The sequence below is a fragment of the Lissotriton helveticus genome, chromosome 6 (assembly GCF_964261635.1).
Source record: "Lissotriton helveticus chromosome 6, aLisHel1.1, whole genome shotgun sequence".
Taxonomy (NCBI): Eukaryota; Metazoa; Chordata; class Amphibia; order Caudata; family Salamandridae; genus Lissotriton; species Lissotriton helveticus.
In genome coordinates, this window is record NC_136067.1 from 1,884,575,830 (window position 1) to 1,884,720,008 (window position 144,179).

General features: G+C 43.6%; 1 protein-coding gene across 2 annotated transcripts; it reads right to left on the bottom strand.

Moving 5' to 3' along the window:
- Positions 1-14,428: 14,428 nt before the first annotated feature.
- DUSP10 (dual specificity phosphatase 10) lies at positions 14,429-105,586 on the bottom strand. Of its 2 annotated transcripts, none has more exons than XM_078649818.1 (4): positions 105,454-105,586; positions 98,794-99,653; positions 39,042-39,410; positions 14,429-15,562 (listed from the first exon to the last, which is right to left on the bottom strand). In XM_078649818.1, the coding sequence occupies exons 2-4, from the start codon at positions 99,605-99,607 to the stop codon at positions 15,297-15,299; spliced, it is 1,449 nt and encodes a 482-aa protein (XP_078505944.1). In that variant the 5' UTR covers positions 99,608-99,653; positions 105,454-105,586; the 3' UTR covers positions 14,429-15,296. The 2 variants fall into 2 exon arrangements, with proteins under 2 accessions (XP_078505944.1, XP_078505945.1); XM_078649819.1 differs by lacking the exon at positions 105,454-105,586 and adding an exon at positions 104,899-105,050.
- Positions 105,587-144,179: the final 38,593 nt, after the last annotated feature.

Genomic DNA, 144,179 nt, shown 5'->3' on the forward strand with positions numbered 1-144,179 from the left:
GGGGGTCATTAAAGTAAAAAGACATCCCCGACTGAAATATATCATACCATACAGCAACACAATCATAGTGCTGACGGAAAGGGAAGGGGAGTGAGCCTGCTCTCTTACCTCGATTTGATATCGTGTCCCGTGGAAAGTTAGGAATCTGCGAGGCCGAGCTTGCGGCACGCCGAATTTAAACAGCACGCTAATAGAGATGGAAAAGGGGCAACTGGTGTGAGCCCCGCACTGGCCACCGAAGTAGTGAAAATGAAAAGCGGACTGCGGGGTGTGACGGTCGGCCACTATTGTGGTGTAATTTAAAAATATAACGAGTGGACGTAGAATTACAAACTACACATAACTGGTGTCAACGGTCAGTGTGCGGCCCTCTCTGGAAATTAGGAGGCCCTGAAACTGTTAGGCGCCAAACCGAATAAACTACCGGGCACCGCCATCTTGGGTTGGTAGTTTAAACCACACCTTAATCGTGATCTAGAAATCGAAAGGTAATCCAAGATTGGTGCATAGAAAAAGTAACACACACTTATCACCCAAGGAGATCCAATATAGCAATTGCACAGAAAGGTACTCATAACATTTCCAAACTATACCTATTTACAAACGACTATATAATCAGAGATTAAAAAACATATTTCATTAGTTAGGTTTGAGCTCTCCAGTCAGAATAATTACAACTAGACACAAGGAAACATCAATCTGAGGAAAGATACATTTACATACATTTCAAAAGATATATAGCAACAATAATACAGTTACAGATAAACCAACACTATCAGTTCGTGCTTCATTAGACAGTGATTTGTTATAGACCAAATAGTCCTTTCATAATAATTTGATTACAGAGAACACATATATTATCACATCGTCATGCATGAGGATATCTACCAAATTGTGTACAATTGGATCGTATCTTGATTGACATAGATCTTCATAGACATTTACACATAAAGTCTCATCATGGTTATTCTATATTATCCTAACCAGACCATTTTGTGTGTTCCCTATAAAGGAAGTCATCCGTAGGTCAAAGAGTGGCATTCCGCCATGGAATTCAGACCATGGTTTATGCTGTCACAGCGTAGCATTCAGCTTTATTGAGAATGCCTGTGATACTGCCACCTCTATCTGGAACATGTACAACCTCGATGACCTGCCAGCGTAGGTCGGAGGGAGCATGTTTATGCTCCAAATAGTGTGAGACCAATGGAGCATTTTCAGTCTGACACCTAATGCGGCTCTTGTGTTGGGTTAAACGCGCCTTGATTTTCTGTGTCGTTTGCCCGATGTAAATTAAGTCACAAGGACACCAGATCGCATACACCACATTTTGGGTGTTGCAATTTGAGTAATCCTTTAGGTTAATCGTCAGTGTGCCGTGGACGAATTGTTTTGTGTTCAGACTAGAGTCGCACATTTGGCACCCACCACATTTGTAATGTCCAAGCAACTTATTCAAACCCCACATGGATGTCAAACTGGGGGTTTCAGGTCTGGGAAGGGCTGCTCGAACGAGGTGATCTCGTAGATTTTTGCCCCTTTTATACGAGAACAACAGAGGTAATTCTTGTGTGATGCCTGTGGCTACCACAAGTGGCCAATGTTTTTTAACAATCGTTGCCAGTTTGTTACTTTGTGTACCAAAGGTAGTTACACATGGAATACGGTTATTCTGCTTTTTAGGTTTTGGTATTAAAAGGAACTCGCGATGGTTATACCACGCTCTCTTCATCGAGCGCTTGACCAATTTGCGCGGGTAACCTCATTGTCTTAACTTTTTGCAGAGAATCTCAGCTTCTTGGAAGTAATCATTTTTAAAAAAACAATTACGGCGGATACGCAAAAATTGCCCAAAGGGCAATCCGTCTCTCAGTCCCCTGGGATGATTGCTGGTATATTGCAACAAAGTATTGCGAGCAGTGGGTTTGGTAAATAATTTGGTCGTCAATTTACTGTCATGTGGGATAATGGTCAGATCAAGAAAATCAACCTGTGAGTTACTACTGTTAGATGTAAATTTCAAATCAGGAGAACACAAATTTAACCAGTCCAAAAATACAGATAAATCATATTCAGTACCAGTCCAAATGAAAAAAACGTAATCTATGTATCTACGCCAATGGCGGATACAATCAAAGTGGGGATTGACCGTTAAATCATAAATGAATCTGTTTTCAAAATCGTCAACAAAAAGTATGGCAAAATTGGGGGCATAAGAAGCCCCAATCGAGGTACCCTTCACCTGTAAATAATAATGTCCATCAAATTCAAAATAATTCTGGGTCAAAGAAATAGAGAGTAGCTCAACAATGAAATCAGTAGGGACAGCCATAGGTGCTGGACGGGTATTCAAAACGGAACAAATTACCTCAATCCCTGCGGATTGTGGAATATTCGCATACAGGGATTCAAGATCCATGCATACCAACAATTCAGACTCTGGGTCAAACTGCATAGTTTCAAGTTGGGCAATAATGTCTCCGCTATCCCTTACATAACTGCGGGTGTTCATCGCAAAATCCTTTATAAACACATCAATATATTTACACAGAGGCTCCAGGACCGACCCACAGCCAGAGGAGCTTGGAGATTTTTGTGCACTTTAGGAAGTGTATAAAGGACAGGTGTCCTTGGAGATTGGCAATTTAAAAAGGTATATTCTTTATCCGTCAGGAAACCAGCAGCCTTCGCAATGGAAGTGACGGTGTTAATATTATTCTGGATGCCTACAAGGGGGTTTGATCTCAAAAGCTGATAGTGATTGGTGTTATTCAACTGACGTTGCACTTCGGTTTTATAGTTGTCGATGGATTGTACAACAATCCCCCCACCCTTATCCGCGGGTTTGATGATTACTTCTCGATTGTTTTTCAAAGTTTGCAGAGCCTTACGTTCCATTAGAGTGATATTATATGGAATGTATTCAAAATTCTTGTACAGAGCTGAGATCTTGTGAATCACCAAGGATTCAAAAGCCAGCAATTCAACTGGCATACGGCTAGAGGGAGGATTAAACTGAGATGAAGGAAGTAATCCTGAGAAACTGGATGTCGAAAAAGGGGGTTCGTTCTGGAAAAAAGCTTCAAGGCGCAACTTTCGAAAAAATTGCAACATTTCCAGCTGTGTGTCAAAAAGGCATGTTTTCTCAGTTGGAACAAAACTGAGACCCTTGGTCAAAAGAGAGATCTCAGCTGAGGACAGTAGATGTTCAGATAAATAAAAAATGGGAATCATGTCAGAGGTACTGGAGCACGAATTGTCTATTGTGGAGGACCCCACTGGTAAAATTTCCGCCGCGTTTGTCTCTCCCCTGACTGGAAGTTCCACTGTTGGGGTGGCGTGTTGGGTATAGACCGTGTTTTCCCTCCCCGACCTCTCCCCCCACGGCCTCGTTCTAAAAAAGGCACATAGTTGGCATTTGGGGGACCATAGTTGGCATTTGAAGGACCAGGGCGAGCATTCGCGGTGGACTCTGCTTCATCTGCGGAACTAGTAGAGGAATCAGAAAAATAAATTGCAGTATTTCGTTTGAAACGTCCCCAAGTGGGATAGTTGTTAGAATATTCTTGTTTGGTTGTAAGAAGTAATCATCCACCAAATATGGATGGAATCTAGTTTGATCAAAGTTGGTAATGTCCTTTTGGATTTTATTAGTCTTCTTACTCCGTTCAATCTTTTCGAATTCGTCAATGGTTTTGGTGACTTTATCAAGCGCAGCCTTAGCATCAGAGAGAATATTACCCTCAGACAAGCGATTTTCTAGATCAGCAATTATTTCCAATTCCTTCTTACTGTGTTCCATAGCGGTGTCAATACCATGTACGAGCCAATGGCGAGAACATGTTACACCAATATGGCTAAACCCCTTCCTAAACTTTGGGTCGTTGGTAAATATTACCGGTACATTAAGTACCTGTAATCCCATAGGGATCACGTCTTTTTTTAGATATTCTGTCATCATCAAAGCATGCAAGGTTGTACGTACATGCTTTTTGCGGCATTGCTCAAGTTCATCAAGTAGTGATTGAGCTTCATTAACAATCGATTGTCGGGGTTTAGCCATATTGGTGTAACATGTTCTCGCCATTGGCTCGTACATGGTATTGACACCGCTATGGAACACAGTAAGAAGGAATTGGAAATAATTGCTGATCTAGAAAAATGCTTGTCTGAGGGTAATATTCTCTCTGATGCTAAGGCTGCGCTTGATAAAGTCACCAAAACCATTGACGAATTCGAAAAGATTGAACGGAGTAAGAAGACTAATAAAATCCAAAAGGACATTACCAACTTTGATCAAACTAGATTCCATCCATATTTGGTGGATGATTACTTCTTAAAACCAAAACAACAATATTCTAACAGCTATCCCACTTGGGGACGTTTCAAACGAAATACTGCAATTTATTTTTCTGATTCCTCTACTAGTTCCGCAGATGAAGCAGAGTCCACCGCGAATGCTCGCCCTGGTCCTTCAAATGCCAACTATGGTCCCCCAAATGCCAACTATGTGCCTTTTTTAGAACGAGGCCGAGGGGGGAGAGGTCGGGGAGGGAAAACACGGTCTATACCCCACACGCCACCCCAACAGTGGAACTTCCAGTCAGGGGAGAGACAAACGGTGCGGAAATTTTACCAGTGGGGTCCTCCACAATAGACAATTCGTGCTCCAGTACCTCTGACATGATTCCCATTTTTTATTTATCTTAACATCTACTGTCCTCAGCTGAGATCTCTCTTTTGACCAAGGGTCTCAGTTTTGTTCCAACTGAGAAAACATGCCTTTTTGACACACAGCTGGAAATTTTGCAATTTTTTCGAAAGTTGCGCCTTAAAGCTTTTTTCCAGAACGAACCCCCTTTTTCGACATCCAGTTTCTCAGGATTACGTCCTCCATCTCAGTTTAATCCTCCCTCTAGCTGTATGCCAGTTGAATTGCTGGCTTTTGAATCCTTGGTGATGCACGAGATCTCAGCTCTGTACAAGAATTTTGAATACATTCCATATAATATCACTCTGATGGAACGTAAGGCTCTGCAGACTTTGAAAAACAATCGAGAAGTAATCATCAAACCCGCGGATAAGGGTGGGGGGATTGTTGTACAATCCATCGACAACTATAAAACCGAAGTGCAACGTCAGTTAAATAACACCAATCACTATCAGCTTTTGAGATCAAACCCCCTTGTAGGCATCCAGAATAATATTAACACTGTCACTTCCATTGCGAAGGCTGCTGGTTTCCTGACGGATAAAGAATATACCTTTTTAAATTGCCAATCTCCAAGGACACCTGTCCTTTATACACCTCCTAAAGTGCACAAAAATCTCCAAGCTCCACCAGGCCGGCCGATAGTCTCTGGCTGTGGGTCGGTCCTGGAGCCTCTGTGTAAATATATTGATGTGTTTATAAAGGATTTTGCGATGAACACCCGCAGTTATGTAAGGGATAGCGGAGACATTATTGCCCAACTTGAAACTATGCAGTTTGACCCAGAGTCTGAATTGTTGGTATGCATGGATCTTGAATCCCTGTATACGAATATTCCACAATCCGCAGGGATTGAGGTAATTCGTTCCGTTTTGAATACCCGTCCAGCACCTATGGCTGTCCCTACTGATTTCATTGTTGAGCTACTCACTATTTCTTTGACCCAGAATTATTTTGAATATGATGGACATTATTATTTACAGGTGAAGGGTACCTCGATGGGGGCTTCTTATGCCCCCAATTTTGCCATACTTTTTGTTGACGATTTTGAAAACAGATTCATATATGATTTAACGGTCAATCCCCACTTTGATTGTATCCGCCATTGGCGTAGATACATAGATGACATTTTTTTCATTTGGACTGGTACTGAATATGATTTATCTGTATTTTTGGACTGGTTAAATTTGTGTTCTCCTGATTTGAAATTTACATCTAACAGTAGTAACTCACAGGTTGATTTTCTTGATCTGACCATTATTCCACATGACGGTAAATTGACGACCAAATTATTTACCAAACCCACTGCTCGCAATACTTTGTTGCAATATACCAGCAATCATCCCAGGGGACTGAGAGACGGATTGCCCTTTGGGCAATTTTTGCGTATCCGCCGTAATTGTTTTTTTAAAAATGATTACTTCCAAGAAGCTGAGAGTCTCTGCAAAAAGTTAAGACAACGAGGTTACCCGCGCAAATTGGTCAAGCGCTCGATGAAGAGAGCGTGGTATAACCATCGCGAGTTCCTTTTAATACCAAAACCTAAAAAGCAGAATAACCGTATTCCATGTGTAACTGCCTTTGGTACACAAAGTAACAAACTGGCAACGATTGTTAAAAAACATTGGCCACTTGTGGTAGCCACAGGCATCACACAAGAATTACCTCTGTTCTCGTATAAAAGGGGCAAAAATCTACGAGATCACCTCGTTCGACCAGCCCTTCCCAGACCTGAAACCCCCAGTTTGACATCCATGTGGGGTTTGAATAAGTTGCTCGGACATTACAAATGTGGTGGGTGCCAAATGTGCGACTCTAGTCTGAACACAAAACAATTTGTCCACGGTACACTGACGATTAACCTAAAGGATTACTCAAATTGCAACACCCAAAATGTGGTGTATGCGATCTGGTGTCCTTGTGACTTAATTTACATCGGGCAAACGACACAGAAAATCAAGGCGCGTTTAACCCAACATAAGAGCCGCATTAGGTGTCAGACTGAAAATGCTCCATTGGTCTCACACTATTTGGAGCATAAACATGCTCCCTCCGACCTACGCTGGCAGGTCATCGAGGTTGTACATGTTCCAGATAGAGGTGGCAGTATCACAGGCATTCTCAATAAAGCTGAATGTCATTGGATGCTATGCTGTGACAGCATAAACCATGGTCCGAATTCCATGGAGGAATGCCACTCTTTGACCTACGGATGACTTCCTTTATAGGAACACACAAAATGGTCTGGTTAGGATAATATAGAATAACCATGATGAGACTTTATGTGTAAATGTCTATGAAGATCTATGTCAATCAAGATACGATCCAATTGTACACAATTTGGTAGATATCCTCATGCATGACGATGTGATAATATATGTGTTCTCTGTAATCAAATTATTATGAAAGGACTATTTGGTCTATAACAAATCACTGTCTAATGAAGCACGAACTGATAGTGTTGGTTTATCTGTAACTGTATTATTGTTGCTATATATCTTTTGAAATGTATGTAAATGTATCTTTCCTCAGATTGATGTTTCCTTGTGTCTAGTTGTAATTATTCTGACTGGAGAGCTCAAACCTAACTAATGAAATATGTTTTTTAATCTCTGATTATATAGTCGTTTGTAAATAGGTATAGTTTGGAAATGTTATGAGTACCTTTCTGTGCAATTGCTATATTGGATCTCCTTGGGTGATAAGTGTGTGTTACTTTTTCTATGCACCAATCTTGAATTACCTTTCGATTTCTAGATCACGATTAAGGTGTGGTTTAAACTACCAACCCAAGATGGCGGCGCCCGGTAGTTTATTCGGTTTGGCGCCTAACAGTTTCAGGGCCTCCTAATTTCCTGAGAGGGCCGCACACTGACCGTTGACACCAGTTACGTGTAGTCTGTAAATTCTACGTCCACTCGTTATATTTTTAAATTACACCACAATAGAGGCCGACGGTCACACCCCGCAGTCCGCTTTTCATTTTCACTACTTCGGTGGCCAGTGCGGGGCTCACACCAGTTGCCCCTTTTTCAAATTCGGCGTGCCGCAAGCTCGGCCTCGCAGATTCCTAACTTTCCACGGGACACGATATCAAATCGAGGTAAGAGAGCAGGCTCACTCCCCTTCCCTTTCCGTCAGCACTATGATTGTGTTGCTCTATGGTATGATATATTTCAGTAGGGGGATGTCTTTTTACTTTAATGACCCCCCACGTGTAGTTTTCCCTGAATGTGATATGGGCATCGTGGGAGGCGGGTTGACAGTTTTCCAGTTTTTATTTAACTCTTTCACGAGACGTATTTTGTATTATGTCGTATCAATATGACAACCTTGTTTAATTCCGCATGTAGCTTTCCCAGAATGTGATATTGGTATCTGGGTAGGATGATCGATAATTCTTTACTTCTCAATCCTAAATTTTTCTACGATGCACATTTGTCATCATGTCGTATTAATATTACAACCATGTTGTATTAATAGTACAACCCTGTTTCATTTTGTCCCTTGGTTGCCAACTTTAGCCGTGTGGTCTTTGTTACGCCCTTTTTTGCTTTAAACAACCGGCTATTAATGTTTCTTCAATGACATAGCTTTACGCTAGTCAGATGAGGAGCTTCATATGATTTTGTACACGTGATCCTTTTACAGCCATTTACGTGACTTTCTCATTTTTGCTTTAGATTTTTTGCAGACGAATATAATACGTCTATATGCCAAGGTTGGCTGTCCCGCATTTTTCAGTTCCCCAACGCCTGACTTTTACTAGCAGGACCAATCAAGGTTACACACTTGTTACACAAAGTAAGTCTCTAGCTCCAGCTAAGCCTCTGTTTGTAGCACATGCAAGGACTCATTTGGTCTTAACGCTACCTCCTTTTTCTCCTAGAGTGATTAATTCTCTTTCCAAAAAAACGGATGAAATTACCAACATCGGATGTGGCCATCTGACCGCACACCTAGGCAATTTTATTAGGTGAAACAATAAGTTTTCCTGCTCATTCTCCTTTTTTCACGATGGTGATGGTTTGCATGAAGTTACGGTCTTATCACGTACTATGGTTTCTTCTGTCAGATCGTTACAGCCCTGAATTTATTTTAAGGTCATAAACGGGTCCTACTTGTCACAAATAAGCTCTACTCTTTCGTCTCTTCTCTTTTCTCTTTTCCCTTTTCCGTTTCTTCTTTCCGCTCACATTTCCAAGGAAGTTCAATAAGTAAAACTATGTATTTATGTTTACAGACCTACTCAGGCTCCTAAATTCTTCCTGTCCTGATGATGACCGCAAGTTTTCACTGCGGTTGAAACGCCGTCGACATGTTGGTGGCACCAAAATGATAGAGGGTTCATAATTTGATGTTTATATTGATACCCTACTATTTTTGAACTTAAATTGTGTTCGCCACATGTTTGGTTTTTATCTTGATGTACTGTATTTTTAATAACCAACATTTCACTCATGAGCGTATTATCTTGACCAATAACAAATAATAAAAACGTTTTTTGATATTTTTCTAAATTTATTTTTGGATTTGTAATTTTTCATTCTGTGTCATTTGAAAAATATTATTCGTTCCTTGGTTTCTTTCACTTTTTTTCACTTGTCTCCCCTTTTTTCTCCTTCTCCTTTTCCTTCATTTTTTCTGTTTCCTTTTTCCTTCTTTCTTTTGCAAAATAACATAATTCCGGTTTGAATTGCATTCTTTCTGTCAATGTGTTGAAATATGTATTCTTTCTCCTGAACTACTGTTTGGAACAATTATTCTCTACCGCTGGTTCAGGGTGTTGGGTTGCCTCTGTGGTTATACTCACTTTGGCAAATGGCACAGGGAGCAAGAACTTAGCACGAACAGGCCCATTCATGGTCACAAATAGCCCAAAACCTCAAGCTTTCTCCTTTCCTTAGACCAGGAGCTCAACTGATGCCACACAAAGGGTACAGGCCCATGCAGCACCATTAGGGGCTCGGGAACTCACTCCAGCAGAGGCCAGAAGAGCATAGGCAGGTCAGCTGGGCAGATCCAGAGAGGCCTCAGGAGCTTGTTATGTCCTTGTAGCTCAGAATAGGTTAGTAAGCTGACCCTTGAAGTTTACATCCAGCCTTCCTTCTCCACAACCAGGGCAGCAGTGTAACAGGGATGCAAGGTAGCAGATCTTCTGGCAGCAAAGCAGCACTGCATTCCTTCTTCTGCAGTATCCACAGGTCCAGAGGAGTACTGAAGAGTTGGGTCTGAGAGTCCAATATTTGTACTTAGTGCCAGCTTTGAAGTAGGAGAAGGTTAGGATAGGATAGGATAGGATGTATGTTTATAGAGCGCTTGATTGCTAGTGTATGTCAGAGGGTAGGCCTATATTACCAGAAGGACTAGGTGGATGTAAACAGCCATGTTTTCAGATCCTTCCTAAAAAGCTGACGATTTGCTTGGAATCTCATGGCCATTGGCATTTTGTTCCATAGGTTTGCTGCGCCGTTCGATAATGCCCCCCCTCCCCATCTTGCCCACCTAATCTTAGCAATTGAAGTAGGCCTAGGTTGGCAGATCTAAGGGCATGCAAAGGGATGTAAGGTAAGAACATTCTTGAAATGTCCTCTGCACCGCCACCATGAAGTGCTTTGTGGACCAGGCATAAAGCCTTAAATTCCACCCGCTGCTGGATGGGAAGCCAGTGCAGTGATTTGATTCCTGCCGAAGTTGGTTGTCCTTTGGGGATATTCAAAAGCTGTCTTGCTGCCGCATTCTGTAAAGACTGAAGTTTCCTCATCTGAGTCTTATCAATGCACAAAAAGAGGGCATTGCAATAATCTAGTTTAGACAAAAAGAGACCCACCATCACCGTCTTTTGTAGTTCCTGTGAGATAAAAGGAAAGATTTTTCTCAGAGTTTTTAATAGAACGAAACAGGAAGAAGTGAGACTATTCACGTGTGCAGAAAAATTCAACCGGTCATCAAACATGACCCAGAGATTCTTGACTTTAGGGACGGGGCAAGGGCAATTCCCGGCCTCGATCGGCCACCAGGAGTCATTCCACAAGGACCGGCCATGGCCAAATTCTATCACTTCCATTTTATCGGTGTAAATTTTCAGGAAGCTATTGTTCATCCAGGTCATGATCTCAGTGAGACACACATGAAATCTGGCGGCTGTGACTTCCGGTTGCTTTCAGATAGAAAAACAAGCTGCGAATCATCGGCATATGAGACCAATGCGAAACCATGCCTCCTGATAAGTCTGGCCAACGGAGTGACGTAGATGTTGAACATTGTCGGGGATTAGGCCGATCCCTGTGGAACCCCGCATGGAAGATGCAAACTATCAGATTTCAAGCCATCCGAGAACAAACTTTGCTCCCTTGCCTCCAACAAGGAGGAGAGAAGGGCCAGGGCAGTGTCCTCAACCCCCACATCTTTCAGCCACTGCACTAACACTGTATGATTCACGGTGACCACCCTGCCCCCAATCCACAATTTTCCGTATCTCCTCTGTTGCAGTGATCAGAGCAGATTCGGTGGAATGGTAGGACCGAAAACCATGTTGCGTGGAGTCCAACAGATTATTTGTATCTAGATAATCACTCAGCACCTTGTTTGTTGATTTCGCCTGAATTTTTGCTACTATTGGCAAGCCGGCAATCATTTTTCGGCTCATTAGGATCCAAGGTGGGTTTTTTAAACAGTGGCCTAATGGCCACTTTTTTCCAGGTTGTAGGATAAATACCCGACTCCAGAACTTGGTTGATAAGGGGGGTAAGCTTGTCACAGATCTTCCTAGTGGCCTGATGCATAATAGCCGGGGGACATGGGTCAGTAGGTGATCCAGATTTTATAGAGAGGAGAAGTTTTTGCACCTCATCATTAGTAATTTTCTGGAAACAGGATAATCTGCAATGAGTTGATCGAGCATCGTCAGGGAATTGCTATTGCTCATCCTGAGTCCCTTGAGTAATCAAGAGATCATTATAGATCAGTTGCACCTTACTCTGAAAATAAGGGCCCGATTCACAGAATTAACTTAAGACAAAATCCTAAACGTACTACTTTTGGTGGGACTTCCGACCCGGAGGTGGGATTTCCGGCCGGGAGGTGGAGATTTCGGCAATGGCTAAATCTCCGCCACGAGCCGGAATCCCCACCTCCGGGCCGGAAGTCCCACCAAAAGTACGGACGTAAAGTTAATAGTCATAAATCCATTTTGTGAATACCAAAAGTAGTAAGTGCATTCTGTGAATACCAAAAGTAGTAAGTTTAGGATTTTGTCTTAAGTTAATTCTGTGAATCGGGCCCAAAGAGCCAATTTATTGCACTTTGCTTGGTCTGTCTTAAATACATTATTCTGCTGCGGTTTTGTCAGCAGTTTGACTGATTTGAATAATTCCTTTGTGGAATTTCCAGCTACCTCAATCTTAGTATTATAGTATAACTTATTGACAGCAGTGATTGCATTTTTATATTGTTAGAGGGCTTGATTATAGATTGCTTTCTTCTCATTACTATAATCTAGGTTGTGGAGCTTTCTACCCCCGGGGGTGTTTGCAATTTCCTGCTTCCCTGCCCTGGCCCTAGCTTGTCTGGGGACACAAAAGACTAGTGTCAAACCCTTTGTGAATGTGCTGTGGCAGAAGCTTTGTGATGTGCAAGTGTGACAGGTGACAGATCCTCCCATTCATCAAGTCAGAGATGGCACTTCCTGCCAACACCAATTTTCCATGAGAGCATTACACAAAGACCAATAGCCACTTACACCCAGTCTTGTGACCCAGGAGGCAGGCTGCAGGTATCAAATGGTTGGGACAAGAAAATGCTAACTTTCTAAAAGTGGCTTTTCCGAATTGTGACTTAAAATCCAGCTTTACAACTAAAGAGGGGTTTAAATTTCAATTCTGTAGACACCAAACTGCTAAAAGGAGCGAGCACAAGCACTTGTAGCACTGGTTAGCGGTGGTAATGTGTGCATAGTCCTAAAGGCCAAAAAAAGAGGTAAAGCAAAAGTGGAGGAGTAAGGTACAAGTTTTGGGGAAGACCACCCTAAACTAAGGCTGACAGTTCTAACATTCCTGAAGCTAATTTCTTATAGTTGTGCAGAGTACCTAAAAGTCAGGCTAGTGGTCGTTCTTCTTTTCCTGAGGCCAAACTATTAAACCCATTACTCATCTTCATAACAGGGCACATTTTTGCTTTTAAAAATGAGAGTAGAACTCCCTTCTACTGATTCCTATTCATGTCTTAGTCTCTTACAGCAAGTGGAAGCCATCCTGATTTTGTTAGCACTTCACAAGATTTGATGTTCATCATTAAAAACGGCTGTTTCCCTGCAATCAGCAAACACATATGAAAAAACTCAACAGCTGATTCCATGCCTTCCATTTTTGAGAGAGAATGACCATACACCATTGAGCTTTTCTTATTTTGACAAGGGGGTGGAAGGACGGCAGAACCCTGAGGAGCTGTTTATTTTTTCTCTGAAGGACTGTGTAGGACCACCAGAACAGCGGTCAGCTGTCCTTTCGCATTCCATTCAGCTTTAGCACAAGGACATCTTATACATTTGGAAAGGAGGGCGGAGGAGAAAGATGCAGAAAAAGGTTAGGAAACGAAGGGGCATATTATCTAGGGACAGCGATAAATAACGCAAGGCACGCTAAGCGCTTTTTTATTGATCACCGTCCATCGCTGGAATTTATCGCCCTGATAGCGCGTTATTAACAACGCGTTTCTTGAGGGTGATAAAAATTCCAGCGATAGCGAGGAAATCGCAGTTTTGCATGGAAAATCCCTGGTTTTACCAGCGATGTTCCCTTTAAAACGGCGATAACCTTGCTGATACGACCCTGTGGTCTTATCAGCATAATCCACCCCAATGTTAGGGATAGGTAAGTCTGCATTTTAGCATATGTTCGTTTTTGGCAAAAACAGCGTTTTTCTCCAAAAACTAACGCCTGCTTAAATGCTGGGGCAGCCTTGTAAATATCGTGATGTGCACATCAGCGATATTTGAAAGGTTGTACTTCCCAGTGACGCCCACTTTGCATCTCATTAGAGATACAAAGCGAAGCGTCAGTAACAAGGCTGCTAACATGCGCTAATGCATGTTAGCACTGCCTTGTTAATAGGGCAAAAACATTATCTCTGCTTTTTTGGCCTTTAAGACCAAAAAAGCGGAGATAAGGCCCTTGATAATATGCCCCTTGGTTTCCTTGCACTTGGGAAAGGCTGCGGAGCTGGCAAAGGGAGTTTTGGTGCGAACAATGAACACACACACACAGTTTGTGCTCTTCTGCACATATGCAAAGCCAGAGATCTGATAACGGTGTTAATGCTTGAATGTTGGATTGTTGCCTGGTCCTAAGTCAAGGCCAGGAAGTTGAATTTAGGTTTCAGTAAGAAAGCATACAAGTTTTGGCCAGGCCAGTGAACATGCGCCAACACCTGTTGACCCTGATCGAGCCAGAGGGTAACCTGCACCCCATATTTTTGTATCTCTTCACTGGTGGCCATTGCATGACCGCTAGGGGCAGGAATGGCTGCATGTGTTTGTGAGTCACATGCAGAGGGACCAGGTTGATGGCCAAACAGTTTTTCCCCATGGGGTGGCCTTGCATCTTTTCCATAACTCATAACAACACTTTAGAAATGTGTAAAGCTGTTGCTGTACATAACAGTCGAATCCATTCTAATAACATCTGATTAAGCAACACAAAAACGCACAAGTCTCGAAAAAAAAGATTTCTTAATTTTATAATCAAAATTAGAATTGTACACAGACAACAGGAGCACACCAGTAGTTTGTGCGAAAAGTATCTTAAATAAAGATCTGTATTCTTACATTCTGATATACATATGTAACATGTTTTATGGCACTGTAACCAGAATCAAGTCAACACATAAAAATAAAGGAAAAACTGTAATTGCTTTTTTTTTTAATCCTTCTCACCAAGTTGGCGCGTCTTGCATCTTTATACTAAGCACCCAGTCCTAACCGGTTTGCACACTCAAAACAAATTATTGCACAAGAAGCCACTGAAGGCATATAATGGTCAAGTTCCATGTTGCTGTAACCTCTGAATCCCAAATAGAAAAATATAACATAAACACACCAACGAAATATATTCCAATTTTTCTGTGAACAGTGAGCAGTCATTTGCAAATACCAGTATACAGTTACTCGTCAGTTCTCTCCCAGTGGGCAAGCCATCTTTGCAAGCAAACCTTTGCAGGTGTCGGCCCACACTTTTTAGGTAAGTAGCCATTTACTCCATCACCCCAGCTGTCCATTACAGAGCTGCTTGCTTCAGTCTATGAACCTGCACAGACTACGAGCCAAAGCTGAGTAAGAAGCAGTAAGCTAAGAATGTTGTTGCCTAAAAGAAAAGCGATTTGCCTGTTGAGCTTTTCTTCTCTTGCCATCGTCAGACGCGAGCGGGAAGTGCTTTGGAAGAAATTAAATACACCCTTGGCTTATTTTCCTTCATGAAACCGTTTCAGGGTTCATTTTGTAATCCACTGGGCTCTCTTCCCCCTACATTAGCATGAACAGGGTGAACAGTCAAAGAGTTCTGCTGTGAAAAGCTTTCTTCCTCAGCTTTTGTTATACCACAGTCTCCACCCCCAGGAGTTTGGGAGTCAGGATACGAGGCGTCACCCCGTTATTTAGGTCTTCTTCAAACTCCAATAGCTGCCCCATAAAGTTAAGGTTTGGAGAAATGATTGGTCGCTTTCCTTTGACAAATTTGTAGGCGTCGGTCATGGTCATCCGCGTGTGCTTCATCAGGTACGCGATGACGATGGTGGCGGAGCGGGAGACGCCGGCTTGGCAGTGGATGAGCAAACCTTTGCCACACTGATGAGCTTCCTCTGCAAGGTTAAAAAACACACAATACAGTCAATGAGATGGCTTCAGCGGGTCATGCAAAGCATGGATGTGTTCAGTATGTGCGTACAGTGCTGCAGCAACAAAGCATGTAAAGCAATCTATGTGTCACAGTATATAATGTGATTTGGTACACAAAAATATGATAAAAGTACACATAGTAACAACACAGTTCTATTACTAAATTAATGAATACCCATGATCCATAGATATTAGCCCACAAAAAATGATGGGAATCCATTTAGTTTCACTTTTTAACAGTGAATCAGTAGATCATGTTTGTGGTAAGTATATTTCTTCCCTTCCAGTGTTTTGAACAGTGCAGAAAATAATGCAAACTGACATTTAGGGATGTAATGAAAACTTATGGCTTGGAAACATTTATTCAGTTGTGGAATAAACTGTTCTATATAGGACAACTCAGCAGCCGGTTATAGGAGGCAGCCAGTCCCTATCCAGTCAGCAGAGATTGAAGATAGAAATGTGCTGGAAAAGAAGGGATCATAATGTACTCCACTTCGCCGACAGAATTGGAAGAATTTTGGCTATTCTGTGTTGTGCTAGTAATGCAGAGTTATGGGCAAATTCCGCCAACCGCCATGTGGCAGAGTTTTTTCTCACACGCAGCTCGCACGTAGTAAATTGCTGAGTGCGAGTGATATTTGGCATCCCCTAGCATGATTTTCAGTCACTAAGAGAGCACACGGTGGGATTTCTCCAAAGCTGGCGGTTTTGGGCGGTCGCGACTGCTCGCTGTCAGAAAGCTGCCACTTGAGTAGAAAATCTACTCGAGCAGCATCAAAATCAATTTGAGAAACGGTGCCCTCTGCGTGGTGCTGTTCATGCTTATTTTTCAGTGCGGACAAGCTCCTGGTGCTAAATCACAGCACGAGCGGCACGACATTCCTATTACTGTCCGTTTGCGGAATTCTATGTAATTTTGCAGCTGTTCTGTTACACCGCGAGTTTTGTCCAGGCGTATGGAAAAGTTCAAAAATCCCAATATGAAAATGTGCTGAAGGATCAGGATCGCTGTGTGAGCCATATATGGTCTTCTTGGATCACTCATGCCTCCAACAAGTTAGAGCCTTGGGGAGGAAGTGGATTTTGCCTCAGAATTATAAAATGTAGATAGAATAGGCGTTGTTGATGGAGACGAGTTAGAGACAGAGCAAGCCCTACTCAAAGATTGGGAAACAGCATTGTGGCTCCTTTAGCTTGCTTAGAAAGAGAGTATTATCAGTAACTTCTCTAGCAAGGTACATCTCCTGGTGCCAGGATGAGGCTGAATGTGCTGCCTTGAGGGGTTAGGACATCTGTTTAGAAAGGTATTGGGGCTGGAAGAAGACCTGATGCATTTTCTCCTTCTTGGCCTCCTTTACGAGGCAGCCAAGCAGGGGATCATGGGACCACATTTTTTGAATTTCAAATCAATGAATGATAGAAAGTATTTCTTTTTTATGTGAAAGATAAGAGGTGAAGCTTAACTATGCTCTGAGAAACTTCGCAAAAGAAGCATTATTAAACCGTGTGCTGTGTGTAGTTGGTGATACCGCCATGCTTATTTTTTTCTATCATGTAATTTTAGCTGCTAACTTTTTGCATTTTAACAGCATAATCTGGTGAATAAATTGCCTGAAGATGTGTCTGACAAGTAGATTGTCCCTCAACAGAAGATTGCAAAAGATTCATTCAGGGATTCTGCAAAGCACCACACAACATAGACTGCCATACAAAGCTTGGTGAAGGGAAAACAAGGGCTTGTTTCATCAAGTGGAATGCAGTATTTATTGTGGTAAATCCTTATGTATGAGAGGCGCATTGGAAATCTTGCAGGCCTTTCAAAGTAGCCGGCAACAGCCTGAATGAACTTAGGCAAGGTACTGGCCGTAAAGTTGTGTGAGTCAGATGGTGCCCACTAACTCTAGAGCAAAGCCCAGCGGGCACACATGAATGGTCTGATATGTCCACATGCCTTACTTTGTTGATAAGGTGTGTACTGCCCAATCCCCAGGTCCCCAAATAAAATAGCAAACTTAAGGGTGTTCCTATGAGTTATGCCAGGATGGCTAGCACACCATTTTATTATACGGAAATGGCTTTTTTCTCATATGAGCTTACACTTTTGAAAGAGAACTAGCCCCATGAAAAGCATGAAAAGCCTGTCAATAATTGTGATTACTGTATGCAGTTTAATGTTTTCAGTAATAAAAAAAAAAGTGCCACAGTGCTCACGTGGCGTCCAAAATGACAGTATTGCAGTTTGCAGCAGCACACACTTTGCATTTGCCAATGCTGTGCTTTGTGTAAGTAGGGCCTCTTATAGGGGAGTGATTCAGTTAAGGACTGAAGAGACTGGAATCAAAGATAACAACAGCAACGTGCCTCTCAGACCATGGATCAATGATTATTCTATCAGTGAAAAGCTCCAAAGGTTGTCTCCCCTTGTGCACAGTTAATGAACTTAGATTACTTGTAGAATATTAATGAAAAAATTGCTAGCGTTTTCCCTATCTTGCATTGATATGGGCAACTCACGCATTTGGAACATAGTCATTACTCGTAAAACAGGTAAGTTGACTGTGTCAAGCATTTATCTTTGAATGAAACAACGAAATTAAACAATAACATACATAACTACATTTTCGACCAAATCAATACATTAATCGAGACAGAACAAAAATGAACATCTCACAGCAAAAATCGTTGATGCATTCTACACAGTGGACATACTAAACAATACATATACTGCGACAAAAAGACATACTATACAGTAGATATGCCCCATTGGACTACTGTGTACGTGGTACTAACCACATAAGAAAGATAGTATTTATACCAGCTTATAGTGAGTAGTGTTGTAATTATTTTCTAGGTGTGACACATGTTTTGCTTTTGGGACGAGAGATACATGTAAAGGATTAGACAAAGGAGGAGTCTTTGAGTACACGGATAGGTGGCAAGTTCTGATTTAAGGCACAGATTAGTTCCAACATAGGTTATGAAGCAAGAAACACCTGCCATTGTGTCGTATTATTACCCTAGTGGGGAAGTTGGAGGTGAGCAGACAAGGTAAATAGATCATAGATGCCTGCTATGGGTTTTTGGGGTGTTTTTTATACTCTGGATGAGAGAAGATTTTCTATTTTGAGCCTTGCATTTTGAATGTCATCCTGACATGGGTAGGAAGACAAGGCAAGCATACCAGAAGGGACACTATCACTTCTCTTCTTTCCAACCCTCTGTGGTAGTTGGGGGCTATACTCTCATCTTTTGAGAATAATTTCAGCTGGTTTCTAGTGAGGTCTGAGCGATTTCTAAGAAGATCAAACCTATAGAATACTAAGGGGCCTATTAGGATGGCAGGCGGACCTGAGTCCGCCCGCCATCCTAGCGGGAACGTGACCGCCCGCCTGCCTGATGATGCGACCACCACCGCGGCAGTCGCATCTGGCATTTTAATATTGCGGTGGGTGCTGCTGGCTGCAGCATCTGCCGCAATGGTAAAATGCCATGTTGTGCATTTCTATGCACAACATGGCAGGCATCGCGCGGTGCCTGCCACCTTGTGCATGGACATGTAGGGGGGTACCATAGGTACCCCCCAAGTGCACACTCACACACCCCCAGGGGCCCGCAACAGGCCCCCAAAGCATAACCCCCATGGAGAGTCCTTTAAATTAAAGCATCATAATATGGATGGAGGTCAGGGCCGGACTGGCTACCGGGCATTTTGGCATTCTGCAGAGCTGGGGGATGATGTCACTGCGGGCAGGCTAATTTCGTAGATGGAGACCTGCATGTGCTTCGAAATCAACAATGCAAAACGAATTTCGTTTTGCACACGCAGGTCCCCATCAACGAAATCAGCCACCAGCTTGGGAGCATGACAAAAAGCCCGGTACCCAGTCCGGCCCTGATGGAGGTACCTGCTAGGCACCGCCACCATATATGAGCCCAAACTCTGCCCGGCCGGCAATCGTAAAGATTGCCGACCGGCGGAAAAGCGACAGACTGACTTTCCGTCCGCCGTGATACCCACCGCCATCGTGTTATGGCGCTGGGTAATTCACGTTACGATGGCATGACGGTTGGTGGCGATCGTTACGCCATCGTAATCATTCCGCTAAGTATCCAAATCTATTTCACCAAACCAATTTGTTCGATTTCCAAGTGAAATGTAATTCACCAATTCAGGGAACCCTTTATTATTGGAATAGCATTCTACAAGTTAAGTTTTCTTGAAAGAGTAAAATACACTTTTCTGTTACCATTTGCTCCTCCACCGACCCCCATTTTTTTATCTCCATCCCTACTCCCCTATTTGTTCTATCTCCCCCTATTTTAAAAAAAACATCGACTGATTTTGTTTTTCTCTTGCACCATCCTCTATCACCAGAATTCCCTTTGCATTCCACTACCTCTTTGGAAATTGTTTGAGATTCTAGTGTGTTTTAACCTTTTCCGTGCGACCGCGTTTCCCCCTCCGGTGCTGGGCCGTAATAGAAACGGGCGTGGTCATGACGGAACGGTTCCGTCATGAGCACAGCTCAACCGTAGCTCATGACGGAACCGTTCCGTCATGAGCATGGAAGGGGTTAAAAAAATGTTTATTCAACTGTTTCAGGGTTGTTTAAGCAGTATTGCCTTAAGCTGCAACTCTCACTTTCAAAACATTCTAGTGGTGATGCTTTAAGCTAGGTAGAGTACCACTTTGTGGATGAAGGTCCTGATGTCACCTCTCTGCCAGCTTATAGAAAGAATATGCCACCAGCCTTTATCCAAATGGGTGCTGCTAGTGCATGTGCGATACACAATAATTACTGGCCACATCAGAATATATTCCAATGCATCTTATGAAAACTATTCGGTGGGAAAAAACCTACTTCCTTTTTTGAGCAATGTCTGTGCCCCTGAAACAAGGTCTCAATGTCCATTCATAATCCTTTCCAAACATCTGCACTATTCTATGTGTACTTCCTCCAGTACATAACAATACACTTTGGCAAGAGCAATCACACCCATAGATGTCTACAAAAACAACTGCTACCCTTTCACCATTACCCTTGAATTCCATGGATCAACCATATAGTCATGTTTTCAAAAATAACATTTACAAAAATGAAAATATTTTCTTATACCTATGTCACAAATTTAATCTTAACTTTTCTTCTAAAAAAAAAGCTACGCCCACTGCTCTGTCAATGCGTATTATTTTGTATACGTCTTTGCTAGATCCCTTCCTCTGCCTTCACTAGTCCTCTGTTTCTTTCCTTTAGGATCCCTCATGTCTGCTTACTTCCATCTCTGTTGATGACTGTATGGAGCCTAAATACCCATATTTTTTTAACACTTAATTTTCTGCATGTTGCTTTCATCAATGGCTATATCCAGGTTCACTAACATAATTCGCTCTTTATCATGGACACATTTCCCCCCTGGCCGCTCTCATGTATTTTCACAGTTATTGCTTCATGGATACTCCTTCAGTCATTTAGAAATAAACAACAGTAAAATGATCAGGCTCGACTTTCCCTCCAGATCTTTATTTTTAAGTAGGAAACATCTTTCTTACTCCATCCATGATAAATTGCATTAGCTCTGGAATTAAGGCCTTTCCAGCCCAGGCAAGTAATCTATAGAACAGCTCACCAGATAGGATGTAGGTAGAGTAGCAACTTCCATTCAGGAAGACACACCTATTTTTTATTTAATAAGTAGTTGTCAGCTGTTTCTGCTCTTTGCACAGGGTGCCTAGATGCCTGATGATTTGTGAGCGGGATACAAATGTGACCGAGAAGATGATACAGTCACCACATTTGCAATGGGCCCACAAAATATTATAAAGAAAAATAAAATATAACGTACCCAACGCGGCGTCCTTGCTCCGGACCTCTTCTTTGCAGTAACTGGACCAGATGCAGGCACTCCCCCGCCCAATCCTGGCGCGGTTGGAGGGGTCCCTGGTTCTGAGGCTGAAGGCGTTGTCTGGTTCATCGATGAGGGTCTTTGGGCACTGGACTTCGAGTCCCAGGGGGATGTCCTTGTGGTCTTGGATCACTCGGGCACGGGCCGGGCTCGGAGGGGGCAGAGTGGGTTGGTCTTGTGCTTTCTGGCTGGCACCATGGGTATGGTTGTTGAAGCAGAGGCTCTGATTATGGGAGTCCCAGTCTTTAAGAGGGTCAAGGCAGGCAGGTCCTCCGGGATTAAGCAGGAGCAGGTTCTAGGATCGACAGGCAGGTAGGGCTAAGGCCAAGTCAGTTGGTGTCGTCCTGTTGTTGGCAGCTGCACGGCGGGTCTTCTTCTTGATCTTCTTTCTTCTTTTCTTATCGGGATCTGAGGAAGGAAGGTTCAGGAAGCCCCTAAATACTGAATATAGGGGCGTTATGGGTAGAGCAAGGGCAGGGACCAATAGGTCCCTGTCCTGGGGTGGGTACACCCCCTAGTCTGCTCCTCTCTGGTGGGAGGGGGACAGGAGCCTAGCTGTGATTGGGCAGGGCTCCCCATCCTAAAGATAGCCGGAACCCGGGGTCGTGCTTCACCTCGCCTCTCCCACCTGAGAGGTGGGGTTGGCACAGGCTGGCACCCCCTCCTTCCTGACGTAGGGTTTCCCCCCAGTCTTCCGGCCGGAGTGGGGGTCAGAACCAGTGGGGGCCAGTTGCTGTGTACAGCAAATGGTCTGGAGAAGCTCACAGAGGCGGCATGCCTTTGAACCTTCTCCCTGCCCATCCTGGGGGAGGAGTCCTAGCACCTTGCCCAGGATGTGCATTATTGCAGGCCCAGGAGAGCGGGGGCTCTCCACCCAGGGGTCCAGCAACATGTCTGCTGTGTGGCAGCCTAGGCAGCCTCTCAGTCCAGACGTGGATTATAGGTTAGGTTTCAGGGGGCATCTCTAAGATGCCCTCTGGTGCATTTTACATTAAATCTCACACTGGCATCAGTGCGGGTTTAATGTGCTGAGAAGTCTCAGTCTTTAGTGAGGCCATCATGGTGCTATGGAGTTCGTAATGTCGACCTCCCAGCACCATATACTCTTAATGGCAGCACAGAACTTACAGTGCCCAGGAATGACCTGTGGTACTGTAGGGGCACAGGGCTCATGCACCTGTGCCCACACAACTAGCATAGGGCACCCAGCTAGAGGGCTGACTGAGGTATGCCAGGACAGTGGGTCTTGTGGGCATGGCAAACGAGGAAGTGTCTACTACAAAGCTCCTCCAACACTTGGGTTTGCTCCTCAGTGCACAGCTGCAAGGAAAGCCTGTGGCTTTTTTACCAGTTCACAAATTTGAAAACCAATGTGTTTACAAAGCAAGGTCGCTTTTTATTTTTATTTTCAAATCATTTTTTCATCATATTTTCATGATCGCTGAATATCTTATTTTTTCATATTGAAAATAATCCAATGCATCCTTTCAAAGGTTTAAATCACCGTAACATTTGTTCCCAATGCATTTCGGGCGGTCATTGCGCCCTTCATCAGGGGTTAATTCTAAAAGTAAAGAAAGTACGTATATCAATAATCTGTCTCGATTTCTACTCCCTGTTTGTGTAATTATTACACAGGGAGACACGGTCACCATACCCATTTAAATATTCAGACTAACAACCAGTGAGGAAAACTTTATTAACTTTTGAAGCACTGCATGACAACAAACATTAATAATATAGCACAGACCCTACGTCTGATAGAGCATGTGTGAGACACGTCTATCTTCACTTCACAGAATTGCAGCATGTAGCATGATAGTCACTATGATAATACGGACTTTAAAACAGGGAGTAGAAATCGGGACAGATTATTTATTAAGGACTTTGTGCCAGAAACGTGCTGTTATGTCCGTGACAGCATGGAAATGATCAATCTTGTGGAACACCATCCCTATGACCCGAACAACCAAACACTTTGCACGCTAGACGTAGAGTCGCTCTACACTAATATTCCTCAGGGAGCGGCTCTACGGGTCATGGAAAAGATACTTGACTCCAGACCTAGACCACATAGTGTTCCGACACTGTTTGTCTTGCAATTGCTAGAACTCTGTCTGACCAGAAACTTTTTTATTTTCGACGGGACATTCTACCAACAGATAAAGGGATGCTCAATGGGAGCTATTTTTGCTCCTCATCTGGCCATTCTTTACATGGATGCACTTGAAACAGGTACAATCCTAGCCAACACAAATCCATTTAGAACCAGCATTGGTATTTGGCGCCGGTACATAGACGATATTTTTCTGATTTGGAATTCAGAGAGAGAGACTCTCAATTCATTTTTGCACTGGTTGAACAACAACTGTGACAATTTGCAGTTTACTCTCTCAAGTGACAAAACGGAGATACCGTTCTTGGATCTCCTTATTTACCATGAGGCAGGTGAACTACTCACTCGACTCTATAGGAAGCCAACCGAGCGGAATACTTTACTAAGGTACAATAGTAATCACCCTAAAGCCCTGAAAGACTCACTTCCCTACTCACAGTTCCTGCGGATTAGAAGGAATTGTTCTGCTAAAGTTGATTACTTTAAAGAGGCTGCGATCCTGTGTTCAAAACTGAAATCAAGAGGGTATCCGAACAGGTTAGTGCGTAATGCCTCTAAACGTGCATGGTACTGTCCCAGAGAGGTTCTCCTCCAACCAAAAACTAGGCCCAGTGCAGGCAGGATTGCCTGTGTTACAACCTTTTCCCCAATCTCTGATAAAATTCGGAAAACAATTCTACGTCATTGGCCAACCTTAAATGCAGGTCAGCTGGCCTTTGACAAACCCCTGTTTGCTTTCAAGAAAAGCAGAAATATAAAAGACCATTTGGTACGAGCAGCCCTACCGTCGCAGCCCCCGTCAGGTACAATTGAGTCTAGTTGGGGCCTGCCCCCAGTTAGAGGCCATGTGAAATGTGGGCATTGCATTGTTTGTGATTTTACACTTGAGGGGCGCACGTTTAGTCACAATAACATCACGGTTGAATTAAGAGATTTCACAAACTGTAATAGTCACAATTTGATTTATGCGATTCTATGCCCTTGCCCGCTGATGTATGTGGGTCAAACCACTCAAAAGATTAAGACCAGAATAAGTCAGCATCGAAGCCGCATTAGGTGTGGTACTCCTAATGCGCCCCTTGTTGAACATTATGCCAGCATGAAGCATACAGCGGATGACTTGCAATGGACAGTTCTGAAATCCGTCAAACTACCGCAGAGGGGTGGTAACCTACAACAGTTGTTAAATCGTGAGGAATTGAAATCCATCATTCAATTCAATACTATTCGGACTGGGCTCAATCGGAGTGAGGACTGGACTACGTTGCTCTGATTGAACAGTGAACAATAAATCAAGATAAGATAGTAATGGACTATGTTGCTTTGATTGAACAGTGTACAATGAATCAAGATAACACAGTAATGGACTAACCCTCTGGGCCAATGCTTCGCAGTGAATACTCCATGAATACTCCATGTTTACATGGAAAACTGTAAATGTGTCCCCATGTAAATGTGCCAATTAATGTTTCTTACTAATTATGTGTTTCACTTTTTCTGAAGTCACCTTGGCACTATTACCATGTTTGCACCTGTACTCCTTGCCCGGTATTTATCCATTACAAAATGGCCCCCGTATTAGACATCTGGCCTCTTAGGCATGGCACCCGCAGTGAAGGTCATGTGACCTACGCGGGTCATACTATCCCGGCGCGCTCCCTCAGCCCACTGACTTCCATTCGGCACCGACCGAGAAGCCACGTGAAGACGAGTCCTCATCGGGACTGAGTAAGTAGTTGCTGAGCGCCCAAGCTGTTTAGTTATGACCCACCCGCTGTCTGCAATGTTTTCATTCCTTTCCCCTTTTCCTTACAGCGTCCAAATCCACACTGTTGGGACCCTACGTGCACGGTCCTTGATTACCTGCACTTTTAATTTTATAAACTTCGCATTGCGTGCTAATTGTAACACTGCAAGGTAAGCTAGACCCTCTCGCCGAGTGCCGCCCTTAGTCACAGAGCCGCTCCCGCAGCCTGAAACTTAATGCGCCTTTCTGTTTTCAGCGCCACTTTCACGGTTGAAAACGATTAGCACTGCCTAATTGTCTCTCTTTACAAAACCCGTACGGACCCCCGAAGAGACCTCCATGCCATTTTACTGACTGGTATGTTTTCCGGTGCTAGCGGTTTTAACTAAGAAATTATGGGGTGTGTTACTTTTAAAACTCGGTGAAACCAACCTTGCGCCCTCCATACCATTGTTTCTCTGAACCAATTGACTAAAGGGTACCACCACACGGGGACTATAAGCGACCCCCGCCCTCATTCCTAATAAATAATTTTTGTATCACAGACACGTCTTATCAACAATCCTCATACCCATCTGAATGGAGCACGATCACGTCACGTCACTGTGATTCTCGCAGTCCCTCACGCACGCCACTGCGATTCCGAGGGGCTGTAAATGCTGTTACTTGATGCTTGATTGAGTCACACTCACTGTGCACTTGGCCACACACTGCGATTTCGATGTATAGTTGGCATGCGTCTGAAAAACTGCTCTTAAGTTGTTTGAAATATCTTTTTTCTTCGTCTCTCCCAAACAGGCTTCTTTTACAATCAGGCATGTCTTTTGTATTACAAATGTCCTGATGATGATCCCATGTACATTATTGAGCAATAGACACCCATGAGTGGGTTCATATTCACAATACTGATCAATAAGATTGTTTATATTCCACTCCAGGCGATACTGTGATTGATTCTTTTACCTTTTAACAGTACCCTGTCTTTGCTCTCGTTCTATGCCTGATAGACACCCCTTTCACCCTTATGCTATTTTTCTGTTTCCTTCTTTTCATGTACGACACAGGCTTGTGTCTTGTGATTATATTTGTATTGTTGGATTGGACATTGCTTCTTTATAAAATAAACTCCTCTCCCGGCTGGGTTTGGAAATTTTATAACACGTATAGTTTTCCATTGTGTTTCTATACAGTATCGTTTTGTTGATTCTGAATAAGCTAAGGACCGTTTTGTTCACTATAACTCTGTTATACCCATGGTACTTAGCTATCTGTTGGGTCTCCCTTGTTTCTTAAAAAACTTTCTCAAAATGTGGCATAATGCAAAATGGGCTTTAACTACAGCTGAAAGTGGAGCTATTTCATCCCGCCGAGGACGGTATCTGTCCTTTTATTTGATATCAGTTAAAAATAGCCTCCAGATTAACATTTTAACCAAAAGGTAGGTTCAGACATGCATCAGCCTGCGTTTCATGTGCCTACTCAGTGCACACTTTTTAAATGTGCTGCAACAAAGGAAAGTGCGACTAGAAGATGCTGCTGTGTGGAACGCATGCACATGTTTAGTTTCATAGTATGGAAGTTGTTTGGTAGTGTGGTGCCACTAAGCATATGTTCTGATCATGGCTTATCACTTAACCAAAGTATGTGGTCCTCTGCAAATCCCTTCTTTCGCGTGCTCTCCTACAGCTGAAATTACATTAATTGCAAACAAATTAAAACTAGTGTTAAGCAAATAGAAACATGCAAAAAATGCCTTTCCTATATTCCCAAGTCATTCCTTTCCTTTACAGCCAAGCGAGACCGATTGGCAGTGCCAATGCTTGTTAAAAAAGCATTCGTCTTGCAAGGACTCTAGATCGGACTCGACAAGAATAACAATTCCCAACATGGAACCTGTGCCTTCGTGTTTGGACAAGAAGTTGTTGAAATTCCATAAATCTGAGTTTCGTTATTTTAAATCTCAGCAGACTGGCCCCAGCTCCCTCCGTGCCAAGATGGCACGGTGATGTCATCGTCACCGCGAACATCTGCCGTGATCTGAAGGTCACGCGCTTGAAACCCGGCAAGGCGGGCTCGGCTTTCGCCCTTCCTAGATTGCTAACCTTGGGTAATAGGACCGTCTCTTATTTACAGCGCCTAGAAACACCGAAGCCGTTTTTAATACATCATTATTTTTTTCGGATTTAACAATCAGAGAACAAAATGGGATCAACTGAAAACTGCCCGGATGCTGTGGCATAAGAAAGTTTAATGCAGGGACCTCGAATGCCATGACCACCAGGACCGCTAAGAATAGGCCGTGTTTAGTCAGACTTGTGGGATAAACTTGGCAGTGGGAAATGTCAGGGTAAAATTAGTAAAGTGTCTGGCTTTGAAGCCATGCAGCCCTGCCCTCTGTGCCAGCAGGTCATATTACTTTAATTCGGGACGGCTTTTAAAGCAAACAGGGCTGCGCGGCGGGTTCTCGTGAGGGAATCGTTGCCTTATATCACTCGGTGTAAACAGCGAGGGCACGTGCGAAGCTTCCAGAGCGGAACGGCTGTCCGGCTGAAACCGGAGCGACAGACGGATAGAAAGTGTGAACCGCACATGCATTCATTTTTAATGCAAACGTGCTTGCACTTATGAACCTGTAGATAACCTCGCATGTGCACGCATGCATACCTACAGGTGGACCCAATGCTCTCAGTGATACATGCATTTGTATATGGTTCTAGACATGTAAATAAATGCATTAATGCACCCAGTCCTATATGCCTTTACCCAACACTTGCGTTGCATTTATGCATGGACTCTGGCACACTGTGCAGCTGTGTCATCGCTGCCACATTTTGGCTTGACCCTGAAATGTCTCCTACATTCTTTTTGGATTGGAAACAGTATGTGTGGACCGCAATCCTGAGGGACACCCCAAATGTGGTACTCGAGGTCACACGCTTGGTGAACTCAGAGAGGAGGCACTACTTTGGTTTCTCCACTCTGTATTCTCGAGGTGGTAGCCTCTCTTCCTTTTGGCTCTCAGAGTGGACATGAGTGGACCCCCATGAGTGGACCCTTCTGCTATAGGTGAGTCCAGCATCAGGAGATGGGAGCATCCTTTGAAGGGCCTGATGAAGCTTTACTGGCCTGGCTGGCTTCTGGTGATTCTGTCTGCATGGGGTCCCTGGCCAGTCTAAAGAAACTGGAAATGTGGACCAAGCCAGGGCTTTAAGTGGGATGAAAAAACTGTAGGCCACTCAAAGGGGCATGGCCGATATAATTATGGGCGTTGCTTAAAAATACATAAGCTTAAAATCTGTACTTAGCATAGTGTGCCGCCTGACTGGTAATTTTCTGCTTCTGTTATTGCATCCAGATATATAATAAAACAAGTAACATTACACGTACAACATGCCAGGAGTATTGGCTTTGCCAATGGTTGTTAGTTGCATAAGAGAAATAAGCAACAACCATTGCTTCTTTGTATATAACATTAAAAATGCTTCAATTCTGAAATAATGAGGCTCTGAAAGAACTATAGCGAGTCTCTTTGAAGTTACATCAAAGGCAGTGAAGGGAGATATGCTGCAGAGGTAAGATTTATTTTTTCATCCTGTGGGTGATGGCAAAATTGGAGAGTGCACCTGTCTCAGCACATGCTTTTGAGCCCAGCCACTTAAAGCCCTGGACAAAGCATCTATCAGCAGCGTGTAGCTCAACCAACGACCAACTGTGAGTCGCACTATGGGCATTTCTGCTACAACCCCCTGCAAGAGAGACTGAGTTGTGACTTTGTCGGGTGACCACACTACTTTCACCACATTTAGGACCATATGTATCAAGGAACCATTTTGTGATTCTGTAATAGCGATTTTTAAGAAATCGCTATTTCAGAATCGCAAAATGGTATGTATCAAGAAAAATGCAATTTTTTAGCGAATTCTTGATATTCCTTAATTGCGAATTCGCAAATTGCAAATTCGCAATTAAGGAATACTATCCCATTCATTTCTATGGGCCTCCTGGCCCATAGGAAGGAATGTGAATTTATTCACAATTTGCGATTCGCAATTTGCTAATCGCAAATTGAGAATAATCTCAAGGGTGCAGGGGTGTCCAAAGGACACCCTGTTGCACCCCTGAAATAAGTATGGGTGCACATGTTGTGCACATACATGCCCTAAGGGCATGTATGTGCGTCACATGGCACTTTGAAAAATGCTGAAATGTGCATTTTTCAAGGAAATCGCAACTTACCACCAACTAGAAGTTGGTGGTAATTTACGATTCCTTAAGGGCATTTTTGAAATTTTTTTTGCTTAATACATTGCATTTAAGGAATTGCAAAATTTGCGATTCCTTAAATGCAATCGCAAAATAAGGAATGGCAAATTTTGCGATTCCTTATTTTGCACCCAAATTCTTTCTAAGGGGACCTGGATGGTATGGGTGAATCATTTTGTGGTTTTAGGATTGCATCTCATCTCATAGCCAACACATGCTTCTCTGGCAAACTTAGGTGGTTCTCGTGGTGTGAAGAGCCGCAAACGCAAAGTCCAGAGTCACTAGGCCCCTAAGGTAGCAAGATATCCTTGTCCCAGGAGGCAAACCAGGACATCTACCTAACTCCCTAGTTCCAGTAAATGCGCACATGAACTCTGCAGAGACGTTTTAAAGAATGGGCAAAGTGGGCTCAGGCCCAGGGCCCCAGCCTTTCTGCCCCCCCCCCCCCTATGGAGCCAGCTCTGTTCTGCCGAGGGTCTTGCCCTGATGACCTTTAATAATTATGAAATAGATTGTTTTAAAAAACTGTTTTAATGCATCATCCATTTCTTCTATCTCAAAACAGGACCTCTCATATGGGAAATGGGAGAGTGTCACAGAGATTATTTGCAGTAATATTAGTGAGCTGCTGCTGTGTTACAATATTGAAAACACACCTCACTATCCCTGAATATATTATGTAAACACATTTATCTTTTGGATGACTGTGCCTGTGCACTTTTAGTGAACTGGCCAAAAGGGCATGAAAGTACTGAAATTGGTTCATAAAGCCAAAGCTGTTCCGAACAGGGGTCCCAAACTACTTTCTGCGCAGGGCCCCCCAAATCCTTAAGATGTCCCGGGAACTCTGAGACACTCTCCTTTACTTTTCAGCCACAGGTGCATTATAACTCGTGCTTTATGTGCTGCCTTAGATGCTCACAAACCTCCAGGGCTACAAACCGTACATGTCACAGTCTAACTACAAAGAGACTGTTTCAGCAAGAAGACTATGGGCCAGATGTATCAAGATACCCTTTTGCGATTCTCAAATAGCGATTTTTAAGGAATCGCTATTTGAAAATTGCATAATGGTATGTATGTAAAAATTCGCTATTTTTTAGCAATTTCTTAAAATTCCTTAATTGCGATTAGCAAATTGCTAATCGCAATTAAGGAATCATTTCCCATTCATTTCTATGGGCCAGGAGGCCCATAGAAATGCGCATATGGCCCATAAGGGCATGTATGAGCGTCACATGGCACCTTTAGAATTTTCAAAAAGTGAATTTTTAAAAGAATTCACAAATTACCACCTAGTTGGTGGCAATTTGCGATTTCTTAGCCTAAATTCGCAAAGCTTAAATGCTACATACATAGCATTTAAGGAATCGCAATTTGAGATTCCTTAAATGCTTGCGCAGAATTAAGGAATCGCAAATTTTGAGACTCCTTACTTTTGCGGTGCGATTTTTTGATACATCGCATTTGCCAATTTTTTTGTCGCAAACGCTGCTTTTTTGCGAATCACAGCGTTTGCGACAAAAAAACCAGATGATACATCTGACCCTATATCCTCCTTTTGTTACAAAACGTCTCTGGCTGTCAAAACCAGTTTATGAACAGTAGCTGTCTGCAGCCACAGTGTCACAGTACTACTGGCTCTGTACAGCAGCTTTCTGGTTTTCATTCTTTACATTTGAGGTGTGGTCCGATCTTCCTGAACATTACAGCCAGGCAAACATTATAGCATGTGCACCGCCAGGGGCCTGCCATTGTTGCTGCCTTGTTGCATTATCCTTATTCACTGAATATATTTTTAGTGTTATTCATGCTTTGCTGACCTATCTTTTATACTGTACTTACACACATACACACACATATATTACATTGTTGACTTTCTAGCCAAGGAAGAGGTATATATACTGATCAGTAGCTTGTTTTAAATGTATTTGTATAAAAAGTGCAGGGGGGGCTGTTAAATAAACTGACGTATTTCGACCAGACATGGTCTTGCTTATGCCTATTAGCTAATTAATATTTCTTTACTTTCTTCTTTTTAAAGACATTTAAGAATGTGTTTAACATGCTCGCTCCCCATTTCATCATGATACTTCATAAATTTACAGTGATGTTTCTCAATTTCATAAGAGGTTTCTTTCACTTACAGCTTAAGTGTTCCATTGGCATGGACGTGTCTGTATGTTATTCATTTTCATCATTAACGTTTCAGTTTGCTTAATTAATCTGGTGGTGTTCGTTATTCATTGAATCTTTATTTTCATCATTTTATTTATTGCCCTTCAGTGAGTAAATAGTCAGTCTCTGCCTCTAGTGATCTATTTAGAACTGGAATAACCATTTCTGTCCTCCAGAAGGCTCATTCCATTTGTTTATTTACTCCCATCAATGAGCACATTCCAAACACAAAGGCCAAATTAAGGATCAGGTGAAGATACAAGCTGGATTCATAGTAGGTGAGAAAAATAACACATCCACCACAGCAAGATGAGTGAAAATAAATAAACTCCTTTTTAGGGTGCTTTCCCTCAACCTTTTGCTTTTGTCTCTCCTGGTTTTCTGCTGATCTATGTGTCAGCCTTAGAACTTTGAGGGCTTTTGATACTTCGATTAAGGGCCAAATTGCTGGGCTAGTCATATGCAAACTGGTGATTGGTGTATACATGATTGGCTGATTTGAGTTAGCTGATAGTCAGTCCCTTGTCTGGGGGTAAGACATATATCTAAGGCATGTAATTCAAATGCAGCACTGGTTGTGCCACCCACTGAGGTAGCTCTTCAAACGTGCCACAGGTTTGCCCTGGCCGGGCCTGTGTGTGTAGGTTACTGTTACTCTGCTTAGCATTTAAAAAGCTCGATGCCAAGGTTCGGCATGTCTCTTGCTACATCAGAGCACTCCCTGGGGGGAGGGTGTAGTGTCAGGAAGAGGCAGGGCATGTGCGCTGTGTGCTACATGCAGTAGTAGTAAATGGCACCAGATGGTGTGTTCGGTATGGTGGGATCTCCTTCTCCTTCTCGCATTGATTAAAATGGGGGATAAGTGGAAAGGTTGTTAAGCAGTATTTCCTACGTGCAGAAGAGTAGCAATATAGTTTTTGATATTGGTGAGTTAGTAATGGCAAATCTTCTCCGGTAATGCAAGTGGGTTCAACATTACTAATGATGTGGAAATGCCACTTTGGGTAAGTGGGCATTTCTGGGCTTGTGGCTCTGCGTGCCTGTCAGCATGTCTCCAATCCACATCTGGGTGCCCTGGCGACAGCTACATCTCTCCATTCCTGATAGACGGCCACAAACTATGGGCTCAAAGGGAACTGCAGACCTCTGACTCTGAGAGGCTTTCATGAGATGGATAAGTGGGGGTGGAATCGGTACATGCATTCAAAGAGCCAGGATATAGCGGCATGGATTCACAAATTTAGCGGCACAAATATGGAAATTTAGCGGCACAAATATTGAAATTGAGCGGCATTTTTGCGACACTTTATTTTACTCATAATCATTAATTTTCACTTTACCTTGAGGAGACCTCACTTTGACAATGTAAAGACAGTGCACAGGTTCTTTTGCTTTAACATTACAAATAGCCAATGTGGCCGACGGTACTTCCACAAAGCGGGCTTTTTTACTGCACTTGCCAGTGGATTGTGCCGTCCTCCCGTTCATTTCACTTGCCATAGCATGGACATTATTTCACAGTGATCCGGGACGTGAAAGAAAAAAGCAGTGTATACACAACTATTGCTGTGTGGCGCCCTATTTTGGACGCATTTTCACTCCCATTGAATAGTGTCTCACAAATGAATCCATGCAGAAAACGAGGAGTCTTTTTCTTCACAAGAATAAAAAACAAGCATTGGCATAGCCAATAGGTCTCCCCTTTGGGACCTTGTAAGTGTTTAGCTATGCAACGGTTATTGCTGTTGCGGTAAGGATATGTGCTGCATAACTAAATACTTATAAGGTCCCAAAGGCGAGACCTATTGGCTATGCCAATGCTTGTTCTTTTTGTCTTTGGACATGCCACACAACATCAGCGATGCTGTACAAATTAGCCAAAAGCCATTGGCTAAGCCAGTAGGTGGTATAGGCAAAAAATAAGCATGAAGATCCATCTGCGGTTGCGCAGCCCAGAAAAATGCATCTTAAGGCCCTGATGGATAACGCAGTCACATATGGCTCATAAACAAAATGGAGAAGGGAGCTGCTCCCTGGTGGGTGGATTCCTTCACCTGAACATAAGAAGTGGAATGTTCTTGGTTCCTGTCTGCACAGTAGAGATTTCTGAAATGTAGATCCTCGTTGGCCCACACATTCTCAGGCCAATAAATGGTTAAATGCACATGTTGCAACATAAAACTGTCACACTTGCTCATCCTAATGTCAGGTAGATGATGATTAGTCTCACTACAAATGAAGAAAATTAGATATTTCCCTTTCGACACGTGACATTAAATTAAGCTAAGTCAAAATGACTTGGTACAGTTAATTATTTTCTTGATCAAAAATGACTTGGTACAGTTAATTATTTTCTTGATCAATTATGTAAAGTTTGCAGATATAACTGTTAGTTGTTGACCGCTGTGAAAGTATAATTCCTTGCTTTTGACAGTGCCCATGTCCCCAGACCTGTGCACGAGTAAAGTGAAACCAACCAAACAGATGTTTAGAGCTTTGGGTCAATGGCTGATTGTTAATGGGTGTGACTTGTATGGTGTTATTTATTTATTTTTATTTCATGATTATGTGCTTTAACAATATTGACTACAATTAAATGACATGTTTTATATTGTGATGATTATTCATTAGCTGTTAACAATGGTAAATGCCATTTAAGTTGAGTAGATGCAGAACAGTATATGTTCTACTGGTAGCTGTATTTCTCAGAAAAATTGCTAATCATTTGTATGAAGATGTGTGAAATTACTATTCTTTTTTTATTTAGGCATAGTTTGTACAGCTATTAAATAGTTTTACTGTAATTTATTTTTGTTTGCGCTATTTTAAATAAATGTTTTAAATTGAAAAAGCACGCTTTGGCTTATTGCTCACTTTTCCCACTATTACAGCGCTTCAGATAACACCGCCCCTCTTGGTAAAATTCTAGCCAGATGGCAACACTAATCAGTACAGAAGTGTAAGGACAGCAGGTGACCTGATTGAGGGGAGAAGAGTTAATAGGGATTTGTTGATTTCGCAGGCACTTTTGTAAAAATTGCGGCATTTTTACAAAAGTGCCGATTTCGCGGGCACTTTTGTAAAAATCGCGGCATTTTAACAAAAGTGCCGATTTCGCGGCAAACCGCGAAATCCTGGAGGGTCTGACTAAAGACATTGATCAATCCTCCCAGGGTAGGATGGCAGACAGGACAACATTTAGAGAGGGCCTGTGCATTTCAAAGGTGGACTTTTGAACTGATCTCATCTTCAAAGGTGATTGTGGGTATAACTACTTGGGCTCCGCCTTCAGGAGTGAGTAATGCTTTTGGGATTTGAACCATACTAAGCTGGTTCAGCACAGGGACATTGACAAGAGGAACCATAGGGCAGGAGGGAAAGCAACTGGATTACCTGCACACTTGTGATGGCCTGGAGGTTGTTGTGCTCCAGAAAGGGGACTATCACTTGGTAGATTTTGCTTGGATGTTGCTGGCCTACAGCTAATTGCCAACTGTCATGGCCCTGGTCCCTAAGCACTCTCCAAAGGCCAGTTGGCTGCCCTCCTGTCCACAAGATCCCAGGGACAGGAAGGATCGCCCCATTTCCACAAGATCATAAGGACCACGCAGGATGCGGCGGAAATTGTTGGAAGTGATCGTCAGTTGGGACAAGGACTGTCCTGATGTAGGCCGTAATCACGCTGTGCATAGGAATATGCTTGTAAAGATCAGTGGCCCACCTGGGGTGCCGGAACGTGAGGAGTTCAAGGAGTACTGGGGAAGTTTGCAGAGTCCGAGGGACCCGTGCTTGCAACTGGGTATCTGTGCTGGCTGGCACTCCGTAGCGTTGGGTGTCCAAAGGGTGTTGCGGGATGTTTGCTGAGTCCGCGGGACCTGAGCAGGAAGCCTAGACTGTCTCCGACCTCCAAATCAGGAGTATAACAATGTCTAACATTGCGGCTCTGACATTGTGGTCTCCATCCAAAGTCGCCGCCTCCCTCTCCCCAGACCCATGCCACAAGGTACTCTGTTGTTGAAAATTTCGTGACTGGACCGAGGGGTTACCTTGTGCCTTGTGTGCACCCATAGCTGGCGGCTTGGAGCAACTGCAGCTCACACCTCCGCCTGAGGGGAAACATTTCTCCAATTTGGAAGTGCGCCAGCTCCTGATGGCACAGTCTTTTACCTATGGGGGGAAAGTGATCCCACACTCGTGAAGGTGCCACTGGGTGCCTGAAAGCCAAATCTGGAGGGACGAAACCAAGTAACTGTTTCCTTCCGATATAGGTGGTTTCGACAATCTAATCAAAGTGTCGCCATTTGGGTACATCGTGTATTGTTGGCTGCTGTAGTTTGAGTGGCTGAGGTGCTGGAACACAGGACACCAGTGATTTCTTGACCATTACAACTGTACGGAGTATGCGATATTGGAAATGTTGTGTTTCATGCTAACGTGTTAGCGGGAAAGTGGAATACCTCTGAATAGCCTGCATGTATGTTTCTGTTGCTTTTGATGTGGGAGGGATCGTTTAGATTGTGAACCCCTCAGAGAAGTCTGTGCATGGGATTTTGTTGCTCAAGAGGCTGAGGGGATAACAGGGCAAGTGAATACCTATGACAAATACATATCTGTTCATGCCATTTCGCTGCTAATGGGAGAATTCAACAATTTCATATAACTGTAAAGCATATATCCAAGGTGTATGTAATTTTAACTTCAATGTGCGTGTATTTACAAACACCAGTGTTTTATACGCACGGTGTGGATTCTTTTTGCAATGTACTCAGTATGTTGTGAGGGTGGTGTTGAGCCAATACTTTACACTTTGGCCCTGATAATAAGCCTGACTGGTCTGTGGCAAGCTACCCAAGGGTGCGCATAGGTTATCAGACAAGTGTATCATACTCATCCTATCTAGGACGGTGGATTCTGTCTGGCTTTGATGCATCCCAGCCAGCCAGAAATCGCGGGGTCGAACACCTTTCCTAACCTCATCCCACCAAACCAAATGCACAGGGACCTGTACTAGCCTTCCCTTTACCTACATAGCTGCTCCTCAGGCTCTGCATGCTGGGGCCTGCAAGAGCCCCTATGTCAACAGTGCTCCCTGTGCATGGTTTCTGGCCATGCAAAGTCACACTTTTACTTTTTAATTCCGGGTTTTGAAAGAAACCCACAAAGTAACAAGAATGGGAACTGATTTCCGGGTTCAAGGAACCAGTGGCTAGCATGCAGTAAAGGCTGCTGCAACACATACTTTTGGTTGATGACAGGCAGTAAAATATCTTGGAGAAATTAAGCCAAGCTTAGGTATGCAAACCCTCATTAAGCAGAGAAAGAAAATGCTCACTCATCCAATTGAATTTCTTCATTTTTAAAACCCAGAATCTATGAGAGAAGACACTCCACTATGTCCACTCCACTCTATGCCACTCCACTCTATGCTATTCAACTGTACGTCACTCCGCGGTATGCTATTCATCTGTACGCCGCTCCACTGTATGCTACTCCACTAATCAAATCCTGAAGGAAAGTAGAAATGAGCATTGGCAATCCCTATTGTTTAGGCTATAGTATTATAAAGATTATTTTTTTCAGACATGCACGCCCACTTACAACACAACTTGCAGCAGTGCGTGCTTCCACACACAGACGCTTCCTTATGCCAAGGTGTCTGAAGCAACCATTAAACCTACATCTGCATTCTGACCTACACAATCCCTAAATGTACACATATTTATCTGGATGTAGTGAACTAGAATCCTATTTGGCATAAAACGGAGTTGTATATTCAAAATATATATTGTGGTTTTGCTTTCGAGAGTGCTCACTTTCACTTCCAGTGGCTACTTGGCAAATATATATGCAGGATGAAGTGTCCAAAGTGATCTAAAAGAGGATTATCTAAATTTACATTTTGCTTTTGATGAGACTGTTTTTGATCCATTTCCGTGAAGGTGCTTGCTGCAAGGGACTGTGTATACCTACATGCTGCAGGTTCACATCCCAGAAAGAGAGCTCAGTGGGCTAAGTACCAGTTCCTGAGACCTAATTGTAATCAGCAGAGCATGATTGAATAGTTTGGGGTTTTAACTCAAGCTCACATTATTCTTAATAATAAATCACCAGTGATTTGGGCAGTAAAAAACATCTACTGAATGCCAAAGAACATATCTGTTTACTTTAATTATTTCCAGTTCACCTTCTCATCAATGAATGTACTCATTCTCAATTGCATGATAGGGCATGATCTATTTGAGTGCAAGGAATTTAACATTTTTCTTCCTCTCTTTGCCCAAACCCAGTAATGGGGGAGAAGGAACATGCTACTGAGTTGGAGTCCACATTTTTGCAATAAACATCGAAAAGCCTTACGCTAGACCAGCATACTCATATGTTGAAATCCCTCCCACCCGGCCCCACTGCTTTTACCTGTTCTGACCGCGGCTGCATTGAGCAGATGCATGACTTTTCAAACCTGGATGGAGATTTCTTCCACTCGATTCAGCACACCCAGTCCTTTTTTTCTACTCTGAGTGGAAACTAGTTCTGGACTAAACTAGAACATGACAAAATGCAGCACCCATATGACCATAGTGCTTTGTAAACAGGACCTAAACAAGGGGGAAGACCTCTCTTCTTCTATGGCACTGCTCCACTGAAGCTATCACTGGGGGAAGTATGAATCAGGAATGTGACAAAGGTACTAGTCGTTTGGCCTAGACCGTGAAGGCTGGTTCCATTCAACATGTTCCCCTCACAGAAGGCAGTAGCTCCGCCCCTCAGTGATGACAGATATTTTTTATTGTTGCCAACTTCCTGTTCTGATCATTATATTATAAAGACCATTAATTGTTTATGGCCGTATTAAGTGATGATCGATTCTGATCATTTAGATTGGGAAGACTAAAATATTTGAATGTATACATCTGCCCTTCACTAATTAATTTCTACATTGGTTAATTTTGTAGCACCACTGAAACTGTTTAAATAACATCCATTTAGAGAAGCCTTATACTTGGCTCCCTGCCAGCATTCTGAGCCCTGGGAACTTCGAAGATGCATTTATTGAATGCTTGATTCAAATCTGGTTTACAACTAACCAAATAAACTTTTAATATTCTAATCTTTCAAGAGGCATGCATAAATGATCATCCTAATTCGGGTTTCTTCAAATAGCTGAAATATAATAATCCATTTCAACCTGATTAAAAAACACTATATTCTCAAACCATTGTGTGATTCTTACCAATGAATTCAAAGGCCTCTTCGAAGTACTGCCTGAGATTCTGCTTGTTGCTGTCAGTTGCGGGCAACCGCTTATAGTTGAAGATACCTTTTTCGTAATGATACAGAGGAAGGTGGGTGGTAACATTGACTATGTACTCAATGTTCATCCTCTGCATTGTCTCCAAGTCCTGAGCATCATGTTCATTCCCGAGAAACAGAAAGGGCAATATGGAAGTGAGCTCTGCATTTTCGATGTCAGGGGTGGATGGGATGGACTGAGGTAGTATGGATGGCACCATCAACGCTCCCCCTCCGTCTGGGCACTCCTGAAGTTGGAGGGAGTTATCACAGAGGTTTTCATGGTTCTGTTTAAAAGTGCTGAGTCCACCTGCAATGGAATAAGTAAAGCTGTTACATTCAAACATAATTTTATAAACCATTGTCAATATGCAAAAAAATTATCTATCAAAAGCAATAATTTTCATAGTGAGAATCAGAACAGTGATTTTTTTTTAATAGGTGAAATTTGATGTAGACAGTGAGAGAGGCACTCTTTTGTGCCAAATTCATAGAATATAAATGTGTGCCAGTCTCGTACTAATAGGTACGCATTAAAGGGGCGTCTGGGCCTTGACTACGGCTAGAGCAGCACAAATTGTAGTATGAGGTGAATTAGACACAAACCATGCAGTATCTCCACAGATTTTAATATTATTGGCTTAGACAATAATATCAGAAAACTGGACCATAGCTCAGTCAGTTGCTGCCCACAGCATGCTCTGATTAGTAGTATGATCACTCAGTCTCAATAACTAAATTGGAAAAAAAACATTCTAAAAATGAAATGCCTCATGCGTGAGCAATGTTACTAAAACAGCTGAATTTTTTTAAAACTCAGTAAACTAAGAAAACAGAGAAAAACAATAATTACTATGGCCAAAATTAGTAAAGTGAATGAGGGAGTTGGAGGTTGGAGCATACCAAGATGGCTGCTCCTGACTCGGCTCTGTGCCTCACCAGCCATCTCATCCGTCCAGGCTATGGCCATTGTTGCCTGGCCCCGATTCACAGCAGAGATCTCTGGAATGAACGTGACTGGGCAGACTTGACTCCGGAGCTGAGAGGAGAGGAGATGAGCAGACGGGGGACTCAGGCCTAGGGACATTGTGGCAGCACCCGCCTTTCCTGAGCACCTAGCTGGCTGCCACCTCTCGAGGCGCGATCTTTTCACAGAGCTTTTGCTGCAATCTCTGCCTGGGATCACAACATGCAGCCTCTTGGACACCTGCTAAACCCCCCATGAGAGCGACCCCAGTAGCCGTTTGAACTGACACCTTTGCGGACCCTGAGGACACTCGGGGTCCGAGGTCTAGCCTGCTTTGCCTTGGCCCTATTGTGGATGTGATCTTCTACAGATACTACTGATTGAGGTGACATCCTCCTGGCTCTGCCCCACCTTTTTCCCTGCTGGCCCCTTTTGCTTCGACAACAGGGGTGGAGGAGTGGGCTCAGGAACTGACCCCATCACAGCGGTTAAAGCTGCACGCCCTCCCTAGCTACATCATTGCCTTTCTGCTGCAGTGGAGTAAGACAGTAGACCTCTCCACCCTACTTTCTGCCTGGACTTGGCCCTGGATCCTCGGTTAAGAGGAACTCTTCCCTACACCCTATTTCGACTCGCACCATTCATTCTCGGCTGAAAGCGCATCAGGGCCCAGGCAGCTTCCAAATTCCCATCCAGTTGGGCCCCAAATTCTGTGCATTGAGAGAGGTTGACCGGACTCCTAATCCTCTGGGGCCCATGGAGGACACACAGGCTAGTAGGCGTGCCACTTGAATGACATCTGGCCATGGTGCTATGGGGAGTGACTATTGACCGACGCCTGGACTGAGGAGCTGGTATTGCAGATCGCCACTGGTGCCTGCAGCACATCCCACCATCCCCTGTTCAGCCTTCCATGCACCTGAGTCCCTGAATCCATGGGCCCGGTTCCCACATCTTCTCGCCCGCATGTTGAATCAACGACTGACTGCCTGCTCAACTGCTTTTCTCAACCTGAGACGCTCTCAACCACGCAGCCGCGGCCCGTGGAGGGAGGTCCGTGGGGTAGAAAGGCGGGGCAGGGTGGGGCGGGGCAGGGTGGGGGGCGCTAAACACCGGAATATGGATAATGTGAGGTAAGTAAACAATTTAATAAATAAAATGAATTTCGTTGCATGCCCTGTATCGCATTTTGAGATGTAGGGCGCGCTACGAAATTCGTTTTATTTATTAAATTGTTTACTTACCTCACATTATCCATATTCCGGTGTTTAGCACCCCCCACCCTGCCCCTCCCCCGGCCCGCCATGGAACTCCCTCCACGGGCCGCGGCGGCAACCACGTATGACCCCAGCCATCACCGGTGACTCCTACGCCTGCAGGTCCGGACATGGAGGTGCTCCCTAAGGATATTTCGTCCATTGGGTCTACTGTTACGGTGCAAGATACAAAAATGTCCTACCTCTCTACAGAGGTAAGATCGATCAAGCATACCATGGCAATGATTCGTACATGACTGGACGAGGTTGGAAACCACATGGATGCCATTAAAGCTAAGTACAACCTTCTCCAGGACTGGGGTCTTGATATTGACGTTCTCCACCGGACAGTGACTGACCTGGAGGACAGGGCGCAAAGGGATAATTTCAAGATCTACAGAGTCCTGTAGGGTGCAGAACAATCGGACATGATCACCTACTCCATGCTCCCAGGGCTCCACCACTTGTGCCTCCCAGACTCTTGAATTCAAATGGGCGCACCGGCAACAATTTGTCTGTGTCTCTGACACTAATACCCCTCGCCCAATCATCGCCTGTGAGTTGTGCCACTAACACAACTGAGCAATTCTCCAGGCAGCCAGGCTGGCATCGGAATCTCTCCTCATTGGCAGTAACATCATTTCGTTTGCTGCTGATTACTCTGTGGCAACTAATGTCCAGTTCAGGAGGTTCATAGTGCTCCGTCCCTGGCCGAAATACAAAGATCTCAAATATGGTCTACTCGACCTGGCAAGAATGAAGGTGATTTTTTAGGGGTGGACCCTAGAATTCGTGGACCTTGGTGAACTGGAGGCCTTCCTAGACAAGCTGGAGGACTCTTGAATGGACATGACCTCACTGAAACATCTGACTGGATCAGATAAAGAAAACACAGAGGGTTGATTATATGCTTTTTCATTATCTGCTATGCTGCCCATGGCTCTTCTTGCATGTACAAGTTTTGAAGTTGTGTGATGTTTGAATCTGATACCCTGGCCATAAGGGACACCCTGAAACACTCGCCCAGGATTGAAAGTGAGAGTACAGAGCACTGATTGTACCCTTCCTACCAAATTGATGTGATGCCCATTGGTCAATGTTACCTCGGAATTGAATGTTTTTGCATTTCATACAGTTTGAACCGGGTGCCCTGCTCAAAAGAGTAGATATACTCAAAACCTATCCACTCCCCTTCCACTGATTTGTCCCACACAATGGAATAAGCCACATCCAATGGGGCGTCTCATTTGATTCTCCTGTCCCCCCTTTCCTATCCTGTGTCTCGGTTCTGAGACTGCAGGAAATAACTTTTCAGTTCTAAACCTGCTCCCGAACCTCTTTCTTTCTTTATCCCACGGAATGCCTCCTCACCCACCCAGATTGCAGCTTGTGCAATCCACCTTCTACTGTCGATTATTTGTGTCCCCCCACATGGTTTTCTCCTTCCTCTGTTGTCACCAGCTTTGGGGGCTTTCCCTTACCCTCTTCTCTGGCAGGTGGGACAGGCTATGGCTTGACCAAGCATGGGACAGGTACAAGCTTGAGCTCTGTCGCTGGTTCCACCTTCAGAATTCCTGTTCCTGCACCTTCCCCTCCCTAGCCCACCCCTATATCCGTGTCTTATAGGCTCCAGCGGTGCATGTCATTGGGGGTCAATTCCTTCCTATTTTCTCCTGTTCCACCCTTCCCTACCTCCAGGAATGTCTACATTGCTGAACTTAATATTCCTCAACATCAATGGTATGACACATAATGTTAAGCGCAAGAAAGTTTTACACTACTTACACATCAAACGGACATTGCTTCATTACAAAAACCACACCTCTCCCATGCGGAACTGGCAAAACAAGGATGAGACTTGGTGGGTAAAGTCATCAGGAGTAGTAGGGCTGTTAATGATGCGGGGGGGACCTGTGCTGCACCGGGCAGCTCCAAAAAGTGTGCAGTGGCAATAATGCTGAGGCGAACGCTGGCATGCCAGGTCTTCCAGAAGTGATGGGCATGGAAGGTGGATGGGTTTTTCTAAAATGCTCTATCATGGTGGGTTGAGTATATGCCCTGTGACTGACCAGACTCACTTCCTGGCTTGTCTCTCACATCTCCTGCAGCAGTTTGGAATGATACCTGTCCTTCTGCGGAGTGACTGGAATGTGGTGCCTCACCCTACTCTGGACAGGACAGGGTGAACAGACATCCAAATAGGTGTGACAGGGCACTGTTTCATGATCTCCTTGCCGATCACACTCCCTGTGGCATTTGACGCTTTCTCAATCCATAGGAGAAGGATTATACCGTCCTCTCTTGCCTCCATGGGACTTAGTCCCAGATTGATTATTTTCTACCCCAGAGGAGCCCACTCCCACACATGACAAGCTGTGACATTGCGGAGGAAGTATATCAACAAGGGCTACACCTCTGACACCATAAATCACAATACATTTTCTGCCACAAAAATCCCTTTTATTGACTCTGTGCTTGTATTCTTGTTTTTGTCTTTTTCTTCAAAAACTTGTTATCTTTTAAGTATCCCTTCACCTTATACATAACAAAATGTCCTCAATGTTTCACAATAGACATAACATTTATAAAAAAAACACATATATACATTACATTACTCACTGGACATATTTTTACTTATTGAACATCAATAGACATAAGTATATTCAGGTATTCCTATATATCATATAGTGTTTAATTTAATTGATACACTGGAATACATTTAACACTCATATATAAAAAAATACCAGCAGTGTGTGGTTTCCTAGATCTCGTTGTGTCCTACTTTTATCTAGGGTGCTGGAACCGAGTCCCACTGGGTTCTCTGCATTATCTATTTATAGGGTCCTCTTAGGGACAGAGACTACTTCGCAGCTTTGTGGTGTGAGTCAGACTACTCCTGAATCTACTGACGAAATGAAGCTGCGTCTTTTTATATCTTGGTTAGCTCTGATCCGCTAAGTAAGCCGACGTGTTTCGACCTTGTGGACGTGGGACCAACACACTTTCTTTATACATAGGTCTTCATCAGGGCTGGATTGAGTTGAGGTAGGACATCTTTAGTCATCTTCTGTTGTGGGGCAAGATTGCTGTAGCTTTTCTACCAGTTCTCTGGTGGTATCAGGGAGAATAATCTTTATTGATCTTTCCAGGCATTCCTTTGCTCGCTGGACATTAAAGAGGCTTGTTGTCCGAATTGTCCTCTTTGTCTGCAAACCCCGAGTTACCAGTTCTTACGTCTATCTTGCATTATCAGGACGCGATGTAGATGAAGGCATCGCCGGCAACTGCTCGGTCTGCATTGACCTAGACTTTGGGTGTCACTCATCTACCCCTGTTTCGATGGAGAATGTAAGGCTTTTGCCTACAAAACACCAGACGATAAAGCACAGCTCCACAGCCGTCACTATACTTATTTTCTAGATAACAAGAACTCTGTGGGCTCCAACACAGTTATATGGGCGGTGTATAAGGCTAGGCTAAGGGGGAAAATAATACTGGACTCAGCATTAGTGAAGCACAAGACCTACTCTGAGTTTTAAGCCCTAGAGACCCCTACTCATGCCCTGTGGACTGTACTAGATTGAGATTAAATTAATTCTTCATGACGGCAGCGGAAAAGGCACTGGTCACATTTCAAAGGCATCAGTTTGAGCATGAAAAAAAGGCCCGGAGGCTACTGGCTGCTCAGCTACAGCAGTGAGAATCCCAGCCCGCCATCCCAGTGATCTGGGACCCCACTGGTCTCCTCTTGGTGCAACACATGGATATTGTGGACCACTTTGGGGCTTATTATGTGGCTCTTTACTTGCCGGAATTAGGCACCAGTAACAACCGGATTAAGCACTTTCTTGCCTCCTTATAACTCCCAGTCCTGACCCTTGAAGGTCAGGTGGTCCTTGAGGGAACATTCGCAGAGGATGAGATGGTGGGTGTCCTCTCAGGGATCCCATCCTGCAAGTCGCCTTGGGAAGATGGGTTCCCTGGCAAACTATATAAAATCGGGAGCAAAATCCTTGTACCTCCCCTTACTAAAGCCATCAAATCACCCCATCTTAACACAATCATAATATACAGGACAGCCATGCTCTTTATAAGCCGTAGATTTAGAGAGAAAGGGCCAAGGACATTGATTGCCATCTACCTTACTCATTAACCTAGTGCAATATCTTGGGTGGCAAAAAGGCGACAACAAAGAATGCGTAAGAGATAGCTAAATTGACAAGGCCCATCAATACATAAAGCAGCAGTAATTCTCCAACGTGGTTGTAGCTACTGCTTCAGTATGGATATCTGAGCCATGTCAAATGAATTCTCAGTGACAGGAACTCACTGCCCGTGGCAGTTCTGCCTGTAAATGTTGCTGGGCAGGCATGGACTTTCCTTGTAAGTAAGGCTCTGGCACTTACAATCTCACCTTGATGTTCCAACGTGCTATGGCTGTACTTCCACGGAGAAGGAAATTGCAAACTACATACAGGTAAGCATTTCACTGGTTCAAATGATAGTGTAGTGCATGGGGGCAATGACGTATTTGTGAGACTTGGCGGCAAAAAGGGCTGTTGCTGAGGTCTCCACCCGCTCTTTTATCAATGTTTACAGGACCCCTGACAGTTACCCTTTCTCACCTTTTTGCCATCAGAGATATTTCTGTTTGACACTGTTGTGGAACAATGAAGCAGAAAATGCAGGCAAGTAGGTGAACAAGGTGCTCAGCTTACTTTCCCGGGAGGTAGAGTGGTGGTGTGGTGGCGCTTTTGCTAATCCCTCTCCGTCTTGGTGTCACTTCATGGTAGAATACAAACAATGTATACTTACGCAAACTCTATTTTTATGTAATGAGATCCCAGAACTGCTTCCCTTCTGATCCACATTGTAGAATTTGCTGCTAGAATATCATACAAACTGAGAAGGAATATGTATTCCCTTTCTAGAATACACCACAACGTAAGTTCGCCAGTGGTATGTATGTTAGTTTGCGTGGAAGCACAGTGAAAGTATCACAAAGTCTATTTTCAGTTAAAACATGAGCTTGTTGCAACAGTGCAATTGTACTGATTCCATCTCAGAGGGTCTACGGAAGAGTGGTGACTGTCCTCCTGAGCTGTGAATAAGCTCATACACCAGCTTATTAAGAGAACTTGCAAGGTAACCAGTTATCCACAACAATATCGGTGGCTCTTGTTCAGTTGCCTAGCCTAAGCACCAAGCTCACCTTCAGAGAGCTATGGGTAGGCTGAGTGGTGAAACAACAATGCAAAAAGCAATGCATTAAATAAATAAAGAAGTGAAAGCATCAAACAAACAAATGAATTGAGAAAAGATGAAGAAACCTGCCTTTAAGTTTAATGCGGTATTGGATAAATAGACATGTTCCCATAATGAACAATGGAAAAAAAAACATTAAATGAAAAATGTTAAAATGTACAAATCCTGAAAAATTTACAAAATTCCCCTGTGGAACTTCAATGAGACACAGGGACTGATTGGTGCTAACCCACAAATGTACATGGTTTGTTTTGGAGTTGGTTGGTCCAGGACTTTACCTTCAGATTTACAACATGTTGAGGAGGAGAAATTAATCCCGCAGGACAAAGCTGAAGATTGTTTTCAATGAGGCTTCCACAAGGTCAGAAAAACTGAGCAGAATTCCTTGCTAAATAAAAAAGAAATCTAGAGATTACCTCTCTATGCTTTCCAGTGGCTTATTGTTAGCAAAATATTCACTACTGGTTGTTGAAGGCATGTGTTGGTCAGTTGTCCTTTTGGCTGTATGTCGAATGTTGCATTTGTTCAGGTCAAAGCCTTAAACATTGCTCCACAACTGTGGTCTGTTGCTTAGTAGATCACACTGGATATCATTTGTGGAAACAATATTTCTACAAATGGGGAAAAGTTCTTACCATCTGTCTCCGGGAGGTACCACAGGATGGGAAGTTCTGCCAAAATGGTGACTTTCAGCTGAGGGACAAACAGATGTGGTACTCTAGGACTGATAACTGTACTAACATACAAATCCCTTGCATGTCCTCAGCAATGCTTCCAGTAAAGTTAATTCACTCACACAGTCCCAGTGGTGTGATCCCACGATTTTGACTTGTCTACACATTCGTTCAGTCCTCTAGCTAGGCAGGAAATGGCAATTCTTCCCAGCAGCCTGCAGGCTCTTCTGGGCTCATTACTTTTCAGATTTCAGGCACTCACAGGTCCAGCAGGCAGGCTCCACATCAGAGCAAGTTAGTTGGTAGTGGATGATTGGGCACACATGTTGTTGTATAGAGTTATTAGTAAGATACCTGTCAGGTTTGAGTGTCGTGTTAAATTTACGCCTTATGGGTCAGGGGTGAAATCATAATGTCAAAGGACATTGCCCGTAAAGCATGAGGATTCAGCATACGACACTGCAACACCAGAAAGTGTGTCTGGTGTGGGTTATGGGTCTGTGAGTTAGGGGTACAGTGTCATCTGTAGCTGTAGTTGAATACAGCTCGGATTGACTTAACGTTCGTGATTCTTGCTGATCATTAAAAGGCTGAAATGAACTAGGGTTATAAGGTGTTCTATGTTTGATTTGATGGAATTTCTGTCAATCTTGGTTTGGCTGACTTGAATACACAACCGAGAATGAAAGGGCAGTTTTCTATTAGAGCCAACGAGATAAGGACAGCAAGAGAGTGCTAACACTTGTTAGTATCAGGGGAGTTTAAGAACAGCTATGCTTTGATGTGTTGAAGTTCAGCTTGTTTCCTCCACCATGGCAAGTGGTTCATCACTACTCCTGCACTTTCTCTTTTGTTCCCTGGTTCTCCCAGTTTGAGAGAGCAGTACATACCTTTCTCCTTTTCCTTTGCGCTCTCCCTGGTGAGTAGTATTTCACTCTGGCATGCTGTGCTACTAGGACATGTCCTCAGAAAAGAGCCATTATCCATCAGAGACGAGGATAACATGCATAATGTTTGCTGGTGTCTGTGGCAGTGCTAATTGTCGGTCAGTTAAATAACAATTATGGGGCATCTAATCCCTAAGGTGAGAATGGGTTCACTTATTACATCAACTTATTCTCCACAACAATGGGCAATCACATTTTAGTTACTTTTCAGGGCAACCTTTTAGGTGCACCTAATCTAACCTATACCAGCACATTCTACAACTTCATAAACCATTCTGAGAATGGAGGAAAGAACTTTGACCCCTGTGCTATTTCAGTGCTACCACCAAATCACCCCACAAGGAGCTCACAGGGAGAAAGATTGAGATCACTCTCATTTCAGAGCAACAGATGTATCTTGGATAGTATCACATGCGTAGCATACAGCTGTCGAACATCGACTACGAACTTCATATCAGGACATGATGTCAATTCATGGTACGTGTGGCATCAAGTATGCCTGGTGTTTTAGGTGTCACCCAAACAGTAGCTCTATAAGGAGAAACATTTCAAGTAAAAGAAACAAGGAAAACATCTATGAAGAATATTTTATCTGACTCGCAAGAACCCAGTCCTCTTGGGCGTGGCCAAGAAAATGCAACTTTACAGTTATTTCTGTAAATTCTAACTATGGAGGTTACAACAGGGAATAGATGCATAGGTTGCAACAGCACATATATCAGTTCACACTGACATGGAGTCTGACCACTAAATATTCTAGTATCCAACTCCATCTTTGATTTTACACTGTTGCTCTCACAGTCTCTGCCTTGCCCTTGGTACCTGTCATGAATTCTAACACCACTGCCGCCAGAAGATGACTCACAAATGTACCAACCTTTATGACAGCAATGTCCTTGAGTTACTCCAGAGCCTCCCCTCCAAAGGCTCCCTCTCATGACCTCTTTTTTAAAGCCACACTTTCAGCCTCATTCAAAGACACCATCATTTTAGTGGAAGCGACACTCCCTCGTGTTCTTGTTTTGGACAGAAGCGGGCAAATGTCGCAAGCGTCTCCTGCACCCGTTCTCTGACAGGATACATCACGCTCCTGCACTTGCTGTGACTCAGGGACTCACCCTAGGGGTGTGATGGGAAACAGCTGTGGCTAGAGAGCAAAACCTGATGACGCCCCTGATCAATAACCTCTTGTAAATCCAATGACTGGTTCAAATCTCTGCTTCAATACACATGGGAATAGTTCACCCTCATAAGAAAATCATCTGGCACACATGCAGTAAAAGACCAAGAAGCAATAATAAAATAGGCATAGAATTGGAGATGGAAAGTGAAAGCAGTGAATGAAATTGAGCTGGTCTTTCAGGGCGTCTTCCAAGCAGACACTGGCAACGTCAACAAGTGTTTACATGGGTGGGGTGCGCTGACCTGCTGATGTGAGTCAGAGCAGCCTCACCCAAGAGAAAAAAATGACAAACCACGACTAGAATTACAAGCCAGGCAGACTCTCTGTCACACAGGTGACGAACCCTGAGGGCGAACGGGGGTGACAACTCCACTTTCTATCCACTGAATGACACATTGCATGTACTTCATTGAAACCGAGCTATTGGTGGCAATGATGGGGAAGAATACACGATGTTACAACGCAAACAATTACAAAGCATGCTTTTCCAATGCAGATTTTAAATCGCAACTACAATTACATCGCATGATTTTACAACGCATGCCATTACAATGCATTTTTTAAAACTACCATTATAACGCATTCCATTACAACGCATACCATTACAACGCATAATACTTTTAGTGCAACAGTAGCGTAAGTGTTGGATAGTGTATGGGTAAAAAATTCTGTTCCCACTCCAGTGAGTGCAACAGTAGGGTAAGTGTTGGATAGTGTAGGGGTAACAATTACTATTCCACTCCAGGGAGTGCAACAGTAAGGATAGTGTAGGGGTAAAAATCACTATTCTCATCTACCAGAACACCCATCCCTACCCTAAAATGAAAAAAAATCTATTACTTACCTTATAATGCGTTGTAATGGCATGCGTTGTAATGGTATGCGTTGTAATGGCATGTGTTGTAGTGACATGCTTTACATGTTGTAATAGCATGCGCTGTACTGGCATGCGATGTAAAGCAGTTGCATTGTAACAGCTGTGTTTTAAAAGCAGTGCGATGTAATGTCTGTGTTGTAATGGATGTTTCCCATGGGGAATGGTGATTTATGGCTTCATCCAACTTGGCATTTCTTTTGGAGGAGAACAGAAAGAGACCCTTAATCATTAATATTGTCCATGGTTTTTAGGTGAGGTGTAGAGGACAATGTTCTGGGCAGTGTTCTAAGGGGTTCTGTAGAACAATAGCAACTCCTTATATGGAGAGGAGGCGATCACATTAACGGTGTGACATTGATGTCAAAGAGCAATAACAAAATAAAATAATAATAGTGATTAGAACAAATGTAGTACTTGCAGCAGCTACTCAATGCACAAACAAATGGGTGACCGCTGGTTGCTAGAGGATGGTATGAGATTACTCTAAAATATTCTAGATAATAAAAGTTGATGTAGTGCCTACATGTGAGGCGCTTCACGTACCTTTGCAGTATATTAGTGTCGAAATACAAAATGCACTCACACTGGGGAACACCAAGAAGAATCCCAAATGGACAGCAGTGCGATTTCCTTAGTACCAACAGAGGCCTGTAGGCACCCAGTAAACCCTGTACCAATGCCTGCACACTTTGGAAGCTCATTCTGGCTACAAACTCCTGCTTACTCAGGCGAGTGTTTTTAAAACCAGTATTTATCAGATTTAATATTCACTCTGCTCAGGACGCACGTTCTCTGGTCTTGCCCCCCCCCGAATGAAATGGTTTGTTTTAAGATATACCAATTCTTTAGAACATTTTTGCCTATTTATTAGAATTTGGTTTAACAGTAGTACTCTGGTTCCGATTTAATACCAATTGGTTGGCTATTTAATTGTTTCATGTATTCATAGCATCATTTGCACATTTCTTAGTATGTATATAAGAATTTTTATCGGTCGGTCATGTGATTGTTTCTACGTATTATAGCATTATTTGCACATTTTTCACTATGTTTGATATAATGCTATAGTAATGGATAAGGAAGGAATTTTGTACTGTATGCAATGTATGTCTTTTTAAATTGTTGATGTGTTTTTGTGGACCTCCGTAGGAGTTCCAAAACAAAATGAATAAATAAATTGGAAATTGGAAAATCCTGCTTACTCCTTGAGTGGGACTCCCAGTATACTCTGAAGCTCTTCAGTGGTGCGGTTGAGCTCCTGTTTCTACTCTCTGCCTAATTTCGCAGTTTCTGTATTTTCAACACCAAATGTGTCAAGCAAGGAGTGTGAGTACAGCATGCCCAGTCCATAAGCACAGGCCATCCTGAGCTTTTCATTACTGCCCCAGAAGTGCCTCGGGGTTACCAGTTGCATTTGTGAGCAGCTCATCCAGTCCTGGTTGTTCCAGGTTAAACCTGTTTATCACGTTTTCACTTCAGGGCTACAAACACCAACATATAAATAAGAAACTGGTCTGGATGAGTTAGACAGCAAAACTTGCCACCTCTGAAACAGTATTTGGTAAAAACACATAGCAGAGTCCAAAAAAACCTGAATATATGGACACCTTTGTCAGCCCAGAGGGTTCATGTATAGACTGAAAAAACAAACTCTAATGTACATGCCTGGGAGATGAACAGTAATATATATCTATAAACTGAAACTGGGAAACACAATCCCGAGTCAAAATACACCAACACTCAGTACATTTTGTAACCAAGTCCCAGTGTCCCCAACAAAATGGCAACCTGCTTCTCAAGTTGTCTAAGATAGAGCTTGGTGAAAATAAATCCAATTTAATGGCCATAGAGTAAAGTAAAGTAAAGTAAAGTCCACAATCACCCGTAAGGGTCTCTAGGCGCTGGGGGGCCGTCGGGAAGATTAAGCGAGCTATTGCCCAGAGTCACATGGTGCTGGGCTGACCTGCCGCCGGAGCCGGGGATCGAACCGTGGTCCCCAGATTCAAGCGTCAGTCGCCCTGGCCGCGGCGCCACACCTCTTCCACAGGATTATCAAATTTGTACTAACAGTACAAGATTACATACATTGTACTAGTACTGTGCAATTTTGTATAAACTTTTTAACCAACTGATCAGTGCAAAACGCAATTGTTAAACTAGCCGATTGTTGCAACATTTATTTTTGCTCTTTCTGGTGCTAAATTACAACTGTGCATTCTGACCTCTGTGTTGAAGTTGAGAATGGCATTGTGTGTCAAGCATGTGCTTTGGTTGACGGAACTTTGTTGTAAAGTGCTGGAGAAGTCTTTATTTTATGAAAGCCATAAATTTAAAAAAGATTCAAAAACCAACATTTTAGCGAGTGTCACATGTAACATTAGCATGCATTAAAGCACTTCATAAGTGTGGTGACAGAAACTCGGGAGTCATGGCGAACACAAAGAAACGTTCTGCATGTTAGACTAAACACGAGTTGGCAGCACTTCCAAACTTTGCATAAATTGCTTCAAGGCACAGCTCAACAAAATCCCACCCTGTGCAGAGCCCCAAATCTGGTTTTGATGGAGATTGAAAATATGCTTCGTGGTTTTATAATGACAATAATAAAACCTACATCTGTGAGTCGTTTCAATTGGTCAAGGCCGGTTGAAATGTTAAACTGTAACTTGGCACTTAGACCATTACACATATTTCTAAAGGGCAATTCTCTTGGCTCAGCTGTGCTGGGGCCAAGCAGCATCCCAAAATCATACCATTCATCTGATCAAGGACCGAGAGGCACACATCCAGAGCACAGTTAAATTAAAATAATTCTGAATTTTTAAAGCGCCTGGTTACACCTGCCGGTGTGTCCCCGCGCACACCTGCCGGTGTGTTATGCCACTCACTACCACTCCAACCTACTCATGGTCCTCCCTGGACCACCTCGGGGGCAGGAAAATACGTAAAACCAGTGGCGTAGCAACGACGCCAAGGGCCCTAATGCAAGTGAGGAATATAAACCGCCATCCCCTGGTTTGATAGAATAAAAAAAACACTAATTGGAGTGAGGTGGACCCCTCATACCATTGAGCCCCAGTGTCACTGCACCAGCTACACTCTTGATAGTTACGCCTCTGCTTAATACCCACCTCTTGAACGCCCCCCCCCCACCCCCAAGCTCGAGCTACAACAATCCCTGTAAAACAGACAGTGATGTCTGACTTGGGGTGAATGGATGCTCAGTGCACCCTAAAAACTGGTGAATAGTCCTTCTCGCTTCAACCCTTGCCAATCTCCACTGGCCAGCTCCAGCGGCAGGCCATGACGGCCAATGCCAAAACCCGCCAGCCAACAACATACACCATCATTGTTCTGCTGACTGTTTCATAAGGTTAAAGGCTCACTTTACACAGTTTTCACACTGACTGAACTTCAGCTTTGCGTTTTGTTGCAGTTCCGGAAACCTCAATGGAAGGCGCGGGGCGGGGCCAGCGGTGCTCTGCTTGTATACCTTCCTTCACGCTGACATCAACCCCGGGCTCTCCACCTGTCTGGTTACTATAGCAACCACACAAAGGCACACAATGACATCAGTTGGCTTGACATCCGTTCTTTGAGTGCAAACAATGCAAGAAGAGCTACTTTGTTTGAGGTCTGTGGTGCAAGTGTGTTCCAGGCCGCTGGTGATGTCATGCAAACAGGTGCCTGGGCCGACATTTGCCTAACTGACAGACTGACAACGATAGGCCTCATGGTTGGACTAAACACGAGGAGAGCCGTTTGCAAAAGCACAGGCGTTTATTAGGGAGGTATTTATGTTTCTGTTGTTGATTTGCTTCAAATGTTAGTTTCATAAAAGAGTTTGATTGGCTATCAGACCACCGAAAATGCATTTTTAAAAGTGTGTAATGTTATCAAAGTTATATCTTTTGGTCACTGTCTTTCACATTGCTTCTATCAAAACTATTGTTTATCAAGTATAGTTATTTGTCATGAGGGGTCCCCTCTAGCCAGTCCCTGAAATGCCCCCTGTAGCCATAGGGGAGTCTCTGAAGCCAAAGAGGTGTAGGTCAATTTAATTCTGAACCCTTACTATTTACCACCTAGTTGCCCGTGCTTTTGATGCCTAAACGGTGCATCAATTCACATAACCACATCGAAACAAAATGGCATCCAAGCCGCATAAAGAGTAAAGATGCCTTGAAACACCACCACCTGAAGTCGATCAACGGACACACCAGCAGAACAAAAACCAACTGCAATGTTCTTCAGCATGGGCATCCACCAGTGCTTCATTTGAGGTGGTGGTTTCCGTTGCTCAGCACCGGCACTTTTCATGAGCACCAGTTAAGGACATATTAATTTACGGGGATATTGAGCGATTTACCCAGAATAACAGGATGTTGACCCATGCCGAAACTTAAACCTGGTTCCACAGCTCAGGCCATTACACCACATCCTCTCCTTGCTTTGGGGTTAGCAGTTGGTTCTGTTGTAGGCGGTGCTAACAGGCGAAATGGGCTGGTATAAACTGCCTACTAACGAGATCCCGGCACTTATTTTTTTACAAATCACCCACTGGCATCCACATACATGATGCTCCATAAAGGGCCATCACCAACATCCAATAGTCCATTAATACAAATTGTTTGCTCTAACCTTGCTAGCCTCCATCCAGTATGAGTATGACACCTCCGTCAGAATGAATCGCCTTTTACCAGTAGGAAACACAGCTCAATCCATACAGTATCAACAGATTACTTTGACTACGGTCAATGAGAATCCCAGAACCATAAAGGTACCTGGATTATGAAAGTCGTTTGGGACCACAGAAGTAACAGGAATCCGCTATACAAATACAGTTAACATAGCATATAATTAGTTTCTTCTCTCACGAGGTATCTAAAAAAGACAGTGTGTAAAATTATAGAAAACATTCACTAAGTTTTTGTGTGGCTGCAAGTGTCCTCAAATGGTGCCATTGTGTATGTGATGCTGTCAACTACTGTCAGTTATTTAGGCAATATCGTCTTCAATTCTGGCACTCGAAGCAAGCAAAGTGCCATTCGCTGAAAGCCCACAAGCCTCACCGTACAAGTGATACTTCGCAGCTATACACTTGTACCACCAACCAGCATGCACATTTTATCTGGCACTGCCAACCAAGTGCAAACACTCTCTGTAGTTTTGCACTGGTAATTATTCAGTATGGTAGACTTATGTTTTTTCAATGCACAACAAATACTGAGTGGGATTTAGGTAAGCCTCTTATTCATGACTGGATGGCTTTGTTGTCCATCTCAGTTTGCTGTTGATTTGATGGCTTTCTCACTCTTAGGTGGGTACACATATGTTTCCTAGCTCTTGCCTCCTTTTCCTTTTTTCCATTTTTATGTCTCTTCTTCCCTATGCATTGTCTTTATTCCCCCAATCCTCCTGACCACATTCCCCATCCTACTCCAAGTGTCACTTAAAAAAATATTTTAAATGTATTTGTATATTTTAGGAGGGCCCGGTATCTGCAAAATGCTGGCAAGCTCACTTTGTGTGGCTTCTTTTTTATTATACCCTGTCAAACCCCCTCCTGCAGGCCACTCTGCCCTCCATTAGGCGTTTGCTTTCTTTTATACACTTTGCATGAGGTTCTCTTTGTCTTCTTTATTTCATTTTCAGTTTCAACATGGCCCTCTGGCTCGTTGCAACAATATACTGAAAATACCTTCCATGAGTCACAACGCATGTGCACGTGTCATGAACCACAAGTGAATGCATCACAATACATGCGTGTGCCTCAGCGACAATCTTGGGATGGGATTTCTTTTATAGAAATCCATTTCCAGATTGCGAGCCATGTGTGCGTACCAATGCATGCAACTGGCAACAAACAACATCAGAGCCAATATTTGAGACTTTAAGAGTTAAGACCTATTGGCTTTGCTAATGATTTTTCTTTTTTCAAAGGTAACAACAATCTAAAAACAAAACCTAGACCTGATAGGCCAATTCTTGGAGCAAAAAAATCAGAAACGAGAAGTAGCAGAATGCCAGCATACCTTTGGAATAAAAATATACACGCACTGCTAACTTGAGTAATGACACCAAAGCCAGTCCCTACGTCCTCTGCTGCACATAGCTACAACACCTGGAATTTTTCTGAGACTTAATGCAATGGAAGAAAGGGGGACATCAACTTGGTGCACAAATTAAATTGCTGATTCTTCAAGAACAATGCCTTCATGATGTGATACTAAAATCCTTACCTGTCAATCGGTCTCAGTTCTCAAAGATGATTGTCAGTCTGTTCTTGTGCTTCAAGCCGAAGCACTAGGTATGCTGGGATGTGTAGTTTATACATATGAGCCTACAAGTCTTGTCATGTTCTGTGCTGAGAAGCAAACGTGCTGCGAACAACATCAACTATATTCTGGCTGTTAAAGTTGCTCCCAAGCGCTCTCTGTAAAGCTTTGTTGAAACCGGCCGCTAATTATCTGATGTGGTGGATTGGCATAATTTATTAAATTTCTTGTAAGAAGTGAAACACTAAATTCATGAAATTACATGGAATACACGGATGTAATTTAAATTTCGCCCAGGCCTAATATTCAGCAACATTACCACACAGTCTGCTTTGCGTTTGGAGTAGCAACCTGTAGGAGGGCAGGGACGTCTCGCATTTCCACTTCCAACAGAGCCCAAAACAAATGCCTCACTTAAAAGGCCACCAACACTTCTTTTATTTGAGCTTCAATCTGGCTGGCAACTAGGTGTGATCTAATATTGTGACGCTAAAAACATTGAAGAAGGCACTCAATTTGGTCCTTCAAAAATGCTTAAGAGTTAAACTAAGATTCGGAGGCAGGTATTTGAGATTTCCAACTGCTGTATCTAAGAGAGATGCATGTACTGGAGAATGGTCCGATATATCAGTTTATATAAGTGATTACACATATAACCATTTATTTATAACTTCCTAACAAACCTTTATGACTACCAAAGAACCCTTTAACGAAGCTCAGAATTGCCAAAATATTGAAACAAAAATAGTAAGGCTCCTAACTTTTCCTTGCAGTGTGTGTCCAAGTCCTTGATGGCAGCTCATAACTCACTGAGATGTATTATAAGAATTTTGTAGCATCTCTGCAGCAAATGTTACCAACTAAGCAATTTATATAAAATACAAATTTGTGACCCATGTGTTAAACGTTGTGCTTTACAGTAGGAATATTAACTCTCAGTGCTATTTTATGAAGAGTCAAACCTAGCGCTAGACCGTACAGAGGTCTCTCCAGCCCGTGCAATAACTACTAGAGTTATCTTGCTGGTATTATCCCATGAAAACCCTAATTCTGCTGCCAGTTTGTGGCCAATTAAGTAAGCCAGAATAGATTACTATCACATTTGTCCTTGTTTCCAATTTCATTGGGGCAAGTTGACTGTCAGACTCTGCTCCCTGGGAATCCCCCACTTTTGACTCCATCCACTCTCTGCTGCGAGAACTTGACCCCAAATGAATGGGTTCCCAAATTTATTGTTACATTTTCAGCCTGCCCTCTCAACACAGGGGCAGGTGGGATCTCTGGGCAGGGGAACATATGTCCTTAAACATGTGTGCTCCACTTAGTTAATTCCAATTACTTTTCCAAATACTATAATATTGCCACTGCTGTTCTTTTAAAATAAAGGCAGGGCTGTTAGGAAGGGTTACGGTGTTCAGTAACATTCAGCCAGGGAGTGTGTGAGCAAAGAGCAGTGGTGCGTTCGAGGAGGCGGGACAACGAAAGCAGGATTCCGTCAAGGTGAAGACGTGAGGCTACGCGCACTGTGTAAACAGAGCCTGCTAGGACAAAAAGCGTTACCTCATGTATTTACACTACAAACAAGAAAGTTCTGGCAGTAACAAAGGCACAAAGACAGTGAAAAAACACCACATCCGGCATGCAGTTCTGCATAGGCAACGCAGTCAGGGTCGTTCAGCTTCATCGACAAAGGTAATGCTGTTTCCCCGGATCCATTGATATGCACTTACACAATTTCTCATTAAAAGATTTCCATGTCTAATGAGATAACTTTGCTCCCATCTAAGGGTGTACCGCAGGACAGCAACAATACCACAATTACACTAACAAAAACTATATAAAAGAGTCAAAATCAATGAGTAAAAGTATCTCAAATTCATAGGAGAACAAAGTCAACCATAAGGCCAGGTCGGTGGGTGACATATAGTGAACACAAAAACAAAAAAAACATACAGATTACTCGATGGAGGAAAAATGGTTAAGGCAAAATGACAAATGTTCTTGTGCCTCTGAAATACCTCTATTGTGGCCTGATAGGGATGTTCACCAGCCGCAATGTGAGGCATATGGGTGCCCTCAACGAGATCTGCTGGAGTAATTTCCCTTCCTACAAAGTTGGTCAAGCATTAGCAATACCAATATGTCTGGATGGAACGGAATGTCGTATGGCAATGAGAAGCATTACCAGTAAATAACATAGGAATGGATAAGCATCAGGTGCGGCCGGTACAGGTAAGAGCGGTGAGGCGGGGCAAGAGATAAGTCGGCATACAATGGGATAGGGAAAATAAAATAAATAAAACCCCTTACCTTGCGCTTGCCACATCGCCAAGCACAAGGTACGTGTTTTTCTTTCTTTATTTATTTTATTTTCCCTATCTCCTCATATGGTGACTCACCCCCCTACCCTGCCCCACCACTCTTACCTGAGCCGGCCACACCTGATATGCATTTGTGTGGAAGCAAAGAACTGTAGAGTAATATATATGTAGACTAAGAGGTCAGGCAACAGTTACACTGTCAAGCCTGCCCTAAGCATACATGAAGGTAAATGACTGCCCTCCTCCCTTCCCTTCTGTGCTGCTGCCACAGGAAGAACATCATAACGTATCTAGTTCCTAAGGCACTTTAATAGCATTTAAACGTGATGTGTGTGCCCCTGAAATTTCAAGCTCAGGCAGCTGAACAAATAAACAAAATGATCACAGCTGTGTGGAATGCAAGCACATTTTTGTGTGGAAGCACAAAACTGTTGCCCAACCAAAACATGTACTCCTGGCTCACAATATGTGAGCAGTGCCAAAGCCCCTCTCAAGAGATGCTCACATAATTGTCTGGCGACAGCTGCACTGTCAAGCCAGACGATAAAACAAGAGAGTTTGTGGAACTAAAAAAAAATAGCATTATGACTGTTTTTGTGTAGGCGGACTTTTGTGTTCCAAATTGAAAGCCTCACATTTTGAAAGGTTGTGACAGAACCTCTACACTCATCACAATTTCCTGCCCTAACATGGTATACATAAAATGATCTGCTAATGTGAACATTTAATTCAAGACAAGGAATGGCACAGCCCTGTGCCTATTTATGGTGGCAATCATTAGCAGTGAGAGCACAGGGCATGGAGCATCAGCTGCATCACAATGATGTTGTTCCGAGCCAGAGAGAGAGCTCCAGGGATCAAAGAAGAGCAACAGCAATCCACACACTCATCCAGTCCTGGCATGGTGGTCTTTTTTCTGCAAACGGGTGCATACCTGTGTACTGTGGGCGATTCACAAAACATTATATCATCACAAGGGGAGGTCAGGGCAGAGGACAATGCCTTACATGTAGAATCCTTTTGTGATGCCCCGTCTTTGTTGATTGTGTCCTTCAACACAAGCAGTGGAATGCCACCAACCCAAGACATCTTTGCAAGGGCTTATAATATTATGCATTAAGAGGAGAATATAGCTTCTCCCTCATTCTTCCAATCTAAGCAGCTGAAAGTTAACATATGGTCGCCATTGTCTTTTTGCTATTCTCTTACATTTTTCAAGTGGATGAAGCGCATGGTTCTTTGTTACTTTAAGTGGAGTCCTCAATTCAATGCTTCCGTGCGAAGAAACACAGTAACATGGCGCCCAAGACTTTGCAGCATGTGATGCAAGAGCAACCCAGGTCCATGGGACTGATAGACATGATTGGCATCCGAAAAGCTGGGTGTTCATTGGTTAGACGAGCAACACATCACAAAAAATGTGTAAAGTAATCAGGTTCTGTTGTGAAGCACTCCAAAGTCCTTGGGCGAGGTGCTGGGAAAAACCCCAAAATAAATAACAGCATATTCTGACTATCAAACACGTCCATGACAGTGTGACCATCTTTCATATAATCTGAATTATACTGCCCTCTTAAGACAGGTGTAGGATTGTAGAATCCAACAACAACATAACGGTGAGGTAGGACCAAGGGGAATATTTATAGACCGAGCTCTGTGTATAACCCCAATACTGACATAGCAACAACAAAAATACCAGAGGGTCTCAAGAGGAAAAGGTATGTGTGAAACAACTTTCAACAAAAACAAAACAAAACTGCAGTGAGCCTAAGACAGAAAGGTTTCTATGACAGCCAAATGGATGGTCAAAGATTCCCATCAGTCACCACTCGGAACCACCCTTCATCATTTGGGTTTCTTCCAGTGCCATCTACCCAAGCAAGTCAATCTCAAACAGGAAAAAATCAAGATATCAATTGACTTCTTCAGTTGAGAAAACCGATAGTATGGTGTGCCACTCCTTCGATTGGATGAGTGGAAAGTGTAGGGCAACTGATGCAGTGCAGTGATAAAGGTGAATAAATAATAATACAAAAAAAACAAAAAGTGTGTTAAAATTTGGATGAGGGAGTACAGAACAAACTTTATTCAGGTGATACTCACTCCACCAAAGTTAAAAGAGTTTTCATAAGGACAGTTTGGAAATATATACTGCCTATAGATGGAACCAGGTCTACATGTTTCAGCAAATAGGGGACAGTTGTGTCCTTGCTTTCTTCAGGACCTTACAATTTAGCTAACTGCTACTGCAAAATAATAATATGTGTAAAAATTAGTGACGAGAAAATATTACAAAGACAAGTGCAAATGTCACCTGGGGCATCTAGGTGACAGGGCCTTGTCTCCTTCTTTACAAGTTGTGTCGTTCACTAGAAGGATCAAAGCAGAATGGATTTTGGTTGTCAAGAATTAGAATCCACACACAGGTAAGTATATCACATTCAAAATGGCCATCGCCCGGTCTTAAAATTGTAGACCTTGGGCTAAAGTATAACTCAGTATGTTGACCATCAAACGGTCATTTCGTTATACGTTAAGACCTCATTTTCAAGGTGTAACAATTATGTTCCAAATGCAGAAATAGCGTAAATCTTACCATAACTTGCAAGACATAAAAGCCTCACCCCACCTGGCAACGGCTCAGGGAAAGTGTGAAGCACCGCTCTGGAGGGATAAAGAACGACAACGTCAGAAATTCGTCCCTACAACTAAAACACACACCTAAGTAGCGTTCAACCCAACAGTGAGGGAGAAAAGAGAAGGAGAAAAGGTAGGGAAAAGAAAAGCATATTCCAATTAAAGAGAGATACAGTATACTACCTCTCTCAAATGCTACCCCACTCGTGATCGAAAAAGAGTGCCAAACGGACACTTAAATATTACGAAAAGGTGGGATTTAGTGTAGTCATTCGTAAAGTAAAGCAGAGTATGAGGCCATCAGATGCTCACCTATCCGTCGGTACTTCGGCGCCGGCGTCTAAGCCGACTGGGGAGGTACCGACGAGGCGCCGGGCACCAGAATATAAGGAACATGCCGATTGGATAGACTGGTCACGTGATGACGGTACACCACATCTGATACGTTGTCCCGATACAGGAAGTGTGACTAAACCTGTCGGGTGATTGGTTGAACGGTCTCCATGTTACCAAGTTTGTGTACAAATACAATACGGCAATGTAACATGAAAAAGGGACCTGGGATTGTTTACATCAGCATCATAGAATATAATCTATTGATCGATAGTGAAAAGATGCTCAGGCTGTCAATAATGTTGTAAAGACTGTGTCTCTCGCGGAACTGAAAAACGAGAACGGGCACAGAATTTCAGATAGAGTGAATTCGAGCAACGGACTACCATCGGTAAAACAGCTGAAGAAATCCAGTGTTGGTATATGCCTCACTGTGTGCTTACTACGCTAATAATACCGAACTCATGGAACTATAGAATTCAATATAAGAGTCCATATAGCAGTTTAATCAGGCAATGATAGCAGTGCGCCAGATTATTATGTTGAGTTTCAAGCCTGACTGAGTACGAAGATAGACATCCAGTACTTAAAACAAACACAAGGCATAGGATGGGAGAACTAGATCCCGGATATGACGCATGGATTAAGTTACACGCGTGGATTGAATATCACTCGGAACTGTGTGCTCAAAGGGGTTGGTACTGTTAAAGAGTTCAAACCAGGCGGGTTTAGAAGGAGGACCACGGAATTTCATCATTCAATCCGCTCCGATGGCTGTCCAACTTCAGCACCCATTTTTGTTCTTTGAGCAAGAGAAATTTCGCCACATCCGTGGTGTGTGAAGGAATGTACGGTTGTTCCAACACAGTCCATTGGAATGAGGTAGATGGATGGTTTACCTCTAAAAAATGTGTCGTCAGTTTTGTGGCCTGTCTCTTACAATGGATTGTGCTCCTGTGTTCAGATATACGAATGCGGATCTTACGTGTCGTCATTCCCACATACTTCAGCCCACATGGACATGTGATTAAGTACACTAGTCGTTCGCTATTGCAATTGGTGAATTTGTTTTGTCTCCAAGGTCTAGATGTTCCTATGTCAATCTCCGTCGTTTTCTTAGTTTGAGAGCAGGCCTGACATGAGCCACATGGATGGTGTCCAATAACAGGAGGTAGATCCCATAACGCGCCCAGGGCCCTGGGCATCGTTTCTCGAGGTCTGGTGTGGACCATTCTGTCTCTCAGATTGGGACCTCTCTTAAAAGAGAACAAAGGAGTCTGAATGTTCATATGGCCAGAGTTCAGAATTGGCCAGTGTTTTCTCACCACCTTCTGGATTCGGTTCGATAGAGTACCAAAGGTCTGTACGAACGTAAGTCTATCGAGGGCGGGTTTTGGTTCAGAGAGCTCCAGAAGGGCCGATCGATTGTTATTCATGGCCCGTTTCATGGATCGTTGCACCAGTCTCGGTGGATAGTTGCGTGCGACCAGTTGTTTGGACAGTGTTGTGGCGTGTTCTTTATATGCTGTGATGGTAGAACAGTTCCGTTGAACCCGCAAAAATTGCCCAAATGGAACATTCTCCCTTAAGGACCGGGGATGGTGACTGTTAAATAATAAGAGGGAGTTCCTAGATGTTGGTTTCCTATATAGTTCAGATTGTAGGCCATCAGGATTGTAGAATCCTACACCTAATAAGTGGGCCTACGCTGTCATTGTCAGGACTAAGGTACACTCCCAGAAAAAGGTTTTGTAAAAAAAGCCATTGATGTATCTACTGGCTCTTACTGAAATGTTTTCTTATAGTGCTATTTACTCTGATCTGAAATTATTTGCAACATGCTGGCTTGGGTATGCAAACTTTTACAATTCTGCTTTGCGAGATCATTTCAAGCTGTAGGATCTCTTTGGTGGAATAATCTATCCTTATTATTAAAGAAGATGGGATCTGTGCCTTTTCCAGAAGAGATTGAAAGTTCTTAAAATTCTAACTTTTAAAAAACGCCAATGCTGTTGCCACAGTGCCTTAATATCCATTAGCCCATGAAGCATAGTCAATCTCGACAAATGTATGTTTCCTTCACTGTATCCATGTAAATATCTGAATAATATAAGTTTACAGATGATATCAGCAGGCCTGTCCACCATATCCATTCCTTTTTAAGTATTTTCTGTAGCTAGACTGCAAGACTCCTCACAAAACAGGTAAACTTCAAGGTCACAGTGACAAGGAAGACTGGCCCCAAGGCAGAGTAAATACACTCAACTACAGAATGAAAACATGGTATATAATGGGACTTTATTAGGAATGCAGGGGCTTTGGAAGCCATCAGTTACATAATGTAGTAGGAATTTTTAAAATGCCAGGAGCACCATTGGGCTTGTCTTTTCAGAACAGTTGGGTTCTAGCTGGTAAGAAATACATGACAGTTAGTCCCTACTTATACACCGCTACAGCATATATTACTGCTGTCTCTGGGTAATGCGCAAGCCAGCTTTGCAATTATGTGCGTAGGCGAATATAACGTAAGGGCCTGCCTAAACTGAGCAGAACATGTGCCTCGAGGAACCACATCTGGTCTCTCTAATTACATGTCTTATTTCTTTATTAAAAGCAACTGATTGTGGTAAGGAATAGCAGAGCAAAAACAATTCACTTCAGCATTCCAATGACCTCAGTGCTTTTGTGGTGCACTTTGATGGATGAGAAAGCAAATGAGAAGCAAGCAGAGCCAGCAAATACATTAAAACCATGCACACTGCAGTGTGGAGGCTGTTCTCTCCTCCAATACACTAAATGTCCCTCCAAGGTTTGGTCGTTTCTAGGAACTTGAACATATTTAGCTTTTTTTTAAACTGCTGCATTGATTTGCTGGTTGAGATCTATTTATCAGGGCCACAGGAATTATGTTAATGTACACCAAATTATGACTTTACTGCATTTGCCACATACTCCAACACCTGGTGCATATTTTAACAAAATACTTAATTTGCTTGTAGCTCAAATGGATCAAAAGTTACTAAAAACTTGGTGACATGTCCCTGCACCGTGGATAGCCTTTTGCAAAGGTTATTTAGTTATCTTTTGTGGCATTTACTTTATTCGGTTGTTAAACTGGAATTAACTCAGGTGAATAATTTGCCCACAGAGTTACCATGAGTGAAAATGACAAAAATAATAAATTACTACTATCAAAAAATCTGTCACATAACTTGGTCCTTCCCTGCCCCATAATTCCTTTGGCACTGCTTCGGGTGGTTCTCACAGCTCCTTGCACTTGCTAGACCGACGTACATTCCCAAATAGCATTAGTTATAAGTGGGAAAAAACACCTTTCAAACTCAGAAAGCTTTGTCTCTCACTCATAAATGGGCTTACTCACAAAGATGAACAGGGATGGGGCAGTGGGGCTGTAAAAAAAAGTTATTATAGCACCTGCATAAATACGAGTATATTTTGGAGTGTGTGTAAAATCCACACACGTTTTCCAGGAGTATGCCTGAAACCTTAGAATATTGCAATATTCAGATAGAAAACATTAAAATAGAAAAGATTAAATCCGATGTGACCTATAGTACTGAGAGCTCTGGTTTACCCAGGAGGGTTAACATAGTCCTGCTCCCTTTTTCCGAACTCCAGTAGTTCAAGAAACACAACTGTTCTAAGGAATATCTCCTCCTCAGCTAATGCCTGTGAGTTTCATGAAAAGAAAGCTCGGATCAATGAAAGTTATTCCCTGATATAACCACACCCATTGCCTGAAGTATGCTCATTTCCATGCAGCCTTCCATATCCTGCAGAACACTTCTATAGCGTGTCTTCACAAGTTCAAAATTGCCCCAATTTGCAAATTCGGGCAACTTTTTAAGCTATTTAATTCACTAATGGCTGTCACTTTTATTTTGGTGCCTGGGGCCTATTTTCTGTCTATGTCCGACCCTGGGTCAGCAGACATTGTGACGTCAGAATTCAAATGTAATACCTAAAGTGAAACCAATGAAATGAGTACCACTGACTAGTGTGTCAGTATTAGAAATCCACATGTGCAAATAAAGAGAGAGCATGCTGCAAGTATTATTTTAACAAATAAGCACATTAAGAATAAACCCCATCCTTCTGGAGATGGAAACATTAACATGAAAAACAAGAACCTTGCTCGCTGGAAATTGTACCTACATTATGCTAAAAACATGCACGCGCTTCGCACTAATAAAGCAGGCAACTGTAAAAAACAACACAGTTTATACCGTTGTATTGTCACTTCTGACCCCAAAGCGGCCTTAAAACACGAGAAACTTCATGAAACAGTCATAGAACAGGCACTGGCAAAGCTAATAGGGTTGGGCAGTGAAACCTATTGGCCAGGGCAATGATTTTATTTTCACCTTGAAAAGAGAAGATGGGTGATTCGGGTAGCAGGAGGGGGGAAACAGTCTCATATGAATTGCAACACAACAATTAACATCAGCAGTGGAAGGATACATCATACAATCAAAACACTGTGAGCCAAAATGCTCTTGGACTGAGTAACAAAAAAATAGAGTGGAAAACAATCGAATCAGAGGCAGGGAAGTGAAGTGAAGTGAAATAGACATCAAAGCCATCTAATTGTGAGCAAGGGACAGATCCAAGGGCGTTCTACCTATGTGTAATGTACTAAAAACAATAGGTCTTCCCAATAGACAGCTAAAAGCAGGCTCCAGATGTGATCAAACAATATGAAAGCAAATGGGCACAAGTTCACCCCATCTTGTCCCCATGCAATAAACAACTTTCAACAGCAAGGATAAAGAGTCAAGAGTGTATGCTACAAGCCGGGCCGGACTGGGAACTGAAAGCAGCCCTGGCAAATGTTGGCATAGCAGCCCCATCCGGCGCGTAGCGAGCGAGCGTGACCAACCCCTACTAGGGGGGTTTGGAGGGGTTCTCCCCCATGAAAATTTTGGAAAAGACAGACCAAAATGGTGAATTTTACAGCACATTTTTCATTACATATTCAATTGTATCACCTTTCAAAGCACAGTAAATAGTGGATGATGACCTTAAAGAGCACCAGGTTACCCACCCAGTCATATGTACCCATAGACATTCTTACAGAGTGCACCAAAAATAGACACAAGTAGTGAACAATGTACTGAAGCAGCTGAGGGTAATGTAGACTAGCTTTGGGATGCATGAGAAGTAGAAATAGTGGTGGTGAAGGAGGGCGGGGTTCCAGCCTTGTACTGGCAGGTAGTACTTGAACAGCTGATGGTCAGGGATACTACGTCAGGACTGGGGAAGTTTAGGAGAGTTGTGTGTGTGAAACAATGGAGTGAATATTGAAAGGGGGCTAGTTTCTGTAGAACAATGTGTCAGTGCGCTAGCAAATTAGTGGAGAAGACCCAGTACTGGAATTAGGGGTGCTCTGGAGCCATTGCTGAAAATGGAAATATAGAAATACATGTAGATATTCAGGTACTCACTATCCAAAACACCTGTTTGCTACGAAAAAGTTCCTGTACTCTCCCATTAAAATTAATGCACCAGCGCTGGTACTCTCCCTTTCAAATGAATTAAGTGTAGGCTCTCAGTACTTACCCTTTTAAAGCACTGGCAGTGGCTTGGACATGCGCTAGCCACAATAAAAGTGCTGCCCCATACCTATTGGTGTTCCTGCTTTGTAATGGGACTGCATCCCAGAGAACACATTGTTGTGTCCACCCCGAAACTTGTTTTGGAAAGTCCCCATCCTGTCTGGGGATTGGAGCACCCCAATACAATAACAGATATTTCTAAACCTGACAACTCTATCCACGTCAGCCACCCATTAATGCACTCCTATACTTTCCTTTACCAAAGCGTAGTTAACCGACATGTTCAGTGCTGCGCAGTGCAGGAAAACCAAGACTATGACTCCCAGAATGCGTTTAGATTGTCAAAGAAAAGTCCCCGATGAGAGAGCATAGGCTGATGAAATAGAGGCAGGTGACAACTATAACCCATTTCTCCACTTCCCTTTATTCTCATCACACCCCAGAGCTACTTCCCCTACAGCCCCAGTCAATAAACTTTGCACAAGATATGGCTTTTTTTAAATTAACAATCCGAGGAGTTAAAGGCCCATGGGTATAAGGTGAGCCTACTCAGACCTGTGAGAATTCAACTTACGTGCAAGTTACCTGCCCATTCTCAGGTACCCAGGAGCCTCCAGGAGATAACAACAGAAGGAGCAGGCAGTCTGCTGTCATATTGTATGGCAGTAGTTGTTGCTAAGTGTAAAAAGCGTTGTCGTGCTGTACGAGACATGTGCACCAGACTTTGTATTCCTGAACTTGTATGCTCTTCTGTTGACTGGTTTATCTGACTGTCGGTGCTAGTGGCAAACAGTGATGGCATGGTACAGTACTGCTGCTCTGAGTTCACTACGCATGCCCTTAGTAGGTGCAGTCTTGCTATACGGATAATTCCATGTCTGTAAACAGAGCACAGGACCATGTCTGATTGGGAGTAGCAAACCAAAAACGGACGAAAAATTCTAAACTGACATATTAGCAGTGAGCGGATAGTAAAGGAAATACTGAACGTTAAATTTCCCCTGTTTCTAGTTTTTCATTGGATTTGCCATTATTCCTTTCAGTTGATCGTTGTCCCTATTTTACTACTTCCTCCTGTACCCGGTCCCTAAATGGTAAATAGCTGCAAAGTTAAGGCAGATGCGTCACATGTACGGAGCAAAACACAAGGAGGAGACGAAGCAAAACATATCTGCACACAGCCGCAAGGAAGCAGGCACTGCTGGCAGACACAGAACCGGGCCGGGCCTAACCAGGATTTTGCTTTTAATTCCGGCCCGGTCGCGACCAGTGCCTGGCCATGACTTGTCACTTGATCAAGGTGGGATTGCATGCAATGCAAATGATCACTCACCTGAGGGCGCCGGGCGGCAGACACGGCCCGGGGCAGGCTACAAATATTTAAATTATGGGGTGCCTCCAGGCTCCGCTCCAGCCTCTCTTTCTCAGTCGCCTCACTCTTTGGTCTCCTCTGCCTTGCAGTCACGCGCACTTTTTATTGCGCATCCGCCAAAGCGCTTGCACATTATCACCAGGACCACTGACTCTAGACCCCTCCCAAAGGGTGAATGACTGCACCATGGCACGCCGCACAGACACAAAAGTGAAACTTAGAGTAGACATCACTGCGCGCTGCATGCGGCGCATGGTGCAGCCACCCAGGTGGATTTCTAATAAAAAAATAGGCTAGCCAAAATGAAATAAAATCGGGTGACATGATATCACGGACACGGACGGTGCGTAACGTGCAGCGCCACCAGCAGCTGCATTTTATGGAGATTGTGCTTGTTGTTTGTTCGGTCACACACCAGGGTCCAAATCGGCCCAGCAACAAAACCGGCCCCATGTCACAAAACCGGCCCCACCCCATCCAGCCTACCGGGGGATTGCCCGGTGCATGGAATTAACAGTCCGGCCCTGGCTACAAGGTCTTAGTTTAAGTGCAATGCAGCCACGCGTTCAGGGTACACAAATTATGTGAATACGTATAGGAAGGAGCATCAGGTCACAGGAGAGGATTCTGGGGTCTTCTTCTTAAGGGTATATTTCAAAGCTAGGCCAAATATATATAACTGTAGGTCTAACACTATAGTATACCTACAGAAGTACCAGTTGCATTTGAAATCTAACTGTACCACTTAATTCAGGCTATTGCAAATTAGCTGACATACCAGATCCGAATAAAGAATGCAAGTTAAAAATACTGGCTAAATATCTTCCATCAGAAACACAGCACCTGCCAGCACGGCAGCAAAAATACAGTATTACATTATTAATAGCTACTGTTCTTTGATTAAACATAATTCTAATACCAGGAACAGAAAGGTACAATTTATCAAGGTCTCTTGCCCTTAAACTGGTGTAATCTCAGAAACGTTCTCAAAGTGTAAAACTACACACTATGGGGTCGATTAGGATCGCGGAGGGACTTGAGTCCGTCCGCGACCCCAGAGTAGGAGGGAACGTCCGCATGTGCAGATTAGGATGTGACCACCAGGGTGGCGGTCACATCCTCTATCTTTAACATTGCGGCGGGTGCACCCGCCGCAATGTTACAAATGCATGCACGCATTTGCGTGCACAAAGCGGCAGGCACCACGCAAATGTGCACCCCCCACCCCCCCTTCACCCAGGGGGCCCGTAACAGGCCCCCGAAGTGAAGGTCCATATGCTTTTCCGGGGCGGAAAAGCCACCACGGAAAAGCATACATTTTACACCATCATAATATGGCTGGCGGTGCCGGCCCGGAGTATGCGGGAAAACCGATATCATAATCGGCCCCTAAGTCAGAGAATAGCTCCGAAAGTAGAATCATTTCTAAGTGACTTTTAGGAACAAATAGCTTACATATTAAAATTGAGTTGTGTAAATAGAGGACGTAATCAAAAGAGCAAGCATGACCAATCACAAGTGATCCAGTTACTGAAGTCATTCCTCCTCCGGTTGTGTGTGAGGGAACTAGATAGAGTTATAATGTATAATAGTAAGTAATGTCTGCCCTTGTGAAATAGCAATAGGCACCTGGAAATATCAAGGATAGACCTTCCCCAAATTAAACCACAAACCTTAAGGGTTGAGAATGTAGATAGGCTACAGCTGATGGGGTGTGTCCATGTGTGTCATCACTGCATCTTCCAAGGATTACTGAGAGATAGGAAATTTGTTAGGATGGAGTCTCTCTTACTTCAGAAAGAGCACAGATACCTGAGGCATGCTAGTCACTGGACTGAAAGTGATGATCGGGACCCTCTGCTTTCATGTCTGCCTTCATTATTCAGTCCCCATGCTGATCTGGAGATTGGTGTGAGTGGAGGAAATGGAAAGTGGCACTCCGTCACCCTTCTGTCAAAAAGAATATATATATATATGGAAGCCTCAGGGGGGTCACATGTCCCTATGGCTTTGAATGCAGGGAATGCTTCCTGGAAAAACAGGAGGTGCATTTGTTGGTTTGACAGATCTAAACACAAGTGCCCTAAAGGACTGCAGGGTAAGAGGATTATTCTGTATGTTCCAACACTGTCTCACGTAATTTTCTGTATTCAAGTCACAACTGAAGGGTTACTCTCTGCCTGTGTGAAAAGGTTCATCTTAGAGTCAGAAGTTGTATATCCTCCTCGTCTCTTGTCCAATATTTGCACCTTTTTATTCCTTTCCTTCATCCTCACAGTAAGGTTGACCATTCTGTCGTTGGCCAATCTAATTTAGTATTTCTCATAGTTTGGGCATCTTTTTACCCAACATTCTGCCCACTGACATTAACCCTTCGCATGCTGGTGACGAACCCCAGCCGTCACGCTCCACGGTGCTCGTGTGCTGATGACGGCTGTGGTTCGTCACGGCCCGCCCTGTTTGTTTGTTTACCGCACAGCGGCGGAAACGGGCCAGCAGCGAAGGGGTTAACATCTCCATAGTTGTTTTGGTTTCGGCAGTAAAGTTCCACTAACGAATTCCCAGGACAGCACCCTTCTGCCGATATCACAGAATTCACATCGACCACAGGCAAGTGTAAATTAAGTTGTAATGCTATACAAAGAGCATATCAGACCAACCCACAGTCAATGGTAGGTCAATGACATTGTATATGCTTTGTGTATGCCATTAGACAGAACCGCTGGCTGTTATTTCAGGGTTATATATTGGACAACTTACGCCCAGTACACTCTGAAGCCAAAAGCTTGTTAGTCTTCTAAACCCATGTTGTGCCTTCCTAACCCTTAGGTGACAATAACGGCTTAGGCATGTGATTCTCACTCATATTAACAGGATCTGAAAAGTTTTAAGGAATCATTTTTCCCACTGAAATAATAACATCTATATGTAAAGAAGTTGCTTTTGATAGTCAGTCTGCAAATTAGCATGTGATAGTGTCCAACAGAATACTTGACAAACTGCAGACATGAAAATACCTCCTGGGAAGGATAGGATTCTTCCTCTGCTGAATCCCCATCCTTCATCGTTCAACGATACACATGCATACCCTTGCAACACATGAGTAACAATACACTTGCATACATTTTAATGGCTAAGCTGCCTTTATTTCAATATACGACAGATACAGCATTTTAATTATCCGGCGCATAGACATGACAATGCTCAGTGGTGGATTAGAGGACATCTGATGGACCTACATGAACAGTGCTTTGTGACTAAGTGGTGTGCACACAAATTCCTCAGCCACAAATAGAGATCAGGCAACAACAGTTCAACAGAGAGAGCTTTGTGAACATGGCATATCGTGTGCAGTATGAAGGATGCAGACACAAGTGTCACATTTTAGGATCTACTTAAAGGGACGAAGAATAAAGCTTGATCACAATCTATCCGGTCAGTCCTGCCACTTAAAAATCACGCCTGTATTAACTACAACACGTGCAGTGAGTAACTCTAAGTCCTAAATTTAAACGTTGTCCAGTAACCACTTCTTGGATCTCTACACACTCACCTATATTCTGACTTGCATCTGATCAGGTGCCTACAGCTTCAGGTGCACCAAAATATCAAACAAGGTCAATTTGCACAACCCCATGAACATAAACGTGGCTGATCCCACTTTTATCCCAGATCTTTTTTAGCACTATGTTCCTTCTTCCTCATTCACTCCTGTGATTCCATGCTTTTGGCTTTCTCTTTTAGGGGTTACACATTTTTGTGCATGCGGTGATCTTATGGACAGCCCTTCCATTGTACATAAGGGTGAAAAACAGCTACATATTTTCTATAAACAGCTTCAAACAGGGTTATTCAACCAACAACGTGTCATCGCTGTCAGTCAGCGCCGAGAAGCCTTCAGCTGTTGCACACACAAGAAAATACAGTAGAAGAGTGACCGAGCTTTATTATTATATACCATGCACATTTAAAAAATACTCATTAGCCAGTACAAAATGACATAAAGCCTTTAGAATTAGCCCCATTTAATATTGACATGGTGTGAGAGTTTAGGGAAATCTGACTTTTTGCTCGAAGATCTGTTTTTATATTTGTAGAAGCGCCTAAACCATTCTAGTTCATATTGTGTTTTATAAAACTAAATACATCAACCGCTCATTCAATCACTGTTTAGACTTGCCGTAGTATTGGAGTATTTCTTTACTATTTTAAATAATTCAGTATATCTGGCTACTCCTGATGAAGGAAACACATTTGGAGCTCCCTTTAACCATGCAAGAACCTGCAGCAGACTCTGCCAAGATGAGCCATCTAAAAGCTAAAGAAAACATTGCACAACAGCTACCTTGCACTCAAACAGAGATGGACGTTTGCATCAATTGGTGTGTACATCTGGATTAGCTGTTTCCATTCCTGGATCTATTTGTTTCTTGAACGTCCCATGAAATGTGCACGGTCAGGTTTTTTCCCCTGAGTCTATTCATTGTTACGTGTTTTTATCCGACTGGGCTGGATTTCAATATTGTCAGAAAAGATTACTGTTGACCATACAGACCAAGGCCTGCCCCAGCTCAGCCTGCTGAAGTCACACAGCACTTGACAACAAGGGCAGGTGAAGTCACTTACTCATGGGTCGATTTAAACAGGCCTCTGAGAGAAGGGCTAGGTGTTTGCATGTCCCTGTTATCAACAAATGCTCAGAGAACAAGCAAACACGCTGTACACTCTGTTCGGGGTTATATCACGAGGAAAGGATATGACATGGTCTTTCTCATGAAAACATGCCAGTCTCGTTCAAGTTCCAAAATGTGAATGCGAATTTCTGTGTAAGATTCAGGACATAAGAGTTCCACTAATGTACACGCCGTGGACCAACCCACGTGCCCACTTCAACCACACTGGATATCAGTGCTTGGTAAACAAGATGGCTACATTCTCAAGTTGTTCTTTCCCTTAGATTTCTGCATCCACTTTTTACCACCCTAACTTGAGTCCATGAAGCTGACTGGCCAGTGTTGAGCTGCAATAAGATTTGAGCTGCCATGCTCTCGCGGGCTTTAACATGGTCAAACAAATTCTTCAGGCACATATCTATCTCAGGCCACTCTATGTGCGCTCCCATGTCACCACTAGCTATGGGAAGAAATACTGTGTTTCCTTTCCAACCAAGCAACCGCTTCAGTATATGTCTGAAGAAGCGACTTTCATGCTTTGACAGTCAACATTCACCTCTCCTGTGCCACTGGTGCAGGGCTGGTAGCGAGCGCTGTCAATCATCCTACTGCTATATGACTTCACTACATGGGACGGTGGTGTTATTGGGGTTGAGTCACTGATCTCACCACTTCTAACTGGTTTGTATTTAAAAGGAATATGCCACGTCCAATTGTCAGGTGTGTCTTGGAATTTAGAGGACCTCATCCAACATGCCAGAATTATAGTGTTCTCCACTCCTCAAAATGCCTTATCTATCGTGCCAGCATAAAACTCTTCTAATGACTAAAACAACAAATGCATAATGATAAAGCATAAAAAGTCAAACAAATATATACACCCTCTCTTGGGTCTAAGTCAAACATGTTAGTCTTCTTCATGAAACTTTCAAATTTACAAATGACTGTAATTGAATGCTATTCACAAACAACGCACTCGGTCCTTTTGCCCAGGGTTTTGACATTTGAAAAATGTAAATTTTTACTTTTCATATTTTGTGTAAAAAAAAAATTTTTTTCGTATGTCATAAAACAGGCTTTAAGTTCTCCACAACCAAGTTATCTCAAAACTCTCTTTAACTCTTTTTTACTTCACGCCATTTCATGAAACTCTACTACTCCTAAATTCAGTTCTTCTAATTTTCTGTTTTTCATAATTTATAGTGGTGCGACGGAGAATCATGAGGACGGCCTTTAGGTGGAAATCACATAGCAGTCGGCAATATGAGTTTGATATGTCCTATGCTTACACCCCTGCACCTTCCAGCCAGTACTCCCAGGAGGCTCCCTCAACGCCACAGATCTAGGGCATTCAGGGAAAACGCTGTTGCTCGAGTCAGAGGCAGAACTTAACCACCTCCCCTTGACCACAGTCTGGGTACTTCCAGTACACAAGGGGAACTTAGGATACATCACCATTCTGCAAAAACACTTGACCATGCAGACGGCCACCATCTTGGGATCATTCAGGCAGTTAACAACAGGGCAGGGATCTGCAAAAAATCTGTAAAATAGGGGCAACTCTATCACATTAGAAAGCAGTTCAAAGGGATGATAGGGAGTAGCACTAATTCCTGTTCCACTACAAGATTCATGGCAAAATTGGCTCTCAAAAGAAAGAGGGACCAGAAAAGGGAGCCAGATGTCCAGCTTCAACTGGGCTTGGTGAGCTCCTGGTTACTTCTAAACCTCCATCTACGGGGGGAAGCAGGAGCGCTTTAGATGTTACAGAGACATCGAACAGAAAACACAGGTTTCTGGGAGTAAATCTGATCCACTTAGGGAGCGAGTTCATGGCCTTGATATCAGCCGTGACTGCGCTGACACTGTGCCTCAACAGAAGGAACCACAACCATAAATGAGATGCTGCTAAAAATATCCCTGGCACACTTTTTGTACTTTGGGCTTAGCAGCAAATCTAAAATCCAGTCAAATATGCTTGCACATTTTGCGTGTAATAAAGCCTATCAAAACACAAAACAGAGGAAGGAATAACGTAAATGGCCAACACAGGTTTAGTTAAAAATGCAAAAGAAATGTAACATGAAAAATACAATAACAGCAATCGCTAGACATCCATTAAGTAAACCACTTCCCTTTTCTCAGCTGTGTGATAAATTTGGCTGTTTAAGATTCCCCTTGTGTCTAAGGGCATAAACAATTCCTGTAAAATCCAAGATCATGAAGGCCTTTCTTAGTGCCTCAGATCTCAGCTCACAAAGCATGGTTACCAGTCTGGTCCACTTCTACAACACAGACATTTTTGTGCTAAAACTGGAGATGAGGCCTTCCACAGAGTGGACAGGGTCTAAAACTGAAACCAGGTAGGTATTCATACCTCTTACCGGCAAGGTCTAAATGTCGCTTCCTACTCATCTTCATTATTCCTAAAGAAGTCTTTGTAGCAGGGACCAGAGCAGATGCGTGCGACTTCAACTAAAGATGCAAATTGGTTTCTATCACCAGTCGATATGTGTTGTTAGAATTTAATGTACTCCTGGTTGAAAACGGTACAGAATGTTAAACTTCTTAAGTTTTTTAAAAAATGGGATATTTGAAAGCCATTTTTGGAGTTGGGTGTTTTGACTTAATCTACACAACTTTCGAAAAACCATGAATAGCTGCCTCTAAACCTTGAGATATTAATTGAAACAAATGTCAGACATATTTGGCTGGATGGTATATATTCTGCTCTAAAGTCACTTAAATCAACACAAAGGTAACTGGACAAGGATGATCCTGTAACACAAACAGCTAACTTATAATATAAAGTTTATTCATTTTTCAGCTGGTGTCAGGCGTGTAATCTGACACAAATTCAGGCCAGCCCACCCTCACAGAGTCTGCACTAACAGTGAGAGGAGATACCTTTTCAGTGAGAGCCAGGTGTCTAAGGCCTGGTCTCAGGTTCTCAAACAATAGCAAATATATATTTTCTTTAGTTGAGCTAATGGACCAGGAAGAGGGGGAGCACTTAGAGAAAATTCCTTATGCATCTTCATAAAATAATCAGCAAGAATAAGTGACAGATTTAGAACAGATGTCTCTTGAGTGAGTGGAGTTCTTGCTACAACAGTAGAAATGAAGAAGCAAATGGGGCAATCGAATAGAAGAGAGTAGGGCACATCATTTCTAAAGTAAGCTTTCTATTGGAAATTTCACTTCAAGGTGAGAAAATTTTCTCAAGTTTCTTCATTAAAATTGGTAGCAATAAGCAAGGAAGGTAAGCAAGTACCAAGTAAAACTGTATGTAGAAAGCCTCTCAATAATACAATTTATCATTAAATATTTCCCACAAATATTTTCTTATTCATGGTTTCCATTTTTCCCAAATTTTAGCCTTAATTTGAAAACGATCAGCACAAAGAGGGAGAATGAACATGGCGCCATAAAAAGTGAAGACGAAACCTAGATGGTTGATGCAGAGCTTAAAATGGCTAAATTCAAGGTGTGATGTTAGAAACATTTAGAGGCCTTTTTGTTAAAACCTGAGGATGTTAGAGATAGCACCCTTAAAAGGGAAGGACGGCATTGAGATCCAGAAAGTTATTTTAAATAACATGTGTAAAGAAGCAAATTTTGCAACTAATCAAACTATTAAAACCCAAGGAGTCCAGAAACATACATTTGTCAGCAAATTTAGGCACAAAGAAACCGCCCCAAACCTCTTTAACCTAGTTTTTTTGCACAGTGGAAACTCACTTATGTCAATACATCAGAATCGAGCAAATCCCCCAGTGGCAAGCATATCCATTGGTGGTCTCACCAACACTGCCACATGTAGCAAAGCACCGAAAACCAAAATATTCCCAATCATGAATCACCCAGACATCTCTCTTCTGCTTCAGTGCAACCTGGATATCGCCCTACCCTTCTGTCTCCTGTTGGTGCCTGTCTCCTGCTGTTTTTCCTGTTAGCTGCTTGATCTGCCCCCTCCCCCCCACACTCGGTAACTACTCTTTCTTTGTTTGTGCTGTCTAACATGCTCATTCCGCAAGAACGCCACCGAGATTTGGGACCTCATCAACTCCAACTCAACAGATCTCCTCTTCTTCATTGAAACCTGGCTCAACCCCACATCCACGCCAGACATCCCCGCAGCCATCCTAATGAAAACAAAATCCTGCAACAGGACCGATGCATTAAACCAGGAGGACTCGCTATCAGCTACAGAAATACTATCAAGTGTACCTCTTACACTGACCCAGAAGCCACTTTTATGGAACACATGTACTTCAACCTTCAAATAGACAGTAAAATCACTATCAAAGGCACCCTCACCCACCGGTTCCTAGGACCTTGCACCCACTTCAACAACCTCCTCACCGACCTCACAGCACCCATCGCCATGGGCAACAAAGACTTCATACTCAAAGGCAATCTCAACTTTTATATTGATGACCCCACAGACTCCAACTCCTTTGACTTGCACGAACGTCTACAGACCATTGGCCTCACTCAGTTTGTACAAGGACCTACCCACATCACCAGACACACCCTGCACCCTATCTTCTGCACCAGCGACAAGGTTAAAGTCAGCCACATCACTCCACTCACATGGACTGATCACTCCATCATCCACTTAAACATACCAGGGCCAGCAATCACCCCTACGAAGTCTAGGAACACACCAAGCTGCTGCTGGAAGAAAGTTACAGAAATGGAATGGCTCGACGACCTCCAACTACACTACCCAGACCCCATGAATGACCTCATAAACGAGGCAAAGAACTCCAACAACTGAATCGCCACCTGTGCCAATACCCTACCGCCCCAGAAAAACACCAAACCTAAAAGATCCAAGAAACAAGCTAGCTAGTACAACACTGAAATCAGAGTCCAAGAGATTTTGCAAACAACTCAAAAGGAAATGGAGAACCACCCGAGGAACCACTGCAAGAAACGCCTACAAGACTGAACTTAGACACTATCGCCATCAAGTGAAAGAGACCCAGAAAAAGGCCCTGACCCTGAGAATGGAATCTAGCTCCAACAACTGTAAGGAACTTCTCGCCATCCTCAAGGAATTCACCAACCCAACAGCAGCTGCCAATACCATAACCCCTACCCAAGAACTCTGCAACAACCTCTCTGACTTCTACCACAAACATATCAACAAGATCTACAGCAACTTTGAACCCCAACCACCCCTTCTCATCAACCTTCCAAGCCTGCTAACCTCATCAAACAATGACCACCAACTAACAGCATGGAATCCTCTATCCTCCGAGGACACTGCAGCAATAATGAAGACAGTCCACTCAGGGGCGTCTATTTGCCCCCACCATATCTACAGCCTGGGAAGAGCCACAATCACTGCTGCACTCACTTCAATCATCAACACCTCCCTCAAGATAGCCACCTTTAGAGACAACATGAAATACACCAAAGTCATCGCCATCCTCAAAAAACCCTCTCAGTCGACTCCAAAGTACCCAACAACTACTGACCTATCTCGCTGCTCTTCTTTCCAGCCAAATTCATTGAGAAGACCATCAACGGACATCTTTCTGACCACCGAGAATGCCAAAAACTCCTTAACGACTCACAAACAGGATTCCGAAACAAAGCACAAAAATAGCCCTAATCGCTGCCATAGATGACATACGCACCATCCTTGACAGTGGGCAGACCACCCTCATCATCCTCCTTGACCTCTCCTCCACTTTCAACACCGACTCCCACAACACACTCATCTCCAGACTACACACAGCAGAAATACAAGGACTAAAATGGATAGCTTCCTTTCTCTTTAAACACAAGTCATGCTCATGCCATTCACATCAGAACCCAGGGAACTTCTTTGAGAAGTCTCACATGGATCATCACTTAGACTCCTCTTGCTATCATCATCAGATCCCACGGAATCAACATCATCTCCTCCTAAAGCTCCACTGGCTCCCCATCCAAAAGGACTACCAGTTCAAACGTATCACACATGCATTCATGTCACTACACAGCGCGGGACACGAATATCTCAGTCACTGGATTCACTTCCACCAACCTCCCCAGACAACTTCGCTCAGCATCGCTATCACTCGCATGCACACCCTAAATCCGCAGAATGGGAGGTCTGTCATTTTCCTACCAAGTCGCAAAATCCTGGAAGGACCTCTCTCAACAGATCAGGGCCTCCTCCTCACTTTTTGAATTCTGCAAGAAGCAGAAAAGCTGGCTTTTCAATTAGTCTTCTTGCAGGACAATCGAGACTGCCTGTACTCAGGCCTAGCCTCACCGCACACCTGCTCTCACCTACTCAGCACCTGGATACCCTCAATGGTGACAAGCAGCACTCTATAAATCCACCTTACATTACTTTACAGTCAATGGAGTGATATCCAGAAAGTTGTCAATACCTGCCAAAAGGGTCAAGAAAACCCTGGTTTGTGTTAATGACCACAAAACCTCCATTTTCACAATTGAGCCAAAATCAACCAAACAAGAACCTCAGAAGGATGAGGAACAACATGTACCAGGTTAAAATGGAATGACAGATTAGCACAAGATTTGGAATCAATAAGAGGGACCATTATTAGACTTCTTATAGCAAAAGACCGTATTGGAAAATCTACCAAATCCTAAGGTGCAACAAAGATCCAGGGTAATCAGGACCCAGCCACAAGATATTGTTTGAATCACTATCAATTTTTATTTTTCATACACATTTTAAATAATCCATACTAATCCATGCTATGAAGTTTAAGAGTACCATTAACTCTCCCAAATCTCAAAGTAGCTACGTGCACTATAGAGGATGTATCTGTTTAATGGTCGGTTTAGTGCAAACATTAATGCCCTTGTCTCCCTCGAAGAAAAAAATCACTTAATGACTCAGTTTTGGTCATTGTAATTCTGTTTATTCTGGCATTGATATTTATACCTATATTAAGAAGATATTCAAGAAAAATAAAAAGTGGGTAATATGTAAATATTGTCGATAGAGTACAAGACCGAGCATTTCTATGCAATAAGAGAAAGTTATATTTTAAAAATCTAGTTTCAAACTTTTTAAACTTGGTATACCAAGCAATGAATGTATTTCTAGAGATGGTACAAAATATTTGACAGTTATTCATTACAGTGTGGAGAAAAAGAACAGCCAGCTCTTCTTCTAGGTCTGATCAAAGAACACCTAAGCTTCCTCAGTCAAGGTAACGCATTTACAAGAAATGGGGCTCAGTGCAAATGAATAATCAAATAGCTGCGAAAGAGAATTATTCTTTTGTTGTCTATCAAGTGAGGTCACTCAGGACTTCATTAAACCTGCCTGCACAACATCATGTGATAGCAGAGACTTCTGGAAATCACAGAACATCCAGTTACAGTTTCGTGCACAGCAAGCACTATCCTACCTTTGTCAATCAGAGGCATTTTTGTAAAGCAGAGTGCCCATCCGAATTAGACATTTCTAAACGTAGACATGAGCATAACAACATCAGGTTACACTAGGGGTGGGTGAAATATTCCATTGTGCCCGTGGAATTGGCGGAATTTTAGCAACTCTATTTTACTCATGTAACGCAGAGTTCCAGGCAAATTCAGCAAATTGTCATTTGGCTAAATTTTTTCTCGCGTACATATCCAGAACGGTAAGTTTGCAAATGGAAGCGAGATTTGAAACTTGAGAATTTTGGCAAGATTTTCTGATGCAGGGCGGTCGTGGGCAGTCATGGCCATTCGTGGTTAGAAGGCTGACGCTCAAGTAGAAAATCTACTCGAACAGCTGCAAAATCAACTCCCATAGATGCGCCCTCTGGCGCACACGTGGTGCCATTCATGCTGATTCTTCAGCACGAAAGTGCTACCAGTGCTAAATCACAGTGCGAGCAGCGCGACAGGCATATTTCCACACGTTGGCAAACTCTGTGGAATCTCACTGGGTTATTAAGGAACTCCACAGAATTCCACAGAGCAAAATTCTGTGAGATCCACCCACCCCTAGGTTACTCACTCATATTGTACTATAGGCTCATATGCTAAATGTCATCTGTGTTCTATCTTACAGAGCAAAATGATGCTTCAAATTTGCCAAATGCAAAGCAACAAGTTAATGCAATGAATTTCTTCATCTCCAATGAGTGCAAACAAAAAGTATGCAGAGTTGGAAGTAGAGGGATTGGTTTTCTTTAACAATCTGAGACCACTGAGAATTCGTTTGGAAGTATTTTCCCTTGTTAGGCCTCACCTATAGACAGCTGTCTGTTGTCAAAAGACCTATTATGTACAATATCAAGAGTTAGAGTTCTTTGGGTTAGCTGACTGGTTGGCTTTCTCATCAATCTCACTTGTTTTCTTATTGGTCATGGTTTTCCTCCTTTTTTGTACTTGTTTTTCCTGTGGAATATAGTTTTTACCATACTTCTGATTGGTTGACTTGAATCCTTCTACTGTCTACATTCAGAGAACTAATTTTTTTTATTTCCGTACTCCATGAAAGTGCATCTTTTTTTCTTGCTTTATCCCACTTCCACTATGTACTGCTTCCCCATTCACATACCACCCACCACCTTCTGTGTTGATCCTCCACCCTACGGTTGTCTGTTGCTTCCTCCACCCATTCCTGTCCCGCTCTGGTTTTTTATTCTCCCACACAGCCTCAACAACATCTCCCTGTTGACCATGGCTTGTTGACGCTGGTGATTTATTTACCGTTATGGCGACCCCTCGTTGTGTTTGAGTGACCAGACCTGCTGTTAATGAAGTTGTTTGCCCTGGGATATTGAGTACCCCAAACGAGATAACTGCGAGAGTTGTTACTTAGCAGACGCGTACCAGCTGTGTTTAAGTATTTTTCATTATTGTGAGACCTGATGTAGGTTGTCGCTGGATTTATTTCTAGGAGTACTTTATCACCCTGTCCTGAGGAGGCCAGATTTTTTAGAAGGCCGAAACGCGACCGCGTCGACACCTTCCATAAAGAGGCGTCCACACTTTGAAATGTTATGGGAATTTATTGCCATTGACACAGCTTTTGATTTGGGTTCTGTTTAATTACTTTTTGAACCAATTGTGTCTGACTACCTCGGAGTGTATCCCCTAGACTTAATAGAAGGACACCTAGCTGTTGCTCTAATAGTTTTTGCTGTGTGAAGAAGAAAGTATGTGTGATTCTCTTGTTTTGTATAAATTTGGTGTATTTTGTCTTTATTTGTTGTATATATTTGTTTGTTATATATAAAATGGGGAAGTGGGTCGGCGGTTGCGCACACCGCTTCCGTTAAAGCCCCTGAAGAGAAGCATATGGAGCTTTGAAACGCGTCGGGCAGATCCCGTACGGAGAGGCGTCTACGAGTGGATCCCCGTCCTCACCTATACATAAACCAAGCTGCTGTTCGCGTGCTACTCAAAGGTGGACACCTTCGAGCATTGATTTATACGCGGCCGTCCAGCCGCGGAGTATGCACCACCCCGGTACCCTGGAAGCAGCAGTCGTACTTGGAATCGAGGACGGCCCACTTGTGGAGTCCATACAGGACTTGATTGTGTGCTTCCCGGACCACACTTCCCAGAATGCACAGTCTCATTTGAGCCTCCCATCGGTGGGTGTGTTATATATAAAATGGGGAAGTGGGTCGGCGGTTGCGCACACCGCTTCCGTTAAAGCCCCTGAAGAGAAGCATATGGAGCTTCGAAACGCGTCGGGCAGATCCCGTACGGAGCGGCGTCTATGAGTGGATCCCCGTCCTCACCTATACATAAACCAAGCTGCTGTTCGCGTGCTACTCAAAGGTGGACACCTTCGAGCATTGATTTATACGCGGCCGTCCAGCCACGGAGTATGCACCACCCCGGTACCCTGGGGGGTCACGAAAGTGAAGCAGCAGTCGTACTTGGAATCGAGGACGGGCCCACTTGTGGAGTCCATACAGGACTTGATTGTGTGCTTCCCGGACCATACTTCCCAGAATGCACAGTCTCATTTGAGCCTCCCATCGGTGGGTGTGTTATATATAAAATGGGGAAGTGGGTCGGCGGTTGCGCACACCGCTTCCGTTAAAGCCCCTGAAGAGAAGCATATGGAGCTTCGAAACGCGTCGGGCAGATCCCGTACGGAGCGGCGTCTACGAGTGGATCCCCGTCCTCACCTATACATAAACCAAGCTGTTGTTCGCGTGCTACTCAAAGGTGGACACCTTCGAGCATTGATTTATACGCGGCCGTCCAGCCGCGGAGTATGCACCACCCCGGTTCCCTGGGGGTCCCGAAAGTGAAGCAGCAGTCGTACTTGGAATCGAGGACGGGCCCACTTGTGGAGTCCATACAGGACTTGATTGTGTGCTTCCCGGACCACACTTCCCAGAATGCACAGTCTCATTTGAGCCTCCCATCGGTGGGTGTGTTATATATAAAATGGGGAAGTGGGTCGGCGGTTGCGCACACCGCTTCCGTTAAAGCCCCTGAAGAGAAGCATATGGAGCTTCGAAACGCGTCGGGCAGATCCCGTACGGAGCGGCGTCTACGAGTGGATCCCCGTCCTCACCTATACATAAACCAAGCTGCTGTTCGCGTGCTACTAAAAGGTGGACACCTTCGAGCATTGATTTATACGCGGCCGTCCAGCCGCGGAGTATGCACCACCCCGGTACCCTGGGGGTCACGAAAGTGAAGCAGCAGTCGTACTTGGAATCGAGGACGGGCCCACTTGTGGAGTCCATACAGGACTTGATTGTGCGCTTCCCGGACCACACTTCCCAGAATGCACAGTCTCATTTGAGCCTCCCATCGGTGGGTGTGTTATATATAAAATGGGGAAGTGGGTCGGCGGTTGCGCACACCGCTTCCGTTAAAGCCCCTGAAGCGAAGCATATGGAGCTTCGAAACGCGTCGGGCAGATCCCGTACGGAGCGGCGTCTACGAGTGGATCCCCGTCCTCACCTATACATAAACCAAGCTGATGTTCGCGTGCTACTCAAAGGTGGACACCTTCGAGCATTGATATTTGTGTACATATGTATGTATAAAGTATTTCAGTTGGGCATTTCAATCAAACTACGGCCACCCAACCTTTGCGGAGTGGAGTAAAAATCCAATCAAGCTGTATCCAATCAGGGGCATAAACCACTTTTATTATACCGAACTGTACATGCCATAAATAAAGAGGTCAAAATCAGCCCTTATGAAGTTTTTTGCGAACTATCTGGCCTGTAGTTTGCCTAACTAGGGCCTTGTTTGATAAGACGACATTTGTGGGTGTTGGCTGTAAGTGAATATTGTTGTCTAGATGATTGATTACATCTTAGCGAATATAATAAATAATATTCATTTAAATAATAAATATAGTCCTCATCTATCATAGATTTCACTACAGCATAATATAAGTGTGAGTCCATCTCTGGTTCTACGCTCACCTCGTAGTTTAATAGATCAGAACCATAATGAAATCAGAAACAGAAGACAGTAAGAAGTCAAGTAGATGACTGGCTAACTGTGGACCTAAACCCCAGCCTATATGAGAGTGTCTATATTTTCTAATCCCTACACAAACCCCTATTTGCTCAAGGGTCAAAAGTCTGAAATGTGTGGGGTTTACTGCACCTGGTAATTACGGATTTTAACCCAACTCATTACATTTGTATCAGTTTATCATTTTGAATACTTGAGGAACATTTCATACCATTTGTAAAAAAAAAATAATAATAATATTTGCACTTATAGTTCATCTATATAAAATAATGTAATAAACACCTAATGTCTATTGACTTAAGGCTATTTTTAATGTAGAATACTAATCATGAGGCATAGAGTGCAAAGCAACAAAGCCTGGATTGCATAATGGTTGATTATCTACTGGCAGAGAGCATCATGGTCTTTCCATGACTAGACCGTGCATGCCTCTGTCCTAGCGCCATGATGCAGTTTGAGTGAAAGTTCAGACTTCATAAATAAATATACTATCTTACCAAGTACATGCTGAGGCGCTGGCAGTAGCAATGCTCATCACAAATGATAGCTATTGGGGATCATTTGAGCCACCAACACCGAGGTCTAAATAAATGTACCTGTGGGTCGGACTGGCATTACCCTGGTGGGTTGCAGACTAGTGGGCTACTTTCCAAGCAGGATGGTCTACCATTACCCACCCACGAAACCCACTATACACCATCCTTGCTGTCGCATCTCAGTCACTTCTTCCAGTTTGGGGCGGGCTTAAACCTTTTTGCCTGGGCTGATTTTCGTCTTCAGTCATGCCCTGCTGTAGCTCACATCTTAAATGCTGTTGCATCAAGATAAGCACCGCCTGATCCACACATCATTAAGTTGAAGAATTTTGAGACAATTCCCCCACCCGTCCTGTGCTCCTGCCACCAACATGTCTCCCACAACAAACAATTCTTGCTACATTTACACGAGAGAAAACATATACTGGTTTGCACACAACCATTTGAGTAACTCAAGTGACATCAATGAGAAGTAACTGAAAATAAAGCCAGGGTGATTTGACCACACCACTTTTTTTGTTGCAACTTAAGAGTCAGATTTGCACCAGCCAAAGATAGAATAAGGTAAAAGGGGTTGTTGCTCTCCAGATTCCCCTAGAGTATTGGAGCAAATAGGCTGGCAAATGGATAATTCTGGATCTATATAGAGGAGGCTGCATTCAGGAGTACACAATAGCTTCAAGCGCTGAATCACAAAGAGACTCTTTTATCACCGTCATTGAGGCTTATCATGGTTTCCTGGCTCGGAAACACCCACAGTTCTAGTTTTATAGGTGTTGCATACCTAGGCAAATTTACAATGTCAATAAATTCAACAGTGGCATGGATAACCCTAGTTGAAATTCTAATTTCCTTAAAAAGTTGAACCACTTGGATTTTCATATCATTCTGATCCAAAGATATGCCTGTATCCTGACCAAAGCATAGTCAATAGGCTAATGTAACACAAAGAGCAGAATGTTATACAAATATGGTATTGTTGAGTTATGGCTAGATAGAGATATGATATGAAATCACACTGAAACAAAGGGATTAGAAGGATAACAGTTGGTCATTGAGTAGGTTTGTCAAGCGATCAACAAAAGTATTACCTCATGGATAAACCCTCATTTACCAATGTTAGTTACATTACATAAATCAAAAACAAGCATCGACAAACCCAACAGCATGGCCTTTATTAAAGTGCATGCAATGCACACAGGGACACAAAACGTTTATGAATACACTTACATATACCGTACATACATATGCATATCCCAAGAAAAACACACATGGGCACATCCACGAATGCACAAACCAACAGATCTAGAGATACTCAAACATACACAGCACCAGATCTACATGCGTGCACATCAACAGGTAGATATCACCACAGCCCACAGATTAACAATAACAGAACCTCATGCAAGCACCCCAACACCCAAGGGCCATCAGACAGACTGCACACTAAGTATTTTTTTAATTCTAGGGCTAACACATTTCTCATTTACAATTGTGAGCTCACCCCATTGCATAGCATGTACCCGTCCCAGGCTTTAATTTTAAAAAGCATTAGCAAGTGTGTAAGCTCGATCAGGTCACATAAGGCACAGACAACAGGTCTGAGAATGTATTACATAATAAAATGAAATTAAACCCTAGGATAGAAACATGACACTGGGTGTACATGTAGAGATCTTGTAAACACAGACTGCACAATGCAGTTTGCATGTATTAACTGTACTAGGTTTAATTTTGAACACTAAACAACTCGTATTTACAGCCTAAATTCATTTTGATTCCTTTTCAAAAAGTTTTTCCTATTGCCCTAGGATTTTGTAGCTTGCTACATACAATGCAAATGGTTTATTTTTATTTAAGTCTTTCTGCATTTGAGTCTTTGTTTGTATATCAAGTGAGTTTTGAAGAGTCCATTGTAACACGTATGTCTACTGGTCAATTAGTATCTGATGATGGAGGTGGGAGAGGGCAGGCACTTTGTTTTCTATTCAGCTCTGTCTCGGCACCAACTGGTAACACATTAGATGGACATGATCCGTTGGATACCCGGGAGAGCCATTTGTTGTCCTTCCATGTTCCTCTGGTTAGTAGTCGTATCCATAGACAGTCATTACCCAGCCCCTCCACCGACAGAAAATGAAGTTATGACGAATGAACTCTCGCTGTTGGAAAGTGCTGATGGGCTGTGTGGCCTTCCTAGATGTACATCTCTGGATTCTCTGCTGGGAAGACAGCAACATCTCTCTGTTGCATGCGCCATTTCTTCCTATCAAGGGGCAATGCTTCCCTGTGCCCAGCTGTGCAAGTTGTTAACAGAAACTTCTGATAAACCCTGGGGCATTCTGGCAAGTTGAACTTGATGATGGTAGGTGAAGGGCCTTGCTGGTTTTTTGGCAGTGTTTTTACTCTTTCTGATAGCCCTACCAAGTGATCTGATAAAAAACAAGTCGCTTGGGTACGTACTGTTTGTTATCACTGGGGACTCTTAAAAATAGAATTCAATTTCTACAGAAGCCCTTTGTCTTTGATTGTTCAACAGACAATTGTTTCCAGAAGAAAACTAAGCATCAATAACTCTGAAATGTAGTGTACAACACTATCTGCGACTGTGGAGGCATCCAAATAATTTTGGATTTACCGCATTTCCCAAGTAATCTACAATCAACAGCATATTTTGCAAAGTTCAACAAAAGTTTCCTTCTAGTTCAAGCAGATCCAAAGTTTATTAAAGAACGCATGTTTCTGTAATTGTGGTTAGGCTTTCAATAACAGCACATCCTATTTCCAGTGTGTCTACCAACAAAAACTTAACAAAATCTTAGCATTGATAAACGTGATTCAAAGTATGCTGTCTGTGGGACCAGATGTAAGCAGACAGCGATGTCAGCCCTCATAAGGTGTTTTTCTAAAGCACGCTAAACACATAACATCTGGAAACACTGAATATGTTATGGCTGATTACCTCAAGTAAATACTTTCTGTTAGGGGTTGTTATGCATATACAACACACAAGAAGGGGAAATTATTAGATTACATTTGACTAACATTTAAACCAGACACATAGGATGCCATAAAAGCCGAATGGTGACCCCGAACTGGCCTCCAAGAACTTTACATTAATAATTACATCACAGTTCTAAAGCCTGCCGTCTACTATGAGGAATAAGTTATTTATAGGATGTCACGTAAGGTAAAAGAAAAAGCTGGACAGGATAATACTAAAAAGTTCGGAAACATATATAAGACAAAGAGAATCACCATTTATGTTATTTTTAATATATAATCTGCTAATGATCATTCTTTACTTTAGACATTGTCCTGCAATACTGTAGAAAAGAGGTTGAGATTCCTACCTATAAATGGAATTCTGGGATAAGGACTTCAGCCAATGAATATTATCAATTCAAAGACATTGTTGGAGGTAAGTGCAGTTTTTGAAGTGGAATTTTGAAAGATTAAGGACATTCTGTATTGAAGCACAACATTCAAAGATTATCATTTTCATAAGAATCTGTAATTTCAAATTGATTATAGATCTCATAGACTTAAAAAATCACCTTGGAACATAATAATAATATGTGTATTTGTAAAGTGCATCTTCAACCAGAAGAGTACCTTGACACTGAAATAACAGGTATTTATTGTTAGCCACCTTGGTGGTGCTCATTTTATCAATCTCAGAGGAGTGAAGACCTGCATGGACCTGCCAGGATTCGAACCTGTGAACATAAGATCAAACACAGGGTCCCCCAGTGGATAGAACAGTCCTCTGTGTCACCAGACCTGCATGTTTCTTCTTTTGAAAGTTGATAGTTGTTTAATACCCAATCACCAATGGCTCTACTATATCATGATGTTGACCTCCACTAAGGGTGAGTTCCTGAAACTTTGAATTGGTGACATGCTCAGTTTCTTACGGTTTTAGTGAGTAAACCCGTTGAAAGATGATGGCTTGATCTGGGAACATTTGCTTTGGAAAGAGCACAGACTGACAGTACAGACAAGGCCTTCCATACAATTCACTAGATGAGTTCTCAAGTAGGACGATGAACAGTACTCGACTCTCTCTCGCCTGACATCCCCTTCTTCATGGAGACCTGGACCAATGCCTCATCCGCCCCTGACATCAACACCGCCATCCCGGACGGATATGAGATCCAGAGGAAGGACCGCCCCAACCCCCCGGGAGTGGGCCTCGCCATCGCCCACAAGAACACCCTCCGCCTCACCACCTGCAGCGAAACCTTCCCCTCCGCCGAACACCTGCACTTCCAGTTCCAGAACAGCCCCAACTCCATGCTCCGCAGAACCCTCGTCTACAGACCCCCAGGGTCCCCTTCGCCGCCACCATTACTGACCTCATTGCACCCCACGCCATCGCCACAATGAACTACATACTCATGGGAGACCTGAACTTCCACCTCGACAACCCCAGCGACCCCAACTCCACCACCCTTCGTGACAAACTCGCAAACATTGGACTCAGACAGCTCGTCACCACACTGACCCACAGGGAAGGGCACACCCTCCATCTAATCTTCGCAGCAGGAAACAGCGTTCACTTCAGCCACAAAACGCATCCCCCATTGACCGACCACAACTGCGTACACTTCACCGTCGACAAACCCAAGGCACCCAAACCAGCCCCACACCCACCACGAAGGAACTGGAGCAAGGTCACTGATGAGGAGCTCAACTCCACCCTCACCCAAGACAACCACACATCGGCATCCAACGCCAAAATCGCAGCCAGAGAACTCCACACTTGGCTCTCCAACTACGCACATGAGCTCACCCCGCTATGCAACCCTAGAAACAACGCCCCAGGAAAGCCGCCTGGTTCACCATCAATCTCCACCAATCCAAACACACCTGCAGACGCCTGGAGAAGAACTGGAGAAACACCAAGACACCCGAAAACTACATCACCTACAAGGACGCCATGACTGGCTACCACAACCGAATCAGAACCAACAAGAGGTCTTTCGTCCACAACAAAATCCTCGCCAACTCAATCAACTCCAAGGAACTCTTCACTGTCATTCAGGAATTCAATAACCCCAGCAGCGAAGCCACAGACATCACCCTGTCCCAAAACCTCTCCGACAAGCTTGGAACCTACTTCCACCTCAAGATCAAAAACCTCTACGACAACTTCGTCGACCATCCACCAGAAGCCACAATCGGCCCGCCCCCAAACACACCAGCCAGCCCACCATCTCCACCTGGACGCCGATCACAGCTGAAGACACCGCCTTGAGAATGAAAGGCATCCACTCAGGGACCCCCACTGACCCCTGCCCTCCACACATCTACCACAGAGCCGCCAACTCCATCGCACCCGAACTGCAACGCACCATCAACACCACCTTCGAAACAGGCACCTTCCCAGATGACTCCAAACGTGCAAAAGTCAGGCCCCTGCTCAAAAAGCGCACAGCTGACCCCACCGACCTCAAGAACTACCGGTCCATCTCGCTCCTCCCCATGACGGACAAAGTTGCAGAGAAAACAGGGAACTGGCACGATTCATTGAAGACAGCGCTGTCCTCGACCTGTCCCATCTGAAGCAACCACAGCACTGAGACCAGCCTTCTCACCGGCAAAGACGACATCCGGCCCCTCCTGGACCACGGCCACTCTGCAGAGCTTATCCTACTCGACCTATCAACAGCCTTCGGCACCGTCTCCCACCGCACACTCATCGCCAGACTACACGACGCCGGCATACAAGGAACAGTCCTACTGGATCCGATCATTCCTTACAGGAAGAAGCCAAAGAATCAGACTGCCACCTTTCCTCTTCGATCTCACGAAAATCACCTGCGGAGTCCCACAGGGGTCTTCACTAAGCCCGACCCTCTTCAACATCTACATGGCCCCCCTCGCCACCTTCGTCCAACAACATGGCCTCAATATCGTATCCTATGCTGACGACACCCAGCTCATCCTCTCACTCACCAAAGACCCCACCATCGCCAGACTCAACTTCCAGAAAGGAATGCAGGACGTTGCAGTCTGGATGACCAACAGCTGGCTAAAGCTCAACGCCGAGAAGACAGAAGTCCTCGTCCTTGGAACCACCCCTTCAGCATGGGACAACACCTGATGGCCAACCGCCCTCGAAAGCCGACCAACCCCCTCGGACCACGCCCAAAACCTCGGCATCGTAATCGACTCATCCCTCACCATGAACTGACAGGTCAACGCCGTTGCCTCCAGCTGCTTCAACACCCTCCGCATCCTCCGCAAGACTTTCAAATGGATCCCACCTGAGTCAAGGAAGACAGTCACCCACGCACTCATCACCAGCAGACTGGACAATGGAAACGCACTCTAAGTCGGCATAAACAAGTCCCTACTCCGCAAACTCCAGACGATTCAGAACACCTCCGCCAGACTCGTCCTCGGCATGAACACATCAGCCAACACTGGCTGCCCGTAGAGAAAATAGTCACCTTCAAAATTCTCACCCACGCCTACAAATGCCTACACAACACCAGACCCAAATACCTCAATGAAAGAGTCAACTTCCACGTCCTCAAAAAACCTCTGATCTTCCAACCTCGCACTGGCCGAAACCCATGTATCTACAGAACCAGAGCAGGCGGAAGTTCCTTCTCTCACATAGCAGCCAAAACCTGGAACGAACTCCCGGCAGACATCAGACGCGTCTCCTCCCTGAACACTTTCAGGAAGACTTTCAAGACCTGGCTCTTCAGCTAACAGATTTGCGGATGTGGATAGGAAGATATTTTAAGTAACTTTAGATAAGCCATGTGGTGGTGTGGTTCCACGAAGAGCTTTAGTTCTTTATCTGTGTTGCAGCTGATGCTCTTGTGGACTTCAATGGAAATGCTTACAAGTTCCATTCACAGACTTTCAAATTTCTGAACGCATGTCAATTTGCATTTGTGAATTCTTTTTCGCATTATGGAGACTGTCTCCTATTTCGTCTACGCAATCTAAATGGAGAGTTTAGTAGCCATCAGGACGTTGTGTGTCCATAATTGTTGGCACTTTGAGAACGAAGCATATATCATTTAGGATATGGAAGTACAAGTTGAGTTTTACAATGATCAGCCAGCCAGCTTTCGATCGCCAATGCACAGTTTGCTAATGAGACTGAGTCAGTAGTTGTGCTTAATTTTAGCTCCAAAATAATCCAGAGATTAAGTATCCACATGATCAAATTTAAGCAGAAAGAAAGCACATGTATAACGTAAGGCTGGGCATCAATATAGGCTATTTCGGAGACACTTTGCAACAGCTGTGGCAGAAGTGCCACACTCCAGTCTAATACGATGCAACCAGGAGCTGTCTTTTTAAGTCTGCTAAACAAAGTGACCTGACAGTAAAGAATGCTCCCAACATGTCCAGCATGGCCAGCAGATAGACGGAGTAAAACATCCAGCGTAGAGAAAGCTTGTCTGAAATAGATGCAGAAAGTGATGGGATTCTGAGCATCGACTTAAGCAACTTTTCGGTAAAAATGATTTTTGACATGTGGTGATTTGCAGGGTCTAATTAGCAAGGTTGTACACACGACAGGTGCTTTGAGATATTTGCAGCAAACAAATAAAAGACAAACTATTCATGTTAGCCTCTACGTACCTCAGTAACATGTTAATCTATGCCGCAGTCAGATAGGGCCTTAAATAGTTAAATTGTGATATGTAGCTCACAACGTCTTCCACTCATGGGTGAGGGGGCGATGATGCACATCGCGAGACTTTCTCCCCCACTACCAGTGGCCTGCCTGCCCCATTGTTCACGCCTCATCTTTCTAAAATGTGTTTTTCGGGACAAAACATGTAAGAAAGCTAACTCTCTGAGGAATGACATCACGGTTTATAGTGGAGAGGATGTTGGCTGCTGTGTGGTTAAGATAAGGAGCTCGGAGGTCAGTCATGAGTTTATGTGTAACTTGTCCAGGATTCTTCGACTCTATGCTTTCTTGTCCAAGACTGACTGTCAACGCCAGTAGTAAACCCCCTCACTACGATTTTTCCCCATTTAAAGAATAGTGTCTGAAACCTTAAAAGTGTTCATGTAAATTAAGATTTTGCATGGCTGTCAAGTTTCCTAGGTCCGTGCGTGTCTAGTTAGGCCAGCCCAGGATCTTTCTTTAAATTCTGAGACTCGCAGTCATATTTAACACTGCATTAAAACTAGGACTACAAGTCCCATAATTCAAAGAAAAATACCGGGACTGGACTGACTAGTAACGCATGAACCAGGGATAATTGTGGTCGTCTGATCACAGGGTTTATTATAAATCCCCTTCCTCCTTGTGTTCATCCTAGACCCCTTCAAAAGCCCACGCTTTTACCCCACCCCACGCTAAACACAGCCACTTCATGAGTGTCTCGACAAACGGCACAGCCATGGCACAAATTACACAGGCAGCATTTGGAATTGCAGGGAAAAAAGAGGAAAACTACTCGGTGCTGTGTTTCTACAGCCTTTGCGTTGCTCTTCTCTCTCCTTAATAACACATATAGTGAACCCAAATCACCACCCTGCCAGGGAGCTGGGAAAAGAGGCGGTAATTTAATCCCAGAGGCGAGGCGCTGAGGCGCTCTGATCCATGTCTCCCCCGCCATGACAGCCAGGCCCTGAAACAGCCGCCGCGCGCCGGGCCTGACAGGCAGCACCAAACATGGAGAGCGCGCGCGAGGGGGCAGCGGCTTGGCCGGCCCGCTAGCAACCAGCGTTTACAAACACGAAAACACGGGATCAGATGGGCGGCCATAAATTACAGCGGGATTACAGCGCGCAGGAGAAATCTCTCAAAATAAAACACAGGGCTGCTATCTCGCCATCTCAGTTCGACCCCCACGGGCCAACTGCAAGGGGTTTTCCCATGCTTAATGTCTACGGCGCTTCGATGTATAGCAGCTTATGTTAGAAGAAAGGGCTTTTCGCTGCGTGACTTTGTACATGTGAATTTTTTTCCTGTTTATATCTCTTCTTTGAGTGACTTTAAACCATGTACATTTGCTAACTTTTTCTGTTTGTATCTCTTATGTAACTCATGTAATCCAAAATCCTTATGTATCGCAACTGGTTCTTTTGTAAAATGCTCTGACACTTTAGGGTAATGTTCGCGCTATATAAAATCTCATTAAATAAAATAAATAAAAATTCACTTGTTTGAATGCGGGTGGGGACATGAGATTCTCCCTTTGGAAAAAAAACACTAATTCAGTTCAATCAAACGAGCTGACTGTTAAACAAGTATTCTGGTTGGTTCCAATTCGGATTAATTACCAAACCAGCGAAAGAGACAGCTCTGACCTCTTAACTCAGCTCGTGAGTGGTTTGTAACGTCACTGCAGCCGTGCCATGTTATCGTCATTTCCTAATACAGACAAACCGTCACGCGGAGATGCATTTGGAACTTGAGATAAGGGCCTGTCCCAACCCTCTCCGCCCGCAGACATAACTCTTTCGCGGATTTGTGAATACATGTCGGCCATTTGTGAATGCTTGCACCTATTTTTAGCTAGGCTGATGTAACTTTCTAGAACGATGTGTTTGTTTTCGATGTTTATGTGACGTTAAAATGTATACAATGTGCAAGATGTTGTGACTAGCAACAACACCTGTTGTTTACAACACTTTGAAACTGAAAATCAAGCGTAAATAGCTGCCTGCAATTTGTTGAATTTGTGTTATCCTTATTAATAAAAAAACTGACAGCGTTTGAGGGTGGTATGTAAAAAAAAAACCTCAGTCGAGGGGTATGGCAGTGATATTCCATTAGGGCCCTGCATCTGAGTCGGGTGGACCAGTATGCCGAGGTTGGGTGACACTCTGCCCGATTACAGCCGGCTCGGGGTTCCTGCACCCATATTTTCCAGGTGCCAAAACACCGGGCCTGATTTTACCTGCTGGAAAAGCAAGCCAACCTATAAAACAATGATCTGAAAAGAGAGGCGGGGCACACATGACAGCCTGGTCACACTCACCACCTCCTACAGTACAGTGGAGAGCATGGATAGCTCTTCTCTGTTTGGCTCCCACCTCCTCTGCCCTTCACCCCTCCCCAGACACCTGCATGCGGCACACCAACCGCAACAATTGCTCCCACTCCCATTCAACAACTGGCCCAGCAGCTGGCAAATGCCATCACTTTATTCGGAATGGGGATCCGCAGGCAGCTTTTGGTCAGTAATACAGGGTCCATGTGTTATTCCCCATTCCAGGCAGAAAAACAAGAGGAACTGGATTTACCCGCAAGGGTACCAACTGTAAATGGCATTTCCACCAACACAGAATCTGCACCCAAATACGATTCACTCGTAAGGTGGCCATACAATGGACAAAACAAGAGAGCCCTTATTACTTAAACTGCCTGGTTGGCGCTATCTCTAAACTGCCTGGTTGGGGCTATTTCTTTCGGCTGCTTAAATTGCACCGAGGTGCTTCTTTAGCACCATGTTACAAGCGTCAGTGTTCCTGTTCTCTATGCTACACAAAATACAAATATTGGGCCTAGTTCAAAAATATATTTTTCCTGAACTGCTCTAGCACAGATTAGGGAGAAATACGTTTGCACGCGCACGAATTCAGAAAGAACCTGCAAATGCAGAAAATGCCTTACACGGGCAATCTTTCCCCTGTGCAGATTATGTCTGTGTAGGGGGTGGGGGGGAGGGAGGTGCCAGACATGTAGGAAAGGGAGACTCCAGTGCATCCATCATTCCCGAAGAGGTGGTCTCAGGTCAGAGCCAGGGGTACCTCACCTTCCCCTACGGCGGTCCTGTCCTAGTCTCCAGGAGATGGTCAGTGCAGCCAGGGACTAGAAATGTTCGCTGCCTGTATTGCGGATTGTGTGCCCCACCAATCATGTGATAGATAAAAAGGGCAGTAGAGATAATGTTCCTAAGCAGTGCTTGCAATCGAAAAACAGAAGTGCAGGAATCGTAAATACCAGAGTGTCTACTTGCTTCTGAGAAGTGGCAGCACCCTCCAATTAAAAGTATTGCACCTCTGCTGAGAAGTGCAGGTACCGAGTGTCCGACAGCACCGGCTCATTAAAGCACTGTCCCTAAGGGGTGGAACTGTAAATCCAACCATTGACAGGCATGGGCCTTCTAAGGCCAGGAGATGTGGAAGTTGCTTCTATGGGAGCAAGACTGCTGACGAAGGCAGGCCCCGTCACCACGCCCACTTTTTTCATGGGACCTAATGCATAATTGAGCTATGGGTGTGTTCACAGCTTTGTTACGCATGGACTGCTGGGGCACAAATGTTCGTGCAGCATCGGTGTTTGCTGCCCAGCCTTCCTCATGCCAGCAGGTACGGATTATGAATCAGGAACTGGAGGCAGATAATATGCGCGGCACATTACGATGCACATTTTACCCCTTACAAAGATGTGCCTTGAGTCCATTGTTTTTTGTTGGTGCAAAACAGTAGACACCAGCAAAAAAAGCACACCACTTAGATATATTTTTTTTCAAATGCATACACATTCCTTATGGAAAATGTTTGCATATGTGTTAGTCTTACATTTTGCAGAGAGCACATGGTCCTGAAAAGTTTTAGCAATGGAACCTTTTACTGTTAGGGGATACGAGGGCAAATGTCCCACACTGCAAAGAATGGGAAGGTTTTGTGCTATTTACCAATATTTAGCCTCCAAATCTGTCCCAACACTGGAGCCTAGGAATGAAGTATTGAGTGAGTCTTCAAGTATAACATTTGAACCATTTTTATTTCACACAATCAAACTGAGTGGGGCTCTGGGTACTAGCCCCTCTGCTCTCTCACTACTTGCCTTCGATGGGACACCTAGGCAGCGGCTGATCTTAGAAGACAATCTACTGTCAACCACTGAACTCTGGAGTAATGTGAGATCTTTGAACCAAGGCAGCAGATGGATATGACTTGCTCTCTTTGATTTTGGACTGGAGGGTGGCGATTGAGCTTGAAGTGCATGGTTTACACACTTCATTGGTTGCTCCCTAACATGGCGCCTACTTTCATTGCCTCCAGGGGTTATTATCAGCCGTGCACAGCTCATATTCAAAGCCTAGCTGGCAACACTGGGCATTGCTCTTTTTTTTTTTGCCATCTTGCTATTTTTAAACATTAGCTTTTTTCAGAAATAGGCCCCACTATAATTGTATTATTTTTGTCTGCCTCCCTTTTTTGCGAAAGGTTATAGTGGTCTTAAGTTTTTTTGCACTTTCTATACAATCCTGATGTGTCCATTGTATGTTGAATGAGTATGGATTATGAAATAAACAACCAAAGAACATTGATAATTTAGGTCCAATCACACTCCCACAGATATCTGGATAAATACACTTCTGTGCCTTCACGCTGAATTACACTTCACTTTGTTTGATTTCTCAGTTTATAATCTAAAACGTGTTGGCATTTGCTGAATATACTGAGATTTTTTTCAGTTGCAAAAGCTTTGGCTAAACATACTCATCACAGCTCCCACGCTCGCCCACCTTCCCTTCCCCACACACCGAGTGTCTGACACACTTAACTTTACTAAGGAAACTGACACACTCATTGACCTAACCACACTTAAGGACAACTTCCAAAAATATCCACAGCCCAGGATATCCAAGTTAACTCCTCCTGCTGGATGGAACAACACTCTCCAGGCAAAGTGCATTCTAGGTTTGAGACCTGGCCATTTTTAGTTTTGTCTTTCTTTCAGTCGGTTTGCAAGGGGAATACAACTGGTTTTGCTGAATGTAGTAGTATCTTGGTAGCATTTGGGACCCAGTGTTGGGTCATGAGATCTGATGCATTGTAACACAAGAGATGTTAATATCTTTACATAGATGTTAAAGCAATGCTATGATAAACATCAGACCTCTTAAAATGAAATCAACGAGTCTCAAATCCCAGAACACAAAGAATTGATTAAAGACAGTTGACCTTAGAACAATAATCCTTTAAAAAGTCAGTGATCAGATTATCAAACTGAGGATCAGAGCACTGTGGAGTTATAAAAATAGAATAAAATAGATTGATTCATCCAAAACATTACATCATGTATGGGTTAAAACAAAATAGCTACAAAGGATAAAATAATCTCAAAATTGGAGACTATTAACTCACATGCATACCTATTTTTCAATATATTTCAACCTGGTGTTTTAGAGTAAATCTAATGTTTGTCACCTATTGTATTTGGAAAAATATGAATCATGGTAGAAGGCGATTGAATAGAATGCATAGGCAGCGAGACACTCTATTTTTTAAAAACATGCTAGCGATATATTGAAAAAATATTTCTATTTTAATGCCCAGGTACATCAAATATTTCAGGACCCTCAGCAGAGCATACATTTAAAAAGAGTTGAAAGAGAAAGAAAGTACCTTTTAAAACAAGTGGCTCTTTGCCCTCTCGCTTCAGCGACTCTAGTACTATGTGGAGGGGTTGGGAAGGCATTACTCGGCTTGGCTCATTGGTATTGTCATCATAAACTATGATTTCTTTGGAAAATATTCTCTTGAAAGAGTCCTTGCCCTCCCGGCAGGAGATCAAGTCCAACACAGTGATCTTTCCCTGCTGTAGCCTTCTCCTGCTGATCTTATCAGAGCAATTAATATGGACGGCCCCTTGGATGTGGCTCTTATTGTATTCCATGAATGGTCGGCAGTCAATGATGACCGGCCCTTGGCTTTGGAGGTGAGTCTTACTGCATTTGGTCATCTTCTTGGCCAAATCATTCGGGTAAATAGTTTTTATGTTGGCAGATTGCTTCGCAATGCTGGATTTCGGGCTTCCAACGCTACCCGATGGGCTCAAAGTGCCAGTGCTCTCATTGTTATTTACCATCGGGTTGGAAGGACAGGTTGGAGGTGCTCCTAAAGTATTGCTGGTGATGGTGGTGCTCGCAGTCGCTAGGATTTGAGTCTGATTGTCTTTTTCGTATGTTGCCACAGTGCAGCAACTGGCACTGCTGCATCCACAATTCAGGGAGCGTGCAGAGCCGTTGGATGAGGGCATATACGTCAGATTAGCAGCCTTCAGCGATACAACCGTGGTGCTGAGGAGGGCTTTACGGGTTTCAGTAAGCGAGGATGCTGATTGAATGTAACTGGAGTCCAAGCAAAGGTTGAGATCCTGAGGTCTAACTGGCCGGGACAGTGCCACCACAACCCTGTCGTCTAAAGGCGATGGAGGCATGAGGGAGCTGAAGGCCAGCAGCTCAAGGTGAACTCAAGGTCTCAGTCTGGAAAGGAAAGTAGAAAAGTGATTAACTATACCAAATGCAATCAGTTTTTAATTGTAAATCAAGCGTGAAGCAACATATTGATCATGTTCTTCTTCTGTAATAATATGAAAAAGAACTGGTTAGCAGGTTCACTGGATTCATGGTCCTTTTTCCCAAATATGAAAGCACAGGACATGCGGAAGACACTAAAGAAACAGTAGAGTGGTAATTGGGAGAAACCAAATGTTCTATGTCATACAGTTTCTGACTTGGAGGCAGCAGCACTGACATACGACATATATATTTTGTTGCAAAAGATGATTGATGAGAAGTGCTATTCTCCTTATATAAAAATGTTCTTATAAACTTGACTATTTTTAAATTGATGAAACTGTCAGTGGACAAATGACAGACACACATTCCATGTGACGATGAGGCAAAGCAAGAAAAAGGCAATTACAGTGTTTCAATGACTCATCATCATGCCCTTGTGCCAACATTGAAATCCTGTTCCTCAAATTGGCTTAACTTGGAGTTTTAAAAAAACATGAAAAGAAACAATAGCATGAGTCCACAAAACTCGGCAGGATTGGTGTGTGTGTGTGTGGGGGGGGGGGGGGGGGTCGGGGGTGCAAACTGCTTCACTGCTTCCTTTTCTAATTGAATTTTAAGCATCTCCTTTTGCATCCTCTGGAAACCATGCCAACCTCTTAAGCCTAAACTGTGGCCTATGCAAGATCCTGGGTCTTCTTTCAAAATGGCGCTATATAGATATGACAAATTTTAGGGTCTTTCTCGTCATCACATATCTGCACCACACGCATATTTGCTTTTTTACTGAAGAGCACAAATGAATGCGCTGAAAACGGGGCAACTTGCAATGAGATCACTGTCGATTACCCTGTATGTAATTCGTTCTTTTCAATTATAACAAGTACCAGTACCTTGGTTCTTGTGGAGCCTTGTCGAAAATATGACCCTACATTGTAATAAGCTGCTATCCAAGGAAATATGTAATCTGGCATTTATTGACGTTTAATCTGCTGGGTTCATGGTTATGAATGTGCATAATATGATGCTATGATAGGAGTTTAAATATGCAGTGAAACAGGCAAATAAGCAAAATGTGCTCCCTTTCCTCTCTTTGCAGACAGAAAATAAAAATAAAATCATGGAATTCAAATCAATGTAATCCCCGGTAGCTAAAAATACACGTTAGCTGTGCATGACTGAAGATAGAGAGCATCTTTGAATCAACCCTGCGCCATGCACTAAACCAACACACAGTCACAGGGCTATGAAAGCAAAGCAAGCCGGGGGAACTGGAGACCAGGTGCAGGCTGACAGCACCACGCCCCTGTGCTATGTGTGACCATCTCACTCCAGGTGAGAGGTCCCTGTGCTACGTGTGACCATCTCACTCCAGGTGAGAGGCCCCTGTGCTGAGTTTAGCCATCTCACTCAACGCATGAGCTCCATGTGCTGAGTTTGCCATCTCACTCCATGCGAGAGCTCCCTCTGCTGAGTTTGGCCCTCTCACTCCATGCGAGAGCTCCCGGAGCTGAGTTTGGCCCTCTCACTCCATGCGAGAGCTCCCGGAGCTGAGTTTGCCATCTCACTCAGGAGAGAGGTCCCTGTGCTGAGTTTGCCATCTCACTCAGGTGAGAGGTCCCTGTGCTGAGTTTGCCATCTCACTCCAAGTGAGAGGTCCCTGTGCTGAGTTTGCCATCTCACTCCAAGCGAGAGGTCCCTGTGCTGAGTTTGCCATCTCACTCCATGCGAGAGCTCCCGGAGCTGAGTTTGGCCCTCTCACTCCATGCGAGAGCTCCCGGAGCTGAGTTTGGCCCTCTCACTCCATGCGAGAGCTCCCGGAGCTGAGTTTGGCCCTCTCACTCCATGCGAGAGCTCCCGGAGCTGAGTTTGCCATCTCACTCAGGTGAGAGGTCCCTGTGCTGAGTTTGGCATCTCACTCCAAGTGAGAGGTCCCTGTGCTGAGTTTGCCATCTCACTCCAAGTGAGAGGTCCCTGTGCTGAGTTTGCCATCTCACTCCATGTGAGAGCTCCCGGAGCTGAGTTTGGCCCACTCACTCCATGCGAGAGCTCCCGGAGCTGAGTTTGCCATCTCACTCAGGTGAGAGGTCCCTGTGCTGAGTTTGCCATCTCACTCCATACAAAAGCTTCCTGTGCTGAGTTTGGCCATGTCACTGCATGTGAGAGCCCCCTCTGGGTGTGCTGAGTTTGCCCTCTCACTCCATGCGAGAGTTCCCTGTGTTGAGTGTGCTCTCGCACTCCATGCGAGAGTTCCCTGAGCTATATTTTACCATCTCGCTCCATGCAAGAGTTGCCTATCCCGCATACTCCCAGGTAGGCCTCAGAGCTGTATTCCCCAGACTCTTCTCTGCAAACTCTCAAACTGGCATGGGTGATCACACATCCAAAGAAGAGCAGCACGCTTTAGTTCCTTTGGGAATAGCTTCCAGCCTCTGAGGTCACAACATACTCTCAGATCTTGATGACGAGTGGCCATAATAATCCCTGCAAGTGTCATGCCAGTCACAACTCTTTTCAAATGTGCAGGTTTAGAGGCTGGTTTTGTGGTGAGCTCGTGCTGCCTATATTTGCAAAAGAAATATGCAGTGCAGTGACCTGGAAGGCATCACTTTGAACATGAAAACCCATCTAACTACTTGACCGCTACTAAATGCAACCCATTCTCGCTTCACTGCCCATACATGTACTCTTCCACTTGCCCATAAACAGGTTTATATTTTAATCTCATACCAACTAACAACCGAAATATTCTTTGATCAACCAATCTATAAAGAAAAAACACAGATGGCTGGAATCTCTACTTTGTATAGGAAGCTCAAACATGGCTTGGACTATCAACGGACACATTATCCTTAAACCATCATTACATTTGGTTTGACCCACAGTAGAATGCAGAGTCTTTATATAGTGCAAGAATAGCCTGAAACCAGTGCTTCTCGTTTCTTTGTATTTATTGTCAAGAGTGCAAGCACCCTAGTAGCAAGGCACATCACAATAATGCATAAATCAGGAAAACATGAATTAATCATGAATATCATAATTACTTCACAAAATCCGAGTAAATTATTAGCGATAGGCAAAACATAATTTAGCATAATCAACAATCTCTAATCTGACATCAAATAATCTTTCGTATTCCCCCAAATATGATGAAACTTCATGGTAGAGCCTCTGGCCTTAATTATCCGAGTTTCTAATTCACATGTCTCCATTACTTCTTTCCACCACTCCTAATGCTTTGGCGGAGAAAAAGATTTCCAAATTCCTGCAATGTTAAGGGTAGCTATGGAAAGAATATAAAGAGCCCAGCCAGTAGCCCTTATGCCAAGCAGGATCATTGTTGGAGTACGTATCCCGGCATGAGGATGTATGATAGATATTGGCCTTGTATCAAAGACGAAACTGGTATCAGTTTAGAACATGTAGCAAACATGTGGGTGTTATCAGCTGCTTCGAGAGCGCACCTTGGGCAGAGGTATGATCTATTATTCCATTTAGACAATTTGGAAGGAGTAATGTAAAAATGGAACATTGTGCGCTAAATAAAACAGGTAGTCTCAATACCAAGAACAATTAAAGAAACATGGGATCTATGGATTCAATTTGAAGATCTGTCAGTGATTAGTTGTGGATTAAGCCAGACTTACTCCTAAATTGCTTCTGGACTTCCATTAGTAGGTCAAACATACTCACAAAACAAAATCTTTGTGAACTAGGCATCCAGTTGCATAATTCAACCCTGAACAATAGCTGGAGAGGGAGTAGATATTGGTGGGGTGAGGGGGGTATCAAGGTAAGTAGATAGCACACCCCCAAAACTCCAAAAGAAGAAGCAAAGCAGCGCAACCCCAAACATCCAAAAGAAGAAGTAAAGGAGCACACCCCCAAAAATGCAAAAGAAGAAGCAAGGGAGCACCCCCCCCAAAAGCCAAAAGAAGAAGCAAAGGAGCACACCCCCAAAAAGCCAAAAGAAGAAGCAAAGGAGCACACCCCAAAAATTCCAAAAGAAGAAGCCACGGAGGATTTCTAGAATTTGCATGGCACTGGAATATGGGCATATTTTAAGTTGGTCCATGCATGCATGAGCATATAATGTGAGTGCTGCCACTGAAAAGCCTTTTTTCTTAACTAAACTGGGGGATGCTGTACTGACTGAAACTGACAGCAGACTTGGGTTCAGAGCTATTTACTAAGCTAGGAAAATAGATGCAAGGCACTGTCAAAATAAAACATAGATAAATAATATATCCATCCTGTAGAGGATGGTGTGCATAAATGATAGGATAAGCGATTTTGGAAACGTGAATATGTTTAAATTCAAAGGTTCTGTGATAAGGATTGCCTAAGCCGTTGTTGCACAGGCTGTCTTTTAGTGCGTAGCAATAAAATCAGCAATGATGTGGTACATAATTCAGTTCATGCGTCCTGGACTGTGGAAAAAGTTCAAACAAGGTGCACTTCTGAGTCTCACGAAAGTGGAGAGTTCTCGTCCAGCCGGAAGACACCTCTCGACATCACAGTGGCATGACCAAGCACACAGCAAGCGACACATATGTGGATGGCTGGCGGCTGATCCATCCGCTCAAGTCACACATGCAAAGGCTGTAGACAGTCTGAGTTATCTGGTAACGTCGCCTCGTTTCACACCTCCAGGTTCACTGTTCACCAGACTAGAGTGCGCAGCGCCATTCACAGACTGCAGGGGAAGAGTGCACACGCCTTTGCCCGCACATCCACAACGTAATTTGTTAACTTTAAAAGTGCATGTGTGTGACATACAAGCATGCGACTCATGCCGGTTCTGGCACACGAGAGGAGTTAAGGAAAGCCTGCCCCTGCTGCGTGGAGAACTTGTGTGTGTGTGTTTGTATGTGTGTGCTACCTATGCAAAGCAAGCAGCCTTTCCGACAGGACAAACGGATCATGTACATTTTGCTCGTTAAATTAAGGTCGGGTACGTTATACAATGTGAAAGCATTCGATACACCAGCTTCACATTGCCAGTAAAATATGAACACATCAAAGCACAACGCCAATATTGCAATGTAAACTTATATACGCCCTTTCTACTCTTATTCAGTCTGTCTGTCCTATTTAATAATGTACTGCGCTTTCTCTCTCTCGTATCCCGCCTGTCCCTCCAAAGAAACATAAAACGTATGTAATAGCTACGGTAACATCTCTACGACAAAAAGAATTAAGCCATTCTTACAAATGCACGTTCATGTTGCGACGCGTGTCTGTCTGTCTGTCTGCTGTTCGCCTTCCCCTCCTGTCACGGCGGCCCAGGGCAGAGACCGGTCCTCTCAGCGCTGGGCATGCATGTCTGATCGGAATATGCGTCCCTGCAGCACGGGCTCGTATATTTCAAATGAAACGCGTGCCAAAAGAGGCAAGACCTCCCACCCACCTCCTCCCGCATGAATGGGAGACAAAAAATAAAAGCCAGCTAAAGACAGTCAAGTATCACCAGCGCCGGGGAGGGAGGGGGGAACAGGGGGGTCGACGTGCTGCTCCCTCGCTCTGCCACACTGCAGCAATTCCCCTAGAATAAAGCAATGGAGAAACCTGCTAGTGTTTTAATAAATAAACAAACTACAAGGCACGGTGCAGTTAAAATAAAACCCCTGGGAATGAAAGGAGAAAAACGTACCTGTTACTTAAATCAACCAAATGCATCACTTCCCCCAAAAAATTAAATACATATCCAAGTCTTAATTGCACTGCTTCCAAATGCCCATTCATGATGAACAGCGTCTCCCCTTACCTCGTGAAAAAGAGTGTGAAAATCCACCCTCAGCGGGGTGCGTGGCACCTTCTCTGCAGCTATTGATTTATACATTTATTCTCCATTCACTCGCAATTCATTGATCTCCCAGCTGCAACATACTTACTTTTCCTTTTAGCCGGAGAGTCACGGAGGGGCGTGGCCAGTCAGACCTGCCAATCCGGGGCGGGGAGAGAGGGAAGGCGTGGCTGCGTGAGAGTTGGTCCCGCCCCACTGGCAGGCCGCTGGGTGCTAGAGCGTTGGGAAGGTGATGTCATTGGCAGCCAATCCGACGGGCCCCCGCCGAGCCAGCGCGAGCTGGCGAGAGGCAGCTGCTCTCTATTTACATGTCATCGGAGGCAGGAAGTGGTGTCCGGGCGGCTGCGGCTGAGCTCACCAACGGCCAGGTGATCTCGAGCCGCTCGCCTCTTGTGATCTGAGGCAGGGCGCTAAAGGCTGGCACCTTCCTTCCGTGCAGCAAACCCGGCTTCAGTTTTGCTGGTTCCCGACGTATTTACCACCGACGGTCGCATTTTCATGTGACTGTTTTTCTTAACACCTCAAACTCTTGTTGACTTTGCAGCTTTATCCGTGTGTGCTTAGGTAAAGTGCATGGTTATTTGTACATTTTCCTTGACCCTCCCGTAAATAATGACACTTAAGGTCAGTTAGTTAACCCTCATTTGTAGTTAGGGTGACCAACTGGCATGGGTGCAAATTCAGGACGGTGAGTGTAAAAATTCAGGACATAGGGTCAAAATTCAGGACAAAAATTCCAGACAGGAGGTCAAAATTCAGGACAAAAGTTACGTTTTACAGACTCCTCAGATGAGGTCGCGCCATAGTATGCAAGTAAGTGAATAGACAACCACTTAAGTACAAGTGAAAAGAAGTTTATATTAGGTTGAGATAAATGTGCACTTCATGGTTTTTCAGTATGCGTGCAGCTTTTAATAAATGTGCAAGTCTTTTTGCGTTAACAAAACCGCCCCCCCCCCCACCACCACCTTTCCAGCCTCCCAGGGAAACACCCGATGCCTGGTCCGGACAGTCCGGCCTTGCTACCACCCTCCAATGGTGACCCTCACCTTGACATAGACTCTCTCTCATGTGTATTTAATTTATTTTATAGTGCTACTCATCCCAAGTAAGAAGGACAGGGTGTCGGAGTGAGTTACATCACACACATATTATATAGAGACAATGTTCGCCTAATCGTGCCTTGCCGAGCCTTGCCTAGCTGAAGCCACGCCCCGCCAGACCAAGTGCCGCGATCAGCGAAACACTGAGCGGAGTACGGAACTCGGAGCACGGAGAGCGGGAAGCCGGCGCAAGAAGACTCGGAGTAAGCCCCTAGCAGCCGTCCCCAGCGACAGGCAGACAAACGGGCAAATTGACAAAGATTCCCTCCCCAGCCCGGCCAGGAGCGGAACTCTTGGGGAGAGGAAGGGAGTGTCGAGGGGAGTGGGCGCGGGTGCAGGAGCAGCGCGAGCAGGAGGGCTCGCTGAGAACAAGGAGAATCTGCAAGGGTAGCAGCGGTGGTGAACGACATTGAACGCATACACCATCCCGACCCCTCCCCTCAGCCCCGTTCAGCCCCCCTCTTGCAGAATCGGTCTAATAGCTAGATCAGGGAATTCAGCAGTGTCTGCAAAAGGCTATACATATCGAATCTTGACGTTGGAAGCTGGCAACAAAGGTCATGTAACAGAACTATTAGTCTCAGAAGACCAAACACCTCCAGAAAAATCGGAGTTTTTTGGGGCAAGGCAACAGGCGGAAGGCAATTAAGGCAGAACAGAGGTAAGTGAATTTTTTTTAACAAAAGTAAAATTATTTAATAAGAGTCACCACCATTAGTATAACAACAGTTCTTTTGACCAAAATGGCGCCTAAAAGAGGGCAAAAATGATTAGATGATCTAGGAAGGAGTAAATCATAGGAGGGCTCAAAATCTTTGGAGGAAAGCAAGGAAAGTCAAGCATCATCTATGGAAAATAGTAAGGGGAGACAAAAGAAAAGAAAAGTCAAAAGGGTAATGAAGAACGCCCAGAAGGCAAAAAGAGGCTGCAATCAAACATCCAACAAACAAAAGGAGAGTACGGTAGCGTCAAAGTCCATAAAGGATTTTGTAGGCAAGCACTATAAATCATTAAACCCAGCAATAACATCGGACCTTGATGAAGAAATAGTGGAAATTAGCGGAGGAATTGGTGAAAATTCAGGCCGCCCAGTTGAAATCCAAAGCTGGACAAATAAGGGAGAACTCCAGGAAGAAGCTAACCCTGATAATGGGGAAGATGTGGTGAACCGTGAATCAATAAACCTGACACTGCAGAGCCAAAATCACCAAATCCCGGCGCCTAGACTATCATCATCACCAAAGATGTTCGCACTGTCGTCACCAAGGACTGAAGATCATAGGGGAAATGAAGACCAGAACCAGAGTGTTACCTGGGGAGGCGCACCAGATCAACTCCTACAATTCCAACCATCGCAAAAAGCCCTAAGACTGCAAGAGAGCTTAAGGACAAGTTTTCCTGTAATCCCAGGGAGAAATACTATACAGGACTCGGTGCTCTCTGAAACTCCTACATCCTCGTTGATGGATCTAATCCTGTTAATGCAAAAAGCGCTTCAAGGAATCCTGGAAGTAACTCTCTCAAACAACGGAGTGATGAAGGCTCAGAAATAACATCTAAAGAAAATAGAAGAAGAACTTGGAGTAATAAAGAGCCAATTCCCAAGTAGGGTAAAACTAACTGATATAGCACCATCAAATGAGGAAAGCGATAGGATAATACCTGAAGAAGAAAGTATGGTAATCCTTGAAAGATCACCGAAACCCGTAGAACAATCATCAGAGGATGCCGCAGAATATGTGGACAATGTGTATATATCAAAAAGACCCATGTTGATAAAAAGGCGAGTTACACTCAGGACCAGGGACCGGATAGGAAAGTCCAGGCAAAAGAAACATGCAGGAAAGAGAAAAGGGAGAGAATCAACGAAGGGAGGGTTGCAGTCAGGACTAAATGCCTCAGCGTCAACATTTATAACACATAGACTTACCCATGCAGAGGCAAAAAATTCAACACCCCCAAAGCCCCCGAGAACACCAAGGAAAAAGCAGACTAATTGGGAGGAAAATGAGAACCCCCCCCCACCCGTATGACGAGACAAAAAGCAAGGTTATTGGATGGACCTGTAAGACCACAGACATATGAAGATCCCAACATGAGAAATAAAGGCTGGAAAGGAGGGAGAACAATCACCAACCAACAGTCGCGCGAAATAAACACGAACCCTATTGAGAGAGACGACAACAAATGGTTATTTCTGGACCAGATACCAACAGGGAGGAAAGAGAAGCCGACAAGAAACTCCATCCCCCTGAATAGGGCATTTATCTTGACCGCTTTTGCGAAATGCGGCAGTCTGAGGGGGATCGGCACTAAAGATCTTCAGCAGGTGGGCTTTGTAGATAATAGGTATGGAAAGGAAATAACAAAAATCACCCTTTACTCTGTCCTGGTAAAAAGGGCAATCCTGAAAGCCGCAAACGAGATCATGAAACAAGGAATAAGGATCATCCCAGAGCGAGATATAAAAATCTCTAAAGACAACAATTTCTTAAATCAGCATGCCGGGTTACAGAAGAGACAAGTGATTCTCTATAAAGAATCAAAAGGTGATCGAAGCTCTCTAAACATTGTAATCGACAATACAGGAAATGACTCCCTATGGGGTAACTGGTCGCAACACAGCAATCCCGAGGGAGAAAGTACTGAGAGAAATACAGTGGATACAGATGATGAAGGGGGTTTGAGTGACGTTGAATAGGATGGAGGGGGTTCGCAAGAACTAGGTCTCTTAACCTGGAATGTAAATGGGCTTGGCAATGAGCAAAAATGGGAATATATAACGGAAACCATAAATAAAGTGGACATTGCCTGCCTGCAAGAGACCTGGTTATGCGACAACACCCCAACCCTTGACGGCTATGCCCAGATACATCAGCCAGCCATAAAGAAAAATCGTGGGAGGCCCTCGGGGGGGCTGTTGACTTTGGTATCAACAAAAGTAATGAGGGAAATAAAACTGTTGAACACGAAATGCAAATGGGTACAATCAAGTAGAATTGAACTCATGACGGTGGACCTAAACTATAAAATGTTGATTTTAATGAATGTGTATATGCAGTGGGACAATAGGGAGGAGTATGAAAGGGAAATGAGGTGTTTCAAAGAAGATGTAGACAGTACTTTAGAAAATTACCCCGCAGACATAATAATTATAATGGGCGATTTCAATCATAAACTAAATCCAAAAAAGGCCGACCTTTGGAATAAGGAACAGTTAGAGGCATATGGAGTAAACCCGGCAAGGTTCCCAGTAGGGGAATCTTCAAAGCAAGACCTAGCATTAATACACATTCTAGGGGGCAGGGGGTTTCACTGTGTAAATGGGAGAATAGAGTCAGACTCACCGGCAGGAAAAACGTTTACCCAAGGGCAACAGAACTGCCCGATTGACTATATATTCTTGCAGGCTTGGAATTTCCATCAAATTAGGGAATTTAAGTTAGATCAAAAAGAGGTGAGCGACCATAAACTCCTTCACTTAGTGATAGCGGGGGGAAGGAACATACAGAGAGAAACGGTGATTACCCAGGAGGTCGAGTACCCCAAACGCGTCACGACACGTTTAACTGAGGAATATATAAAAAAACTGAAGGCCATGCAAACAAAAATGGTACCTGAAAACTGTGAGAATAAAAAATTGGAATGGTTTATTGGAAAATTAGAAGAAGTTGTCCAATGCCTAAAGATAAACTTAAAATGGAATAATCCAATAAGGGTAAAACAATCAAACTGTGGTAAAGGGTTCTCTGTGGCGTGCCAAAATAAGAAAAGGGAGATAAGAGCAGCCCAAAGGAAACAAAAAAAGAACTTTACACAAGAAAGACAGGAACTGCTAGTGAAGCAGAGAAAAGAATTTAAGCAAATGGTTCTCTCTGCAAAAAGAATACATAAAGAAAAATGCTGGTCAGAACTTCTAGAAGCCATAGAGAATAAAAATTTAAGGAAATTTTGGCAATTAGTAAAGGCGGCAGCTGGGACAACAGAGGGTGAACTAAACTGTGTGGTGAGTGAGGCAGCGTGGGAAGGTTATATAAGGGAACTGTATGGGGCAAGGACGCCCAGAGAGGAACCCATAGCATGCCAAGAAATCTCAGATGACCTTTTTTCTGAGTTCAATGAAGAACAAGTTGAGCTCACAATAAAAGGGCTTAAGCTAACTCGGGCAGCAGGCCCAGACAATCTGCCGGCAATAATTTTGAAGACCGAGGTTAAATGGTGGGCAAGATTCCTTGCCAAGATGTTCCAGGTAGTCCTATAAAAAGGGATAATGCCGCCAACCTGGAAGGGGGCCATAATTAGGCCGATTCATAAGAAGGGGAGTAAAGAGGCGCCAAAAAATTATCGGCTGATTAATCTCCTTGATATTGGTGAGAAAGTGTTCTCTAAAATTGTATTGAAGCAACTGAATGCATGGGTAGACGAGTACCAAATAATCCCCATAGAACAGGGTGGATTTAGAGCAGGCCATTCGACAATAGACCATGGATTTGCCTTATGGGCGATGGCGAGGAAGTCGATGGAACAAAATGGCAAGTTATGCTGCTGTTTTGTCGACTTCAAAGCAGCTTTTGATTCGGTGGATCGGGAATGCCTCTGGGAGACCCTAAAGAGGCTAAAAATTCCAAAAGACCTCCTCACTATAATAAAAGAATTACACAGGGAAAATTGGGGTCAAGTAATTAAAGATACGGTGGGAGCCCTGACCTTAAAAATACCCATTGCTAACGGACTAAGACAGGGCTGCGTGTTGGCCCCCCAGCTTTTCTCGATCTTCTTGTCAGATCTCCCGGTACAGTTAGAGGTGGAGGGTAGCGCCAGCCCAAAAATGGATGGAAATAAGATACCCTGCCTACTGTACGCGGATGATCTGGTAATAGTAGATCAGACTGAGAGTGGTCTCCAAAGGAAACTTAACGCCTTTAATACATACTGTGCCAGCAAATTTTTAAATATCAACTTGGAGAAAACTAAAACTCTATGTTTTGGGAAAAAGCCAAGCAGATTCAGTTGGTACATAGGTGATCTTAAACTGGAGACAGTAAATGAGTACCGATATCTGGGTATGTGGTTCGATAGGACCTTAAATTGGAAGACCCATTTGGAAACTCAAAAAGCAAAAGCACTCTCTTCCATATGTTGCCTAAAAAGGTTTAATGGGGACTATGGTGAGATGTCACACCGTCCAATGCTCAGAGCCTTTGAAGCAATGATCCCCCCCAAGTCCTATATGGCGCTGAGATCCTTTATTTGAGCGGTAAGGGATCTTGGGACGTGATTGAGGGGAACTGCATAAAAAGGCTACTATCACTTCCCCAATCTGCTATGATACAAGCCATCAGAACAGAAATAGGCACAAAGTCTTGGGTGATGCTAACACAGATGGCAGTGATTAGATTCTGGAAAAGATTAGAAGACCCTGAAAATAAAAAAGTAGCATATTGGTGTCGCAAAGAAATCCAGAAAAGCGAGCTAAAATGGGCAAAGGCTAGTAGGGAAAAATTGAAGGGAATCTGTAAATCACTAGAGATCGATTTGGACATGGGAACATATCAAATCCCCTGCACTAAAATCGATCTGAAACAAAGGGGGAAAGAAGTCTCCAAACGGCATGACATATGCTACTTAACAAAGAAAAAATCAGTGGCGCATATGTTAAATGCCTGGTCCCATGAAAACTGGTTCCCCTATCTTGATAGATTACCCAATCGCGGCGTCAGGCAAGAGCTCCTTAGGCTACGAATTGGGATCAACCCATGGCTAATAAGCAGAGACCACAAAATAAAAATGCTAGATCAGGAAGGGCACTGCAAGTGCAATCTGGGTACTAAGGGAGACCTGTTGCATATTCTGTTAGATTGTCTAACACTCTTAGAACATAGAAAATTTTGGCTGCGCCCAGTCTTTATAAAATATGAAGTAAAGACAAGGTCGCAGGCGGCCAGCCTATTAACAGAAATCCCCTATATAGACATTGCAATTGCCCTCGGGAAATTTATAAAGGTGGCCCTGAGCGCATCGAGAGCCAAAGAATAAGAAGTAGTACTGCATGAATTTTAGTGGAATGAAATTGGTTGGTGTAATAAGAATGTGAATAGGTTTTAATATATAAAACAAGTTTTAATATAATTGTAAATTGTATGGACTTTTTGTACTTTAGATAATGGTGTGTATGATCTTTTTAATGGATACGTTTTTATAAACAAATGTATAAATTATGGTGCATACTCCATTCCGTGCTATGTTCACTGTACTGTTTAAAGACTATGGTCATAATAAACATATATTTTGACTTGACTTGACTTGACTCATATAAATGTGAAAGTCAATCTATAGGAAATGTACTTAAGGTGATGGGGGTTACAAAGTGTAATCATTCTTTCATCCATCATTCAGTCTTTCACCATTCACTGTGCCCTTCCATCTGGGTGCCCATCCATATCAATATTCAACCATTTGCAAACCTATCCATCATCTATCCTTCCATCCACCAATCATTCCACTCATCTATTCCTCCATCCATCCTTTCACTCATCCACCCCTCCATCCATCCTTTCACCTTATCCATCTGTACACTCATCCATCCACTCTTTCACTCATCCATCCAGCCAACTACCCTTTCAACCATCCAGCCATCCTTTCACTTACTCATTCATTCACCCAGTCACTCATCCTTCCACACATTCACCCCTTCACTCATAAATCCCTCCATTCATCCTTTCACCTTATCCATCTGTGCACTCATCCATCCACTCTTCCAGTCATCCATTCATTCACTCATCCATCCAGTCATCTACCCTTTCACCCATCCAGCCATCCTTTCACTTACTCATTCACCCACCCAGTCACTCATCCATCCACCCATTCACCCTTTCAGTCATCCATCCTCCCTTTCTTTCTCCATCCCTCTTTCATTCACCCATCCATCCTTCCATCAGCATTGGGCCCTGAAAGATCACAGGCCTGGGACATACTACCTCATCTGCCCTCCAATTGTGGGGCCCTTCATATTAGAACATGGAAAGGGCTTTAATCGCCCACAAGAGAGATCCCACACGTAGCTTCTCTTTCTTATCCATCGACAGGGAAACAGCTCTTCAGAAGCTCCCACCCTATCCTTTGCTCCCATATGTAGGGGCTCCTGTGAGAGGCAGGTGTCTTTGCATACCCAGGTTCATCTATGGGAAGGCACAAGTCAGGGAGAGTGGTGTTTAAAAGCCTGGAGGCTGTATAGCAAGCCCGCTCGGTCTACTCTGTTCGTCCCCCTCCCATGTCTGCACATAGTGGCAATTATTCATACGCCAAACCCCTTAAGTTAAGGAATGTCAAAGGTGCAGTCAGAAAAGACTAAAATATTAAATATGACGGACAAACATATGCATCTTTGGTCAATTTGAAACTCCTGAAAAGGACTCTGAGGTGGGTTCTGGGCTGGACTGAAATGAAGGGTGACTTACTGGTAGCCTTTCTGTTTTAGCTCTGCTCCCGGGTTGGTCACATCATGGGGATTTGCTGCAAGGCTTGTCATCAAACTCGATCACGGTTAGGTCTACCTGGGATCAGGCATCAGTATGTCCATTGCCGCACCTGACCTTTATTTGTACAAGGATGTTGCAAAGTAAAGAATTTGATCACACTGTATGTGACGTTACCCGTCGCTCTGAACAGTAGGGCAGTTGCCTCCATGGGTACCACAGCTGCCAGGAAGGCCCATGCAAGTGCGACTCGTTTATCTTTTTTTGGTCCAGCCAATAACACACTCCATGCTGGGATTTTGATGCCCATAATTATAATGCTTTTTTCTAAAAGGCCAGAACTTGTATAGTGTTTCATACATGACATGGGACCTTTCGACAGCTTTGGCTGGGTCAAGTCATAGGTTCTACTTTGTAAAAGCCCCACCCTCCGTACACTATCACTTTGCAGCCATACACTCACTCACCACTGGCCTCAGAGCCCTACACTTTGCAACTCGGCGGTTCAGGAACCACATTCCATGGCGCTGTCCCACCAACACACAGAGGCATGCCCCCCAGTGTCCTGTGCTGTCCTTGCCCTTTACACCACAATGCTGTCATCCATATGCTTCGGATCAAGGTACCTGGGCGCACTGTTCTTCAAGGCCTTGGCCCTGCAGGCCTGCTCTTCCCAGCACTGCCACTCACAGGCCTATTCCTTTCAATAATGTTCAGTCACTCTTCTCCTGACCCCACCCGCAGTGGACACATCCAAATACAGCACCGACAGCTAAACAGCCAAGCCTTACCTGTCACTCACAATCAGAGGCGCAACCATAGCCACATTTTTCGGCGGGGGGGTAGAGAGGGGGTGGGGGCTGGTCGGGGTGAGGGTTACTACAAATTTCGGAGGCGTGGTGGGGGGGTAATTCTTCCAGCAATAGCCAGGGAGTGTGGAGATGAAGGGGCGGAAAACACAACAAAGCCTCGTTAACGCATAATTGGTCTTTGAAAGACCTGTGAAGTACTCGGGTGCGGCTATGTGTGTGCTCAGAGCAGTGCGAGGCGCGCCGTCAGAGCTGACGGTTCTGGCAGGGGAACAGTCATGTTCCACAAGCCAATTCCCAAAATTACGGACAAAAGGCGTCCGTAAAAGGGATTCTCACGAAGAACGAATGTGAGGTCCAAATTACAGACGGTCCGTGAAATTTACGGACAGTTGGTCACCCTATTTGTAGCTAGTTCACCCTCATTTGTAGTAGAAAACTAACCTGATTCTTGCCACGAGTCGTCAAAATGTACTCAGTTCTTGCCAGGGCTTAAGTGGGATGAAAAAACTGAGGGGTCTATCAAAGGTGCGTGGCCGGATGTAATTAAGGGCGTGGTTTAAAACACCTAAGCTAACAATCTTTGCTGAGTAAATGTAAATGTATTGCGATTTATATAGCGCACGTATCACCCGGAGGCATCAAGGCGCTTGCCTTGGGAACCCGTCCTGGTATTCCCCTGTGAGATAACCCCAGCAGGGTATCCACAAGGTGAAAGCCAGGCATCCCGCCGCGAGGGGCCGTAGTGGAGATTAAGCAAGCTATTGCCCAGAGTCGCAGAGTGTGAACCCATGAGTCGAGTAGGCACCGGAACGAGAATTATCGAGTCCATGGAATTTTTTAGCCCAAGACCCGCCGAGGCGGGGAATTGAACCCTGGTCCACGGCCGATCTCAGCTTCCGATTCTGCCGCCTCTAACCCCTGAGCCACACTTCTCCACTATAGTGTGCCACCTCACTGGTATCTTGCTGCTTCTGTCATTGCACCCAGACATATAATACAACTAGTAACATTACACATACAACAAGCGCAGACTATTGGCTTTGCCAATTTTATTTACTGATTTTATACAGCACATAGCTGTCCCAGCAACGGGGCGTCCCTGCGCTACCCAGGTAAACATAGTTAAAGCAGAACTGAGTAAGGTAACAGAGTTACCCCAGGAAAAGCCTTGTCTTTATGGCTTTGCGGAACTCCAGATGATTCTGGAGTACTCTAATTACAGAGGGAAGAGAGTTCCAAAGTTTAGCCGCCAGCACCTTAAAAGACCGTCCGCCGGCTCTGACTCTGCGAACACGGGGATGCAGACCAACCTTTGATCCGAGGAGCAAAGAGGTCGACTCAGAATATACGGCACTAACATATTAGCTAGCACAGTGGGAGCTTGAGGAGACAACATTTTATGGGCTATGCAGAGAGTTTTGAACTGAATTCTTCTCTCTACCGGCAACCAATGTAGTTTGGAAAGGGACTTACACACAGAGCATGATTTAGAAGTGCAAGCAGAATCTGGGCTGCAGCGTTTTGTATTCTTTGAAGTCGCAGAGTACAAGATGTGCTGGCCCCTAAAAATAAAGAATTTCTGTAGTCCATCCTAGACAGAATCGTGGCCTGTAGGATGGTCTGACGAACGGAGGGATCAAAGAACCCCAATAGAGGTTTCAGTCCTCTCAGTAGCCCAAAGCAGGTACCTGAGGCTGCCTTAGATTGAATATCAAAGGACAGACTTCAATCGATCCAGATGCCTAAGTTCTTAACCGCCTCCTTAGGTGTGGGTGCAGGTTTGAGTTTATCCGGCCACCGCTGCTCTTGACCACATATCACTGTCTCTCCCGAGCAGAAGTATTTCCGACTTGCTTGTGTTTAGTTGCAAGCAATTTGCTGTCATCCAATCAGCAATTGCCATCATATCATCCTTGAATTTAACAAGGTTTAATTCATGTTTCTTAGAGAAGGCGATGACTAATTGGGTGTCCTCAGCATACGACACCAATGACAACCCTCTACTCCTGGCTACCAATGCCAACGGCTGTACAAAGATATTGGAGAGCAAAGGACTTAGGATCGAGCCATGCGGCACGCCGTGTTTGATAGGGTGTGCAGTCATAATATCAAGTTTTTTATTTTGACTGGACAGAATATCGAGTAAAAAATATAGAATGGGCATAATATCGACTAGACATAATATAGACAACAAAAATATCGACTAGAAAAAATTAATATCGAATAGAATGGACATAATATCGAATCAAAAATATAAAATGGACATAATATCGACTAGACATAATATAGACAACAAAAATATCGAATTTAAGGTAAGTTAATATTATTTTTTATTTTTTGTGTAATATAATTCTGTAGCGGGTTGTGGGTTTATAGGGGAATAGGGTTGGAAGTAATTTAATTATAATTAATTAAATATGTTAATTTATTTATTGATATTTATTTAGAATTAATTGTTAATTAATTAATAATTGGTAATTATTTAAAATATAATTGGTAATTAATTATAATTGATTAATAGATAAATGTTTTAATTTTAGTAATTTATTTTCAGTAGCGGGTTGTGGGTTTATAGGGGTATAGGGTGGGAAGTAATTTATTTATAATTAATTAAATTTGTTAATTTATTTATTGATATTTATTTAGAATTAATTGATACTTAATTATTAATTGGTAATTAATTATAATTGATTAATTGATAATTATGTTAATTTTATTAAATTATTTTCTTTAGCGGGTTGTGGGTTTATAGGGGAATAGGGTGGGAAGTAATATAATTATAATTAATTAAATATGTTAATTTATTTATTGTTAATTATTTTGAATTAATTGGTAATTAAATAATAATTGGTAACTAATTAAAATATAATTGGTAAATATTTGTAATTGATTAATTGATAAATATGTTAATTTCAATAAATTATTTTCTTTAGCGGGTTGTGGGTTTATAGGGGAATAGGGTGGTAAGTAAATTAATTATAATTAATTAAATATGTCATTTAATTTATTGGTATTTATTTAGAATTAATTGTTAATTAATTTATGGTTAATAGGTAATTAATTAGTATTAGTAGGTAATTTTATAATTAAATAATTTTAATTTGTATTTATAAATAATTATTTAATATATTTTATACAATTGTAAAATATTTTAATTATTTTGTAATTGGTATTACTATTTATGTTATTTATATTTATATATGAAGTATTTACTTTCCCTACTATTGCACTCACTGGAGTTGGAATAGTAATTTTTACCCCTACACTATCCAACACTTTCCCTACTGTTGCACTCTCTGGAGTTGGAATAGTAATTTTAACCCCTACGCTATCCAACTCTTTCCCTACTGTTGCACTCTCTGGAGTTGGAATAGTAATTTTAACCCCAATGCTATCCAACTCTTTCCCTACCGTTGCACTCTCTGGAGTTGGAATAGTAATTTTAACCCCTACGGTATCCAACGCTTTCCCTACTGTTGCACTCTCTGGAGTGGGAATAGTAATTTTTACCCCTACGCTATCCAACGCTTTCCCTACTGTTGCACTCTCTGGAGTGGGAATAGTAATTTTTACCCCTACGCTATCTAACGCTTTCCCTACTGTTGCACTCTCTGGAGTGGGAATAGTAATTTTTACCCCTACGCTATCCAACGCTTTTCCTACTTTTGCACTCTCTGGAGTGGGAATAGTAATTTTTACCCCTACGCTATCCAACGCTTTCCCTACTGTTGCACTCGCTGGAGTGGGAATAGTAATTTTTACCCCTATGCTATCCAACTCTTTCCCTACTGTTGCACTCTCTGGAGTGGGAATAGTAATTTTCACCCCTACGCTATCCAACGTTTTCCCTACTGTTGCACTCTCTGGAGTCGGAATAGTATTTTTTACCCCTACGCTATCCAACGCTTTCCATACTCTTGCACTCTCTGGAGTGGGAATAGTAATTTTTACCCCTACGCTATCCAACGCTTTCCCTACTGTTGGACTCGCTGGAGTGGGAATAGTAATTTTTTCCCCTACGCTATCCAACTCTTTCCCTATTGTTGCACTCTCTGGAGTGAGAATAGTAACTTTAACCCCTACGCTATCCAACGCTTTCCCTACTGTTGCACTCTCTGGAGTGGTAATAGTAATTTTTACCCCTACGCTATCCAACTCTTTCCCTACTGTTGCACTCTCTGGAGTTGGAATAGTAATTTTAACTCCTACGCTATCCAACGCTTTCCCTACTGTTGCACTCTCTGGAGTGGGAATAGTAATTTTTACCTCTACGCTATCCTACGCTTTCCCTACTGTTGCACTCTCTGGAGTAGGAATAGTATTTTTTACCCCTACGCTATCCAACGTTTTCCCTACTGTTGCACTCTCTGGAGTGGGAATAGTATTTTTTACCCCTACGCTATCCAACGCTTTCCATACTCTTGCACTCTCTGGAGTGGGAATAGTAATTTTTACCCCTACGCTATCCAACGTTTTCCCTACTGTTGCACTCTCTGGAGTGGGAATAGTAATATTTACCCCTACGCTATCCAATGCTTTCACTTCTGTTGCACTCACTGGAGTCGTTACAGTAAATCTAAACCTCTTGCTATCCTACAGTAAAAATATTGTATATGTTTTGTTAATAATATGTATATATATATATATATATGTATTAAAAATAAAAAAAAATAAAGTTATATGAATTATTTTTTAATGTTATGTTTATTTAAGTATTTTAAATAAGTTAAAAATAATTTTATTTATTAATATATTACTTTGAAATTACTTTTAAGACATTTAAAAAATTCGATATTTTGACAGTCTATATTTTTTACACTCGATATTTTGGAGTCGATATTTTTGTACTTACCTGTTTGAAGATAGGAAGTCGATATTTTGTAGTCGATATTTTGACCTCGATATTTTGTCATCTCGATAATGTGACTGTCGATATTCTGTCAGTGATCCGTTTGATAGCATGCTCCTTAGAGTGAAAAGGAGGCATAGTGACCTGGAAGGTTCTGCCCTCCAGAAAGGATCGAAACCATGTGAAGGCTGGACCCCCAATCTCAATCTCCTGTAGCCTGCACAATAATATCTCATGAGACACCGTATCAAATGCAGCACTTAAATCAAGAAGAATCAAGGCCGCCGAGTTGCCCTCATCAAGTCTGCCACGGATTTCTTCGGTCACCGCCATTAAAGCAGATTTAGTACTATGGCGGGACCTGAAACCGTTTCGTGATGAATCCAGTATAACATTTCGTTCTACAAACTCTGTAAGAACAGTATTTACATGAGATTCAATGGTCAATGGTTGTTAGTTGCATAAGATAAATTAGCAACAACCATGGCTTCGTGGAGTAGTGTGGCTCACTGGTTAGAGGCGGCAGACCCGAGAGCAGAAGTCGGCCCGGGACCAGGGTTCAATTCCCAACGCGGCAGGGTCGTGGAGCTTGGTCAGCGGACTCGGTAATTCTCGCTTCGGTGCTTACCCTAATCAGTGGTTCCACTCGGCAACTCTGGGCATTAGCTTGCCTAATCTCCACAACGGCCCCATCAATTCCGGGGATGCCTGGCTCCACCTTGGGGACTCCCAGTAGGGACCATCCCACAGGGAAAGCCAGGACGGGATCCCCAGAGTTATACAGCGCCAGGAGACCTATGTACGGGTAGCAGTGCGCTTTACAAGCTCAAATACATTTACATTTACATTTACATTTGTTGTATATAGTATTGAAAAGGCTTCCATTCCGAAAGGATAACACTGTGAAAGAACTGTACCGTGTCCCTTTAAAGCTACATAAAAGGCAGTGAAGGAAGGTACTGCTGCAGAGTTAAGATGTATTTTTTCATCCTGAGGATGAGGGCAAAAATTGAGAGCCCGATAGGGACCCGTTTTGGCACCTGCTTTTTAGAACTGCCGGTGCTAAGCACCGGCAAGACCCGGCCCACTTAACGCCCTGGTGCTTGCATTTAAAAGGAAAGTTTATGCATAACCATAAAACTATGACAACTTCAAAACAGTGGTTTAACAAAAGCTTGGGGGACTCTAAAAAGTGTTAATAGCCCCCGCCCCCCATGCTTGTGCCGTGGCCACCGTCCAGTAGAAGTGCCACACCTCTACCACTTATATGCATGACTTCAGCAGGAGTTCTAGGGATACACTTCACTTCAAAGAGATATTAAAAGAGGGAGCCGTCAGGGATCAGAATACTATTCAATCAGTCTTCACAAATCACACTGAAAAGCATTTTCAGAGTTACTTGATTTGCAGCACTCATTGGCAAAGTCAATAGGTCTTGCCTATGCAGACCCTATTGTCTTTATCAATGTGTTTTTAACATATTGCAGAGCAGCGCCCAGCATGTCATTATGTGAGTGCCCAACCGTAGTTCATATTGAAGTTGTAGGGTCATAATATCTGTATGCTGGCCTATGTGAGCTATGTTCGGTAGGCATGAGAGCTCTGCTTAACATGTTTTACTGCTCGTTGACATGTAGCGCAAACAGGAGTATACTGTTTGATATCTGTAAGGTGTTCTGTTCAATATGTTGGATATTTTAATATGTTGCTTCTTAATGCAGCATACAGTGAGGCCATTCATGCCCAACTGTATGCAACATCTGCTCTGTGCGGGATGTTAGTGGAGTCTTACCTCAATAGGAGAAGAATCATCAGGTGACAGAAAAGTAGATGCTCTAGAGATGATGATGTACTCAAACGCTTTCTATACTATGGTTTCCTTTATTTCATATTTGAGTTAAAGCATACATGTATCGACATACCAACTCTTTTTCAAGGGCAAGAATAATTTAATTTCCGCATGCAAATTTAAAGTTCAGCTTTCCAAGTTTATAACTCCCCCAATTAGGAGATTTGATTTTCCAGAGCCCAGTTTGTTCGGAGGAGTGACGTAAAATGCTCCCGATACCATTTCAAATTGGGAGAAAACAAGCAGAAAATCAGGGGTGGAGTAGTGCAGCAAACTTATATTTCTTTATCGGCATACCAATTTTACATGGAAGCTGAAGTTTAATATAAAAAGCCCAGAACAGCCACAGCATGAGCGAACATGCTCGCACCCATCGTGCAGCAAGACGCAATTCCTCTACCACCCTGCCAAGTGTAGACACAGGAGCAGCAAGGTTATCCTCGCTCACTTTCATGGTCAATGCTGACATACAGGCCACTCCAAATCCCTTTCATTTGCTCCACAGCACGACAACCCATTTTTCCTTGATGAACCCCTGGACTTAGCACCGGGGTCTACAGACACTGCCAGAGAGCCAAGGCCATATCAGCAGGAGACAAAGTGGCCCTGTGGAGGAAAATACCCCGTTATATGCAATCACACACTGAATCTGAAAGAAATCACGGCTCCTGAAGACAAAGTTCTGCCAGCAGTCATGCTCTAAGTACTGTGTCTGGGCGATCAAAGTGAAAGCTCCTGAACCTTCATCACCATCTCCCTGTGATTCGATCACACCCCGGATGCTTGCAATGTACATTTGACTTCTGCAGCCAGATTAACAGTGCAATGGTGTAAGCCATGTTGGGCTGACCCAATATAGTGGTAGCATATCATCCCATTGACAAAGACACATTTATTTTCTCTTTGTATATTTTGAGTCTATATTGCATTTCCGTTGTCTTAATTTGTGTGTTTCTAAGTGCTTTAAATAATAGAGGCTAAGATCACATGACATAATGGTGTTCAATTCATCTACTTTAATTTTCCTGCCTTGGGATAATAGAAGCTAAAAGATGCCTCCACTAGGATACGAAATCATGATCAGTGAACACTGCATATATTAGTACTGAATGATCAAATCACAAAGCCATCCAATCTAGGAGGACTGTGTGCTGGAAAACAAAGTACCAATGCGAGATGACCCAAGCAGGGCCTGTGGTGGAGGATGACAGGCATGTGCCTTTCTTCTGTGGTCCTGAAAGCCCAACATAGTCCTTATTGCACCCTGAAACATTCCCCAGCTCTAATTCCTCTTCCCTTATTGTCTGCCCACCTCACAATATCCCTCTGGCTCTACTTACGATCTGCTATCCACACTCCAAAAGATCTACAAGCCTAACAATCTCTTGCCAGGGTTAAGGGGGTGGGGTAGTGATGATCAACTGCACATGTATCCACAAACCGGCCACCAGTACGTCTTGAACACCAGAGCGACCAAGAAATTGGGTTATTAGTTGAGCGGGATAAGTACCCATCCACCACCAATAATCACAATCCTTTTCAGTGTGAGCCATTAAAGTCACTAAATAAACCTGATCTCACCCAAGTTATAAAGTATTTTTATGGCACTAAAGAATTAATAAAGGTGACATGGAAATAATAAAAATCCTAAATTGATTCAGAAAACATAGTAAAAAATATGACAAACAAAATGACACCAAAATGACAAAAATCCAATAACAGAACCAGAGATAGGATTTTTCAAAGATTTGAGCTGAAATAGCACCAAGATGCACAAAGTGTCAAGGATAGTCAATGGATAAGTAGACCAGGATCTAGACACATTTTTACGCTGACCGTCATGGAGCATGGGTCCGATACCCTAATGAGGCTCATCCTGTTCAAAGATTTTAACTTCTGATTTTAGTCATTTAAGTCCCAATTCACCACAGGAGTACTCTTCTAAAACCCCCAGGACCTCCAGGGCGCACTTCGAGACTCACTAAGTGTCATGAGGTTCTGTAATTCTCGAGCGTGACTCCATTTTGTGTTGCCCTCACGTAGGCCTGTGAAAGAGGCCCGGCGAACAAGTGGCCTGGCCTTCTGAGTTCATGTAAACATTAATTAGGTTTCTTTCGACTCTGAAAGAACTGCAGAGAAACTGACCTCTTCACCTGAAACTGACCTCGCAAAGCCAATTTCCCTTGGTTTGATCCTTGTGTTTCCTTGCACATGTTTTATCTTGTTCAGCATCTATTACTGTTTCCTTTATGTTCTGACATTACATGGGTTGTGCTTTTCAATTATAAATTTGTCCGGCTTGCAAAGATTGAATTTGGGACATTCCTAATAATTAACTTTTGGGTTGGGTTAATGTAAATTGGGTTTTTGTTAATGTGATACTCAAATAGAAAATGTGTCCTATTGGTCAGAATTTTGCGCAGTGGGTGTACATTTATAATGAGAATATAGTGTATAAAAAGCTATGTCTTGCTCTATGAAATTGAGCAGTTTCCTGAGTTGTACACTGTGTTGTATTGCTTGGTTTACTGTTACTAGCTGCAGCTAATAAATTTGATCTTTGACGCCATCCAGAAGTATTTCGTGTCTCTGTATTCCAAGACAGGAGAATACGAAGACTACGGGTGGGTCCCTGGCACCGCTGGGTTCTAAGAAAACCCGGTTCTTCAGTCAGGCAGAATCCAGTCCAAGGTCTAGTTGCCACTGATCAGCTGGGCAGCTGCAGGAAAGGCCTCTTGCAGCTTGTTGTATCCCTGTAGCTTGAACAGGAGTTCATATTTAGGAACCTTGGATTCCATTCTTTCTCCTCGGTACGAGAGAGAGAGAGCAGGTCCTGTTCTCCAGGGCTGCTCTCAGGATGACACAGCAGGTGCAGTTATCTTCTGAGCTTCCTCCGGTTCAGGAGTGTTCTGAAGCGGGATCCCAGATATGCCACATTCATAGCACAAGCTAGTGGGTGAGAATGGCCCCTGGGAGCACCCTAACCAATCTGGCAAAGGTTCCCGGAGCTAACCTTACCCACTTTGGTCACTTTAAAGATGGCTAAAATCTTAGATCATACTAAATGTGATCTCTGAGAACCTGGAATATGTGTTGGGAATGTACATTAGCATCTAATACTAAAATCCAGTTTGAACCAGGCAGCAACAACAGAGACAGACGTTTGGTAGGACAAAACTGAGTTACATTGGATGTATCATGTCACTCACCTGGCTCTTGTCCGCAGAGATGATACTGGACCTGTTATGTTATGTTATGTTATTTATTTTCTTCTATAGCGCACGGCTACTCCAAGGAGCATCCCGGCGCTTTAGCGAAGAGAACTTATGCAGAGTAACAAACATAACAACTAAAAGCTGAAAGAAAAAGAAGCCAGAAGAAACCCTATACAGAAAAGAGCCAGGTCTTTAATTCCTTCCTGAAAACAAGAAGATTACTTGCCCTTCGTAAAGCCAAAGGGAGCTCATTCCAACCTCGCGAAGCCAGGTAGCGACAAGCCCGGCCTCCAGTTCTGGAACGCTTAATGATAGGCACAGCCACTTTGGCCAGTGAAGCAGATCGTAAAGCCCTGCTAGGCAGGTAAAAGGAAAAGCGTTTCCCGATGTACTTGGGACCGATACCATGAAGGGCTTTAAAAACCAAAGTTAGGCTTTTAAAAAGGATCCTCTTCGAGATGGGCAGCCAATGCAAAGCTTTTAGTAACTCAGCAGCATTGGCTCGTCTCGGAAGTCCGAAAATGGCTCGAGCCGCAGAATTCTGCACCACTTGCAGGCGGGTCAAAAGATATTTGGGTAGACCCAGATAGAGGGCGTTCGCATAGTCTAAACGCGACCCTATTAGCGCCTGCACGATGGTTTTTTTGTGGTGAAGTGACAGCAAAGGAAGAAATTTCCTAAGCATCCTGAGAATGTCAAAGCATTTCCCTGAAAGCCCGATGACAGGGGGCCGGAAGGATAGGTCACAATCGATCAGAATTCCAAGGTTTTTTGCCTTCACAGAGGCAGTGTCCGGGGGAAACATATCCTGTGGCCACCAGGCCTTCCAGCTGGAATCAGGAGTGCAGCCAAAGAAAAGCAACTCCGATTTGTCGGAGTTGCATTTAAGACCCTGACAACGGAACCACTCGAAAACAGCCTCGAGACAGTCCCTAATCCGTATGCCGTCGAAAATCCCACCTCTGTCACATGTGAACAGAAGCTGGGTATCGTCAGCATAGGATATGATCTGGGCGCCGAAAGACTCCGCAACCGCCGCCAGAGGGGCCAAGAAGATGTTAAACAACCTCTTATTCCTTTTAGGGTGGTGTCTGATCTGGGAATTGTAACTGTGAATCAATTGCCGTCCCAGAAGGGAAGAGGGGTTGGGTCAAAATAACAAACAGAAAGACTTGTGTACCTTCTAGATCAGCAACCGTCTTCTTGGAGTTGTATGTACATCTCTTCTCAGTCCTGGAGGGTGTTGTCAGAATATGTGCATAATATAGTGTAGCGTAGTACTGCAAATACAAGTAGAGAGGTTATTCAGCAAATGAGTAGTCATTAAATATTTCTCCCGCCTTTGACATGTGTACCAACAGTCACTTACATGATAATGAATCTATTGCTGCATAAACTTCCAATAATCAACTGCTACCCTTGGAGTTGCGACATTCCCGGCAGAAGCTATATCATGTTTTCACATCACACACTAAGGTACACCTTGTTTGTTCAATGCTAGGCACAAGGCACACAAGAGTGTGCTTTTGTTCGGGCTGGACTGTTCCCATGAGGCACAGAGTCAGACTGATATGCATATGGCCATGTCTGAACTGGGGTGGCGGAGTGAGCTAAAGATCGGTGATGGATTAAACCCAGATCAGTTGACTGGGGGTGAGTGTTTGTATTGTCAACGCTCCATCCATCATCACCTTTGGTTTTTCTTTGTTCGCCTTAAGTTGGCAGGGTATGCTCAGACGTGAGTCCCTTGCTCACTTTGCCACTGGAGTCAAGCTAGCCCGGCTGAAGACGGCTGTAATGCCAGAAACTGGTCCTGTAAAGCTTGATTCCGGTCCAGAGAAGACATGGCTTGGCAGTTCGGGCTGGACTGTTCCCATGAGGCACAGGGTCAGACTGATTTGCATATAGCCATGTCTGAACTGGGGTGGCGGAGTGAGCTAAAGAACGGTGATGGATTAAACCCAGATCAGTTGACTGGGGGTGAGTGTTTGTATTGTCAACGCTCCGTCCATCATCACCTTTTGGTTTTTCTTTGTTCGCCTTAAGTTGGCAGGGTATGCTCAGACGTGAGTCCCTTGCTCACTTTGCCACTGGAGTCAAGCAAGCCCGGCTGAAGACGGCTGTAATGCCAGAAACCGGTCCTGGGAAGCTTGATTCCAGTCCAGGGAAGACATGGCTTGGCAGTTCGGGCTGGACTGTTCCCATGAGGCAAAGGGTCAGACTGATTTGCATATGGCCATGTCTGAACTGGGGTGGCGGAGTGAGCTAAAGAACGGTGATGGATTAAACCCAGATCAGTTGACTGGGGGTGAGTGTTTGTATTGTCAACGCTCTGTCCATCATCACCTTTGGTTTTTCTTTGTTCGCCTTAAGTTGGCAGGGTATGCTCAGACGTGAGTCCCTTGCTCACTTTGCCACTGGAGTCAAGCAAGCCCGGCTGAAGATGGCTGTAATGCCAGAAACCGGTCCTGGGAAGCTTGATTCCGGTCCAGGGAAGACATGGCTTGGCAGTTTGGGCTGGACTGTTCCCATGAGGCACAGGGTCAGACTGATTTGCATATGGCCATGTCTGAACTGGGGTGGCGGAGTGAGCTAAAGAACGGTGATGGATTAAACCCAGATCAGTTGACTGGGGGTGAGTGTTTGTATTGTCAACGCTCCGTCCATCATCACCTTTGGTTTTTCTTTGTGCCTTTGGATTCACAGACTGCAGCACAATAAAGGATGGCCATAGGAATGGCACTGGGCGCTAATACAAAGGCCTAATTATGCATGGTAAATAATACCCACAATGTTTAGGTGCAGCGTTGCACTGACAGTGTTCGCTGGGTTTGCAGGGGAGAAAATGTCTGCAGTGTCAGAGATTTGCAGGGGAGCCATGTGGCATTGCAGGGATTGTGTTTCCTGTGTCCCTGGATTTGCAGGGAAGAAGATGTCCACAGCATCAGAGATTCCCAGGAGAGCCACAATGCAGAGGAACCTTGGTCTGGTCGTGGAGACGTTCAAGTCAGCAGGAGTGCTGAAGAGGATCTGTCCTCTTTAACCAGTGGGTGAGCCAAGCACTGGCTCATGGTTTGGGTGTGGTATAAATACCGCTCCCAAATCCGAGATGGCAAGACATTCTGAACTTGAGCTCCCCCAGGGAGCTATGAGTCATCCCAAATATCACCATACTCATGATGAGTCAGCCAAAATATCAAAAACAGCAAGATTCTAGGCTCAATGCTGAAAACTTTTAAACACTCACTATTTTTCTCACCATGCCACCCTATATGCAAATAATTCTTGACCCTGCTCCCCATGGGAACAGTCCAGCCAGAAATGCCAGGCCAGGTCCTCCCTGGACCAGAAGCAATCATCTTGGGACTGCTTTTGTGGTATCACCCTTCATCAGCCAGGCTTGCTTGAATCCAGTGGTTCAGTGAGAAAGGAACCCGAGGCAGAGCATACCCGTGGCCACTTAGGGTGAGCATAGTAAACACTATAAGATGATGGGCGGAGTACTGAAACTTTACAAACACTCTCCCCTAATCAACAGATCTGGGTTAAATCAATTGTTCCTTTGCTCACCATGCCAGCACTCCGTCCATCATCTTGAAACCGCAAAACCGGTCCTTGTTTCTGGTCTAAGGAGGACCTGGTCTGGCAGTTCGGGCTGGACTGTTCCCATGGGGAGCAGGGTGAATACTGATTTGCATATGGCTTGGTCCAAACTGGGGTGGCATGTGAGCAAAAGAACAATGGATTTAACCCAGATCTCTTGAGTGGTGGTGAGTGTTTGAAACGTTTATATCAGATTCAGATGGGTTGTCTCTGTCCCTGGCAGCACGTTTACACCTCATTTATGCTTATTCAAATGCTAATTACTGGCTGGAAGAAGTGGGGAAGCAAAATGCAGATTTAGCTTCTAGGGACTTCAGGCAGTGCAACGGCAAAGGCAAATAACGAAATAGGAACTTACTGAAATAAGGCATGCACTTCGCATCCCCTTCTTTGTGCTTGCCAGAAAATGGTGTCCCATACCCCATCTTCCTTTGTGAGCAATTACCAGTCAGTACTTAACCCCATAAAATCTTGTGCTCTCCGTGTTCCAGCACACACACTGAGAGGAGACAGAGGAAACTTACCAGGGGCCATGCATCAGGCTCTGCACTCGAAATCCCTGAGGTCACCCTAAGTTTGCCCTCTCTCTTGAGGTCATTAACAACAGTGAGTCACAGAGTGCAATGAGGATAGCTACAGCAAAGTTAAAAGGTGAACAGAGTGGAGAGTTTGAGATTGTCAGTCTCATCATCATGTCTGAGAATCACCCACAATTTTTATCATGGCCATTGCTCCGCAGCCAATCTTGAACTCTCATTCGGGAAAATTGGTTAGGCAAATGTTGCACATTTATTAAGCAAGCCAGATAGGAAAGAAAATAAATGTTCATACACCCTGAGATTGATGGATAACACTTCCATACTTTAAAACATATTTTAAAAAAGTATGCCAAAAGCTGCAAAAGGGTTCATAATTGTCTGGGAAATCTAAAGATGTTCAGCCTTATTTGTTTTCCGGATTAATAGACTTTAAGTTTCTTATAATATTTGGGCAGGGGGAGAATTCACGCACCCTAACGGTGCATCAATCAATGAATAATTGCCGCTACAAACTGCAACTAGCTACCTAATTGATGTTCTGTCTCTCCAAAAATGTACTTAAGCTCTAATTTGGAACCACAAAAGCACACAAGTTTACAAATATTTTCCCCTGTTTAGTTACAATTGTGGAAACACAGGTCTCCCTGTTGCACTACCTTTAATGTTATATAGCAGTAGGTTTGCAGTGAACCATTGTTTTTAACAGGTTTAATTAAATGCAAGCTTAAACCAGTGGTATTAAAAGGATTTCATGGGCTCCAATGCAATCAAGAACAAAACTGGCCCATCTGTTTACCCTACAGCCCCTTCCAGTAAAAGTTAGCCATATTTGCCCCTGCAGCTCCTGTAATGTTAGTAGCTAGGCCTGTGGAGCACGTATAGCTGCTTTGTATAAAATCCTACCTTTTAATTTTATTACCAGCGGCGGCTCCTCTGATATAGCAGAAGAGCACCGCTCCCTCCCACCGGCAGCTGCAAATATGGAAAAATAAAATTATAATAAACCAGGTTTATTATCATTTTATTTTACTCTTCCGGGCGAGTCTTGGGGGCGGAGCCATCAGTCACAGAGGGGGAGAGGTGGGCACTGTTGTCAGTGCACATGTGGGTTTTGCCAGCCATCTCAGGACGGCCAAACTGACACACACACTGAAGCTGTCTGAAACCCAAGCTGCGTTGCCAGGTTAGAGACAGCAGGCACAGGCTTGCAGTCTCTCTGGGAGTGCAAATTGAGGGCAGACAGGCAAATCCTGATGCTGCTTTCATGCAGCATGAGAGCATTGTCAGAATTGGCCGCAGGGGATTCTCGGAGTCTGTGCTGGTGATGATCAGAAGAGCGGCAATGCAACAGGTAATTTATTTTATATTTGCTTTTTCTTCTTTTATTGTCATCTTTCGCACCCTCTTCCTACCCTACCACTCAGCCCAGACACCAGCTGCTGTTGATTATTACAATCGTTTTTAATGAGTTTAATAGACTAGATCAGTGGTTCCCAAACTTTTGACTCCAGAGGACCCTCATTGAGTCACCACTGGAAGCCGGTGACCCTCAAGCAATTTGTATGAGTTAAATTTCAAATATTAAAACAGTAATTCGAAGAAAAAACACACATGTGCACACAAAACAAATACTCAAAGTACTAAGGATTTTGGGGCCAGATGTACAACTATTTCATTTAGCGCCTCGCAATTGGCGACACATTGCGAGTGGCAAATTGCGGGTCACTAAATGAAATGTACAACAGTGTGTTTAACACTGTTTGGGATTCCCAATGGGGTCGCAAATTGCGAGGCTCATTAATACTAATTAGTCTTTCGCAATTTGTGAGCTCATTGGGAATGCCAATCCTCCCAGGAATGGTGGCCTGCTGGGCTCAGCAGACCACCATGTCTGGGACTGCTTTTAAATAAAGCAGTTTACAAAAAAAAATGCAGCCTGTTTTCCATTCATTTAAAAAAAAGAAAAGAAAATGAAACGTTTTTGTTTCATTTTTTAAGGGCAGGCAGTGGTCCCTGGAACCACTGCCTGCCCTTAAAAAATACATTTGCATACATTTGCAAAGGGGAAGGGGTAATTTGCGAATGTATTACCATCTACTTCAAGTAGGTGGTAATTGTGAGTGTTTTGCAACCGCAATTACAGTCGCAAAACATTTGCACATGGTTTTGAGACTCGCTATTTGGAAGGGAATGCCCCTTCCAAATAGCAAGTTGCAAAACTTATTTAGCGAGTCGCAAAAAAATTGCGACTCACAAAATAGGCTATGTACATGGCTCAATAGGTTTTTGCATGTGGAAACGGGTTCGCAAACCAGTTTGCGCATATAAAAACGGGTCGTACATCCGGCCCTTAGTATTTTATATTGAATCAATATCCTCTCTGTCGCATGTATTTCATTTGTTTTATAGCATCTCTCATACCATTGTAGGATGTCAGAGCACTTTACATCACACACATATAGAGACAATGAATCAACATGTAAATCAGTGTAATGAAAATGTTACATAAGGTAAAGGGGACAACAAGGTGTAGTATTCACATGTCATTCAAACTGGTAGGCATTTTTAAAGAGTGCTTGGTCTGGAAAAGCACAAACTCAGGATTCAGAACATAACACAGTGGCTAGCACTGACTTTAACATTAAAAATGTATTTCCACCCAAATAAATCTTTTTAGCAGCATTAGGATAATGAATGACTGGGAAAAAACATAAGTTACTAACTGGTACCATGCAGTTTGCAAGCAGCTCTTTGATGACAGTTTATAGGTCTCTTTGCTAGATTACGATTGTCACTTATGAAGTACACAGTAACAAAAGAATCTCTGTGACAAAAGCAGTAACCTATGCACATAAAATACTTTTTAAAATGCATGTTACACGTTCTTTGCAGTGGCACATTAACCCTCTGTGCTACAATAGCTAAGTCAAAGCTGCCACTGAACAAAACTCATCTCTCTCTCTCCAACAGGTACAACAGGTACATTAATCACTGGCATTATCTTGACACTTTTATTGTTGCTGGAAAGCTGCTAATTAGACAAGAAACTTTGCTGTGCTTTTAAAACTGTTGCCTGTGGACCCCCTGGGAATGTGTCACGGACCCCTGGGGGTCCGCGGACCCGTTTGGGAAACACTAGATGCTACCTTTGAGTTCGAATCACTAAATATTTCATGCTGCTGCCCTTACAGGCTGGCAGACTGTAGAAAGAGAGAATAAAGCAAAGGGACAAACTTCTACAGCATATTATTTACCAGCTGTAGACTGGGGAGATAGCTCACTGCACAGAACGTTTCAAGAGGAAAGAAGGAGTGCCTTATCTTAAAACATCATCATGCTTTCTGATGTCCTCCACTTCACATTTTCTGGCGCAGGAGTCTCCTGTTTTTCTGCTCTCCAGGCTGGTAAAGCAGCAAAGCACACAGGTACTCCTTGAAATGATCACTTCAGGCTTGTATAAAATGAACACCCTTCAAAGGGTCCCACATATTTTATAAACTGGGCTTCTCCGACCCGCCCAACCAAAAGAAAAGCGAACTTTGGTTTTAATTTATTTTCAATGCCTAGGGAACATGCTGAAGAATAAACACAGCAGCTATCTTTAAGATGCAAAATTAAATGAATAAATGCTCTGAGGAGACTCGTTTTGGATTGGGAGGCCGAACACACCACCCCTCCCCGCACTACTGGGGAAGCTAGAGTGTCCTTTACACCCCTCGTTCATAGGCATGAAGGCAGTCTACTGCTGCTAACCTCTAAAAATGAGAGGCAGTAGGAATAATTGGCAAATCTGATGACATCACAGGAAGTGATGCCATACAACCTGTGTCATGGATTAAAACATGTAAATGATACAGAAAATGTGAATGAAATTAAATAATATCAAAACCATACACAATTAGATTCCTAGCTTACAGCTAAATTAATTGAATACTGCAAGCAGATATCAAGATAAAAGTTTGAGCAATTTATCTCCAAGTAGTGGGCAAGCAGTCATATGTGTGCGAGGTTCCTCATTCTATCAAGTAAATGGTCTGTGGGAGGCACCTTCCATTTATGGGAGGGTTTCCAGCAGCCTCTCCATCTCACATGACACGCTCTGTACACTGTAGAACTCTTAATAGACCCATCATTCAAAATCAGGTTCTAGCCTTTATCTCCAGGTGTGACATTTATCTTGGTGGGAGTTAGAGTTCAGCCTGACCTCCAAATGTTCGAGTCTCGCTCACAAGGAATGAGACTCTGCATTTGAAATGGCATATTGTGTCAAGGTATTTGGAAGTACCCACTGCCTAATTATTGTCCATTTGTCAACAATAGTCTTACCCAACAAGCATTGGATAAGTGTATATAACAAATGAGGTTATGAGAATGGGTAATTATCAAATTTGAGAAAAGTCTGAGACCATGTTTGTAAGGACATTTGGAATATGTGTTTGTTCATGGTGGGAGATAGGCCACTTCAGAATGCTGGCCCCCAATAGGTGTACTCGCTCAAGCACTCATCTTCTTGCTCTATGTTTATGATTGAATATCTTAAATTTAGACCCCGTGTTACTCTATGTTATGATGCGGCCTTGTGCCTGGAAGCTTGCTCGTAAGTACAAGATCCTTTGTGATCCCTTCTTTCAGGATTATACTCATTGTATAGATTTCACTCATGATAGCTTTATCTGGTGTTGCAAATACTGAGTGGAACTTGGCCCACACAATAGCCTTAACAGACGTGGATCTTATAAACAGCAATACACTGACAAACTACAAGGAATCCTTCTAAGTGGATTTTTTTAACCATAATGGTTTGAGAATTGCGACTGAGTACTTGTGGTCTGTGTAAAAATTAAAATTGATTTTATCTGTATTAATCAACTGAAAGGTTAAATTCTGGATTAGAGATGATTAATGAAGAGTTGGTTACCGAGAATATTGTGAGTCACTGTTTCTATTTGAATATTTGTGTCTAAAGATCTTTCTGAGTCTCTAGATGTCCTGTGCCACAGATGTTTGGGTGCAATAGTTTATCAATAAGGTGTGTCGCTGCTTATAATTGCCAGCAGATGCGCCACTTTAGTTGTTTGAGTGCACACAATGGTGAGAGCTGAGTTTTTGGTGAGTAGGGAACACAAGCATGGCTGCAAAGCTGGTATTGGAATTTACTACTTCTGACTGTACGAATCACATATTAATGGCGACAGTGCATCTCATATTCATTCTCTTGTACAGTTCTAGGGCCTTGCTTTGTAGGGATTTAGTCATGTGGTATTGGTACTCCTGGCTCTATAGATTTGCATCCAAAGAATGTTTTCTCAATTGGGTGTTTCTGATGCTGTTCTCAGGTCTAATCTGGTTTGCTATTATTTTGCAGTCCTGGAGTTTACCTTCTGGTGCACAGAATTTTGAAGGTAATTTCCCATCTATTTAGAGGATTTGTCCTAGGTCGGATCATTTCTTCCACTCAGGGATTCTCACATATTGAAAGCTACCTATTAATATTAATTTTGGTATTAATACCAATATGAATATCATTATCAACATCGATGTTAATATTAATATCCGTACTCAATATTATCATTATTATCATATTGAAATTATACACATATGCGAATAATATTAACAATAATAGCACCGTTGATATTATTATTAATATTAATATTAATATTAATATGACTATTGCTAGTAATATTAATATAATGTACCCACTCCTGATCTGACACCTTAGAAGGTTACTTTAGTGGAGATGCTACACACTTAAGATATCAAGGATGATTATCTTTATCAACTCACATTCAGTGAATTTCTGTCGGTTCCTGTAAGTAAACTAGACTAAAAATTGCATGTATCCCTGTTATAGACGGATGATTGACTGATACAAACCCGCTTAACAAAGAGAGTCTGTGAAAATGAATATGCATGGGTTTTTGAACTTAACATTGGTACATTTTGGTGGACCCTAGTGGTGTTAAATACTGATTTTATATTTGTTGAGCTTCAGTCATTGGCCTTCTTGCATACTTTTTGATGGGAGTGTAGGATATTGACGGCATTGTGTTCATGGCAGTTTATTATGAGTATATTTTCAAGCCCTGGCGAAGTCCAGGAGACGAGGCCTTGTGAAACACGTGCTGGCTAGTTTTTGTTCAAAAAAATATATAAAGAATTCGAACCTGGAGAAGACAGGAACAAATTCTACGTGTACATATTTGAATGCTCACAAGAACATTTGTATTTTGTTTTGGGTCTATCCTGAATTTAAGGGGCAATAGTGTGGCCAGCCTTCTCTTTTGTTCTGAGCACCTTAGGATTTTCTTCTCTAGGGAATAATAAATTAGGGATTGGCGGTGCCGACATATACTCTAGCCACTTTAGCTGCACATTTACAAGTAAACATATCTCTGCAGTCATCTTCTTGCCCATGGTAATACTTCTGACTCTGAGGAAATGATGTAGCACAAATTAACGGAAGAAGAGATTAATTTAGGAAGGTTAGTAATCTTAAAAATAGGACAGTCAGAATGGGAAAAAAATGAGAAACGATATAGAAAGGAGAAGAGGAGAAACGAAAGAGGAAAGAAACAGAATGTGAGAAAGGAGAAGATAAACAAAGCAAAGAAGGAGCAAAGGATATGGAAAAAGGAGGGGAAGATGAAAGAACAGAGGAAGGACAAAAGCAGGTAGAAAGGGAAGGAGGAGGAAAAGATAGAGTATGAACCAGGAAAGGAGGTAAAGGAAAGGTAGAGGGAGAGGAAATAAGGAAAGCAATAGAGAAAGAAAGGCAAGAACAAAGGGCTAAAGCAATGAAACAAAAGAAAGAATTAACAAAGAAAGCAAAGAGAAGCAACGGAATGAAGGTACAAAGATGACAAAGAAAGAAAACAAAGAAGAGAACGAAAGGAAATAGCGAGCAGGGGATATTAGGAAGTGAGGCAGGGGAATGAGAATTAGAGAAAAGAGAATGAAAGGAAAAAAGGATCAAAGCAGAACAATAGAAAATGATAGGAAAAAAACTGCAGAGAAGGAGAGAAAGGGACGAAGGCAAGTGGAAAAGAAAAGTGAATGAAAGAAGGAACTCGAGAGAAAGAAAGGGTCAAATAAAAAGAGAAAGTGAGAAAGAAAGAAAGGCTATAAGAAACAAAGGAGGAAAAGCAAAACGAAAGAGGGACAAGGAAAGAGACAGAAAGGATATTGATAAAATGGAGCAAGAAAGACCATGAGAAAGAAGACGAATGAGAAACAAAGAAAAGCAGAAAAGAACATAGAGAGAAAGAGGCAGAATGTAGGGAAGAGAACAAAGGAGAGATGGAAATGAAAAAGAAGGAAATAAATAAGGAAAAATAAATAGAAAAAGATCAAACTGTGTACTGAGAAGGATTTTTTTTTTTTTTTAAGCTTCTTACCAGAGAGCAGTTCAGCATTGTTCATTTAACAAGAGGGTGGGCTGCATGCTACTCCTGCGTTGTCAGCTTCGTGGCCTCACATAACTGGGTGCGCAGTGCTTTAATGTGCAGCCTTATGGGGCAGCTGAATAGTACTGAACTCGACTGACAGGCAGCAAGTTACTCCAAGACAGTCTGCACGATACTGGTTGCCCACGAACAACATCATGGCGACTCCTAGTGTATGGCCAAGCGTGTATGAGCAAGACTTGTGTCATGTTCCCTGTAAAAAAACAACAATCCATAACACACCTGAATTGCTGACATTGTATTGAGAATTGGTGCTTTTTACAGGAAACCTGGCATCCTGGCCTCTGTTGCAGAATATTAGCATTCTTCCAGGCTCCCCACTCATTCAAAGTGCTTGCAATATTAGCATATTCAAATACAGTACACCAGAATCAAAGGCAGCAACTTAGAACAGAGCACCTAAGAACATAACTTATACAGTAAATTAATTTTGCTAACTGGAGTTCAGGAGTGGTGGCATCCTTTTCTTCCTCGGGATCAGAGTGCATCTGTCCTTTAGTGCACTGGTTGCTTTGGTGGGTTTCGACATTGCACAAATCTTGCCAGTCAGCACCAGCACTCACATGGGTTGGCTGTAGCCAAGAGGGGTTTTAGTGTTCTCACAATCAAAGCTAAAATAAGAACAAGTCTTGTGAAGCATCCCTTGAGCAAGTCCAAAACAATGGCAAATGGTTATTAATTAAAAAGACTGAACTTACAATTTTATTTGGCATGCTCATGAGAAGCTCATGACGTATGTGCACACCAGATGGCACTTCGTGCCGCAAGTCTCCCAGAGCTTAACCCCTTCGGGGCTGATGACGAGCTCAGCTCGTCATGAGCGTAACGTGCCGTGCGCTGATGACGAGCTGAGCTCGTAATGTAATGCGGTAATTTGAAAAACGCAGTGCGCAGCGGGAAAACCGCTAGCGCGCATGCGGTTAATAGTGAATTGACCATGAGGTGCCATAACTGTTTACTTCACTCTGTGAAGGGATGTCTGATTGAACAACTACTGCCTAAACCACGAATTCCTTAACCACGAAGGCTAAACAACGAGGGATGCCAAACAACTACATTTTTAACCACGTGTTCCTAAACCACGAAATATATTTAAATTGTTCATTACCCATTTTCACCACTATGTTCTTTTTAATCCGCATATTTTTGTAATTTTAAATAAACTAAATATAATAATAGATCACACTATGCTCCCGACGTACTGCCAAGCTGGAAGAATGAAAGCAGACTACAGCCCCGCGCTCATCAGAGTCCGCCAACATGGAGGCTACAATGCAGAGTCAATCATGCCAAGGTGCGAGAATCATGTCAGCTCAGGGGAGCTCCATGCCCACTCACCAAAATAACATCCTCACAAAGTACCGGTCTGGTCGCCTGCCGAGTGTGTCATACAAGGGGGCGAAGAGCATCACAGTTTTTTGGGGAGGCAGATGGGACACCCTATACCTAGTCACCAAACCTCCAGCACCAAAGCAAAAGCATTATCTGCGACGCTATGCTACAAGGATGAAAGCAGGCTGCTGCCCCGCAATACATAGCCCGCATGGTTTTCTACATGCTGGCAAGTTATATTAATGACACATGGGCGCCCTCTACCCAGTAACCAACCCGCCAGCACGAAAGCAAAGGTATTCCCTGCAACGCTATGCTGGAAGGATCAAGGCAGGCTTCCGCCCCGCAATAGTCATACCCCGCATGGATGAAAGCAGACTGAAGCCCCGCAAAACATACCCTGTACCCTCTATTTTGTACTTCCAATGAAGCTCATATGTCATGTTCAAAAACATCCGTACTAACAGAGGGGATTGTCCATTCAATAAATTCAGGAACCGAGGATTCAACAAACGTCGAACATGCAACTCTATCCACTGTCTTAAGCAGCGCAGACTGGAGTCTGGAAATAGCAGATCGTGACTTCGGGCAATCAAACAGAATCCCAGGGAATCTAAAGTGCGAACCACAAAACACAGGGAACAAGCCTCAACAAAAAGTATGTACTCCTCAGCAAGATAGTAAACATGGCTCCAAGGAGCAGGAACACAGTAAGCATGAGGCAAAAAAGCCGGGATGCCCAAGGGAGGACATCAAAGGCGCTGATAACAAACATAAAATTTCCTTTATCCCGCACCTAATCCCAAGCGCTAATTTCACATCAGAGAAAAGGGACAAAAAGAATGCCAGACAAGTCGTAGCAAAAGCCGACAAGAGCACTTATGACCAATTACAAGTAAAGATAAACATAGATCAGAATGCTCAGCAACAAAGCGCAGGACCAACAATCACAGCAAGGATAGGCCCCCACCCTGCGACCTCCATCAGTGAACATGCGCACAACACAGAACTGTGTGGTCAAAAAGGAGCTAGTCTGAAAGCAAAGGCTAAGGCAAGCATGTTAATCGAACAACTTCTGAACGATGCACTTAGCCAAATAAGAAAATATTCATGTGATGATGAAAAGGATCCTGAAAGCCCCAACGGAGGAGAATTCAGTCTAATGACCACATACGGTTCACCTGTAAGCAATCGTATGATACTAAAAAGACAACAGTGGGAAGATTACTCTTCATCCCTAACTATAAAACACAAGGCACACAAGACTACTTAAACCGAGGAAATATCCTCTACTTGATATCTGCAATTTCAAGCCTCAACCACATAACATCAACCGACCTACTAACAATAGAATTTATTACGCTCGGCAACAACGCAGCTAAGGAAGGTACCCTTGCAACCTGGAGGAATGCGGGAATTGCCAAGAAAATTCTTACTGAAACCGCTAAATTCGAAGAGTGGGGAATTACCCTCAAAGAAGAGGTAACATCAGGTTATCCATCTCCCCTACTAAGGAAGCGTGCCAAAAAAGAAGACTGCACACGGGCAAGTCGACCTACATATTCGGTATTACAAGGTGCTAGGGGTGCGGAATCTGCTAACTACGAACATCCGAGCAGACAAAACTAGGGTACAAATGAAGTCTGAACCAACAGCCGGATGGCAAAAACTGAGCGAAAATCAATAAAACTGCTTTCTTGGAACATCGCTGATGCAATAGAAATCTTAAACGACAATAGAAAAACTGACACTTGGGACACTTATGACATCATAGCCCTACAGGAAACGTGGTTAATGGAGCCAATCGATGTACCCGGCAGATTATGCTTTTACGTCAGTGCAATTCGCTCTCAGCGTCACAGGCGTGCGAAGGGGGGACTGTCGGTCTACATCACCACTGCATTAAACATCAAGGCCTCACAATTGGCAGCACCCACGGCAGACATGCAAATCATCAATCTTGAAAAGGTATCACAGGCAAAAACAGGAACCATTAATTTAATCAACATATATGCTCACCCAAAAAATATAGTAAAAAAAGAGCTTTTTGAACGCATCAATACCGTCGTATCCACCTTCCGCCTTGAACAACCAGCATGGGAGATAATCCTTACAGGTGATTTTAACGCTAATCTCCTGCATCGCCCGGAAGATGAGGATAACATCAACACTGCCAACGAACTCTGGGGCGTTGATACTCAGGAGATTCCACCAGCAAAGAAGACAGACAAAGTTGGCAGGCAGTTGATGTGGGACCTTGAGCACCTAGGGCTGCGGGTGCTAAATGGAAGAACGGACCAGGATAAACCGCCTTATACCACCTACATTGGCCATAGCACAAGTAAAATCCTGGATTACACTATAGTTTCGCTTTCTCTAATAAGACAAATCAAAAACGTCAAAATAATATGCACTTTAGATGGCGACCATTCAATGCAGCATATTGAAATAAAACTGGCATTGTTGAAACATCCACTAGCATCTACGATAGCAGGTGAAACCTCAACTATTAACCTGAAGCGGTTAAGGTGGATAAATAATTCATTACCACAAATAGCGCAGGTCGCTAAGAAGCTATTCCAAACACTGACTCAAGAAAAAGAACTGTGCGCAGAAACCTGGACAGCCTTCTTAAACAAACTACCCTAGACTGGTGTTAGCCATAAAAAGAAGGCTATTCCAACGAACAACGTCAACTTTACAAAGTCCACACTTTCCTTAAGAAGACGCCTGCGGAAGTTCACAAGGCAAGCTCAGGGGCACAATGTAAATTCAAATGTCTGGCAAGTAGTCCGGTCAACAAGGAAACAATATAAGAAACTAATCTGGACTGAAAAAAAAAAAACGAATCACCGACTTTTGGACCAAAATGCTACATAACATAAAAAAATCCGACTCCAGAGCATTCTGGCTGCAAGGTAATTCACTGAACAGACCAGCACAAACAATAAACATGACCTGCATCACCGAAAAGGCATGGGTCAAGTACCTAGTTGACACCTTTTCAATAAAATCATTGATGCCTTCGACAGCAACTATTGCACATAAAACATCAAATACAACGGCCCCGATGAGCACTGCCTGCCTTCAGTCAAACATCTTAGGTAATAAACAGGAAGGTTCAGACCAAATATCACGGACAGATGACGAGCTTCAAATATTACAATTAATAAAAAGAAGTAAGCAAGACAGCGCCCCAGGACCGAACGGCGTTCCCCAAGCAATTTACAAGGAGGACCCCCACTACTGGGCCCGTAATTTCAACCTCATGTTCAGGTCAATAAACAACACAAGTCGGCTCCCAGAAAGTTGGCGAGAGGCTATCATTAATCCCATTTATAAAGGCGGAGATCATAAAAATCCAGCTAACTACCGCCTGATAGCACTCATCGATGCTGAAGGCAAATATTACGCATCCTTAGCTGACCTTGCCCAATGGTCACAAGTCAATAATAAAATTCCGATAAACCAGACCGGGTTTCGCCGCGGCACGGACACTATGGCAAAAGCAAAGGCGATAAGCTTAATAGCCGAAAAAAGTCTACAAAATCATCATGCACTGTACGCCTGCTTTATAGACGTTAAGGCGGCATTCGACCATGTCAGCAGGCAACTACTCTGGTCTAAACTGAAGCAGGAGGGCCTGCCGGACTCAATTCTAAACCCAATAATGGACCTGTACACCAACACCTGGATGCAGGTAAAGATCGACAATGGTCAGCGGCTAACTCGGAAGATCAGTACTTTTGATGGCCTAAAACAAGGCTGCGTTTTGTCCCCCCACCTTTTCAAATTGTTTATGGCCGACCTGACATCAAGGCTAGACAGGATCAACGCTCATCCACCACGGCTAGGAAACCTTCGTTTAACACATCTTTCCTATGCCGACGACGTGGTCCTCCTCAGCCAAATGAAAATAGGCCTGCAGCGTCTCTTGCAAGAACTGACCGGATATACAAAACAGAACCTTCTTGAAATAAATAGCAAGAAATCAAAGATTATGATAATAACTCGACGCCGGAACATATCACCAACCTTTGCAATAGACAATAATAAATTGGAAGTAGTAGAAAGCTATAAGTATCTGGGGATACAACTGGACAAGCGCCTTAATTTCTCTTTGCATTTCGATTCCATCGAAAAGAAGGGAATAGCTTTGCTACATGCATTTAGCAGTTGATTGTGAACGTGGGGGACTGGCGGACCGGAATATCAAGCTAGGAGGCCGTATGTAGTGGGCAATGATTATTTATTCTTGCCACAGGATGGACACAGTACATAAGGGTTTAAAACAACAAATGAAGAAGTGGCTCCTCTGGACGACGTTTGCGGTCTGGTCCGGGCACGCCAGGGTCTTGTTCCTCCGGGATCCAGGTCTGGGGTGGTCCACGGAGGTTCCGGGAGAAAGAAACAAAACAAAGGAGCCGTTAGTCCCACCGGACTTTGGTAAGTTGGAACCGTTCACCAACACCCGGGTACAAGTGAGAGGGGAGAAGCGACAGTGTGGGGGAGGGGAAGGTAGGGTCGGGTCAGGATATGAAAAGAGGATGGAAGCAGAGAGACAGAACGTGTACTGTGAGAGGGGGCGTGAAGGGGGAGACTCTCTACCTACAGTGCTGTACAGGGCAATGAAGTGCTTTACAAATTATTACAGGGGCTACAGGCGATAGCGTGACTCTCAGGTGACTCAAAAGGGGAAGAATATCTACAATGCACCTAATGTGCCACAGGGGCGGTTCTAGGGTACTCACACTCTCCTGGTGAGTTGCGGCCGCTCCGCAGCCACCTCCTGCGGACTCCACCAGTCCTCGCTCCACTCGTCTTCTTCCTCAGCCGCCTTCTCCGTCACCGCTCCGGTCTGGGTCTCCTGCCACGGGCTTGATCCGACGTCCGTCTGGTTCCTGCTTCCGGCTTTTCCAGCGTCCGGATCCCGGTCGGGGGAGGTGCTTCCGGGGTCGTGATGGTGTGCTTCCGGGGAGAGATCACTCCTGGTTGGCTCCTGGAATAGAGGACAGAGGGGTGGGGTTCGGGTTGGCAAGGTCGTTGCTAGGGACGCATCGGGATCGGCTTCCATGCGGGGCGAATGTCCGAAGAGACGCGGCCCAAGCGAGGTAAGGGATGAAGCCGCATCACATCCCCTTCCCCTAGCTGTCCTTCTTGTACGGGTTTGGGTCATGGGGTATCAGGAGAGGTAATCGGCGTTGCCTTGTTCTGTCCCTTTTCGATGTACGGTTTGAAACAGATACGGTTGTAAAGCCAGAAACCAGCGGAGGACCCGGTCATTATGTCCTTTATTCCGGGCCATCCACTCCAAAGGGGCATGGTCCGTATATATAAGGAACTCCCGTCCTTCCAGATAGTATCGCAGGCTCTCAACAGCCCACTTTATGGCAAGGGCTTCTTTTTCCACGACTGCGTAGTTCATTTCCCTGGGATATAGTTTACGACTCAAATACAAAATAGGATTCTCGTTCCCGTGTTCGTCTACCTGGGAAAGAACCGCGCCCAGGCCCTGGTCTGAGGCGTCGGTTTGCAAGATGAAAGGCCGGGAATAATCCGGGCTTACCAACACTGGCTTGGATGTTAAGGCAGTCTTGAGTCGGTTAAAGGCCAGCCACAATAAGGGCGTGGGATGCCTTAGGGCGGCTTCTGTCTTTGCTGATTTCTTTAACAAATCTGTGAGCGGGGCAGCGCTCTGGGAGAAGTTGGGGATAATCCTGCGGTAATAGCCTAGAAGACCTAAGAATGCTCTGAGGTCTTTTCGGGTCTGGGGGAAAGGAAGGGATTGGATGGCTTCAATTTTCTTTTCTTGTGGTCGGATTACCCCTTCGCCTAATAGGTAACCAAGGTATTTAACTGTTTGGGCTGCCAGGGTTGTTTTTGCGGGATTGATGGTGAAACCGAAGGTACCTAGGGAGGTGACTACGTTGTATAAATGGTCAAGGTGTTCTTCCCAACTATCGCTGTAGATAACGATATCATCGAGGTATGCTCCCACATACCTAGAATGGGGTCTAAGGATGTGATTCGTAGCCCGTTGAAAGGTCGCTGGGGCACCGTGTAGGCCAAATGGCAATACGGTAAATTGGAACAAACCGTCTGGGGTGGAAAAGGCCGTCTTTTTCTTATCCTGTTCTTTTAATGGTATCTGCCAGTAGCCCTTGCAGAGATCAAGGGTGGATATGTATCTGGCTTTACCGATTCGTTCGACCATTTCGTCTACGCGTGGTAGGGGGTAGGTGTCAAATGTGGAGATCTTATTTACCTCGCGGAAATCGATGCAGAACCTGACGGACCCGTCAGGTTTCGGCACCAACACTATGGGGGAGTTCCAGTCACTTACGGATGGTTCAATGATCCCCATGCTCAACATTTGTTCGGTTTCCTGTCGTATGATGTTCCTGCGGGCTTCCGGGACCCGGTAGGGTCTTAGACGTACAGTCTTTC

Excerpts from the sequence above, each read along its gene's own strand:
- DUSP10 (XM_078649818.1), bottom strand. The coding sequence starts at position 99,607 with ATGCCTCCATCGCCTTTAGACGACAGGGTTGTGGTGGCACTGTCCCGG. Across the intron at positions 39,411-98,793 it reads AGAGCCACTTGTTTTAAAAG|GTGGACTCAGCACTTTTAAA; the intron begins GTACTTTCTTTC and ends ATTCCATTGCAG. Across the intron at positions 15,563-39,041 it reads AGAGGCCTTTGAATTCATTG|AGGAAGCTCATCAGTGTGGC; the intron begins GTAAGAATCACA and ends TTAACCTTGCAG.